The following is a 144,179-nucleotide window of genomic DNA, read 5'->3' on the forward strand; positions in this document are numbered from 1 at the left end:
AAGTGAAATTTATACACATATATTAAACCAGTCAATTTTCTGATCAGTCATCTAAATCTTAGTAAAATGGAAGTTTAAGAAATATGGAGTTTTGAACTTTGACTCAGTGATCTAAAAGTATGACATAGCCCAAAATGAGGAATTTGAAGGTGTTGTATTAGATGAGTTGAATAGTTTGACGATTATGCTCTAACTGTCTCTCTTGATAACCTCCTCAACTCATATTTCAAAAAAAAGGAAGACCTATTTTTGAAACAGTTGATGATTTTGTCTAGAAAAATAATAGAAGCCTAATAATTAAAACATTCAGCTCATAGTTCCAATCCAACAAAAACTTCATTTAACAGTTCAACATAAAATTCAAGCAATAATTATAAAGCTGGAAAAATAACTTTCTGTTCATATTTAATTAACTCGTTTAATAGATTGATCATGTGACGTAACACCAGAAAAAATATCAGGGGTTAGAGGTAATTTCTTTAACTTGGGTATTTATTTATTGATTAGTTACAATTAAATAAAAATGAACGATCGTCATAAGCACATGATTACATTCTTTTTTCATTAAGAACACAATAATTTACACACATATAAAAAAGTATATTTTGTTTCCATTGAAATTATTTTTACTCATTTATACATGATATACGTATTAACTAATTAAAGAGAAAATTAAAATAGAATATCAGAAGAGGTTTTGTGGATATTATGGTAATTTTAATAGTTAAGATCATGAGTCAATTGAAGCTAGACTACTATTGAAAACCTAGAAGCACCAGATGGTCACTTTGTCCTATTGTGGGACTCCTCAGCAGTGCGCCTCGCGAGATTCGAACACAGGACTTATCAGTCTCGCGCGCTAGATCATAGAATAGTTGGATTGTGCACAAAGGTCAACTAAGACTAATTAAATTTCAGTCTAAAATATTAACAACCGGATAATCCAATCCATTTTAAATTGAGTTAAAAGAGATAATTTTTTATTTTGTAAAAGTTGTTGGAAATATTTAGGAATTTATCCGTGTATATCTTTGTATAAATGAATGAAACTTATCATTTATATTTCAGTTCATAAATATCATTTGATTTTAATTAAATAAACGAATTTTCCGTAAAACCTTTATAATTGGATTCTGTATGTAATTAGTTACATAACTCCTTTTAAAAACAAAGAGGTAGTCTTTGTATCTTTAAATATGTCTTGATACTTAAATAGGAAAAGTGTGAATCGGAAGATGCGAGTAAAAATATAAAGACATTGTATGGGAATTTACTTGATACCTAAAATGGATATCTGAATATAACGAATTTCTATATGATTTACACTAATTAATAGTTAGATTTGTATCCATTAGACTGAGTAATGCTTGGCATTAATTAATCAATATTTTACTGAACAAATATAGGTATATGTGATATCATAAAATTAAGCGCCCCCAAATACTCTGGTACGACTAAGGGTGGAGAGAGTCCACCCTCCCTCTCAAGATGTTCTCACATGGCCACGTGCATACAATCACTGCCAGAGATGTCTTACTCACTGCCTTCTCACAGTGTGGGTGTTGTCTACGAAATTGAGGACGAAAAGCGAATGTCCAGTGCTTTAACTGTGTTGGTGGACACAGATGGTCCACCTAAGGGAGTTGGAAAATCCTGATTTCAAACCAATGGTGTACATGAGCTCCAAGGTTCCTGAAGGAACAAATGGGGTATGAACCTATCGTTGGTGACCGGTTATCATGAGACTGCATCTTTTAACGTTGCTCAAATGCCTTGTGGATTAGACCTCTAGGTCAAAAGCTCGTGGTGTGGCCACCTAAGAAAACCACCTACTTCGGTTTGAGCACCCGCACAGTATCATAGCCCTCACACAAATCAATGTTAACTGCTACTGGCCTCATTGTGTGGCACATATGTATTTGGTGTCCCTTCGTATTAATGTTTGTGTTCAATTAAAATAAAATAAAAATTGCTTATAGCTAACAAATATAACTGATATGATTACTACTCCTTAAAATGTGATTACATGTTATATATATATATATATATATATATATATATATATATATATATATATATATATATTACACAACCAATAATTTCCATTATGTAAGATCATGTTATCTTTCAATCCGATGATGATATTTTGTTAATTCAATTCAAGTTGTAAAACAATACACAAAAATTCGCAAAAGGCATTAAATAATAAAATTAATGGTTTTTTCCGAGCAAATTATCACCCCAGTTCTATTTAAATTCATAAACAATATGAATTCTATGAAATATGTATGTTACATGATTACACCCACAGAATATTGTACTCAGAGTACACATTAGAAAAAAACTCAATATATAAACAGAGATTTTCACAAATTAAACTACCTATAATGAAAACCCTTGTAAATGTTATCTTTGCTAACTAGTAAATTAATTATTGGTAGGTTTTTTTCAAGATATAGGGGTTTATTCAGTTTACTGTTTCCTTTATAATGTCTACTAGAGGAGAATAAACCAGCTATCCACCAGAAATCTTTTCAAAGTATATGACCTTCCACAGTTTAAGATATTTCTATCGAATTTCTGGTCACTACTTCTGATAATGTTTAACAAATTTATGCGTTATGAGTTATCTCCTAAGTTAATAAACATACAATCATTTATCCTTACAAATTAGGAAAAAGTGAAATGCGTGCACTTAGGCAAAAATTAAGCTGCCAAAAGATCAAATAACACAATAGTAAAACCACCTGGTATGGTAAAAAGGCGATTTTGGAAAGGAACAAAATATCTCAATTTTTTTGTTTTTGAAAAGCTTTATCACATAAAAATCTTGAGCTAGTTTTCAGTCATCCAATTAGAATTTCGTTTAATGTTAACTGTCAAAGGTAAATAAAATGAATATATTGTATGTTCGGTATGATATATTTTCCTATAAAAAGATTAAGCTTCAAAACTGATCCGGAACAAAGCTTAAGTAAAGTTGATTTAATCAATAATTATTCAATCATTAAAATTACAAGAAAAAAGTGAGTTATCAATTCATTTAGTCTTAGACATATTGGATCGATCTTAAAATACAACTGAGAAAATAGTTAATAGGACTTTTAAAAATCCTTCATTAAACACAATGTACTGTATAATTTTGAGTTTCTTGACAGAATAAGAAAAAATTTGAAAGTAAATAAGAAAAACCCTTATTTCACCCTGATATGATTTCTGATACCAGCTACAATGCTAACAGTTCATTAAACTAATATACAACAGTTTTCTCGTTTAACCCTGACTATTCCAAAACGTAAATTTTATAAGATTCATTGATGAAAACCTTAGAAGTACTAATCTTCTTTCAAGTTCATTCAGTTATATTATCGATCAAATTCAGTTGATCTTGCCAAACTGAACGATTGTCATTTAAACACAAAACCACAATGAAGTATTATACTAAACAAAAGTCAAGTGAATAAAAAATTACGATAGATTAATTATTACAAATTAATGTTATTATGAACAAACAAACATAAATCACACTGAGTTAATGCGAAAATCAACGAAATTAAAGTCACATTTAAATGAATGCATAATCTATCATATAGGAGTCCACATACTTTCTGCAAAAAAGCTTACGCCAAAATGCATGGTGAGAATAAACCATCATTTTCATCAAGACTGGGAATTGTATGTAATTATTACTAGATACAAATTTTAGCTATTTCTTTCTGGCTAAATTAGATAGTGAGCTACACAGCTTATTGTTACAACGTGAACGATACGTCCATAGTTTCAGAAAAATGACAAACTGAAATTACCAGATAATTTTCAGTGCCAGCATCAAACGAACATTTTTAGATGGAAGAAAATGGTAGTGTAGTGTACGCTACTCACAGGGATGTTTATTGATGTGTAGTCAAACGTGACGTCAAGGTTGCAGCGATTGTCGGACACACTGAAGAGTTCCAGTGCATCAAAAGCACGGCATCGGTAGACTACTTCGAGGCAAGTCAAAAGAAAGTTCAGATTGCAGAACGCACCGGAAGGTGCAAACAGATGACTGAACGCCATGTATATTACGTAAATACTTAGTAGCTTCTCTCAATAAATATGCATTTCTCCAGTCTATTGTAGTGTTTTACAATAACATCACTTTTCCAGATGTCCTAGGAACGAGAGAATTAGGTGACGACAAAAAACTGATCTCTTTAAGTCAATATATCGATATTTTTGAGCCTTCCCTCAATACAGTATAGAATAAATCTAATCAGATAATTGTTTTCACAAAGCTTATCTTCTATAGAGACGTTACCTACAAGGAACTATTCATAAAATGGATATTCGTCAATTTTATCAACTACATATACATACTGAAGTAAATCTGGAACTACCAACAGTACCAAAAAGCTTTCTGCCTTAAAGCTCAAAGGTGACAAATGAAATGAGATTTGAGAGTGGATATAAAATTACAGACTATTATTGTCTGAACAATCCTTTTTGCGGTAGAATCATAAACTAGTAGAATTGTGAACCCCCACCAATCATGTAGAGATGTCATCCATTGGGATCCCTTTGAGTTCCAACTGTTCCAAAATGTTGACCATCGTGACGAGTTAATGCAACTTTCCAAAACGAAATTATTGAACTATTCTGGAAATAAAAGTCGAACAAAGAAGTTTGGCAAGTTCGTGGATTGAAGATGCAAAGCTTTAATAGAAAACAAGATTGAAGCTTATTTTGATTTCATACATAACATTTTACGATATCGGAGATACAGTCAACTTAAATTCAGTAAGATTTGTTAAACGGAAGATTTGATTGTCACCTCTTCCAATGACTGAACCTCCCAGATGCTAAATTGCTGTGACATGTTACAGCCTCAAAAAACACAATAAGTTAACATTGATTTGCTTCCAAATGAAACCAATCAACTCTGATAATAACCCATTTTATATATAATATATTACTATGAAGTAAAGAGGCAAACGCACGCAAAAGTTTCTTTATTTCATGGCTGATTTTTTTCTCCGTAAAATATAAAAAGCAATAAAAATGAAAATAAAAAAAATGTAAGTGACAGAGACACATAAGAACAAATGGAGGGGAAAATGCCAAGACGATGAAAAATAACAACTAGACACGCAAATCTCAAGTTCAAAGAAATAGAAAATGTCGACGTAAACATAAACAAACACAATAATGGTAGTAACAATAAGAATTTCAATTAAAGCAATGAAAAAAGATCTTTGGAAAAAACGAGTAAAAATGAGGTGGTGAAAAACAAATACCAAAATAGAAAAGTGAGGAAAGCTGATTGGGATTCGATTTATGATTGTGTAGTGTGCTATGCACAAAAGCACACAACCAGAATAAGTGGAAAGAAGTAGATGATGTACACAAATAGAATCAGTGAAACAACATTCTTTATGGATGTAATGTGAATCCAAAACTATACAGATTATAATAAGACTATGATATACAGTCATAATGAAAAATGACGTTAGGGAGGGAGAGAGAGAGAATCGAAGAGATTTCATTATTTAGCTGATTAGCAATGTATGTGTGAATTTATTGCATTTATTTCAACGTCCAAGTGTGTATGTATGTATATATGTAAGAAATAGGGAAAACTCAATGGAGTCAACAAGCAATGAAGTAAAAATAAAGTAGAAAGATTTAAGGAAACCCAGTATATATAATCTGTGACAGATAATCACCAAAGACACCATTATTAAATGAATCATTTATTCCTGATCAAATCTTCATAAATAAATAACGATATATGAAATTGTAATATATTCTTTTATATGTTCTGAAAATCTAGGACGGAAAAAAAGCAGAAATAATAATAATATGATGATGATATAGATAAGTGAACAACAATTTAACTGATGACTATTCATTATTCTTATCGTCAGTTATTTATCCAGATGAAAAGTAGAACCATGTAAGGAAATAGAAAACACAAAGAGAAAAAGAACGTTAAGTTAATGCCCATAATTAATTGTGTAAACGCTAGTAAATCTTCATTGTACAACAAATCTCTTTTTGTGAAAAGCATCCTTCTTTTTAGGTTTTTTCGCGAATTCTCAATATGCACGGAAATAGAGTAAAGTGTAGTAAATCAACTTTGTTTAAATAAAAATAAAGATTAATGGCGCCGAAAAGACGACATGTCTCCTCACGAGTTGGTATAATAGCAAAAATAAGGAAAAATAGAAATTTTGATGGGAAAAAAAGAAAGACTGGAGATTTATTGATTTTTGTTTAAAAAGTGACTATACAAGTAGCTAAGTGAAATTGTTTACGAAAAAAGACTACTTTGACGACAAAATCATAGTGGATGATAGATATCTTAAGAAGGAAGTAGTTTTATGCACTTTTACGATACACATATCGGTCTGTTTTTCATTACTGGTTTATTATTCCTGGGAAGGGATAGCATGACAAAATGAACTTATGAGTATATGTATATCTCAATAAACGAGAACAACAGTAGTTATAGATGGAACACATACAAACAAGAACTACTCAGTGCAAAACTGGAATATCAAACAAACAACCGCGTAAAATATCTACGCTGTTTAATAAGAACCTATCATTCATTGAAAAGAAAGCCAGTGATGAGAAAATAAAATGAAACATGATTATAACAACAATAAAGAAACAACACAAATTGTTAGTGTGCAGATAGCGTAAAAAGAATTAAGGGAAGGAAAAAACCCATCAAGAAAGATCCAGCTCAAGGAATATCAGGATACAAAAAAAAATATAATGATGTCAATGTGGACTGTTGTGGGTAATTTTCTAATTGAATGAAATCTACTTCTAATCTGAAGCAAGAGATTTTCTACAAAATGTGAACAAGATAAATACAGGAAATATTCCAACGTTAACATCATCCATTTTGACAAAATGAAAATGTAAATATAAATTAATAGTCAATCGTACAAAAAGGCACATATTTTTATAAGCAATGTGAATAATATGTATATATACGACTAGAATAATAATAATTGCTGTGAATAGTAACCAGAGTGTAGGTGAGGAGGGAAAATGCTAACAATTGTCTTTTTATATTTTTGTATAGAAGAAATAAAACAGCCATCAAATCCCATTGTTTAAATGAGATGTGGCGCTAAATTGTGCCTACCATGAAATATCACTTAAAGTAAATAATAATGATAAATGAAACTAATGCATGATCCATATCCTTTCCTAAACATACTGTCATCTGTGTGTGTGTATTTCCAAAATCATAAATATGAAGAAAAACAAGTAGAAAGAAAATACAGACAGACACAGAGAAAAGATGCAAACAGGTACGCGCATACCTTAAAACCACAAGCACAACGAATATGGTAGTAAGTAGACATACAAACAGAAAAGTTAATGACAAACAAAAAAATGAAACGGTGCTTTTTTATTCACTTTTTCGAGAGAGAAAAAGATCAACTCAATTTATTTGACGATGAATAAGAACATAAAAGAATAGAAGAGTGAAAATACTAAACTAAAATATTTCTAAAAGGTTATATGATAATTAGTTTTTATACATTAAAAGTAGAAAATAAGAATAGTTAGACAGTGAATCGGTAAATCTATGCACCTTTGTTACTAACGCTACTAATTAGTTGTAGCATTTTTATTCCATGGGGACATCATCAAATTGAAATTCATCTATATCTAAGCCAATTATTGGTGGTGTAAATAAATCTAATGTTTTTGAAGATGACTTCCCGCTGTGATTCAGTAAAGAACGTTGTGGTTGATGATATAGATGTTGTTGGTTTTGTTGTTGGTCTTGGTAACGTTGATGTAATTGTTGTTCGTGTCGATGGTGTTGTTGACAATGTTGATTTGATGATTGCATAACAGATGCGATTAATGGATCAAAATGTGTAACCGGTTCTAAAATTGTATTACTTATGTTACCATGACATAAATCTAAACTTAATGAATGTATTGAATTGTAATTTGAATCTGCTTCACATATTGGTTCAGATTTCAAGTGAGGAATAAATGAACTATTTGATGAATCAAATGAGTATAATTGTGCAATCTATACAGAATAAAAATGTAAAAAACAACGGAATTACGCAATATAGTTATAATATAGTTGTTATAGTAGTTATGTAAGAATTAAAGGATAAGGTTTGAGAATAGGTAAGATACAAAAGTGGGAGAAATTAGAAAGTAATTTCAGTTTCTTTTTAAGGGAAGGGTTTCATTAGAGCCCAGCTACAAACTTACTCCTATACCAAAGCCAAGGTAGCGAGAGTGGTTATACAAACTTCTTTTGGATGCAAAGGTATAAAGAACGTTTTTTCCCAAAATATTGAAACTATTTTCTAATTTTCCCCCTTTTGTATTTTACACATTCTCAATAAGTTGTTTTATGTATAGAAAAAGTTATTAATTGTTGGATGTACGTGTATTTCAGTGTGGATGTTCACAGAGGCTAACTGGGAACCACAGTACACAAACCTAACGACTGATAAACAAATACACTGATTTTTAAGCCACTACGCCCAAATACGTGATGTTTAAACAATCCACGGCTACTAACCACTTAACTGTCATGGGTTGCTTCGAACATTAATAGTATTGAAAACGAATTTTTTCCAAATAACATAAATGATAAAATTTACATTGTCATTTTTACAAAATCGTTATGGTGTTTGATTAAATAAGCTGATAATAGTTAAAATAGAGCATGCCACAAATGTGTTTCAGTTTAAGGTTGTCATACCACAGCAAACATGGTGAGATGAAATATTAGCAAGACAAATAATATCAGTCGAATCGATCAAACAATAAAAAGAGGTGTGGCGGCGGTGTAGCTACTTTTGTAAGCGTGAACTGGTGTCGATCTACTTTTGTGTGTTACAAGTTTTCAAATGACTTTATCGACTGTCTAACTCTAAGATGTCATCCTAAACATCTGAATAAATACATATATGTTTATGTTACCAATATCTACGTGACTCTAGACTGCACATCATCTACGCTATCTGTTTTCGCTGATGAATTCACTGAGTTCGCTGTTACTGCCTTCAGTGATTCACTTTCAGTTGTATGTGGTGATTTCAATCCATGTGACTGTAGCTTCCTTACGTCGCTAAGTCACCAAAATGTAGCAGATTTTCCTACCCGTTTGGATGCTCATTTAGACTTTGTTTCCATTAATGATGTGGGTATATATGTGACTCGTAAACGTGCTCCATTGTCTAGCTCGGATCACTGTATAATTCGTGTTCTACCTAAAGTATATGGAAAGCATGGGAAGAGTACACTCTTACATCAAACCAAGAAAGTCAAATACAGGAATTACTCAGAAGAAAATATCCAAAATCTGAATAACATGTTTCATACGACTAACTGGGAATTATTTACAGATGACTCACTGGAAATCACTACTGATGTTATCACTAATTACCTTAAATTCTGCTTTGATATTTGTTGTCCCACTAAAACCATTTTGATCGACTTACATCTTCACAACTAAAACGACTACGGAGGGTGGAAGAAAGAATATACAATGAGAAAAACTCTAATGAAGTTCGTAAGCTAAATGGTCTGATAAACCTAGAGATTAGACGTCTCAACTCTATGTTTACTCAAAAACTCTTGTCTTGCAAAAACTCTCCAAGTATGTGGAAACTCTTTAAAGAGCTTACGGGTGACAGACAAATTAGGAGTGATAACCAGCTGAGTGATTGTGACTTAAATAAGTATTTCGTACGTCCGGCGCTTTAACCGGATCACAAATCAATGGTGCACATGGGCTCCAGTATCCTGTGGGAACAAATGGCGTATGAACCAATTTTCGGTCACCGGCTACCATGGGACTGCATCTCCTTACGATGCTCCACTGCCTTGTGGGTTAGACCTTTAGGTCAAAGGCTCGGGGAGTGGCCCCCTAAGATAACCACCTGCTTCGGTTTGTGCACCGGGCAGTATCACAGCCCACACACAAATGATGAACTCTTTATATCTATGGAAATTACTTTTCTCGCTTCGAAAATCAATCCATTGATTCAAATTATTATCATTACAATTATTGTCATTATTAATACTATTATTATTATTACTACTATTATTGTCATTATTATTATTATTATTATTATTATTATTATTATTATTATTATTATTATTTTCCACATTATTCACCCTCTTTTATACTTATACAGCGGATGGTCTTTGGTGGAAATTCGACTCTATCTAAACGTTCTCGAGTCACTGGCCGGTTGAAAATGGTATGTTACCACCGAATATGAGTACTGAAGCAGTTTTTCTGAAACCACGTGCACCATTCAAACTGGCTGCCTTCAGCGTTCGCACACTTATGCAGGTCGGAAAACAGATAGGGCTGGCTATGTCTTTGAAAAGTCTTAATATTGATGTCTGCTGTCTATCCGAGACCCGTATTCAAGACTCTGGTGAAGTACTACTAATTCGCTCTCCATCTGTCGCTTCGAAAAGCTTGTTTTACGTGCGCTTATCCGGGGACCCTGTGGCATCTTCGTCTGGTCTTGCTGGCGTTGGTGTCGCACTAAGCGCTAGAGCTGAGGCAGCACTAGTCGATTGGATCCCCATTAACAGTCGGTTATGTGTTGTTAGATTAGAAAGTTCCATCAAAGTGAGAAGAAATCGGCGTGAGAAACTATGTCTTTTCGTCATCTCCGCCTATGCCCCGACAGATTGCAGCCCTGATGCAATCAAGGATGAGTTTTACCACCAGTTATCTGTTCTTCTCCAGAAAGTGCGTTCGACAGATATTGTAGTACTAGCCGGAGACTTGAATGCTCAGGTCGGGGTCTAGGCACAGAAGAGAGTCGTTTAGGTGGCCGATGGGGACTTGTTGGTCGCAGGTCAGATAACGGGGACCGTCTACTGCAACTTTGCACAGACCACAACCTGTTTCTGGCTAGCACTAACTTTCGGCACAGTCATCGCCGATGTGCCACCTGGCGTCCTCCCTTTGCATCACAAGCGTGGACTCAGATTAATCACATCGCGATCAGCTACCGCTGGCGTGGTTGTGTACAAGACTGCCGCTCCTTTTGAAGTACCTATCTGAACTCTGATCATGCCCTGGTCTGCGCCAATCTTGCCTTACTTTTCAGTGGACAACGAAGTGACCGCCATCAACGGATTGATATTAGCAAGCTGGTTGCAACTTCTGTTGCAAGTAAGTATCGAACCGAGCTAGTTTCTAGGCTAGTTACCACTCCACCGAAAAGTATAGATGAGCATTGGTTGCAATTGCATGACGCCATAAAAATGGTGGGTACAGTCAGTTGTGGGTTCGCGAAACGTCCCGCATATAAGCACTGGGTTTCTGCAGGTTCCTTACAACTCATTGAAGCCCGTCGGTCTACTTCGGGTGACCGTGAGTTTGACCACAAACGAAGGATGTTACGTACTGAAATTGAGCAAAGCTTGCGTAAGGACCGAGAAGCCTGGTGGTCGAAGCGTGCTAATGAGCTGGAAGCAGCAACTGCATCTGGTAACTACCGGAAGCGCTTCCAACTCATCCGAGCCACTGGCAGCAAGAAGTCTGGTGTGAGTGAAACAATCTGCGAGGATGATGGGATGCCAATCACTAACATCCATCGACGTCTTGGACGATGGGCAGAATTTTTGAAGGGCAGTTCAACTGGCCTGCTGCTCCGGCAACATCGGTCAGACTGTCCTACCCTCCATGGCCGGTGACGACTGATCCACCAAACGAGGCGGAAGTCCGCAAGGAACTCCAACTCTTGAAGCGTTACAAATAACATGGCCCAGATGACTTACCTCCGGCCTTTTTTAAAGATGGTGGTGACTTTTTGACTAAGGAATTGACGACGTTGTTTACAAAGGTTTGGGAACTAGAGAGTGTACCAACGTCATGGAATGAGTAGATAGTTGTCCCTATCTTTAAAAAGGGTTCACGTCGTTCCTGTAACAGCGATCGGGGGATAAGTTTACTTCCGATTGCGTCCAAGCTATTGTCTTCCGTCATACTTCGTAGGTTGTTCAAAACCCGAGAAAGATTGACTCGAGAGGAGCAGGCTGGTTTTCGTTCTGGTCGAGGATGTATTGACCATATCCTCACCCTTCGCCAAATGTTAGAACACCGCCATACTTATCAAAGGCCAACAGTCGTAGTATTTCTTGACTGCCTTCGATTTGTTGGACAGGACTGTTCTCTGGGATTGTCTATTGAAGAAGGGTGTGCCTGAGAAGTTCAATAACATCCTAAAAGCCCTATATAAAAACACCTCAGGCAGAGTGAGGACATACAACCACCTCTCTCCATTGTTCCATTCGAGCAGTGGGGCTAGGCAGGGTTGCCCAATCTCACCATTCCTCTTCAACTTTGCCATCGATGACATTCTGGAAACTGCTCTGATGGATGTAAGTAATGGTGGTGTGGATCTGTTGCCTGGAGAAAGACTTCTCGACCTTGAGTATGCGGACGATATTGTCTTACTGTGCGATAATGCCCAAGGCATGCAATCCGCACTTAATCAGTTGGTAATCAGTGTCCGTAGGTATGGTATGTGCTTTGCACCTTCGAAGTGCAAAGTACTTCTACAAGACTGGCAGGATTCTAATCCTGTACTCACCCTGGATGGTGAGCAGATAGACGTAGTCGAGAAGTTCGTGTATCTGGGTAGCTGCATAAGTGCTGGTGGGGGTGTGAATGATGAGATCAACGCACGTATAGTGAAAGCCAGAGCGGCTTATGCCAATCTGGGCCACCTTTGGCGCCTTCGTGATGTTAGTCTGGCTGTAAAAGGTCGGATCTACAACGCGTCGGTGAGAGCAGTTCTGCTCTATGCTTGTGAAACCTGGCCTCTCCGAGTTGAGGACGTTAGACGACTCTCTGTGTTCGATCATCGCTGTCTCCGAAGGATTGCTGACATTCAGTGGCAACACCATGTCAGTAATGAAGAGGTTCGGCATCGTGTGTTCGGGCACAGAGATGATAATTCAATTGGTGTCACCATTTTGAAACACCGACTTCGGTGGCTTGGACATGTTCTCCGAATGTCGTCCCAGAGAATTCCACGTCGTGAATTATTTGCCGACTCTGGGACTGGTTGTAAGAAGCGGAGAGGTGGTCAGTGCATGACATGGTGTCGTGGCATGAAAGAAAGCTGCAAAGGACTGGCTTCTGTCGGTCCTTCACGACTCCCTGGTTGGGGTCTGAGAGATGGTGCAACACAGTGGCTAGAGACGTTATCAGATATGACTCAGAATAGAAGCCAGTGGCGATCCTGTTGTAACCTTCTTTTACTTTCTTCATAAAAAGTGGTTGTGTCTCCCTTACCTGAAAGATTTCTTCCGATTGTACCTTTGCGTTCCCTGATTACTACCACACAACCTTACACCAATCTCTTCGTTATTGTTTTTTTTCTATTTCTCTTCGAATTCTCATTGTTTTGTGTGGCGCATATATATTGGCGCTCTCTTGTACCAATATTTATGTGTTCAAATAAATAAATAATAAAATAAATAAGTCTTTTGTACGTCAGTCATCTGATGTGATGCTCCCTTTATCCACAGGTTTGAAGAATAGCTGTGTTCCTAGTTTCACTGAAACTGATGTTCGAAGATGTCTCCAGTCACTTAATTCATCCCAATGTTTGGGACCTGATGGTATCCCAAACCTCCTTTTTAAAAAAATGTGCTGACGTTCTATGTTATCCATTCACGACTATTTTTAACAGATCCTTCTCATCTAATCTCATACCAAAATTGTGGAGAAAGATGAAGATAATCCCTGTACCCAAGAAAGTATCTGGTGATAAGAACGTGAAATTTAGACCTATTGCAATAACTTCACCCTTCCTCAAAACAATGGAAAAATTATTAATACTTCCACTTCAGCCTGCGATAAAAGAGCATATTGATCCGTACCAGTTTGCTTACAGATGCAAAAGAAGCACCTTAGATGCTGTTGCTGTTCTGCATCACAATATAGTGTTCAACTTAGAAAAGGGTAAGAAGTATGTTCGATGCGCTTTTCTGGACTATACTTCAGCTTTTGAATCTGTACCAAGACAACGTTTAAGTAACAAGTTATTCAGCGTCAACACTGACAGCTGGATAACCAACTGGCTATGTTCCTACCTCTCTGGAAGGGAACAGTACACTATATTTGGAGGAAAGTGTTCAGAGTTTCTATTGTCTCATGAAGGTGTACCACAAGGAGCTGTTCTTTCACCTCTTCTTTTTTCTTTTTTTTCTGCATGATCTGCCATCTTCCACAGAAAACACTTTTGTGATATATGCAGATGATCTCACTGTATGTATGACTATCTCTTCCTCTTTACATCCCATAGAAATCAATGAGTTTTTGTCTCGTATTGATTGTTGGTCTGTTGGTAATGGTCTAATACTTAATCCGTCTAAATGCCAAGCTGTTAACTTTAGCATGAGACATGAACGGAATCTAAACACCATTTGGAGACTCTTTGATAAACACAGTGTCGAAGGTCAATTACCTTGACATTACCCTTTCCTTTGATCTCTCTTGGTCTTCCCACGTTTTATTGTTATCAAAAAAGGTTTTCCGTTTGACCTATTACATAAAGAGATTGCATGCTCTTGGGATTACTCGTCATTTACTCTTACAATTTGTCAATTCTTGCATATTACCTATTATTCTTTACTGTTCTCCATTATTCTTTCCCGGGCCTTTGAGAAAAGACTTTGTTGTATTGCGGAGAGTGCTGAAGGCAGTTAGCAAGGTGTGTGGTGAATCTTTCGAGGTCGTAATTAATATGGTTGTGGATAGACATCGAAAGTCATGCAAACTCCTGCCAGGTGTTATTTTATCAGATACTAACAATCCCCTTTACTCTTATCTTTCTCCTTGTATATCTTCTGGTAGAACGAGACATAATTACATTAAAATCCATGCACGCAAGCAAAAGTATAAAAGTTCTATAATACCTTACCTAGTAAATATACTCTGTGACGAACAGGTTGTTAGAGTTAACCTAGTCAATAACCTGTATTCTTAACATGTCCTTAATTTGAAAAGTTGTACAGTTTTTCGGGGTTTTTTTACCTTTTTTGTCTTTGTTACTGTTTTTTGCGTAAGTAACTTGTTGAAATACACTGTGCTGAGAATTCTATATTGTATCAAAATATAATATTGAATAAAGCCATTAATAATAACAATTATATATATATATATATATATATATATATATATATATATATATATATATATATATATATATATATATTTGAAAATTATGAGACAATTTAAAGGCTGAGGTTAACAGCAATATTTTTAATGTTCAGTACTATGTCGTACCTAACCACTTGAATTAATGAGTGAGTGCTGCATAATAAGGTATGATTTTCATCAAAAATTTCATTTCAAGCGTTTGGACCAAGCCACAACTGTCTCTTATGAACATGTCAGCGTAGCGCTCAAGCTGAATATCACCGATGAAAAATAACTATGATAGAAGTTGGGACTTGGAATGAAATCTTGAATGAAAAGCATACCGTATTACATACTGTTCGCACACTGAATGAATGAAAAGATGATTAAAAGTTTTGAGTGAGATACACTCAGTAGATGTGTTGAAAATGTTGTAAACAGTCTAAACCCATATTGTACTGATGTGATTTTGCTGTAAGACAGTTCGTTTTTTCATTTGATATTAATTCAAATAACTCGATGATTTTAATATAGATAAAAAGGAACTGTAATGATACAAAACCACTGAAAATACGAGCAATCAAGATGTTCTGGTGAGTGTAAAAGAAGAAACTTAGAATCATACCCGCTTAAATATCAGAGTTGAAATATTTAGACCAATTCAACAATATATTTACGCACAATGCATTTTACTGGTATTTTAGCAACAAAGCTAAATTTGACATTCATAAATAGACACACAAACGTCGAAAGAGACCATAAATTCACTTATTACTACAACGGTGACGAAGAAATACTTTTGTCCTATACTTTGAATTATGAACAAGTTGTGACGTCAAAACTAGGCGTTAGATTACATTAAGAACCATGCTACTGAATCAATATATATATATATATATATATATATATATATATATATATATATATAATCTGACAAACGATAATAATTGATGTGAAACAGTGAATTTTATTTAACAGATAGAAGTTTTTTAGAGTTTTCAAAAATTGATTATTAATTAGGTTCAAGGGAAGTGAAATACCCACCGAGCATGAATGATTTTCACAAACAAAATGAAAGCACATAAAAAAAAAACAAATTATAGTAAAAATGAATTAAACAATAATAGTGATAATGGTATAAGACACGACAATGGGCTGGGAGAATGTATTTACTGTGAGAAGTTACAAAGTGTTCATATAACACATTATACATGACCTTCAATCGTCTATTTGCATCTTTCGGTATGATCTGCAGTCTGATATCTCCTCTCAACTGGCCTCAAAAAGTCCTGCCAACTCAGTGCTTTCAATGCACCGAAACTTTTTCACTTTACCCGACAATTGTTGCAAAAATTTGAAGCCACGTTCCGCTACATACTACTTACAAACAATCTTGTGAGAAGTGTCCATCACACTACTACTACTACTACTTCTAATCAACAACCTTGGGAAATGTGACTTCACCGCATACAACATGAATGTTGTATACTCGTTTGCTCAACTGGTATTATTAAAAAGTATTATAATAGTTGATTTTTATGTCAAGGGTGGTACTTCCAAACAAACAACTCCAATTATAAAAAAGCCAACAACACTTATCTATTCCTCGCTTTCAATAGTAGCTGATTATGACCATCAAAGTTTTGATGTATTGATTAATAGGTAATTTTTCTCACTGTAAACGAATTTGCTGTTCATTAGAAAAGCGAGAAAATGTTGTGAATTAAGTGAGATGCGCTTATACTCAAATTTGTGGGTCAGATGTCTTCTAGTTTAACCGAATCTTTCCACTATAAATAAAACTTTCGTCTTTGATTGCTTCATATTGAAGTCAATATGTTTTGCTACAGTCCAATGAGGTAAATAGATATTTTGCATCTATTTTGAATTGCATATAGCTGAAATAAAATGAGTACATATTAGACTGTTATAATTATTGCGATTTTACTGCCATTTTTAAATGTTACGCACGTTCACCCGTCAACTAGCGCAATGTGTCACTCGTTTTATTGACTAGTGGTGCCCACATTGAGAAATGGTATTATTCTATAAAATCGTCAATTGATAATTCGAGACCTTTCGGTAGCTGTGGACAAATTGGTTAATGTCTGTAACATAAATGGAAGTTGTTGGTGGTGATATGGCAAAAGATCCGTTTTAGTGGCGAAATACTCTTGAATTTGTTATCATACAACGCCTTCCTTTTCTTTATTTTATATTTGTATTTTATTATGAAGCGGCAATTTAGTGTCTAAAATAACTGTTTAAAGTTGTCACATTAATAGATCGAATCCAACCTCACCAATATTTAGTTAGGATTGTATATAGTGTTAGTAACCTTCGCACACAAAAAGTGTGATTGAAAGTTGTTTACCAACCTACATTTGGAAATTCATCTGTATTTTATTTTGAGTCGATACATAATTTTGTCGCAATCTACACAACTTACGAACGAATAAATGAAAATATGATGCGGAACACAACATAAGCATTTTCTGCTACAATTAATCAGTTAAGAAAGATTAGTTCAATGAACAGTTCTCTTTTCGTTGAATTCATTTTCAAAGCTGTACAATCGCAAATATATATATACTGATAATAAACTTCTGTTATACATGGTGACAGTAAGGTTAAATAAAGGTAAAAAAAATTTTTAAACAAGGAAAGTTGAATAATCGTTTGATAATTAATGGCTGAAGTATTCATTGGGTAAGGATGGTTCAGCATGATAAAATAAAATGTTGAAACAGAGATGAAATGTGATCGGAATGATCGCGGAAATAAAAACAAACCGGTTGGGGGTAGAAGATTTGAAGGGAAGATGGAAGGTGAAGCAGGTGGCTGTAAGGGAACAAGAGTATGAAGAAATAGAAAAATTTTTTTTAATACATTAAGACCATGGTAGAAGAAGAGGTTGTACCAGTCTCTTTTGTACACATAATTCTGGTTTTTCAAAATGTATGGCTATTGCCTCGGCAATATAAAGAAGATGCAGTCTAACTGTCTTAGGAAGGCTTCTACTTACCTTGTAGATGACCTTGAACGCAGAGTCTGTCTTGATTGAGTGACCTGTGTTCACAAGGTGTTCCATTATAGAAATTCTTATTGAGCCGTTGCCTCCTCTTTTTAGCCACGCCGGACAATGTTCTTGAATTCTTTTGGATAAAGTACGCATCGAACGGCCTATATACCTAGCTTCACAAGAGCAGGTAAATTGGTAAATGCACATTGAGTTGGTCAGATGCGATAATTTATCTTTCAGATTATTGGTGAACAGTGATCGGCTGGAGAATAATATTCGCAATGTTGCTGCGAAGAATGTTCCTTTTAAAGAATCCGAAATTCTCCTCTTTAAGATATGTGCGGCTCTATCACCTTTGAAATCGATGTTCATGTACAAAGTTTTCTTTTCTACTGTAATTGTTTGTGGTTTTGGCATTTTTGGCTTCATGTTCTTATCAATGAATATAGAAGGATATCCGTTTTTGATAAGTATCTCTTTTAAAAGGCTCAATTCTTCCTCTACGACCTCAGGGCTACAGATTCTTCGTATTCTTGTGGCGAGAGTTATCATTAAGTTTCTTTTTCGGCTGATAGGAACCCAACTGTGGAAGTGTGATAGTTGGCCATTCCACATGGGTTTCCTGTAGATAGAACTTTTTAAAGTACCATCTTGTTTTCTTGTCATATCTACATCAAGGAAGTGAATATTTTGTTTGCTTTCAACTTCAAGTGTGAATTTTATTGATGGGTGACAATTACTAAATGTCTCTAGGAGATCCCTTAAGTTACATTTGTTGTCACAAATGATAAAGATATCATCCACATACCTTTTATACAAGCGGAGGTTTTCTATAATTCTTTTGAGTTGGTTGTTTTCTAAACTGGCCATGAAGCAATCTGCCAGTAATGGACCAAGTGGGGATCCCATTGCTATACCATCCTTCTGTCTGTGAATTACATCCTTGAACGTGAACTGTACATTGCAAGTGCAACGTAGTAATAGTTCCTTCAAATAGACCTCAGGTATCCCAATGTCTATCCCATTGTTGTTTATGTACTTACAGATCAAATTAATGGTCTCAGTGAGTGGAACATTAGTGAATAATGATTCTACATCCAGAGATAGCATAATTTTGTCACTTACATTCACTTCTTTTATGTACTCGATAAATTCAAAAGTATCACGTAGGGAATGTTTACAAATGAGTTTTCTAACGGGTTCTAAGAGATTCGCCAAGCACTTTGCTACAGGGTGGTAAGGGGGTCCTGACATATCGAGAATCGGTTATTTTTGGCAGACCATATAATCGCGGTATTATTGATGCTGTCGGTTTTATGTGCTCAAAGACCTGTTCGTTGATTGACTGCTCATTTTTCATTCTCTTAAGGACATCAATTAGTTGCTTTTCTATAATTTCAATCTTGTTTTTTTCCTTGATGGGTTTTGAGAATTTGGTGTCATCTGATAATAACGTTGTCATTTTTTCAACATAACTTTTGCGATCTAGCAGCACTAAACCAGCACCTTTATCTGGACGTGTTATAATCAAGTCTTTATTATTTCTAAGTAGTTTTATCTGGTTTCTATGTTCTTTTGTAAGTAGACTTTTGCCTGTTACTTTTGTGCTAATATATTGGTTGCAGCTGTCAAGAAGAGTAGATTTGAAACGTTGGAATTCTTGATCAGAGATTGGATTAAAACCATTTGTTTGTTTGATTAAGTTTTCGAATTGAACATGTGTGTTGATTTTGTTAACTCTTTCATTTATGTCACAGAATTTTATCCCCAAAGATAAGGCTTCTAATTGTACATTTGTCAGGGATATTGAAGAATGATTAAACACATATCTCTCAGGATTGTTAGGAAAGTTGTGCTGTGTTTCTGTGGTTTTTAAACTTTTAGTGAGGTCTGATATTAAGTTTTTTGTGCATTTGTCGATAACTGTGGTAACATATATTTTATTTCCACGATCATTCCGATCACATTTCATCTCTGTTTCAACATTTTATTTTATCATGCTGAACCATCCTTACCCAATGAATACTTCAGCCATTAATTATCAAACGATTATTCAACTTTTCTTGTTTAAAAAAAAATTTTTTTTTACCTTTGTTTATTTAACCTCACTGTCACCATGTATAACAGAAGTTTATTATCAGTATTATATCATCCTGTAAAAATAAGTATCTATATTTACGATTGTACAGCTTTGAAAATGAATTCGCCGAAAAGAGAACTCTTCGCTGAACTAATCTTTCTTTCTTATTTAATGTCATAATGGGTGTATTCTGTTTATTAATTAATCAGTTCACATAAACTACCATGATAAGCCTCTCAATGTAGAAAACAAATATCATTATTCACATGAATTCAACTTACTATTTGGCTTATGATTGACGCAAATAAATATACATATAAAAACAGTTAAAAAATAATCATAGTAATATTCAGATAATTTGATGAATTGAATTCACTTTACGATTAAGATCTGATGGGATCAGATTGAGATATAAAATATTGATGATGATCAGATTACAACTTAGATTCTGTGTATGTGAACTGTATTATGTATTTGTTAATAAATGACCTATATGATCTGAGCTTAATTCATACTTTTTTGTTGTTGTTTAAATATAAACTAGGCAACTATGTTTAAAAAAGAAATGTATTTATCAAAGCAATCAAACATATTTTAAGTTTGTTATTATCATAGATGTATTTGAACCAAGTGTAGGCTTCAGACAGACATTTTCAGACAATTATATTGATTTCTTTTTTTAAAAAAAAACTATTCTATGGGGATTTAGTTTGGTTTTTGAGTAGGTATATTTATTCATTAGTTGACTACTTGAAATTAGTTCTGAATATAACTCATTTTGAAAGTATTGATTTAAGTACTCGAGTGTGAGACTTGGTTGTAATGATAGAGAACTCAAGTAAGGATAATCAAAATTACAGAAACTCTTGGCAAAATATGAGAACCATACACTGAATACTTCATTTGTAAATTTCGATGATTTTTCCTTCACATTATGTATGATTCTTCCAGTTTACAATTCTTTTCTATTTTCCCTCCTATTCTCTTAAACTAGATCTTAACCTTCTGTTGTCAAGTTTCTGACTTCCGATTGGTTTTACATACTATTTATGTCTGTTGATATAAGCAGTATACACCACATGGTGAGATTACCGGATTGCCTAAACAGACTTAGGTGGAGCCTTGTTCGAATCTGTAGCGAAATGACTGGAAGTATGCAATGTGTTTCGGTTCCAAAGAAACTCTACAGTAAGATTCTTATGAAATACCATAAGTTTTCGAATGAACCAGATTATATCAGTGACAACCGATGTATACTGATGATCATATAGGAATATTACACCTATCTAACCCTACATCAGGCAACAATACGTGTCAATGTAGATGGTGGTTAGAGATACGTAATACATACCCCATCTACTACAGTTGATGGAGATTCACTGTATCTAACCTCAACATTGCTGACTCAATGATACCAAAATACACCAGCTATGCTTTCAAAGCGTTTATAGTCAAATACTGATAACTTGAGAGTATATTGTATTTTGAAATGCCACATATTAAGGAAGATGAATTTGATAGATGAGTTTCATGGATTCCTGGACACTGTGCCTGACTCAAATGGTCGTGATATTTCAAGTAGATGCTTCACTTATGGAACCACTTGAGAAAATTTGTATATTTCTTAAACCAATACACATAATTATAAGTCAAATTTTGATTGATAAGCTAATAGTGAAGTGTTAAAATACACCAACGAAGAATCTCAACATTATTGTTCTGTGGAATGCTTCCATAAGGGAAGGAGAATTGTGAAAATCGTTAGAATCGATTCCGTTATTAAAAATCCTACATTTGGTATTTTTCCGTAATAAACAATTCCACAGGAGAAAAACAAACGTATAAATTCACGACGTACTCACAAAGGTTGACTTCAGTCATTGTAAAGTTAGTGTTTACTCGCAAGTTTAAATTTGTCATACAATGAAATCTATTTTGTATAAATTATACAATGTCATTTAAACATAAAAATAATGTTGTCTCATAAAATATTTCAATTAGCAATTAGTTAGAAAGTTCACTTCATGTACTACAAGACAATGAAGACTACCACAAGGAGATTGTGTGAAGTTATCCGGGATAGGATATCATCCTTGTATGAAATAATATAGCATTAATATGTTTAAAGTTAGCAAGACTAATTTACAAGGTACGGTTTTGATGTACTGAGATTCGATTCATACTCCATGTATGATATCTCTGTTGCTTAAGTCGAAGTAGATAAGTGTGATACGAATCTGAAATTCCTTTATCTACATAATTCAAGATCATTATAAACGGACATGAGTGTAAATGTATCTATGTATTTTCTTTTTACGTTTGATGATTGTGATTTGCAACACAACTCGTCATGACATGACCAAGATACCGAAGTACTCAGCGATAGACCACGCACCCTGGAATGTGTTCAGAACTAAACACATAATTTCGTTCCCGTTCCACTGAATAAGTAAAGAAAAAAATGATAGCAGTGGTATTTCATTTGCGCTAGGCTCCGAAGGACCCAGCTCTCACCTATACTACATCCATCATGTCTCTTCACAAAGTCGGACTAGAGTCAAGATCAACAGGGTCTTCTTTCCCCGTTAATTCTGCGAGTGTTTGGCAACAACAAAGGCAAACAACACATATGGTAATAATAAACAATATAATCGTGGATTCAGTTTACCTTATCATCGTTCAAATCATTATTGTCAGAATCTTGTATACCACAAAGTAACGGATTAACATTCACCGGTAAACTTGCACTAATATTGTGTGAATTAATGTATTGCTGATTTGGAATCGATCCAAAAGTTATTCCTGAACGACTAGATAGCTGTAATCGATGCTGAACAGTTAAATGATGCTGAGGAGATAACGAAGATGAAGGATGCTGAGATTGTGATATAGGTTTAGATTGGAACTGTGAACAACATAACTGTGACTGACTACCGGGTTGGAAAATACGTGGTTGAGGAGATTGATTTGGTTGAAAAATACGTTGATTTCTCATTTTATTAGTCTGCTGTTGTTGATATTCAGGGGCATGAAGTCGTACACAAGGCATATTTACATCACTAGATGAACTATTAACCCCTGTTGTAGACACTGTCAACGATGTACACCTTGCACGTATTAATCTTAAAGGTGAGTCTATGACAGTCCCACCGCCCCCAGTAGGTCGGGTGGAGAAATTCGTGCTAGAAACAGGCGAATTTATTCTCGGAAAACTGCTTAGTGGATTACTACGTACTGGAGCAGATCCAACAATCGGTGAAGTCATAGAATCTAAACGAGAAAGAAGTATAACATATAAAATTATTATTATTATTTAAGAAATAAAAGATGTCATTTAGTATTTAGAAGCTGGAAAGTTTCTAATTACAAGAAGAGGGAGAGTAACAACTAAGTCAAAACTTAACTGGAGAGAATCAATTTTCAAGCTATAGATTAAGAACGGATCTATTTATGATTTTGGCCTCAAGAGTAGACATTTACTATTGGTTTATAAATTCGAATTTAATTTCAGATTTCGACGTTAGAATATTCATAAACAGAGTCGTCCAAATACAAGACTAGTTGTTATCAGTGAGTATTTAAAAAGTGCGATGATATACACATAAAGATTTTTCCGCATCACTACATTGTTTTAAGTTGATTTATATTATTAGCTCACAGATATAGACCTTAACTGTACCTCAAATTGTGAGTAGAATATAGTACAATATAGAATCATAATTATTCAAACTAGTTTAATCATGTTTAAAAACAATAGACTATTAATAACATTGATTTACTTGTTGTATTAAGAATTGGAAATCATGTATAAAATTAAGAGTAGGAAAGTATCCTTATTTCGATATTTTCATTGAAGCTGGTGTCAACATAAACTTAATAGTCAGTAGATCATTTATCAGTGAGACGATAAAAGCTAAACCGTTTATTTGTGATTCTACCATAACAGTTTGTACGAATTATGCTATATTGAAGTATTAACTATCAAGGATCACGAGACAATATACAATCCAACTGGTCAAGGTGACTTCCTACTCTTTTTATACTAGTTAAGTATTTTCTTCTCAAATTATTTTTAAATAAGTTAGAAATGAGAGTCTTTAAAACTAGAAAATGTACACGTTTGTACACTCAATAATAAAGCCGCAGATCAGAACTAGGTTTCAGTATCGGTAACCAAATATTAAGCGATCATCCCTCAAATAATAAACGATTTGATTAGACTTACTACCAGATTTTGTGGTCACAAACAAACACCAAGTTGATATAAGAGTAGATGATAAACTTGAAACTCTAACTTAAGCGTATGTTCCTAATATATCGCAACAAGATAACAATAAATATTTCTGTTCATTTGATAATCAATTCCAGTAGTCTTAAGGGAACAAAAATAAATTCAACTAATAGACCAAGATATCCGATTTTGGACATGTGGCTAAAGACAGAGTATGCAATTTAAGTGAATGACTAAGATGAAGGAATTAATTGCCATCACTATGTCAATGTTCTTTGAAATGTATGGAAATTTTTCTTTCATGGGACAAGTAGGTACGTACATGAAAAAAAAGTTGGTTGCAACACGTCCAAGTCTATGTTTAATCAAGCCAGTCACTGATTTTAGTTGAAACATTAACATTTAATAAAAACTGACGAAAGTTTACACGTTGAATAACACAGAAAACTGACCTAATATAAGATCAATACGTCAAAGTAGGAGATTTACGTTTCACTAAACATATAAGCCTTTTACTTTAGCTAATACCCTACTACAACATTCTATTAAAATGATGAACATTCAAGATAGTCAAGAGAATATAAAGATAATTTCCAAGTAAACAATTGCTAAGTGATTTCAATGTAAGAAAAATCAATAAACACATCGCTGATCTTATTTTAATTCACGGATAGATACATAAACAAACAAGGTACATTATTAATTTATAAAATATACTAAAGATAATAAACAAAATAGTTCACTCGTCTCTTTTTTTGACGTATGACAATATAAGTTTGTGAGAAAAGTCGAACTCTAGAGTGACTAGCATATATATATTGAGAGAGGAGAGACCCATTACTATACGATAGAGCGATCTAAATGAAAAACAAATGAGCAAAACTTAAAGGCATATACATACAAAATACACATAAAAGTAGTAAAACAAACGAGTTGGGTATTCATTTCATCCTATTAATATAACCGGACATGAATTGATGTAGAGGGTTTAAACACATTGCCTACTGTATTATTAACAGCTATTACAATATAAAATTAAAAGTATTTGACGAAGTTACAACTAAACTTAATCCGTTAGAAGTAGACTGACGATTACGTGATTGTTATCATAATTAAAGAATTAGGAAAGCAACCCGTGACATCATTAGGCAAAATAAATAAGGTTTAGTCAAGAAAATCACCTTTCAAATATTTCATTAAATAAAATTGTACAATCTTATTTATGTAGTTAGTTGATAAAAATAAATTTAATAGCTGAATTCATGAGTCAATTGGATCTAGACCACCATGGAAAACCTGGAAGCATTGGTCGACCGTTCTGTCCTAGTATGAAACTTCTCAGCAGCGCGCATCCACGATCCCGTCTCGCAAGATTTCAACCTATGACCTATCAGTCTCGTGCATGAGCGCTTAACCTCTAGACCACTGAGCCGGCATCCAACGCTATTAATGTCTAACTTCAACTAATCCACAAAATTGAACGACACATCTAACATTGTCTTCAGTGAGTTACTATCTCACAACAAACCCGGTTGAACTCCACTGGTCACTGCTTCTCACTAGAACTCTAGGAAATACTTCTTGGAGACAGTCACTAGTAAACGTATGATTTTATTCAGAGAGGGGTTTTGTGGATATTATGGTAATTTAATAGTTGAATTTATGAGTCAATTGAAACTAGGTCACCATGGAACTTTGTTGTGTCATTAAAAAGTGAACCAGGGATTAATCGAAAACAATTTTCTATTTTATTACAAATCATAATGTGTAAAATGATTGTATAAATAAAATTGTACAGCTTTAGCAAATAGAAGTGTTTAAAAAGAAACTTTTTTGTTGAACCGCCAATATTATTGTCGTTATTAATATTGATATTATAATGACATAATTGTCGACAGGAATTTCTTTCAAAATAAACTCATTAAACGGAAACAACAATCCACAATAAATATTTATGCGTACATAGGTAAAAAACCAAGTACTACAGTGGACTACTACTACGACGACGACGACCACTGAGTTAGATTCGTATACTATGGATAAAACATGTAGTGTATTGTTTAATAAATACATCATATAACAAGTAAGCGATATCAAAGTAAAACCTTTAAGAGAGAAAAAGAACAGTATGAAGAAAACAAATAATGACAGTCAACACAACTACACGGTAAGATGAATATAGTTATTTTTTGAAAAAGAATTTCTAGTTCACTTGCCAACTAGACAGAAATCAACCTAGAAATAGGACACTTATTGGTTTGTTGTGTTATCATTTTATTTCTTCAGATCCAATAGTTAAAGTACGTCGATTGATAACTTTATTGAGGAAGATTAGTACGAGGTGAAAAAAGCAGTGTGATAGTAAAAATATGATCAATAGATTAAAAGTAAAGTAAAAGTGATTGGTGTCATTCAGACTAACATAACACGTTGAAAATGTTGTACAGCAATCATCATATTGACAAATGAACAAAGGAAAAAAATGAATGAATGAGGTGTGACGAGTTTTAAGCATATTTATCACCAACGGCCGGTTCTCTACACATTAGTTTACTACTAAGTACTTCTATAATAGTAGTAATAACAGTAATAATAATAATAATAATTATTATTATTATTATTACTGTTATTACTACTATTATAATTATCATTACTCAATCAGTCAGTTACAAGCAGTGTAAAACCTGAAGCATATATGGATAGGATCAAGTTTCCATACTGTTATCAACAAGGCTATCATAATAAAAGACAAATTAGTTGTATCAGTATCAGTGGTAGTAAACAACATTAGCCGTCGAACCACAAATTACTCAGTCAGTAGTTCATACAATACGCAATGTCTCGAAGGCATCTGCAATCAAATACTAGCGGGTTTAACAAAATGAACTTCTGTGCAATTCTTAGACTGGTAGATAACCACCTTGCCTACTGCTAATGTGATGTAGATTGGTAAGAGCAACCACGATTTCGTCAGATAACAACCCATCAGGACTGATCAGAGTTAGGACGGCTTCTGAGAACTTCGACACAGCCTCCAGAGGCTTTCAAGGAGTCGAAGAGTTTTCATCCAATCAGAATGTGATGGAGCTTTCTAGAATATCAACGTGACATACTACTATTGGACAGTAGCACAGAATGCCCATTTGTGGATTGGTTGAATTATAATGTTGATACAACAAACGCTAATACCTATAAATACCGATGATTTTCTGTACATTTTGATTCTTACCCAACAAGCACTCCTCCGGTCTTCTGATTTACGACTGTGGGGGTTCTATACATTCGAGTGTCGTATTCTGCGTTAATCACGTAGCGAACATAACAATCAGACTTCCAAGATAAGTGAAATGGTCGACATCCTCAAATATTTTATTCTTAATCATTGGTTTAGGGATTGATGCAGACCGTTTCTGAGGAAACATTTTGTATTTAGAGAGAAAGAAACGTATCCCCATCCTTTGGGCCTCTATGACGTATCCCCAATATAGCTTGGATTGTTACTCAAGTCGATTAAACAGTATTAAACAACGAATACAATTATAAGTTTTGTGAAAACAGTCATACGAATTTGTATTACTTTTCTCCTTTAACTTGTGTGCAAAAATCTCAGTGTATAGATTGAAAATTGAATAGTGTTTTAAGTGAAACGACAAGTTAATTAGTACTTTCCTAGTCGGACAGAAGATATATTGTGCATTAATTTGAAGGCTTTTCTGATTGAATAGAGACTGGGTTGGTGGTTTGTGAAAAGAAGTTACCTAAGTTAGCACAGCAAATGGTGATGTCTATCATAGAATTTCTACTGTTAAAACCTCTATCCTACATTATCATAATTGTATTATTAAACAAAATCCCGTAAACCCATAGTTATTTTGATAAATTCGCAGTATACAGATGATGTAAAAATGTAGGTTATTTGATAGTTATAGGCCAGAATCTAAAACTATATATTTATTGGAAGAATTTTACATGAAACTCACAAGAATCAAGGGTAATAAATGCATATTAATTTTACAATCGAACAAATACCTTACAAAATACATGCTACATAATCAATTATTTCATAAAAATAACTTCCAATAACATGCAGCTTTCTACTTGATATTTTGAATAGAAGTGTGCTATTTTATTAGATAAAAGTAATATTCTGCTACTTTTTGTGATACTTTCAACCAACACTGGCCGGATACCATCAGCAACAACCTACAGTGGGAGAGAACAAACCAGCTTCCAGCTGAAGAGGAAATTAGGAAACGGCGATGGAAATTGATAGGACATACATTATGAAAATCGTCAAACTGCATCACGAGGCAAGCCCTAACTTGGAATCCTGAAGGGAAGTGGAAAAGAGGAAGGCCAAACAACACATTACGTCGGGAAATAAAAACAGATATGAAAAGGATGCATAACAGCTGAAAAGGATTGTCCAGGATAGGGTTGGATGGAGAGTGCTGGTGGGCAGTCCATGCTCCTCCACGAGGAGTAACAGTAAGTCTGCGACCAACACTTCACTGAAGAGCTTTACATTCAATGATCGAGTTTACGTGAGCAGTTGGCGAAACCTCAAAATCCATATTGATTGAGGTAATTGATCTCATTTTATATATCAAATATGCACCAAATATGATCTATAATTACATCTCTTTTCAAAATGCAGATTGCATGGTTTAGTATGTCACCACAACCAAACCATGATACGTTAAAAGAAGATTATATGGAAACGAACAAATTATATAAGATATTTGAATGCCTATCAGAAGTCAAGTCTACTATCCAGAAGCATTCCAAGAATGCTAATACAGTTCCTTATCCTTCTCTACGGTATTTAAATATAAGGAATGAGTGAGTGAAAACACTAGACCATATTTAGCGAAGATTATTTAAACGAGCTTTAGAAAACACAAATGGATGTGACTAAACACGTTTGTTTTCAACGCCAAGATATGTTTGTTTTAAAGCCTACTCCGTTTACTGGCGCACCTGAAAGGGCAATATAAAGTGATAAATAATTCCATTGAGTAAAAACAGTAAACCAAGAGAAGACAAAAGATAGAGCATTAAAAGGGTGATTTATTAATGTAATCCGTAAAAATCAAAAACTTGTAATTAATCTCGTCTTCTGAAAATCTAACCATTCAGTACTGAAATGTCAGTGCTGCTAATACATTTCACACCATTTAATTCCGTGCCGACGAGATATAAGAAAACGAGTTAGAATGTGGTTTGTCGTTCTAATTAAACTCTAATCAAATAATTTGTTATAGAAAGGACCTAATTCCCACTATGAAACATGGATACAAGCCTTTATTACTATTATCACAACTAGTACATTTGTCATCACACTACCAATCTGTACTCTTAACTTATTATGTTTATTTATGCAGTCTAATCCACTGTTAACACTGAGTCATGAACTGTCTTGATTGGTTTAATAATTTCATATATGCATATAAATATTACTGCATATTAGAGTGAAGTCTGATGAGGATCTGGTCGAAAGCAATATTGTTCGTTTATAAATGTTGTTCTAATTCATAATAAGCAATTGTATTCTCAGTATAATTGGTCCATCGTAACTTAGTTTAATATCTCAACATTTTTAGTCACCAAATGTATTCAATACCAAAGCAAATCATTTTAAAACGAACTGCTAGTTAATTTTTATTCGTTCCCCTTTCTTAGTACGAACACTTCCTGGTTTATTACATTTAGTCAGTTAATATACATCTCAATGGTAGTATTACGCTATAGTATTATATCAACTTTCAGGGCGCATCCTTGTATCGATTTCAATGAAACATGGGGAAGTTTGTATGATCCATTATTGAACTGCTTTTAATTGTTCACCACGGCTGAGGTCATTCACGTAGAAAAACAAATCACTCTCACAAGGAACATCTCTTCTCTTCATAAGATACCTTACTGTACTGTTAACCTCTTTTTCTTGAATTATTTTTTCCTATAAATATTGGTCTAGAATTGTCCCAAATACTATTGCGGTGTGGGCTACTGATGTCGACAGATATAAGTAGTACCACGAATCAAAAGTGAGATGTCTGAAAGGAGAAGGTTGGGAAGATCGAAGGAGAAAGAACGAGAACAAAGAATGATTGGTGTGGAAACGAAAGAACAATCAAGTCCGAGACAATTGATTAACATTTTGCAAATAAAGTAATTACTGTATGATTCTCAGATTTTATTAAGACGTTCTGTAATTTGTATTCAAATACATTTGGTTGTCCCGACTTGTGTTCTTATTCACTACACCATGACATACGTGAAGCATATTCGGGATCTCAGTAAACTGAAAAAATTATTTCGAATTACTGCATCCCAGTGAAATAATATACATCATTCAAGATTTAACTAATTAAATTATATAAACGAATCAAATATTTATCTAAAACCAGTTACGTAATTATAAACATAAGTAAACTTAAATTTTTTATGCAGCCTGATACACGAGCAGAATTCACAATATTTGTTAAGGAAATGATACAAGGTGAAATTCCAACATTGTTAGGATAATAAATGACAATAACATCTTACTTGCGAAAACAACTTTTGTATCACTATTAATCATTTCATCTGTACCAACAGAAGATAGGCCGGGTGATGAACCGCCAGCTGTTGTGGACTGTGGAAACGAGGATCTTGTGATTGGTGAGTTAGTTGTACAAATCGGCACTGAATTTAGTAAATTGTTTTCATGCAATATACTCCATTCTTGATACAGATTTTGATAATCCGGATTATTTCGATTTGCATGTGAAGTTTGCATAGATGCTACATTTGTAACTGATTCTAATTCCTTGAAGGTGAGAAAGTGATTTTTTCAATACAAGATAATTAGAGGTTTGTAGGTGAATAAAAAGAACTGTAAGTGCTTTATTATATATAACTTCTGATGATAATACTTAATAATTAAATATAAAAACGTTACATGAAACAATGAGGGATCATGTGTTGCTTACCCATAGTGGTTAAAACCAAAAGTTAAACATTCAGTATCGGTGGCTTAGTGGTTAACGTATTTGCCTTTTAATTAGCAAGTTGCATGTTTAAATTTCACCCAATCCACTCCGGTTTAAGTGCAGTCACACAACAAAATTGCGGGTTACATTTGAATATGAAAATTTGCACTTATTGCATGAGTAAGTCAGGAATGTAGACAGAAAAAAAAAGGTTATGAGCAACGAAAGGTCAATTCAAAAATACTTAGCTCATCTAAACTCTGACATGATTACAACCACCCACTGGTATAGCCCATTCAAATTCTGTCATTGTAAATTTTAATTAACTCATTCCCCTCGGTCTTCGTTAACAATTAAAATCCATACATTCCACGAAAAACTCCAAATGTAGGACATTATTTAATTCACAACATAAAAAACCAATGGATAGAGTTACACGTCATTTTTTCATTGTCCAGTGAATAAAATAACGTTTACTGTGTATAGTTTGCTTTAAACTCAAATACGTCGGATAAGAAAACAATAATAATAATTTATAAATATTTCTTCAGTATATACACTGAGCTCAACAACCATCATAGTATGAATGAAAACCAACTTCTACTTTCAATCACCAAGTTCCAAGTTAGAACCTTTCCCCAGCTATATCGGTTTGAGCAACCGGGTAGTATTATTAACCCTCTATTAAAACTAGAGTGTATCTCATACTCAAGTAGCTGATAAATGAGTTAGTTTATTTAATCATTATTTGACGTTAACAATGGTAATAATAATAATAATAACAAAATAAATGATCAACAAACGAAAAACAAAGAAGAATATTCGAAAAACGAAACTACGAGAAGACAAAGATATCAGAAGAGACAGCAAACAAAGAATAATGCGTAAATAGGATAGAATGTAAACAGCCTAAAAGTTAATAATCAATATAGTTTACAACACTATGTAACAATATTTAACATTATCGCAAGTAAATGATAATTCGTGAAAAAACCAATTATATATATGTATATATACCATAAAAATATGAGGGTATGTGAAATTAATGAATTGGTTATGAATTGTGCATGTAAATGTTCATAGTATCAATCTATCGCTAGTTACTCATGCTGATAACTCGAATTACATTAGACAAAGAAGCAGACAATCAGATAAGGTATTAAGATTAATATAATTCTATCAGCTAAAAATGATGAGTAGTATTGGGATTTCAATTTGCTAATCAAATATCAGTAATTTAACGGTTCGCAGTTGAGCTAGTACTAATGTTGTTATTAGAAAATTTCAATTAAGTTAATTTGTTAATAACACCTTATGTAATGAAAGATGGTGTACTGGTTACGTGATTTCAGTTCGTTCGCATTAAAATTCAGTTTGTTGGTAGATTATAATTTTGTTGGTGGTTACTGGCGATCGACGTGTTGCAGAGTGAGGAAAAAAAACGCAAAACAACATTTTCGTTAACTAATGTTGTGATCCAGTGATTGTATAGCTTATTGTTGTGGTATATCAGATTGCATTTAGGTTCTCTATGAATACAATTTATCGCGATTACGATCGTTTTTAATCACGTTCAGTTTCGGAAAAAACTGGATATTTTATTAGTGGCTCTATTCAGTATTATATTTTAGGTGTAATATAGAATTCTCAGCACAAATTATTTCAATAGGTTTCTTTATTTTTATTTCTTGGTCAATCCTTGTGATAAATATTGAGTGGTCACCATTTAGATGTTAGCAGTTCAGGACACGACATCTGAATAATGTATATTCTATTCGATACATATATTCAGCAACCACGATGTCTTTGATTGGGCTCTTTCGTAACTTGTACAGCGAAATGTCGTAAACTTTTCACAAACGCACCTGAATAGTCATGAGATTAATAGGCATAATGACGTGTTAAAACAAACGAGTAAAAAGATAACTCGTCGAAATATCCAGATAGCAGGAACAATTAGCCCAGATATTTAAGCAGGTCGCCTCTACCATATAAAATAATTCAATTACTTCCCTCCAGCAAGCGTAAATCAAAAGATCTGACGTCTAACATTTAGCCAAATGACTAGGATGAACAAAGAGTAGTATGAGATTACAAGCTATATAAATGAAATTATCATAACAATATGCACTAAATGAGTTATTAAAAAAATAACCAGTGACAAGTTTTAGAATAATTTGCCAGCAGCAAACAGTTTCGACTCCTGCATATGTACTGTGCGACGTTAAGGATGAAACAAACGGTTATTTTCACGTGGATTGCATACAGAAAAGTTTCCACATGCACAAATACATAGATACACATTTGATCTTACACCAACTCTCAAAATCCCTCAATGTAACACAGAAGCGCCTTGTGAATACTAGTTAATTGATTATCCTCATTGAATAGTCCATAAATTTCGAATGTGTAGAACTTAAAACAGTACGCCCATAAACCCCACTTACACTCACGTATTTGAAGCCATTCAGATCCTTCAATAATATAAATCTAGGAAATATCTCATTCAATAATACTGTCATTCGTACGCTAGTTTTCTAACTAGTTTACATTCACATCCAAAAATATACATTATTGTGTTTATTTTTTGAGTTTCACTTATCACATGAAAACCGGAGTTTCTATCAAACTAGTCAAACTAAATGAGATTGCAGTAAAGTTCCAACGTATAACGTCAAAACAATAAATAAATTGAATGCGTAAACCGATATGTTAAAATGATACAATAACTTCAGTGTAGTTAATACACTAATTTTGTGTGTGTATCACATGAATAAGACAATAATATCTTATTTTAAAGAGAGTAAGAATAAAGATTGATGCAGAATAATATGAATTCATTTTATTTCGTTAGGTTCTCATCAGCTGCTTACAACCTAAAATATTTGAAATTCAACGTTATTATAGATATTGACATACTTATACAACAGAGGGCGATGAATGATGAATATATGTAACATAATGTGGTAAAAATTTCGTTAGAGTTAATGAGGTCATAAAATTTTGTTTCGAATATATAGAGTTTGGGAGGGAAGGTTCCAGAAAATTGAAATAGTGATTAGAAATCATGGAATTAAAACACATTAGACGATTATGTAATGAAGTAACTGAAAATAGATTAATGTTAATAAAGAGAGATAGGAATTGAAATTGGTCAGTTATGAGTGATGTAATTATAAAATTCAGAAAGAGTTGAAATGACGCAATAAAAATAAATAAAATAAAAGGGGGTGGGGTGAATGTTACCAGGGCAAAGAAAGACTTATTACTGTTTCTTTTTGTATACAAAGATCTGGTTTTAAACGTTTGATTGCTATTGCTTCCGCGAATTTCAAAAGGTTTGAATTTGATTGTTTGTTGATCACCTTGAAGGACTTCAGTATATCGACTTCGTATCCTGTGTCAAGGAGATGTCTTGCGACAGCGCTGCTAAATGCTTTTAGTCCGTTTGATCTCAAACTGTTCGGAATATGTTCTTTGAATTGGACGTAGGCTCTCCTTTCTGTTCTACCAATGTAACTGCTTTGGCAGATACATGTAAATTTGTATACACAGATGGTGGTAACATGAAAGGGATACCTGTCGACCTTTGATTGTGTCAAAGAACATGTCGTTGTAAAAAAAAAAGCTTTAAAAAATAGACGATAAGCAGCCGTCCTTTTTTAGCACTAAACAGAGATTACAAACAAGCGATTGAATTCATTCAAATTCCCCTGTTGTATTCAGAAATACAATTTGTACTTACATTAAATATACCCTTGTAATATTGATTTGAAGTTTTCAATGCCAAGAGTTGGTGTTAATAAAGCTTTTCATTGTTTATTTGTTTTACAATTGTTACCATTTATTTATTTTGATATGTTTATCTTACAGATTAATATCTTTATAGGTTAACATGTGATTACATTATTGTTCGATATGGATTGTCTTGATACAACACAGTTCTAATTTCGTCTTCTCATTACACCACATAACACCACCTAAATTAATCAGAGACTTGTTTTACACATTAAGAGCCCACATCAACTGTGGTGCAGGCATATCCAACCGACGAGTCCCAAATAAGACGAAACGGGAGTCCTAGATTCCGCTGTTAGCCACATTCCATCTTTTCTTTATAAACAAAAACATTTTGAAACATACCAACGCAAAGTGATTGACGCAATAAAAATACCTTATTTTCTTATTATTGGAAAATAACTGTTTAATGAAGAAAGTGAAAATGTTAACTAAACAAACTACTTTAATGCTTACCTGAATACGTTTGACCAATTGTCCGATAACTTTTGCAGCTAAACTAGTTTCTCGTCGAACTTCCGGTATTTGTGCCAATTCCGAACGTAATAGACAAATAAATTCCACTGAATTCTTCAATATATTTCCTTTGTTCTTTTTACCATCACTTTAAACGAAAAACAAGCACATACAGGCATATATGCGTAAACAGATGATGCCAATTCATATATATGACAAGTATAAAGATTATATGATACTCCTGCATTTTAGTGATTTTCTGTAAGAGATGACCACCCGATAACACACACAATCACCTCATAAAATTTCAACTTAGTCCACTCAGATAAGTGACAACTTGGTCAATAGAATTAGATTAGCAATAAAGGGCAGGACACCCATAAATGACACTAGTCATTACTACTCAGACATCAATCAACTGTAGATAACTGTTCATGGCCAAAAAACATTCAAAGGAATTTATTAGGAGGGATATGGAATGACTATTTTGAAGCTACTAAACGGTAAAAGTTTGATTCTTATCAAACAAAGAATATTTAGTTAGTTTTAACGTTTAAATCTGCACATTGGTTTGAACGACAAACTTCTAGGAAATATTGACGACTGTTTGTATAATAGGAAGTGCGACATCTTATCAACCTACTATTATATGTAATGAGGTGTATATACATACTATGCGAAGATCGAGGATGATATTCACATTGAATTACATTGCAATTTGTGACTTAATAGTTTAGGGTTGATGTATTTATGGATCACTTTGGATTACCTAGGGTGAATCACTTTTTGCAATCTCGTCTAGATAAAAACAGAGGGACAGTTTAATTTGGCCAAATGATATTCGCCTATAGCCATTGACTATTAGTTTGAGCAGTACGGTAGCTAAACTACGATTTGAGATCATTTAAAAATGTGGAAAAACTGAAGTGAGTTCGGAATCTGGCGGAATAAATCTTAATATTCTTTAAAATAAAAATACGACATGAGTTCTTAAATAATTTTAAAACAAATGAGTACCTCTCAGATTTTGCACTTATCGTTGATATTCTTGAAATACTAGATGAATCAATAAGAAAGAGCAGGATAAGGATATTTCTGCACCTGAATTGTATGCAGAAGTAAGAATAGTATTTGAAATCAAACTCAACTGATTGCCTAGATAATATAAGAAACTTAACTACGCTTAATTTGAGACCTCATTGAAATCTATTTAGGAATGTATTTTCTACGCTTAAGTGTTCAAAACATTTCGAAGGCCCTAAAGTGTTCAAACAGGAGTTTAATTTACCGACTGGGTAATTTTCTTTTGATGTTAAGATAGCTAGACACAAGATTCATATGGAAGTAGTGGATCCTCAGGCTGACACTGGGTCAAATAGACGCTTCAAACATAGAACACTGGTGGAATTTTATTCGTTGTTGACAGAGGATATTCTTCATAATCGGAAAACCTTTTAGCGTAAAATGCCCATTTCGAGGCCTAACTAAATTTATGGACTAGAGTTGCTATGTATGAACTTTAATGATTAGAAATGAAGATTTAAACTAATGAATACATATTTATAGGCATTATAACAAGCAAAATGATTTGGGATTACAACAATTTGATGGATTTATCTTACTGAGGATAAGGTGACATTCATAGCGCTAATAATTGTATAAGTGTTAATTTTGTTAAAAGTGAATGACCCCTTAACAGAATCTCAATATACGTTTTCCTAAAATTTTGTGTGTGAGGCCTGATAGAGTATCTAGGGTTCATACACAGCTCATTTAAAGTTTCCCCACTATTTCATATATCATAATCTTTATTTATTTTTTAGACAGTTAATAGACAGTTCAGTTCATTAATTGCGTGTGGGCTGCGATACTGCCCGGGTGCCCAGACCGAAGCAGGTGGTTATCTTAGGGGGCCACACCCCGAGCCTTTGACCTAAAGGTCTAACCCACAAGGCAGTGGAGCATCGTAAGGAGATGCAGTCCCATGGTAGCCGGTGACCAACGATTGGTTCATACGCCATTTGTTCCCGCAGGATACTGGTGCCCATGTGCACCATTGATTTGGAATCCGGTTAAAGCGCCGGACATTCGCTTTTCGTCCTCTCATTTTCGTAAACAACACCCCCGCCACGAGAAGGCAGTGAGTAGGACTTCCCTGGCAGAGGCTGTATACCCGCGGCCCTGTGAGAGTATTTCAAGAGGGAGGGCGAACCCACCCCACTCTCGGCCATACCAGGGCATTTATTGTATCACGTTACCAACCATATGTGCGATACACTATGTTAAAATTATTTTCTTACTTCACTCCAATAATTACGTCTAGTTAGTTTTCTAGTTGGTGTACTCTGTTTACAGTATCTATCTCGATTTTGTTTTTAAAGATTTTATAGGTCGTTTAATGTGTTCTGTTTTCAGTTCCAATTTTATCAATATTAAGAGTGAAATACCAGTAGTTTGGTTGTAAAATAATGAAAATAGGTTAGAATAGGATTTCGCACAACTTAAAACGTTGGTAAATCTAACAAATTTGTGTAACGAAGTATAATAATAGTAATAAATAATCCGAAATAATAAAAGAAATAAGTATGAGTGGAAGTTTTGTAAAAAAAAAAAAAAAAAAAACGCTGAAATCCCATACCCATCTCTGAACATATCTTCAGGTAATAAACTTCCAAGTTCAGCAATTTGGCAGTTAATATAATCTCGTCGCTTACGTTCAACTAAGAGAGAGAGAGAGAGAGAAAATATATATAGTCTTTTAGGCTGAATTTAAAACATTCAAAGCGTATCCTTTCAAGTTACAATTACACATATATTTAAACTAACCATGAACGCTACTGGAGGTGTATAAAACTAACTTTATCAAGAGATCCTATCGAAGAGCAATTTTAAGATGACTTAATTTTCTAAAAAGAATTTCGTTGTAAATATAAAGATTCAACGAAAAGTTGGAAGATGGGGAAACTACAAAGTTGACAGGTACTTGAATAAGGCGCTACCACTAAGCAGAAATTGTTGTACAAACAGAAAAGATATTTGAATCTCAATTGTATTACCTGTGATTATTACAGTATGTATTACGCTTATGCAGCGACTGTTCACTTCAATGTGTATAGAAGACAATCAGTTGACAAAAGCATTGGTGGAACTTGATATAGATCTTGCAAAAATTAAGAATTTACTAACCGCGTATTTACATCATACAGTTAACAAATAATACATCTTTTTAACTGTGGGAAAAAAAGTAGGTTAGATATAATACCTATTAAAAGAAATTTAACTGCTTATAGTCTAAGAAATCTATATAAACGAGGTGTTACGAAAATGACGTTCTTGAAAAATAAAATAATTTCATGTGAGATTATTTCTGTGGAATATAAGTCGATGATAAAACTACTTAGACATTCATTCTGATTATTCCAGTGTGATGGTTTAAACGAATGATCGATTACTTTACCGAAAAAATCATAAACTCGATAAATCACATTTTCATATCGGAAAAAGCAACAACCAATGAGAAAATGGAAACAAAAACAAGTATTACTTACTTCGATTATGACTATCTTTTTTCGATCGATCTCTCATCCAAGCTACCCGCTGATCATCTATATTTCGACCACTAGTTGGTGAAGATATATTCCCAATACTTAGAGGACCATGACTTACCGGAAGACTAGTAGCTTCCGGTGTACTATTTAAACCACCCAATGGACTACTACCGCTCTCACTTAACACCGATTGAGCAGCTCTAGATCCTGACTGTAATGGACTAGTATTATTATCTGTTGTACATAAATCATCTGGTACAGTAGCTGGACATGATGACGATGCTGTCATACCAGTGTCATCTCGATTGACTTTAGTACTTTCTTTCATAAAAAAAGGATTCATATCTACAGGACTGGCTTGTACCAAGGGATCCAGCTTATTCCCTGTTTTTAGCATTGTTTTTGCTGTTGCTGACGATGTTGATGTAGTACGTTGTAAACGTTCGGAAGAATCCGGTGTTTGATGTGGAAAATCAATGGTGGAATCAGACACACCAACCTTTGTAAAACAAGCAGTTAACAAAGAGAAAATATGAAGATTTCGTCACCAACTATGGGAAGCACCCAATAGCGAAAACCACATATACATAAAAAGACAGATTAAATCATCGGGATAAGCCAACAACAGTTCTCTACCGCATTAATATAACTGACAAAACTGTCATTCTAAACGTTCAATCAACAATAATATAACATTGAAGTCCAATAAAATCAAACAATTTAGATTTGGCTTTTAATTAAAAAGCAACAATTTCAGCTGCATAAAAGAAAAATTGATAAATGATTTTTTCAAGTATACTTGTATGCTTTTGTTGAAATATTGCATTGTTTACCACTGTCGACAAACGTACACCCAATTGCACACACACACAAAATTAACTCTTATTATATTCTAGAAGCTTCAAAGAAAAGCGTTGTATGATTACTGTTTTTTTTGCGCGACTAGACGGAGAAAACGCTTCTTTTGTAGAAAAATTTAGAACAATGAAATAGTTCAATTCTACATTTAAATATACGGTTAGGTTAAACAAATATACATTACAAATACAAAGTATTTTTTTTCTTGCTTTTATGACCCAACTCAATGTTACTTTGCAATAAATAATAAGTCAAACATACATCATTTTTGTAAAATAAATCCATATCTATCACTAATACAAATAATTCATTACAATGCACGTTTAAGAATACCTAAACGGAGACAGAAAAACGTGCAGTTTTTTATTAAGAATAAGTTCAACCGCACACCATTTATCTGATAAGTATATAATTAAAAAGATACCTACTAATAAAAACCAAATTTTGATCACAGCTAACACTTGACTAATCAGAAAAGAGCTATGATTATAAGCATTAATTCGTCCAGTTAATTGAAGCACATTAAACTTATTATATTAAACAATGTTTTTTTTTATTTACATAATACTGTATATATATACACGCAGCTAGATACAATGATTGCAAGAGTTGTTCACTGTCCATCACAGTCAGTGAAACCAGCTGACGTTAACAGCAAGTAGCACTTACGCAGCCATTTCCGCTATACATATGGTAGGTGTTTCTTCTTTTTGGAAGATCTCGATAAAAATAACTTCAACCGTATGGTTTTGAGAACAATATTATTCTGTGTTTATATCAACAGGAAGGAGTAGAGCACAACTATCATGATAGATTAATAATTATTGTGTGATTTTCATTCACTTTTAATTCTCAAGTTATATATTACCACCATTGAATTAACTACTTCTATGAATCCGGTGTTTATCTTGCTGTGCTAATGCAGTATGGCAACTTGGACCGATGTATATATGTGCCTGGTCCTACGTTGTGGCTGACTGACTTAACGATTAACAAGTAATCGATGCTTCGTAGAACCTTTACTGAATATTAACGTACAGGAAGAATAATTATTATTTCCCTAGTACATAATCATGTACTCAGTCAGTTAACGAACAATTATGTTTGCTGCAATCTGTTAGATAAAAAAATGGGCATTAGATCCGTCGGTAAATATCAGTTTATTCGTCCTTAATTAGTTCAGAAGTTTATTATAATCACTGAAATCGCGATAACAAATACAAGACATAAAATATCAATATTTATTTCATTTGAGTTTGAGGTTGTTGAATAGAATGTACGTATAACACACCTTGATAGTGACAGACTTGTGTTTTAAAGCAAACGTTATAGTTAGTTGAAATATTAGTTTAAAATGATTTAAATGATTTAAAACATAATCAAATCATGATTCTTTAATATCTTTATTATGTATGTCAATTCCGACTATTATTATGGTACACAGATTAAGGCTAGAGGATTAACTACTAAGGGTAATAAACAAATCATACGGAAATATTACCTTCATGGGAAATAAGCATATATAAGGTTGGACGATGGATGTACTAAAATAATCGTGTTACAGTATAGTCATTTAATGTTTACGGTCCTTTTTTAATTTAGTCCGTCGCTAACTCACTTCAACTAGAGAACCATTAAAAGCCAAGGAGCATCAAGAATAGTTGTTTTGTCCCATTTTAGGACTTCGTAGTATACAAACATGGATACTCCGGGGATTGGACCCAGGGACTTCTAGATTCCCGGTGACTGCCTCATTCTTAAGCAACTGATTTGGAATCTAATAAGGATCATAATCCCAACTTCCCTTGATTCATGATGCGGTACGATCAGCAGTCCATGTTCTTGGCGATAACAATGAGGACTTTCTTCAAACTGAACTAAAATTTACTACAGCGCCCAACTAAAATTAATCGAATAAGTAAGCAATAAGATAACAAAACGATACACACATCAAAGTTAATTTTGTATCTATTCACTATCATCTATCGACAACATACAAACATTCTGTCAAGAGTAATTTTCTGCAGACTACAAATAAGTTATACTAATTTGATAAGTATTTTCAATAAGATTAACAAATAGATGCGTATGGTGACTACATTCCTATACTTCCAAGAAACCTTCCAGCTTTCACGAGGATAATTATATATACATATACGTATCACCACTGGCGTTGATTTACAAGGAAAGATAAAAAGGTATGCATCTAAACGTTATTTGTGCAGAAATATTGTTGTGAATTTTACCCGGCTGATTATCACATGATAAGGTCACCAATCAGAACACGACTCATACAATTTTAACACTGTGCCAAACCAATGACGTGTGGACCGGTACAAGCAGCTTAAAGTCCTTATTGGTCCCTGTCGTCTAGTCCTGCCTGTTAAGTCCAGCACGCCAATATCTGCCTCGACTATACGAATGATATATTTCAGACTTCTTCAGTTTATATACAATCACATCAGACCACGTTATGCCATAAAATAAAAAAGCAATTATGTACAAATTAACACCATCAATCATAAGACAATTTCATCCAGAACAATTTTGTGTCTGACAAAATGAAGCATTAAACATAGACATACAAATGTACCATATATATGTAGGAGAGAGAAAAAAAGAGGAAAGAAAGACTATACTCCATGAAGTTTCCAAGGGAAAATATAAAGAATTCTTTTTAATCACGAAAAAGATATATAGTTAGTGAAAAATAGCCCAAAGACAGCTAATAGTTTAGTTTGATGAACCATGAAATTTATTTCGTAATGAGACTAAGCTACATTTTTTATTAGTTGGCTTTATTCTATCTTGCAACTATTGGTAATTTAGTTGAATAAGTCTTATTCAGTTTAAAATGTTACAATTAAAATTATATAAAAATTAATCATTAATTAATAACTAACAAAAAAGTAAACTTGAGTAGTTTTCAGATAAAACACAGAATAGTGCTTTAATCAATGTGATTATTATTCATGAACTATTTCCAAAGTTCTTTCAACAATGATTCAGTTGGTCAAATATAAGCAACATAGAACCTGCTTCAAGTTGTCACACCAAATCAACATAGTCAGTCAGTCAGTAACAACGTAGAACTTCGTACGTACGTACATCAGTTCGAGTTGCCATACCACATTAGCACAGAGATGCAATGGTCGATTCAAATCCCGTAGTGGTAGAGGTAATAAGAGTATAAGCAGTAATCGGAAAGATTAGGGTTTAAAGATGTTATTTAAAGAGTATAATTCAATGAAATAAATTTGGGAAGAGAAAAATAGAGACAAGGAGGATTCAGGAGATCAGAATTTGGGAAAACACAAAGAGTGGATGCACCTGCGCCATTGCGAACGATTTTGAGCCATGTCATTCAAGGTCTCTAACCACCGGTTGCTATCATCTCGCGGTCCCCAACCAGGTAGTCTACACCTACCAACATGGCTCAGTCTACTTGTCAGTGACGTCATGGACTTGTGCCATAGTGCGAAGAAATTATTGAAACAAATGATAGGATAGTAGAAGTAGTAACACTATAAGTAATAGTAGAAACGATTAGTCATAAACAGTGAGATTTGAGAATTAATCCACTGAACAGAGAGTTTGAAACAATAATGGGATTCAAGACATAAAAGCGAATAAAAAGTGAAAAATATTCGACCAAGGCACTAATGACTATGAGTTGTTGATCAAAAAATAATTAATTAACTAAAGGTATCAAAGAAAAGCAAGAATGAGACAAAACATTTGACCATTGCATTAATGAAACCAGACCAATTCTATAAAAAATGTAAATGAAACGAAGAAGTTATAAAACAGCCTGAATTCAAATACTTAAATGATCTGTGATTGTATATCGGAAACAGTCGATGGAAACAAACGAGAATAAATCAGGGGATACACCTTTGTGTTTATGATATTGATTTCCAGCTCTATGATACATAATTAGATATATGATTTACCGGTTTACATCATTTTTGCGAAGAAAAATCCGAGTAAACGATAGATCAACACAACATAAATCTTTAGTAAATTCATGTGATGGAAATAGATTTTAACTGGTACAAGGAAAACTAAGATTGCCTTAATCATAATTCTTATTTGTTTATTTTCTTACTTGCTTTTTGTAAACTTTTATTTTATTTCTTTCTGTTGGCCGTTATTCAGCTCTGCATAAAAAAGTTGTTGATATTATTATTGTTGTCTTTTTTCAACTTAAAATGAGATACAATTTAAACCGATATTAAATTGTACCGAATAATATAATCTGTATTGTCTATTCAGTCATATGCATGTATAACAAATAGGACAAATTACTGCAAAATTAACGAGGCCATAAGATTTTACCAGACAATTACGTCATTTAAGTAAACATAAATAAACTACGTTCTTTCGATTTGATTATATCTCTTCAAATTAGAGTACTTTACTTGCATCCATGGAACAATTAGTAACAGTTTCTGAAAAAAGTAGCTTGTTTAGATTCTTGGTCTAGGAACTAATAAGTTTACACTTTAGTGATGGGGAGCAGGATACTTATTAACCGTGAATAATTTATAGACTTTTTTACTATTAATGATATTGTATGTACACAGAATGTAGAAGATAAGATGAGAGTCCAATTGTTCAGATAATCATGTAAAATCGTTTATATAGTTTATCATATAACAAAAGAAAATGTATACCTATCACTACATAATAAGCTAAATGATAAGAGTATACTAAATGTGGTTGTAGGATTTAATTTTATATAGACACAAGAATTAAAGCTTAGTAGACCGTAGTGACGGTTCAGAGACTATGTTTAAACTGTAATTAGAACACGTATAACGTACATTAAATGAACAGATACCTATAATTCAAATTACTTTTGTTTTTCAAACCTAGAAGACTTAATATCACCGAAGACAGTGACAAAACATCTTTTTGATATGACGGTGTCACATAAATACTCAGTAATCCATTCTAAGTTAAAACTAGTGCCAGACAAGGCAGCCTAGACTCGCCTTTACTTGTTCTTGTGATGGTTGATTGGATTACGAAGAATACGAATATAGTCGACGCCTTGGACACAGTTGGATGACCTAAATGTGCTATCGCATACACGGCAGTATATAAAGATGTCAAAACAAAGGTAACAGTTATACAACTGGAATTCAAAAGAACTTACACCGAAAACCAGTCAGAACTTTCAGCGCTAACCTTAAAAGAGTCCTATTGTACTTACATACTTACGCCGGTTAACCCTCATGGAGAAGGATAGACCATCCACTAGCAGTCTCCATGCAACTCTGTGCTGGGCAATCCTTTCCAGTTGTTATCCATCATTTTCATGTCTGCTTCGAATTCCCCGCATAGTGTGTTCTTTGGTCTTTTTGTTTTCAGTTTCGGTTCAGAATTCCAAGTTAGTCCTTACCTCGTGATTCAGTTTGATGATTTGTCTAATGTGTGTCCTATCCACTTCCATCGTCATTTCCTAATTTCCTCCTCAGCTGGAAACTGGCTTGTTCTCTCTCACTGTAGGTTGCTGCTGATGGTATCCGACCAACGGACACTGAGTATCTTATGTAGACAATTGTTTATAAATACTTGTGCCTTTTTGATGATGGTTGTAGTAGTTCTTTACGTTTCAGCTCCGTACAGTAGAACTGTTTTGACGTTCGTATTGAGAATTCTGACTTTGATATTGGTTGAGAGTTGTTTTGAGTTCCATATGTACTTCAACTGTAGGAACCCGGCCTTGGATTTGCCAATCCTTGCCTTTACGTCTGTATCAGATCCACCGTGTTCATCGATGATTCTACATTTTCAAAAGCTTCTCTATCAAGTGTGATTGGGTTGGTGTTCTCTGTGTTATATTTGATGATCTTGCTCCTTCCTTGTGTATGTTGAGGTCTATTAATGCACCTACATTTGTTCGTATGTATAGGATAGAAGGGCTAGGTCATCTGCGAGGTCTAAATCGTCTAGTCGCATCCAAGCTGTTGATTATGTTCCGTGCTTCCCCTCAGGTGTGGAGGTCTCCACAATCCAGTCAACCACTAAAAGAAAGAGAAAGGAGGAGGGTAATTAGCCTTGTCTGACTCCGGTCCTCACTTGAGATACATCTGTCAGCAGTCCTTCACAAACCACTTTGTGGTGTAGTCCGTCGTACGAGTTCCGGATGATGTTGACAAATTTCTAAATTACACCATAGTGTCGAAGGTTTCATAAAGTTCTTACATCCATGCTGTCAAATGCTATTGTATGAAGCTGAAAACTGCCAGAACCATCAAAAAGGTATGGGTATTTGTAGATGACTTCCTATGCAAGATATTCCAGATTCACTGGTCAGTGAACATCAGCAATAGCATAGTCTGGGAGAGAAAAAATCATTTGCTACTTGAGAACATTAAGAGAAGCTGAGGGTGGATAGGACGCACGTTACGGAAAATATCACACTACATCATAAAGCAAGCTTTAACTTAGAATCCTCAGGGCAAAAGGAATAGAAACAGACCAAAGAATACATGGTGCTGGGAATGGGAATCAGACATTAAGACCATGAATACCGCTTGAAGACAGCTGGGAAGAGAAGCTCAGAACAGATTTGCTTGAAGATCTCGGGTCGATGGCGTATACTTCAAAAGGAGTAACAAGCATCAGCAATTAATTACGCAAACCTTGTCACTATGTCCCATCTAATATTATGCTTAGTGGATGAATTAAAGATAATTGACACGTTCGGAACATAAAGCAATTAGTCCCTTTTATAGATTTCGATAGAGCAATGAGAAGACGGAGTTGATCTGAAAAATGTGATGTATTTGCACCATAAATTTCGAACAATCTGGTCACATATATACTTGTCAGGACATTTTATATGAAAAATAATAAAGGTCAATTATATAAAAGTTCGAGTAAAATAGTAGAAAAAAGGGGGGAAGTATTTTTACATCGTACAGAAAGAATAAGAAATTGTCGCATTATCCTAGGCCATAAAATGACTTAAGGATTACCAGGGTAAAATCAAGGTTACGACAAATTGTGTTTTGTACACATGAGGGGGGTTTAAATTTACGAATAGCCAAGGCTTTAATAAACCTGAGAATTCGGCCTTGACAATTTCTATACAACGTTTTAAAAGCTGTATTAATGTCAATTTTGTGCCCTGTTTCAATCTTATGTTTCGTTATCGATGAACATGGTTTTCTACCTCCCACGTTGATCGGATAAATTGACACTAATTGGTTATGAAGCCATCTAGGCACATGTTTAATGACTGCATTGTTCAATTACTAGCCATATGCATGTGTGTCCACACAAACATGTAAATTGGTAAATACAGTGGGATGTAACGTAATCATTTATGTATTGTCTAGGTCTATTTGAAATCATGGGCTTAGACTTTTCAATCACAATCAAATTAGCAGCATAATAGGTTTTCTCAATGGCTGCTTTCAATAACTGTCCTAAAACCATACTATTGAATTCACCTCTATATGGTAGACAGATACAAACATTTTTCTTTCGAACCGCATAAACGAGAGGTCTTGACGTTAACTGACTTTTGCACCTATTAATAAACATTAGTGGATAACCATTTGCTATTTAATGTATCAGTCAGCAACTTCTCACCTTCTTCGACCGTATCAGTAGTGCAAATTCTTTGAATCCTATTAAAGAGACACTCAATCAACCCTCGGTTGTATTGCAATGACAGAAACTATGGAAATTTAAATATTGCCCCGTCCATGTCGGTTTCCTATACACTGACCGTCTCATAGTACCATCCTCTCTTCGACTCAAAAGTATGTCTAAAAAGGGCGACTGGTCATTGTTTTTAGCTTCACAGGTCATTACGATATCGTTTTGAACTCCATTGGGTTCATCTAATAAATGGGAATCCTCAAAATCCTTATCACATATAACTAGTATATCATCCATACTCTATACTAAGTTGCCTCGCTAAAGAGCCTACTCATCATAATTTCAACATATGACATAAATTCAACAGCTAAAAGAGGCCTCATAGCAACACCATCAACTTGTCGAAAATATTAGCCTTCAAACGTGAACTGAACATTTGAAGTACATAATAAAAGTAATTCTTTCAACAACCATGACCCAATGGGAAAAAGGGGAAAATTAGTAGATATGATCAAAAAGCAAATCCACAATCTTAACGGTACATTCGTAATTGGACCTTTATTAATTTTCATATAAAATATCCTGACAAGTATATGTGTGACCAGATTGTTCAAAATGTATAGCGCAAATAAATCACACTATTCGGATCAACGTTCGGAATAGTAAATAACCCCTCAGGGGTAATTTACAACACAATGGATTGATTAAAAAATTAAAAGGCGAACGCAACCGATCCGTAAAAACTGTCATAATCATTGGGAAACTAGGGTTAATTAATTATGAATAGATCATGGGAGCTTAGTGTTAACGCAATTCAAAGAACAGGAGCCAAATACACTTCACCTGTATTTCATAAATGATCTCATAAAAATCTCTAATTATTACTAAATTGAATAGGCTTGTTGTTGACTAAAACATCCTACACGGAAAAATTCACATGTGTTTAATGATGAGGTAAATTATTAATTATAAATTCCGAAATAATACTAGAGATAAGACGAAGAAGAATACTGTCATGAGAGAGAAAAGCAGTACTAAAAAATATCAGTTATTATGATAAATGTTACAAAACTCACACGGACAACAACAAATATGTGTCAATCGAACTTACGGATGATGAAAGATTGATGGACGGTGTAATATTATTCAAATCAAAGCTATCACTTCCTTGATCTTCCATTATATTTGCAAAACAAGATTCAACTGGCTAAAATAACAAAGAGATGAAAAGTGTCAGCATTTTCTACATACATAAAAGATGGATGATTTTGGCTTTGTATACAGAAGGATTTACAACGTATCTTTAGGAAATGTTTTTATACTCACAAAACAATGGCACGCAAAGGTATACTTTTAAAAATAACCAACAGGATAGATAGGATCCAGTCGACGTTGTACTTTAAACAACACAGTAATTGTACTTATATTCACAGTAATGAATGTAGATTACTACATTAAAAACCCAAGGCTTTCTTCCTGTAGAGGGTTCAATTACACTTTTGTTGTGATATGATATGAGAACACTGTATACAGGGTCATCCTACTGGTTGGTTATCAACTAATCAACAGAAAATATTCGGTTTTCAAATACAAAAAAGGATTTAACGAATTTCATTCAGTTACTATATATTTTGGCGCATAACTAGCTTAAAGTAGCAAACAACTACGAGAGAAAACATTCTAATTAGGGATTTCTTGACTTAAATTTATTTTAACATTTATACTTAGCTAGTACGTATGTCTAACCCTTAACATTGTTCACTTGAGCAGAATATTCACCAAACAATGTGAATTGGTTTTTTATAAGGAATAGATTAATTTAAATATGATATTCGTCAGGTTGAAAGTATATGTCAACAACTTGAAACTAGTACGTATTACGCACGCTGGGACTCAAAAGTAATCAATCTAACATTATTTTAAAATATATTCAGTTTATTGAAATCTAAAATTCTATATTCTCAATCTTAGGAAATTTACCCTGAAGCAAGTAACCAATTTGAAGTGGATTATAACATATTTATTTGTATGCAAATTTAAAACACACTGACTAATTTAACAGAGAAATGTGGGCTGACCCCTTTGAAATATTTATTTTCAGATGAACCAAGCAATCACTCTTACTGTGAATTAGAGAAGAAATAAATTTACTAACTAAAGAAAGCCTTATTTAACAACTTTTCGGTGAATTACGAAAATAACTTGCATATAAATCCCCATTAATAATTCACCATAGAATGGATTTAAGAAGTTTAAATGTTAATTGGAGATAACATATAGCCAATATGCTATTTAAAGAGGTATATAGGATTCAGGAAAATTGACTAACAAATTTCAATGAAGTGGCTAAAGTAACTTGCAGATATCCGAAGGTTTTGGCGTTTCATCCTGGATACGGTTATGGACGCATACTATTAACACAACTTGAAACATGATAAAATCGTGTAAAACACGACAACAGGCAGGAAGAATGCATATTTATTAAGAGAAGTTACAGAGTATTTAAATAATACATATACATGGCCTTCAATAGTCCATCTACATGTTTCGGTGTGTTATGCAATCTCAGCTGTCTTCTTGACTAGCCTCTAGGTGTTCTGCCAACACTGTGCTTTCGATGCACTAAAACTTTTTCACCCTATCCAACAATTGTTGCACAACTCCGACGCCACGTCCCGCTAAACACTAACAAACATCTCCGTGAGTAGCGTCCACTGCAATAGTTGCTAAATAGTTTACCTACTATTATAATATGATCATGTAATGGCTTAACCTCCAAAGGGTGTGCCTGAAAAGTTTAATAACATCCTAAAATCCCTTAATACAAACACCTCAGGTAGAGTGAGGACATACAACCACCTCTCTCCACTGTTTCATTGAAGCAGTGGGGTTAGACAGGGTTGCCCAATCTCACCATTCCTCTTCAACTTTGCCATCGATGACATTCTAGAAACAGCTCTGATGGATGTAAGTAATAGTGGTGTGGATCTGTTGCCTGGAGAAAGACTTCTCGACCTTGAGTATGCAGATGATATTGTCTCACTGTGCGATGATACCCAAGCCACACAATCCGCACTCAATCAGTTGGTAATCAGTGTCCGTAGATATAGTATGTGCTTTGCACCTTCGAAGTGCAAAGTAATTCTAAAAGACTGGCAGGATTCTAATCCTGTACTCACCCTGGATGGTGAGCAGGTAGATATAGTCGAGATGTTAGTCTGGCTATAAGAGGTCGTATCTACAACGCGTCGGTGAGAGCAGTTCTGCTCTATGCTTGTGAAACCTGGCCTATACGAGTTGAGGATGTTAGACGACTCTCTGTGTTTGATCATCGTTGTCTCCGAAGGATTGCTGAGATCCAGTGGCAACACCATCTTAGTAATGCAGAGGTTCGGCATCGTGTGTTCGGGCACAGAGACAATAATCCAATTGGTGTCACTCTCTTGAAACATCGACTTCGGTGGCTTGGACACGTTCTACGAATGTCGTCCCAGAGAATTCCTCGTCGTGCGTTATTTGTTGACTGTGGGGCTGGTTGGAAAAGGCGGAGAGGTGGTTAGTGTATGACATGGAGTCGTGGTATGAAAGAAAGCTGCAAAAGTCTGGCTTCTGTTGGTCCTTCTCGACTCCCTGGCTGGGGTTCGAGAGATGGTGCAACACAGTGGCTAGAGACGTTATCAAATATGGCTCAGAATAGAAGCCAGTGGCGATCCTGCTGTAACCTTCTTTGTTGTAACTTCCTTAACTGAAAGAATTCTTCGTGGTTGTACCTTTTATAACTGAACTGTCTCTCCCCATCATTATTACTTCACTATCACACTAATTTCTGTTCGTTATTGTTCTCTTTTTTCTTATACGCACTAAACATTCTCTATCTCTTGTCATTCTCATTGTTATTGTATGGTGCCCCTCTGTACCAATATTTGTGTTCAAATAAATAAATACACTCGGCGTTGTTCTGATCTGGAGAACGTTATTTTTAAACCACTCATATGCTTCATTAGTTACTTCTGTGGTTACATCCGTCAAAATATTCTTACCTGACGTGAGAATCTCTCCGGGTAAAAGTAAAGTAGTTCCATACGCCAACCCAGCTGGACAGCATCAAGTATCGTGTTTAGTTGTTGTTCTTAGACCTAACACGACAAGGGATAGCTTACTTTCCCAATCGTTGTTAACAATGACGGTCGTTAGAGATGCGTTTAACTACCTGTGTAGGCATCCAATCATACCATTAAACATCGGATGATAGGATGTAGTGTGAATATGTTTAATTCCTAGGAGTTCTGTAAGTCGTTGGAACATGCGACTTCCGAACTGTGCTCCCCTATCAGATGTGATGATTGCTGGCACGCCGTAGTAAGGAACCCAATTTTCGACTAGGGCTTTGTCTACCACTGGCCATCGTGTATATCTATCAATGCATGTGAAAATATAGCTGCAAACAATTGAAATCGGCAGTGATCTCACGATGTCGATGTGCACGTGTTCGAACCTATTATCTGGGTGAGAAAAAAGACGCACTGCAGAACTAGTATGATGGTGTGTCTTGACTTCCTGACACTTCATGCAAGATTGTGTTCAGTTACGCACGTCCCGATTCCTGTTCGTCCATACAAAACATTCACCGGTTAGTTTCATCGTGGCTTTTATTCCTGGATGGGATATATTAAGGATACTATCAAATATATTTTGTCAAACTGGTTTCGGAATGAACGGTCGCGATCGGTCTGTCGACAAGTCGCGTGTTTTTTAACGCCACCGACCTGCACATCTTCGAATACTAGTGATGTTGTGGCATCGAATCCCAGCTTGTTTAATTCACCGTCTGTTTTTTGCAAATTCGCCAGACCATTATAATCAATTCTGATTGGACTAAATGCGTTTATCATCGTTCTTGATAGCGCGTCTGATACTTCGTTATCGTTACCTTTAATGTATAGAATATTAGACGTAAACTAATTGTCGGATTTCTCTCGGCGAATTATTATCCTGCTTGGAGCTCATTGCTTTCGTAAGTGGTTTATGGTCCGCGTACACTACAAATTTCGTACCTTCCATCGTGTGACTAAAATGCTTTACAGCCAAGAAAACTGAAAGTAATTCTCTTCCGAATATGCTATACCTCGTTTGCGTTGGGTTCAGTCTTTTTGGGAAGAACGAAAGTGGCTCCTATGTGCCCCTTACTAACTGTTGCAAAAACTGCTCCTACCGCTACATTCGATGAGTCCACCATAATGCCCAATGGTGCGTCACTCTTCCTTCTGACTAGCATCGTTTTCCTGCCTAATGCTGTCTTAGCGTTCTTAAATGCCTGTATTGCGTCTGCTGACAGATGGAACGTTTGTGCATTTCCACATAGTGTCCGTCGACGGTTGTAGTATTGCCACACAATTTGGGATGAATCGTCTATAATGATAGTCCAAGGAATCGTCGTAGCTTTTCCGTGAGTCGGGAAGCGTATAGTCTCGGACAGCATGGACTTCCGAGGGAACTGATGTGGTGCCTTGGGGAGTTATCATGTGACCAAGAAACCGCAAGGATCTCTTCCCAAATCCACATTTTTTTCAACGTTAATAGAGATACTATGTTCGCGTAGTCTCTTGAATAAAGGTCTTGGATGCTGTAAGTGCTCGCCCATCGTCGAGCTGGCTATTAGTAAGTCGTCAATATATGCATATAATTCTGGTAAGCCTCTGATAACATGGTCAATAAATCTACTGAAGGTTTGCGCTGCGTTGGTCATTTCGAAAGACATACGCAGAAATTCGAATGACCTGAAGGGGGTTGCTACCATCGTTTTCGGCATGTTTTCTGGCGCTATTGGAATATGGTAATACGTTCTAACTAGGCCAATTTTCGAGATAGTGGTGCTCTCCATACCGTCGGTAAGATTATGGATGTGTGGTAAGGGATACCTGTCAGCTACTATTTGTTTATTAAGTGTCCGATAATCTCAGCATGGCCTGATCTCTCCGTTTTTTTATGGCCGTGTGCAATGGAGAAGGCCACGGGTTGCACGATGGACTTACGGCACTTAGCTTCATCAATTTGTCAAACTCCTGATTTGTTATCTTTGTTTTTTTGGGTCTAACCGTTCTGGCCTTGTGTTAGTTGGTGGTTCAGTCGTTACGATGTGGTGCCGCACAGTGTTTTAGGTCACCATTATTGTACGTTACTTCCGTGATTTCTACAAACCGTTTACAAAGATTTATATGGGTCACCACGGCTTTAAGCTTTCATCAAATTCGTGGAGAAGGAATCCATCTTATCGTAATGGTCTGGTTGGTGTTTGTCAGTCGGTGCCGTCTTGAGTCGACTAGCACATCAAAATTCCACAGGAAATCAATGCTTACTATGGGCACTGACACATCTGCCATGACGACGTCCCAGAGATAAGAAGCACCCCGCGCTATATTCACGGCCAACATCCGGTCCGGTCTAGCCAACGCCTATTGTACGCTATCGGCCACTTAGTCTTGGAGGAGGGTGGTTGCAAGGCCGAATTCATCTATTTGTAGGTTAATGCGGTTAGTCAGAAAATAATTTCTAAGTTTAATGAACCACAGTTGTGGGCCATTGACTTTAAAAGGAGGAAAAATAAAGATTAAGGGCCTTCACGGACGACGTTTGCGGTAAACGTGACAGTATTTTCGGAAGATATGTTTTTAAAAAATAAATAGTACACGAATAGAGTAATATAAACGTCAAAAAGAAAAGTGAACCAATAACAACAATGATAATAACAAATGGTACAATTTATAACATAGAACAGACTTACTAAAATTCACCAGTATATAAAATGTTTGTGAAATGTCAGTATTTATCATGAGTATTATCGTTATGTCTAATAATGTTTATGAGTTTACGTACGTGTAATTAAAATAATGATATAAGGGATCCACAAATATAATTATAATCCAGATAATGATCCGAATTGCGACAAAGTGCGTTGAATTTTTCGGAATTAAACTTTACCGTCGAAAATCGCGTCGTGTACACATGTCGGGGTCAATATTTCTGTAGTGGCTTAGCTTCGTTTATCAATCACCTTGATAACCGTTACCACATAAATCTCAACAGTGTTTGGTGTCAGAAGGTAATAAGAAGCGGCGACTACAGCTTATTAGCAGATACTACAGATAACCAAGTTACAAGCACACCAAGCGACTTTGAAGCAGAGAGGCGAATATGTGTGCACAAGCAAATACAGAGGCGAATTTATAGTCAAATCGGATAAGGCCACACCAAGGTAAAGGCTACTAATACGATTCGAGTACATACATATATTGGGGAAGAGAATGATTCATCGGGTGATATTTAAGCTACCAACATTTAGGCGAGAGAGAGAGAGAGATGTAAGTAGGCTGTCACGTGATGAAGAGTACACGATTGAGCCGGGGAGATAGTGATCATAATAGAATAAAGAAATAGACGGGTTGTTACTGCTCGAATAACATTGTCTGTTATGTTAATTAAAGGGCTTAACAAAAATTAACCATAATCGAAATAGATTGTAGGAGAGCTGCTATAATCTATGCTACAAACATTAACGGCTTAAAAGGAAACTTATGAAAACAAAACAACATTTGTTTGTCTAACTACAAACCAGTCCAATAAGAATGATATAGATCTTTAAAGTGAGATGTTAGAGACAGAGTGGAAAAAAAAGTAATCATTACTTGTGGAGCTCAGCATCGACTTATAACTTTATAAGAAAACAGAATAATGCATTCCTCTAACATGTATAGTGTGATGATCTATCCTAAGAATAAATCTGAGACCAAGTTTCGTATGATATACATGCATAACAATCTTAAGCAAAGAATTGTATGTATATGGTATTTCACGATACTAATTTAGAAAATAATTTGAGATAGTATGTATGTTGGATTGTTGCGTTAGGTATTTTCTTTACTACCACTAAGCATAAAATAAAATTACCAAGGAGAACAGACAATAACTACGTAAAGTAACATAATTTAGTGTATCATTACATCAATGTGGCAAGATAGTCACAAATATATAACGTACAGAATTCATATCAGAAGGGGTTGGTGACTCAATAGATTCCATTTCAAGTATACTTAGTTCTGAATTAGATTTGACTTGTGTATTTGGAGATGTCCCATCGTCAAAACTGCCGTGTTTGGACTGTATTTGCTTTGCTTGACCGTGTGGTAAATTACGAGGTGTGAAATGCATAGGTAATGATTGATTAGGTCCTCTGTTAGACGTAGACATAACGTACGAACTTCGACTGCTATCTTTAAAGTTTTGAGTAGAATCAGAGTTTGCAGCTATAAGTGATGAACCACAATTACTGAAATTCAAGTTCCTCTGCTGGTAGTTTCTTTCAGGTAGTTGCGATATCATTTGTTGTGAATCTCCAATTGGTTGAAAAAGTTTAGTCTGAAAAGAAATGTTAAGCATTAATCCAGAAACATGCTCGGGTACACCAGTTTAAATATACCAGATTTATAAATCACTAGGGTTTTCGTGCTTTTGCAATACTTAAGATTTAAAACTCATGAACTACAAAATTGAATCATTAACCAGTTAAACACTTGTCATATCACACTTTTCAGAAATAACCGAAATACAATACTCAAACTGGTCGCGATCGAATCAGTAATTTATTTAATTCATCGGAAGTATAGTCATGTCAGGTAATTTTAATTAATATGTTTCTGATGGTAAAAATACATGATAAAGGTTTGGTTTCTAGACAGTATGATATTATAAACAACAAGAAATAAATTAAGATACAGGGTTTTTCATTTACTGTTTCAGATCAAAAGTCACTTGTAATCAATAACTTAAATTATCAGTAACCGTCGGAACATTCAAACCTATGTGTTTGTCGCAATAAAATAACGTACAGAAACAAAAACTATCAAATATTTGGAGTATGTAAGTTTGACTATATTAGTCAATGGTGTGTTGAATATAACGCATAATATTTGTTAGGGATATCAGTCAATTAGCTACAACGTAGGAACCAGGCACATATATGCATCGGTCCAAGTTGCCATACCTCATCATCACAAGATGAACACCGAATTCATAGAAGCAGTTAATTCAATGGTACAGGGAGAAAGAATTAGTTCGTAGAAAGAACCTTATAAAGCAATTTCAATTTCACTGTTTAAAAGAATACAAAGAGTGTATACACCTACACCATTGTGATCGATTCTGAGCTGTCACCCACAGACTCCAACCATTGGATACGATAGTCATGCGGACCTCAACCAAGTAGTCTGCACCTACCAACATGGCTCAGACTAGAAGTTAGTGACTTCAAGCACTGATGCCACGTTTTGGTTTGGCCAACCCTAACTTTCTTCCAACCATCCCCAACACTAGTCAGCATTGCACATCGTCGAAATCGGCGTTCAGGCATACGTAACACGTGGCCCAACCATCTCAGTCCATGAACATTCACAACCTCATTAACTGATTTACCATCATTCCCTAATACCCTAAGTCTAACCTCACGATTACTTACCCGGTGATCCCAGCAGACGCCAGCAATATTTCTTAGACATCTGTGGCCAAATACTAGTAACTTACGAGTATCTTCTACTCTTAATGACCACGTTTCGCAGCCGTAAAGTAGAACAGAACGAACTGTCGCGCAATATACTCGTCCCTTAATTGATAGACGGATATCTCGCCTTCGCCATAGGTGACGTAAGTTAGCAGAAGCCAAACGAGCCTTCTAAACCCGCGATAAGACTTCCTCAGACACCAACCCATTAGGGCTGATCAGACTTCCAAGATAAATGAATTTGTCAACGCGTTCGACTACTTCACTCCCTATCCTTAGTTCAGGTGTTGACGCAGGCCAGTCTTGAAGCAACAACTTGCATCTCGAGGGAGAGAAGCACATCCCAAACATTCTGGCATTGTTGCTCAATGCTACCAAAAGACTCTACATTTTATCAGCGTCTTCACCAAACAGGACTATGTCATCTGCGTATTCTAGGTCGATAAGTGGACCTCCTGGAAGGAGATCAATACCACAGAATTCAGTAGACGAGAGCGTTATTTCCATCAGTAGGTCTATGATGAAGTTAAACAAAAATGGAGAAAGTGGACAGTTGTGACGGACACCACATGAGGTTGCAAAAGCAGATGACAGTTCGCCATAAGATCTGACTCAACTGGTAGTGTTCGAGTAAACGGCTTTCACAAGGTTTATGAACTTCCAAGGTACGCCTTTTAACAACAGACACTGCCACAGAACCTCTCGGTCTACACAGTCAAATGCTGTTTTTAGGTCAAGAAAGACCACTATTGTTGGACACCGATAAACATGCCTATGTTCTAGAACCTGACGAATGGTGAATATGTGGTCGATGCAGCCATGACCGGGTCTGAAGCCAGTTCACGAGTCTTTGTTAGGCGTCTGATAATTATTGAGGCTAGTATTTTAGATGCTATATTAGTTAAACTAATCCCTCTATGATTGTCACATGATGATTTTGACCCCTTCCGATAATATTGGGACAATCAGTGATTGCGACCAGTCACATGGGGCTACATTCAGTTCTCAGATTTTAGCTAAAATATTAGTCAACCTAATTTGTAAAACTATACCACCATCCCTAAAAACATCTGGAGTTAATCCACCTGGACCAGCTGCTCTTCCTCGTTTCAGATTAACTATAGCCTTTTGAAATTCAGCTAGAGTGAGGGGACTTATTAATTCGTTTCTTTTATTAGTCTGTAGAGCTGTCTTGTGTTACCTACAGCCGCCGACTTTTCCATCTCTTTTGATTTCGTTGCCCACCACTGCTCACGGTCGTTCCTTAGACTTTTGCTTAACCTAGATCTGATTCGTTTTCGCTCATCTTATTCAGAGCCTGATGGGATGAGTTTACGAGAATCCATTAGTGCAATAGACTTAGAAGAAATTCATTGGTTTTTCGTAACCCTTTGGCTTAAATCACTAACAGATATCACTGCTATTTCCACAGTTGTTCGTATATCTTTCCAAGCAACATCCAGGTCAGCCTCATTTTCAGAACTACCTAAGTGTGACCTCAGCTGTTCCTGGAACCTACTTATGGTTTTCTCGTTACTCAATTTAACTCTAATGGGTCTTTTTAGTGTGGCTTTTCTGTGTCCAGTGAGGTGAAAGTGAATATGTGCTCGTATTAGAGCATGATCAGAGTCTAAACATTTATTCCGGAACGAGCCGCAGTCTTCTACTGAGCCTCTCCAACGATGACTGATGGCAATAGAGTCCATCATTGGTTTGGTGCAAGGGGTCGCCATGTTGGACGATGTTCCTCTTTATGTTTAAAATTCGTGCTTTTTAACAATAAACGATTGTCTGGGCGCGGTTGCAACAGACGATCACCATTATCTGTTCGCTGAGACAGAATACCAAAATACCCACCTACACGTCTTTCTATTTGGTTTAAGCTGCCCACTTGGGCATTAAAGTTACCTGATACAAGTACCATGTCTGAGTATTTAGCTTTTTGAGAAAGTTTAGAAAGCACTCTGTAAAATCCGTCATTCACTGCATCTGAGCTGCAGTCAGTGGGAGCGTAGGTAGAAGCGATGAAAAAGCGACTACGTGTGTTCCTATCCTTCCGAGTTCTTATGGAGCCGTTTGGTCGGACAGCACATAGACAACTGTTAACAGGAATCTATTCTAAAAGTGCTTGTTCTGCCTTCATACTTAGTGCTATGCCCACACTTGCCAGTCCACGAGAATTCGCCGTCGGGTCGCCAGATAAACGGAACGTGTATTTCGTCAGCTCCCCGTCATGGCTTGGCGAGGACAAGTGAATGGCCGCACTACGATCCTGTATGCGTGCTTCGGAGACAGCAATTATCAACGGTACGAAATTCTAGGGTGTTAGCCAAGTAGACGTGCTGGCCGACTTTACAAAGGGGAAGGAAGTCGAAGGCCTCAATGTATAGTTTGGAGAGAGGTTTCAGTAGAACTGGGACAGTATTTCGTGCACTAGAATCGTCGGCAATGGCAACACTTGAGGAAGTATAGAGTTGGTGATCCAGACAGGAGGAATAATGGGGAAATTTATTATGAATACAGTGGTCTTGAGTGCTGTTAGGGGTATGAGGGTGGTTATCACTTCCCGGTTGCCACACCGTGGAAAGGTTCTTCTACAGGTACCTGAAAAAGAAATAGGGTTAGAGTTGGTCTTAATGACGTGAGAGTGTGACCGCAGAACCCAGGGGACAACTGCTTGAGGCCAGTCACGACCTCTTTGTGTTAGCTCCGTACTTGTTGAGACCTTACCGCTGGATACACATATATCCGTGGGATAAGACAGTGTGTATTTTTAGGGTCAGCCTTTTATATCCCACCCTTCCTTTGTGGGAAGGCAGCATCGCTGTTATGCCGGTTGTCTGAAGGAAACACCTTACTGCCGTCACACTTCTGTACAGTCAGCAGTACGTCTTCACCCTCGGACCTTGGGATACCACGCCTAGATTAAAGTTTCGAAGAAAAGATATAACCATATAACTCAAAAGAAATGGCTTAAAACCTAATTGGATTGGCTAAATTAGTAATTAAAGCTTTAGTAACTTTAACTTGATTCAGTAATTTAAGTAAATTGATTGACTGTGTGTAGTTTAAATTCTTAAAAATTAATCATGCATTATTTGATGCACTCAAGGATTCCAGATCGCTTTTTTGATCTAAAAGTTATTAAAAACTGTAGTCTGTTTGTAAGCAAGAGATGAAAAGAACAAATAACATGTAAATTCGTTCTTACGACAGTATGTGACTATAATAACATATCATTTGATTCAAGTCCATAATATTCATGAGAGTTACTACTCAATATAGTCTTATTAATCCAAGAAGAGATACAACTCGACAGCTTAAACAGTTGATTTACTAAGATATTGATTTAAAAAACATTTCACTTACCATCGTTTAGATAATCGGATATTTACATTCATAGAATATAAAATAAACTCGTGCTTAATTACGCTAATCTTTAACACTCAAGTAGACAATAAACCGAGTCTAATGTATATGAGATTAATAGCATTGCTAGAACGTAACTTTACATACAACTATCCACACTTATAATGAAATGTGGTTTCTGTTAGATATGTCACACAAAGAAACCAGCCAGAAAATCGGATACATGTACTCCACAGAAGAACTTTGATCCATACTACTATTAACCTAAGATTATTATAACAACTAAGTTGATGACGAAAACGGTACTTCAGCAAATTCCTGCTGTGGGTCACATATGATTCTGTCAACAAATTTACGTAACTCGTACAAACTTTTAAAAACTAGAGAAAGAGAAAAAAAATTACCATATCATTTTTACTTATTTATTTACTTAAACATATAAACTTTGGTATAAGGAGACACCAAATATATGTGCACCACACTTTGTTACTAGATTTGTGTGAGAAGCACTGAACGACTGTTTTGTCATGGCACAGGACTCTTCGTCACTGTGTATCATTCAACCCACCATCACGAAAAAGTCTCATACTACGAAGAAACAATTACCTAATGCTCCAAAATTTTCAATCTTTATACAACTTAGTTCCATTCGTCATTTTAATAACAAAAACAAAGCAGTTTATTTAATCTACTAAAAAAATCACTGTGCCTATACTGCACAAATTATACGGATGATACAACAAGACAGACAATAACTAAGAATCATTGTAATGAATATGTTCACAGCTTCATTAAACCACAACTGCAACTCGGCCAATCCATCATTTAAAATAAAACTTTGTTGAGCCAGTTGGATAATAATTCATAATCACAAATCATCATTATCACACTTAACAATCCAAACAATAATGATAAATAAAGAATGAATATATGTCTAGAGAGACTCGACTAACATTATTTTTAATGAACAGAATCCAGTAGTAGTTATCATTTATTTCAACACATAAACATTGGTACAAGGGGGAACCAAATATATATGCGCCACACAACAACAATGAAGCCGGTTTGTGTGAGGGCTGAGATACTGTTCGGGCACCCAAACCGGTGCAGATGGTTTTCTTAGGGGGCCACACACAGAGCTTTTGACCTAAAGGTCTAATCCACAAGGCATTGGAGCAACATTAGAAGATACAGTCCCATGATGGCCGGTCACCAACAATAGGTTCATACCCCATTTTTCCCTCAGGAGTCCATGTGCACTATTGGTTTGAAATCGGAGTTTTCCAACTCCCCTAGGTGGACCCTCTATATTACATATATAACATTTACCGCTTGTTAATCAGCTGATAATATTAGAGTTGTCTAAAATAACTATTCAGTAAGTTGATTTTAGCATGTTGACTTTTCTTAAAACGATTTCACAACTTTGCAGAGAAAAACTTCCTCTCTTCTCCTTACCATCTAGCTTATCAAGTAATGGGAATAATTTGCCAAAGAATTCATACTGTTTTATTTTTGTCTTCTTTGTCAATGTTGATACAGAGATTTTATTATTTAGCTAATCAGTAAATAAACAATAACGAATACAAACAATCCTGGTTTATTTAAACTCAATTGGTTCAAATTATAATATCCCAATGTTATCTTTGCTTTCAACCAATAAATATGAAATCAACCAGCGATAAATGTAAAGAATATTTGCTAAGTATTTTGATCAGATAATTAATATAAGGTTGGTAAATTATTAGAAAGAATTGTGGGCAGTTAGAATTCAGACTGTCCTGTCTTACTTTCTTTTTCATTCTTAATCTCCACAAAATAGTTTTTTATGGTACTATCGTAATAAACTTTATGTACGTGAAATATCTGTCCTCGCTTTTTGTTCTGATGTATTGATAAACGATAAGAGCCTTAAAACATGTCATTTAAGATCAAGTTGACAAGGTATACGAGGACTCCTACGCCAGTTTATAAAATCTTCAGTTACATGAGCATCAACTTTATCTTGATTAGAGCTCTTCTTACTACGTGAGTTAAATAAAAAGACACGAAATCGAAACGTTATGCCAGTTCAAACTTTTAAGAAAGAATGAAAACCAAAATGATTTAATCAAAATGGAAAATAGGGAATAATACCACAGTGAAATGATATCTCATTAGTGGCTTACTGGATAAGCTTCCGTCTGATGCTGCTGATTAGCTGCATTTAAAGAAGCCAAGAGAGCACCAGCTCCAAATCCTCGGTTGTATTGACTAGTTAACTTAACATTATCATCAATTTGCTGCGTCGAAGCTTGAGAACCGGAAAGAAGAAGATTAAGACATGGGTGCGATGTTGTTGTTGGACTACTTATGATTAGTTTGGATCCTTTTGATCGACATTCACTTGATGTTCTGGGTCCCAATTCTTCATGTACAATGCATTCTTCATTCAGTGTCTGCTCACGCATACGCTGCTGTCGGGCAGATGTGCGAGACATACTTTGGAAAGATCTTTTTCCTGAACATATGGCGAAAACTACACAGTACGTCAGTAATGAGCGAGGACTTCCTTTACCTCGTGAACGCTACTGAGTAATGTAGCTGATAAATTACCGACAGCTGAATCTAATAATCTAATAAAAAGCAAACAGCCATTGGCAAAGTAAGATTAAAAATGCGCCGCAGCTATAATTGAAATAGAGATTTATATAGTGCCTGAATAAAAAAGTGAATTACTGTCCTTGTCCCCACGATCTTAGCATTAAAGCTTGATTTAACCGTAAACAATCATATTTAGTCATAAATACTACTTTCAATTCATACAAATAAATTAACTCAAAATAGTTAACATACAATAAGTGATTTACATGCGTGATCGTCCACAGTTTAACCTAACACAAAGAAATTAAAAAAGCAGTGGCTGAAGTATGCAGGTCTTTACTTTTGAATTTAATTACGGTGACTGAGTTTTATGATGTCGTTAAATAATATACCGACTTTAATTTACGGAAGCGTATATGTTGCTATACACAATCCCCTGGAATCACCAGTCATTTGTTAGTAACCACAAAAATTACTGACAATCTCGTCAAGTAATTCTGCTCATGTAAACCAAATTTTAAAACGTAATATTCAGACAGCTGCATGAATGTAATCATCTAACACTTGGCCATGGAGCAAAAACCAATTTTGGTTTTTTCGAATGGGAACCTAATCCGGCTAACCCTATTACGACAGTCGGTACCCTCCATGATCTAACCATTTAAGAGGCGGTTGTTTGAGTGAAAAAGTACAGAACCAACTATCAACTCAAAGGGCCGTGACTTCACAAACACTTCGTTCATGATTCAACTTATTCGACGATTGGAGACACAGGTTCAAATAAGCGAATCGGCGTGCTGTGAGCGTTTACATTTTCGTTAGATTTCTTGTTATACGCTAAATGACAATTGAAATATGAAAAAATCAAACTAATACCACAATAAAAGATATGGTTGGACTTGACAGGACTCTTAAATGGAACAGCATATGCGGTGGAGTTTAGTTTGAAAATCTAATCTCATTAGTTGTAAAAGCTATTTCTTACACTGGTTACTCTACAGCACACATAAACGTAAAGGCAAAACATAGTATATGCACAAAGCGACCCAAGTTATCACTAATCCTATCAAAATCGGAAGTCTATATTAGCAAGGTAAAATAAATTAATAGGAAGTAATGGTGCAGACGGTAGTGAAGTACTGTGCATGAGAATTATTTTTTAAAGCGAACGAGTAAAATCAGGTAAGAATAATATGGTTTCGTTTCAGACTTGAAGAAAGAGAATAATTACCTAGCCTGAAATAAGCCCGACTCATTCTTAAGATCTGCGAGTGAAGTCAAGCTTTAAGAAACGACAAGTGTAAAGTCTTTCCCTTCACAAATGAATGTATATTTCATTCCCCGAAATATTCGATGAATAACGGTATGGGAGATAGTCTTCACGGTCATACTTTATTTTTGTTTCCCTGTAACATTTTAAGAAAAGCCACTGCCACCATTTGAGTAACACTGTGAGGTTGTGAGCTTTAAACTAGACTAAAAAAATTCGTTGGGGAGTTAATGTCAGAAAGCTAGGTGTTTCCTGGATTACACAACCGTATTTTATTTGACAGTACGACCTTATCTAGTATCCACGATCACGGACGCTCAATTGACGGAAATAAAGTAATAAGAACGACCAGAAAATGAGAGGAATTAACACAGGAGACTAAGGATGGGCTCAAGTCAAATAAACTATTATACTTATTGCCAGAGGTTGAAATTCACATACAGCTCGAAACTAAGCTACGAAATTTTAAGACTCGTCACTGTATGGAATTCTTTGACAGACATCAGGTCTGTGGATAGCAGAATATCAAAACAAAATTCTCATAACGAACAAAAGCATGAGTTTCAATCACCTACACTTGACATTAGCAATTACAAAAACACAAGTAATTTATATTTGATCTAGTATGAGTTAAATGAACTTTAATCTGAAGCACTTATCCTTATTTTAATGGATTTAAAACAAGATAGCTGACTACTGATGCGTTAGCCTTACGCTAATAATTCACTGACCTGAAACCGCCAATTTTTACCACTTGGATGACGCGCTTTCCTAAGTGATGTTCAGATATTTGACCTCATTTCTGTACTCTTGGTTAATATTTTTAGGTGATCATTCTTTAATGTAAGAACTGCAAAGACAAATTAAATTGCAAAACCGTTGCAATTGGGATAGGAAGTAAAGATAATAGAACCTATGAACTTGAGGATTTAAGTTCGGTTTTAGGTTCCTGAGTTGAAGATAGAAGGAAGACTGGCGGTATCACTCTGTAACGGTTAATAAATCCCCAAAATAAATAGCTCTGTAAGTCTTCGACATTGGATGCTGACCACATTAGTTTTGATGGACTCACCTAGCTGAAGGCGCTCGATCATACATCCGCACCAGATCACGAGTGGGAACGCCGTGCTCAACAACCCCTGCAATCGCTAGCCAGATTAGACGATCCTCGATATATTGATAACATACCAAATATATCTTCGAACCTCCTCGCTTCCGTCTTTTGATTTCACTTGGTGGGTACGATTCATATTAGAAGGTGTTACTGGTTAAAGCGTTGTCAAACTCCGAATACTTGTGGCATTTTCATTGATGAGCCTTACGTGATCTGATATGCCAAATCGTATACTGTGAGTCTGTTCCTTTTTAGAGTTTCATATACTGTTGCTTTATTTTAATTTTTCATACATTGTGATACTTTTTTTCCGTGTTTTCGGATATATATTTTATTTTCACGAGTTCATTCTCGCACTTGATATTTCACCATGACTGAACAGGCACTCAAGGTACTTAAGTTAAAGACTATGTCCCCACTTTCGTCTCAACTGATGCTCTTCTGGCCGGAAAACATCGAAGCCTGGTTCTGCTACACAGAAGCCAACTTCCACGAGCACGGCGTGAACGACACAGGTCCACAATTCCTTGCAGTAGTCAAGGCACTACCGCAAGAATTCAACAGATGCGTAACACCTAGTATGTTTACTGGTGATGTTTCTGAACCTTACGAAACACTGAAACGATCTATTCTTAAACGCGGAGACCTAACCGGTCGACAAAGGTTAGACCGACTCCCTAGTAACATAGACGTGCAACATGGTTCTGCAACAGACATGTTGCAAAGAATGAGAGAGGTTATCGACCAAAGAACCTTCGATGATGACCTATTCAAACAACTTTGCTTATCCAAACTTCCTTAACAGGTGCAAGCTGTGTTGGTCTGGTTTCAAAATAAGGCCTTAGATGAGCTGGCTGCACCACCAAATCTTCTAACGTCGAGGTTTTTCAGTCAAATAAAAACCTCAAGAGACACAGAATGGCATTATGAAACTATGTCATTCGCTGATACGTTATCTTAAATTTCGTAACGACCGTTAACGGTCACACATCCCACGGAGAAGCACTTCACGTAAGCGATCTGTTTCTAGACCACGAGAGTCGGATAACCCGACTGGTGCTAGTATCATAATCAGTATGGAAAGTCTTCCAGAAATTGCAGAAAATCCTGAAATTTTCCCAACTCAAAGCCGACCGACACGAAAAAACAAATCGGAAAACTTCCAAGCCAGCACACGTTAACGGCAACCGTAGCCGGCGACACATAGCCGTCTGTTATACGTCACAGACGTGATAACGAAAGTTCTCTACCTCGTCGGTACTGGCGCAGAAGTTAGAGTTCTTCCTGAAAGTTCTAGCGACCGGCCTCGCGAATCATTTTTAAACTTACGAGTGGCAAACGGAAATCCTATCGCCACATACGGTAAAAGGTGCGTTTACCTTAGCGTGCGTTTACACAAACCCATTCACTGGATCTTCGTTGTTGCAGATGCTTCTATGCTAATCATTGCTATAGACCTCTTACAACATCATAATCTACTCATCGATACGCGCAAACGAAGGCTAGTACACGGATACACCAATTTATTTGTTTGCGTAACTTCTTCTTCTGGTTGCAGATTATCTCTCGTCACACTTAGGCACACGATAGACCCGTTCTGTCAACCACTACTCAATAAGTATCCTGGGATATACCGAACGCAACCGAAATTACCGTGTGTAATTAGCAATGTTACACATCACATCACGACTACAGGATCACTTATATTCTCGAAAGCACGTTGAATGGCCCCCAAAAGCTGAGGTTGGCGAAAAACGAATTCGACCACATGACAGAGTTAGGAATCATAAGGCCGTCAAACAGCCCATGGGCATCTCCGTTGCACATGGTCCCTACAAAGGGCAGCAACGACTGGCGTCCAATTGGTGACTATCAGCGACTGAGTGCGAAAACCATTCCCGATCGTTACCCCATTCCTTGTAACTGCTTAGATTAGTTGGTTAAGAGCTGACCTCAAACAACTAAGCATATGTCAAAACAGTATTGTTCAAGTATCCATTCAATTCTTTATTTTGTGTAGGTGTTATATTTCCTATTATGTTATACAGAATGTTGAGAGGCTTTGTTTGTCCGAACAAATAATCTCACGCTCCACCGTAACTGCGCGAAGATCTAAATAAAGACCTATTCACTACTTGTCTGGTTTCTTCTGTCAATAGCACGAGGGTTATCTAGAGGCACGAAAGCCTCACATTCACGATTTGACAGCTACCTTGAAAGGTACAACTATCTTTACGAGAATCGACTTGTTTAAAGCGTATAACCAAATACCTATGGCTACTGGCGATATTCCGAAAACAGCCATTATAACTCCCTCCGGACTCTACGAATTTTCGCGAATATCTTTCGGTATAAGAAACGCTGCACAAACATTCCAAAGGTTTATAGACGACGTTTTTCGAGGTCTCAACTTCTGGCATGTGTATGTTGATGACATCCTAATGGCAAGTACGGACAGAGAATCCCATCTCAAGCATCTGTATCTTGTTTCCGACCGACTACAAAAACATGGCATTACTGCAAACATTCAGAAATGCCAAATCGGAAATGACTCATCAGACTTCCTAGGACACACTATTGATTCGCAAGGCATTCGACCCCTTAGAACCAAAGTGGCGGCCATTCTGGATTACCCAGAACCGACCACCGTCAAGCAATTGCGCAAGTTTAACAGCCTTGTAAGTTTCTATAGACGATTCATACCGAAATGCGCGTTACTCATGAAACCACTAACCGACCAACTTCGTAGAAATGCGAAATCCATCAAGCTGGATGACACTGCGCGTAAAGCATTCTCAACAGTTGAGGAACTTATCGCTCAAGCAACAATGCTTGTTCATCAGGACACTGAAGCTTCCATTAGTATCGCAATAGACGCATCCGACTCAGCAATCGGAGGAGTCTTACAACAATGGGTTAACCACTCCTGGCAACCTTTGGCATTCTTCTCGAGACGGTTGCTAGACACTGAATCGGGGCACAGCACTTTCGGTAGGGAACTCCTAGCTATGTATTGTGCTGTACGGCATTTTCAACACTATATTGAAGGCCGAGAATTCACTCTTTTCACCTATCACAAACCTCTTATCTGCTCTTTAAGTTCATCTTCAGATAAGTACTTGTAGTGGCATTGGACAATAACCACACAATCCACAATGCTGAACACGAGACTACTCAGAAAATAGATATTTAATATTTAACGCGGAGAAATACCTAACGATGGAGAAGGCGCGAACAATGAATTAAATGAATTAGAGTTGATCGCATGGCATGGCTCGGCCATGCACGCGTGGTCCCTGCTGAATATTACCTTATATTTTTTATTCATATTAAATATATTGTTCTTTCTCTAGCCTAAGCTTGTTCTTCATCATGCATTGGTAGTTGTTACGATGCGGTGAGTTGGTGTAGACGATGATGTGACTACCACGTAAGATCTTATAGATTAGGGAGTTATATCATGACAAATCTACAATTTTAGGATTAGGTTTATTATTAGAGCAGTACTAATATCATAGTAGACCATAATTCCACGTACTCACCACATGAATCTCGACAACTGGACTACATTTCGCAGTTTACTTCAGACATTCAACACATTTCTGGAGCAAACAACGTAGTTGCAGACTCGTTGTCCCGCATAACTTCCTTGAACAGTTTCCAAGGAATCGACCTTTTTAAACTCACCCAGCTTCAAAAAGAAGAAACTGATCTTCAGCACGAGTTATCCTCAACAACACTTAAACTGTGCGTTAAACAGAAGGGAACAGGTAAGGAAACCTTACTATGTGACACGTTTACAGGTAGGAATCGTCCAATCGTTGCCCGAAACATTATCGAAGCAACATCCTCAATACGTTGCACAAACTTTCTCATCCAGATGTTCGTGCAACCATCAAGCTTATAGCAGGACAGTCTTGCTGGCCTGGTATGAATAAAGACGTGAGGGAATGGGCACGCTCCTCTGTAAGCTGCCGAAAATCTAAGGTTATCAGACACAACAAATGTTCCTTGGGCTCTTTCGAAACTCCCGACGCTCGTTTCGAACATGTTCACCTGGATTTGGTAGGACCTTTACAAGAATAAAATGGATACTCTTATCTTTTAACCTGCGTAGACCGTTTCACTCGATGACCAGAAGCAGTACCTATCAAGGACATCATTGCTGGAACAGTGACCCGCGCCTTCGTCGAACAATGGGTAGCGAACGTCGGCTACCCTTCAACTATCACAACAGACGGTAGACGCCATCTAGAACCTGAACTTTTCCGTTATCTGACCACACTTTTAGGAATCACTCGCTTCTGAACAACCGCCTACCATCCACGAGCAAACGGGTTGGTAGAACGCTTTCACCGACAATTAAAGGCTTCACTATCAGCTGCAAACTTTTCACAAAATAACATTTTGTAAAAATCGCTTTTACGCTATCACATGTAGATGAGTTTATTTTCCTATTTTCTCCCGCTTTGTGTCTTTACGCGCGTACGAGCTTATCTCGACATGCCCTTACACACGTTTTCCAGGGCGTCTGGAAAAGACGATAAAAAGAACGATGAGGTTTACGAGTAAACGAAATTGTTGCAACGTGTGTGACTACAGGTTTTGATAAGCAGCGTTTTATTGATCGATCACAGTGACAGGTAAACACGTACGGACGGCCTAGAGTCTCGATTGGTCCCACTTCCCTGTCTAGCCCAGTCAGTTGAGTCCAGAACACAAGTCACAGCCTCTGAGATATGAATCATTATATTTCAAACATACTTTGTTTATATACCAATCAAGCATACCACATCGTACCATAAAAATAGAAAACAACATTTTGTACAATATTCAACAAGTGAACAGATATCGACCAATAGGAAATGTCCATTTAAAGTCCAAGGACACCATTGTACTTAACATGATAATTATTGGTCTGTTACTCGGCATCCACAACAGAAATTTTCATTGTACTTTTTTTACTACTACTTCATGGTCACTTATCACAAGAAAGGACGACCAGGCGCTGCTAAACCTAGCAAGCTAACGGAAGAGTGTTTACCAACGGCAAACTCGTTGGGTTTAAACTTCTGGCTGGCCACGTCTTAGGGTCATCACTACCCTACTATGGGGAGAGGAAGTGATCTGTAGCGGTAAATAAATCCCCAAAATAAATAGCTCTGTAAGTCTTCGACATTGGATGCTGACCACATTAGTTTTGATGGACTTTTCGTGTCTATAGGTAACCCTCGTGCTATTGATAGAAGAAACCAGACAAGTAGTGAATAGGTCTTTATTTCGATCTTAGCGCAGTCACAGTGGAGCGTGGGATTATCTGTTCAGACAAACAAAGGCTCTCAACATTCAATATAAGATAATAGGGAATATAACGCTTATACAAAACAAGGAAGTGAATGAATACTTGAACAATACTGTTTTGGCATATGCTTGGTTGTTTGAGGTCAACTCTTAACCAACCAACCTAAGCTGTTACATTAGCTTCCCCCTAGAATCGACTTCCGTAGGAACGTCGGTTCGATTAACCTAACTATCGAAAACACCTTAGTTCTATTTCTCGTCCCAAGGGAAAATTATCAACTCGCTCACTGTTTGACTTACAATCAGTGACGACTGACGCTGTCAACGATAGTCCATGGATGTCTCTTCTTTACTAGCTTGTCATCTTATTTTGTAGCACGTGATTTCTTCTACAACTATCGCCGACGGTTTGCTGCGTGCTTTCAAGAGAAAGTGTGAGAATGTGGAATAAGAATATCTGAGGAAGTGCCGCGAGCGGGCTACCCAACACCATGTTGGTGAGGTACGATTTTTCCGTGCTCAGACCGGCTATCAGGTGTTTACTCACCTGCCTCTTGAGTCGCCCTCAAGTAAAACGTAAAGAAGAATCTACTTCAAAGGTAATGGTGAAAATCAAGCAAACCTGAAGAACTGCTCCACTGCCTGCATAAAATAATAAGATACAAAATGGAAATACATAAATGTGATTGATAATTGTTCGGTTCCATGTAAGTGCTTGGTCTCCAGAACGGATTGGTATTCTGGAAGGGAATAGACATAGTGTAGATATCTTGTGCACGAAAAACCATGAAAAAAATACTCTTTTGTAATGCATATATGTAAAAGGATGAACTTGCTAGAAGTTGGACTCTTTAACAAAATCGATCAAACGCGTGACCTTGAGCCTGTGATGACCGCGTTTTACAACTAGGTGCGTTGTAACGGGATTAAAATCATCATGTATGATGTTGTTAATAGATTTTGTTTTCCTTCTATTGCAGGGCAAGCAAGAATAAACGCTTTAGAAGAAGAAGAGCAAGCCCTACACGCACTGAACTTACAGGATGACTCATAAGACCGTTTTGTAAACTAGCTCTCTTTCTGTACAGGACCCGCGGATTTTGATTTTTAAATATAAACGTCTATTGGCCTCCATTCCGCGTTCTCTCTGTGGTGTAGAGTGTTCAGTTAACATTGTGTGTGTTGTGGCTTTAGGTCTTCCCGTCTTCCAGTGACTGCTGATTACACGTGTTACAACTGGTGTCGGAGGTGAGATGGAAAAACGCGATGAGAACCTAGACGAACCCCTCTGATCCCAATCAGGGCTACTCCCAGTTCAACCCCACACCAGCCACTACTGCTCGAAACATCATCAGATTGCTCCGTTTGGAAATTTAAAGTCACAGCGTACCTTCAGAGAGTTCCATTGACCGAGCATTTCAACTACCTTGTTTCCTATCTGAGCGATGAAGCAGTACGCAGGGCTATAGCGAACGGTTTTGCGGCCAGTAACACGCTCTCACAAAACTGGAGAATTCTAGACGACTGCTTTTCCCTGCCCGTAGACACGCAGCAGATGACAATCCAGTTTTTGTCTCGCCACCAGAAACCTCAGGAAAGCCCCATCGACTATCTTCACTCATTACAGCAGCTAGCAACCCAGGCATTCCCTAGCCTGGACATCTTGGGGCGAGAAGAAATTACACGCTCCCGTTTTATTGAAGGACTGCTGCCAGGTGCACTGCGAGAACATCTACTTCGAGTACCACCGGCTGACACAGCCGACTTGAAACGAACGGCACTTCGGTTGTTGACTGCTGAAAGACTGTCAGTTCCATTGGCGACCTATCGACCAACCGTGATGACTATCGATGAAGCCACCGAACCTAATCTACAAGATAGCTTTCAAAGCGCCGCGGCTATTAGAGAGTTCCCTGACAGGAATAGTAGACGAGGGCGGCCGACTTCCACATGGAACGGACGGTCGTCAAGGGACAACTATCGAGGCCAGCAAACAGAATGCTTCTATTGCAGACGTTTCGGCAAAAATGCCAAGAAATGCGGGCATAACCGCGTGAAAAACAGAGGTAAGCAGTGTCGTTTGCATATATCGTCTTGCTGTGTTAAACATTTGTGCCCTGTTACTATTAAGGGTAGAGTGCAAAGTACTGAGATTAATATACTATTAGATACAGGAGCTTCAGTATCCTTGATCAAGGAAGACCTCTTGCAGAAACTTAACCCCAGCACTCAGCGTAAACAATGCTCTTCTACCTTAATTACCGCGAGCGGGGAACCCTTGAAAGCGTGTTCTAAGATAGGGTTAGAGCTGACGATTGACAAGAAGCCTTTTCAACATGAATTCTGGGTTTGCCTCACACTGACTTGGGACATGATTCTCGGGGTCGACTTCATGTTAAAATACCAGGTCTCTATACACATGAATAAGTCAGAAGCGAATATTGGTGGAGTTGTCGTGCAAATACAACACCATGAAATACCAACTAAGTCCGTAGCCCACGTGGGAACTGCAGAGATTGTACGTCAGGTACAAGATAACCAATTAATAAGTGAAAAGGACCGTCGAGCTACCATTGACGTACTCCAACGATTTAGCACTGTTTTCTCGGAGAATATCTCTGGAAATCGGACACCCATTGTGCAACATTCCATTGTCACAGGTGACCACATGCCATTACGCCAACCACCTCGCAGAGTCCCGGTGCATTATCAGCCTCATTTAGAATCAATGATAAAAGATATGTTAGAAAAAAAATTATTGTACCATCTTCGTCACCCTGGGCATCGCCAATTGTCTTAGTAAAAAAGAAGGATTCCTCCCTACGACTGTGTGTAGATTACCGACGCCTTAATGCTATAACTAAGCGTGATTCCTTTCCACTTCCACGGATAGACGCTACCTTAGATGCCATGAAAGGTGCTCGCTGGTTCTCAACGCTAGACTTAGCATCAGGGTATTGGCAAGTGGAAGTCCGACCCCAAGATAGAAAAAAACTGCATTTGTAGTGCCTAATGGCTTATATGAATTTCAAGTAATGCCTTTCGGGCTAACTAATGCCCCAGCTACCTTCAAACGATTGATGCAGACAGTTCTGCAAGGTCTCGTACCGCACCAGTGCTTAATCTACCTTGACGATATTATTGTGTATGGCAGCACGCCAGAACAACATAATGCCAATTTGAAGGCAGTCCTACAACGTATTAGGCAGCATAACCTAAAAGTGAAACCATCTAAATGTCGACTATTGCAAAAAGAAGTGCTTTTCTTAGGGCACCGCATTACAGAAGATGGAGTGGCAACAGATAAAGAAAAGACACGTGTGATTGTTAATTGGCCGCAACCAAAATCACCTGAAGACGTTCGTAGCTTCCTTGGACTAGCTTCTTACTATAGACGCTTCGTACGTGATTTCGCATCATTAGCAGCACCCTTACACCGATTAACCCACAAAGGACGAAAATTTTTATGGACCAGCGAGTGTCAACAGGCGTTCGATGCTTTGAAGGCTCGGTTAACTTCTCCACCTATATTAGCCTTCCCAGATACTTCAGCAGACGGAGGCGAATTAATACTTGATACGGATGCTAGTTCCTCGGCTATTGGAGCAGTTTTATCACAAGTAGCTCGAGATGGACACGAAAGGGTCATTGCGTATGCTAGTCGACGACTAGATAAGAGTGAAGTACGATATTCTACAACACGTCGGGAGATGTTAGCACTAGTAAAATTCTTACAACATTTTCGCCATTATCTGCTGGGCAAACCCTTTCGTGTGCGCACGGATCACCGTGCACTGCAGTGGCTCCGCTCTTTCCGCGAACCAGAAGGGCAAGTGGCACGCTGGCAGGAGAGACTACAAGAGTTCGATTTCACATGCGAGTATCGACCGGGAAATCGACATGCAAACGCGGATGCCCTCTCCCGAATACCCCAGACCACAGATATTATTAACGCAATTCTTAGTACAGCTCCAGAGACAGACTGGTCCTCCCTACAAGCAGCAGATCCAGACTTACAGATTGTTTATCAAAGACAGCTACACGGAAATAGTAAGCCATCCATGAGGGAGCTTAAAGATCGATCCGTAACAACTCGTCGTATCTGCACCAAATGGGGTAACTTCAAGCTATATGGTGACACATTATTCCTAATGAATGAATCAAAACAACCCCTACTGATAGTACCGCGAGTGAAAGTTGAGAGTATTGTGGAACAGGTACACCGCGAACTTGGTCATGCGGGAGAACGGAGAACTGAACACGCTGTCCGTCAACGCTTTTGGTGGCCTTCCATACACGAAGATGTAGCTCAGTTTTGCAAGAATTGTAACACGTGCTGCCGTTTTAAATCGCCTCAGCAGACACCCCGTGCACCAATGACGCCGATGGTGACGACAGGACCACACCAGCGAGTTGGTATAGACATCATGGAACCACTAACTACGACAAAAACGGGAACCGCTACATACTGGTTATGGTGGATTATTTCACTAAATGGTGCGAAGCTGTACCCCTTCCACAGCAAGACGCCCTTACTGTTGCCCGAGCTTTCATCGATCACTGGGTCTCCCGTTATGGTGCCCCTGTCTCACTCCACTCCGACCAAGGTCCATCCTTTGAAAGCCACCTCATTACTGAGATGTGCCGGCTATTAGGAATCAAGAAGACACACACCACTGCCTATCACCCAGAGGGTAACGGCCTCGTAGAAAGAACAAACAGAACTATTAAAGCCATCTTGCAGTCGTTTGTCAGCAGATCGTCACCTGAGTTATGGGATGAGGTGCTCCCCAATGCCTTTTAGCATATCGTACGTCGGTACATGGGTCCACGGGATTCTCGCCTGCTATTTTGCTGTTCGGGCACGAACTACGCCTACCAGTAGAGATACAGTCACCCCTGCTGCCCTACGAAGAACAAGAGCATGTTCCGTACATACGTACTCTTCGCAACCGACTAGGTGATGCCTACCGTCTGGTCAACATTAACTTAGGCAAGGCTAGTGGACACCAAAAAGATATATATGATCGTCAAGCACAAGGACCTAGGTATACGGTTGGAGATCGCGTCTGGTTACGCCGCCCAATGACGTCGCTAGGGGGTTGCAGTAAATTCCATCAACCCTGGCAAGGCCCCTTTGAAATTGTCCTCATCCGATCGCCCACCACGTTTGTATTGCGTAACATACAACGACCTAAAGACGATGTGATAACGATGCACTACAACCAGATAAAACCCGATCGGACGACATTTCCCTTCGATGCTCAACTCGCTGATCCACCGCCGGCCACTAGATTTTACGAAGTACCATCTGAAGGAGGGACAGCATACCCATGCCCAAGATCAGGCACTGAGGACAGTGCCTCATTAGGAGAGAGGGCGATGTAACGGGATTAAAATCATCATGTATGATGTTGTTAATAGATTTTGTTTTCCTTCTATTGCAGGGCAAGCAAGAATAAACGCTTTAGAAGAAGAAGAGCAAGCCCTACACGCACTGAACTTACAGGATGACTCATAAGACCGTTTTGTAAACTAGCTCTCTTTCTGTACAGGACCCGCGGATTTTGATTTTTAAATATAAACGTCTATTGGCCTCCATTCCGCGTTCTCTCTGTGGTGTAGAGTGTTCAGTTAACATTGTGTGTGTTGTGGCTTTAGGTCTTCCCGTCTTCCAGTGACTGCTGATTACACGTGTCACAGCGTAACCAAGGGTGCATCAGAGTACTCCACAAAACGGAAAAGAATACACGGTTAAGAAGCAAAAAAAATTGTGTAGAGTATGCGGATCAAGTACAGTTGTGTCAAATACCCTTTTCTGGTTTGATTTAGGTATGCATGATATATTGAAGCAATATTTCGTCAGTTCATCCAAGTAACGAATCGGTTTGCACCTCAGAAGTGTGTAAGTCCTATTACTCATTAGTATTATAAGTGATTAATTGGTGTAAGGAAATATTGAAGTCACCTCCCCGTGGTCTGATGTGGCTTAACGGCTAAGCACGCGGTCTAGCATTCAGGAGGGCAGAGGTTCGAGTGCGTGTGGAGCCTGCGTTTTTGTTCACCAGACCCACCTTCAATACGATGTTTGTTGCCCGTAAGCCGCGCACATATGAGAGAAAAAATGACAAGAGGACAGATTGATATATCAAGGTGCCATATTGGAAAAGTATAAGTTCTTTGTTTACATGAATATTATTACTATAGAAAAAAAACTACAAGTTTAGTAAATTTCCATTTTACGTTATATTTAAACCAAAGAATATATATATATGTATATATATATATATATATCAGTTATTGACATAAAATGTCTTGTTTACAACGCTAATATTAAGTTCCAGGACTTTGTATGGGTCACTAATAATAATTGGTTTAACGTTAGCATAGTCGTGATATTCATATTGTCAGTTCAATGTTATGATTACTAAACAGTTCCCTTATAAGTTGTTTAAAATTAGGTATATGGAATCAATGGGGCTGACATAGTAACCTTACAGTAACTCACTGTACTATATCTTCACGGTTATTGATTCTTAAATGTCAGAAATTTAAAAAAATCTGAATATTGCCAATAAAGATGGGTTATATGATCACACTAAAAAGCATGCTGCAGGGAAACTGGTTAGGTCATTACGTAAGTTTCCTAAACATGAAAAAAAATGATGAGAACTTTAATAAGTATTTGACCATGGTTTAATCCAAAATGTTTTGTCTAGAAAACTACTTATTAATGGTAGTATTAATCGTATCAAGCTACTAAACATATCCTCAACCGAAAACTTTTAGAAGTAGTTCATATGGTATATATGTATAGCCAGTCTACGTGAAAAATGTATACAGATATATAAGAAGTACAGCCAACATAGTTAATTAACCAGAAAAAGAAATTATAAAACTCGCCTGGGTTGCTTTTTGAATTCGTTGTATTTGCCAGTGTTAGTTGTATGAGTTTGATTAAAATCCTCAGCCATCGTTGCGGAATACCTAGCTTATGTGTCCAGTATTTAAAAAAAATATTTAACATAACACGTATATATCAAAGGCAAAAGGTCTGGGGAGTTGTCGGTGAGACGGAATGAGGAAAAAAAAATATTTTTAAGTAGATGCAGGGTGTGATTAGCTACGTGGTTAGATTTTATCCTGCAGCCGAAACTGTCAACATCCTTGACTGACTAATTGGATGTGCCCAGCGAACCGTTTTAGTCATTTGTAAAGATTTATTATCTTTACATTTCGATTCCGTAATGGATTTGTCAGTTAAACGATCTAACAACACATATGGTGGTTCATGATCTAGATAAGCCGGCTTTAGCCTATCAATACTTACTGTGTCGATGTTTCCATGTTTTTCTATCACGAAATATTTAGATTTTCTTGAGATGACTTTGAAAGGACCTTCAAATGGAGGACTGAGTGGTGCTTTTATTTTGTCACATCTTATCCAGACGTGCGTGCAATTGCTTAGGTCTTTAGGTACATATACGGCACGCGATTGTTCACGAGTATTAATCGGCTTAATTTTAGACATGTGGTCCCGTAGTTGATCTACATAATTTTCTAAATTAAGTTTTTGACTGTTAGTATTAGGGTTAATAAATTCACCTGGTAGTCTCAGAGTTGTTCCGAAAACCAGTTCCGCAGCTGAACACTGTGCGTCAGTTTTGACAGATGTTCGTATTCCCAACATAACTAATGGTAGGAATTCTGTCCACTGATTGGGGTTTGAGTGAGATATAAGGGCGGTTTTTAGCTGACGGTGAAAACGTTCTACCATCCCATTAGCCTGAGGATGATATGCAGTGCAGCGTATCCTATTGGAGCCTAGAAGTTTAGCCAAGTTATTAAATAGTTCGGATTCGAATTGCGCTCCTCTATCCGTCGTTATTATTATGGGTGTACCAAAAATGGTTACGCAGTTCTGCATGAAAACTTTGGCTACTGTTTCCGCTGTGATGTCCGCTATCGGGATGGCTATAGGGAATCTGGTAAATCGATCTATGCATGTAAACAGATAATTAAAACCGTTTGAACGTGGTAAAGGACCTACCAAGTCGATATGCACATGGGCAAAACGTGCATCTGGTTGCGAGAAAACACCTATGGGTGAATTTGTGTGACGATTAATCTTTGATTGTTGACATGCTGAACACTCTCTAACCCATTTGTGTACATCCTTCTGTAAATTCGGCCATATATATCTGGCATTGATTAGTTTTGTTGAAGCTTTCGCGCCAGGATGAGACAAAGAATGAAAGTTATTATATATCAACTTTCGCATATTTTTGGGAACGAAAGGTCGCGGCATTGCCTTGGTCGTGTCACAATAAATTAGAATACCATCGATAGGTGATGGGAATTGTTTTAAATTAAGACTTGAATTGTTTGTTTTAAGTAGGTTTTGTAATTCTAGGTCCTGCTCTTGTTTGTGTCTCAACGTTTCGAAGTTTACTGTAGACTGCTGTAGCACGTTCATTTCTAGTCTGGATAAAGCATCTGCCGCCTGATTGTCCTGACCTTTGACATGTCGGATATCGCTTGTGAACTGTGATATATAGTCAAGGTGTCGGACTTCTCGAGGTGAGTATTTATCGGCTCTCGCTTTTAATGCATTCGTCAGTGGTTTGTGATCCGTAAAGACTATAAATTCCCTACCTTCTAACATGTTTCGGAAGTGTTTAATGGTCAGGTAGATTGCAAGAAGTTCTCGCCCGAAGGTAGAATACCTTGTTTCGGCTGGAGCGAGTCTTTTCGAGAAGAAAGCAATTGGTTTCCAGGCGTTTTTAACCAGTTGGTTAAGGGTACCGCCTACTGCTTTATCTGAAGCATCCACCATCAAAGCAAGTGGGGAAAGAGAATTCGGATATATCAACGTAGTTGCTTGAGCCAGTTTATCTTTAAGCTGTTTAATAGCTTCGATGGCGTCAGAAGACAGTTTGAATTCTTTTGGTTTTCCTTTAAGTGGATCTGTCAAAGGTTGCATTAATTGTGCACAACCTGGTATGAATCTGCGATAAAAGTTAATTAGACCTAGAAAACTTCTCAGTTGTGTTAGAGAACTAGGTATGGGGTATTGTTTGATGGTATCCACTTCTTTTTTGATAGGTTTAATCCCTTCTGGGCTTATTGTGTGACCGAGAAATTCTAAAGTTTGAACACCGAAAACACACTTACTTTGATGTATGTTTATTCCATGTTCATCCAGTCTTTTCAACACTGCTTGTACATGCTGTTCGTGTGATTGCAAATCGGGACTGGCAATTAACAAGTCGTCTATATACCCCTGCGCAAATGGCATATCTCGAAGTAGGTTATCTATGAATCTTTGAAATGTCTGTGCCGCATTTCTCAGGCCGAATGGCATGCGTACAAACTCGAATAAGCCAAAGGGTGTAGTAATAGCTGTATTGGGAATATCTTCATCAGCCACCGGGATATTGTGATATGCCCTGACCAAATCAATTTTAGTGAATATGTTCATACCCTGTAAACCGTTGGTGAAATCTTGGATATGCGGTATTGGGTACCTATCTGGTACGGTTTGACGGTTTAGGGCTCTGTAATCCCCGCACGGTCGCCAGTCACCTTCATTCTTCTTTGGGACCATATGCAAAGGGGATGCCCATTGACTATCAGAGGGACGGATAATACCCAGTTGTAGCATATAATCAAACTCGGCCCTAGCGATTTTGAGCTTATCTGGTGCTAGTCTCCTGGGTTTTGCAAAAACCGGTGCACCTTCGGTTTTGATAGTGTGACTTACTTTTAGTTTGTCTTTAGAAGGCTGTGGGTTTGGTTTAGTTAAGTTTGGAAATTCCGCGAGTATATCTTGGAATTTCGCTGTTGTTACTGGGGGAGTTTGAATCAAGTTAAGAGAGCTGATGTGACTTTCTTTGCCTTTTGTGTAATACGAAGTTTCTTTTAGTGTTAATCGCCGTTTCTTGGTGTCAACTAGAAATTCGTATCTCTCTAGAAAGTCCATCCCCAGTATTGCCAGATCTAAGTCGGCTACCGTGAAAACCCAAGGGAATTGCCTCCTGAACCCCAAATCTAGGGTTAAAGTTTTCTGCCCAAATGTCGCAATTTTAGTTTTATTTGCAGCTTGAAGTGTAATTGATGATGTTTCTCGACTAATCTCAGTTTTATTTCGAGGGATGATGCTAAGAGCAGCGCCAGTATCCACCAAGAAATTCAAGCCCGAGTTTCTGTCTCTAACATAAAACAAGCGACTGTTTAGGCGCCCCTCCTCAGTCGTCGCGACCTGGGGAGGGGTTACTCGTTTCCCGCTGCCTTAGGATTATGCTTAGGCCAGGCGCATGGTTGCATGCACTTGGTTGAGTTGACACCAAACTTCCAGTGGTACCAACAAAACTGCCCAGATTGTCTGGACATTTGTGACCTGTTTTGTGACTTGGATCGTGGTCGTTGTGGTGACCTGCTCCTGTTTCTATGACCCATTTGCATTCTGGTGACAGCCTCAGTGAGACTCTTAACACTCGCAATGAGTCCTCCTATTACGGGGTCTTTTGCTGATTCTACTTTTTGTGTGTGATTTATTGTGCCTGATCCAGTTGGAGGACCTCTTTCCATTATTCTGTCGGCTATACGCGCTAAGTGAGATAATGAGGTTTCAGGATCTTGTGCATCCAAACAGTGTTGGACGTAGCATGGGAGAGCTTGTATCCATCCTTGTTTTAGGACTGCTTCACTCACTGTGTTATCACCCACTAAGACTTGGAGGTGACGTAAAAACTGTGACGGCGACCGATCACTTAGTGTTTCACCTTGAAAAAGTCTTTGAATTCTTTGACTATCTGATAATGATAAACGGTTCATTATCTCTCGTCTTAAGATGGTGTATGGTTGTGGTGATGGTGGACTTAAAATCAAGTCACGGACTTCTTTGGCGACTGAAGGAGGAAGGATAGAACACAAATCTCTATAGCGAATCCCTTCAAATTTGATATTGTGTCTCGTGAAATAATGCTCTAGTTGAGCAAACCACAACTCAGGATCACTACGATCAAATTCTGGAAGTCGGGATTTCGTAGTCATAACAGTGTCTATCTCCACTGGTGACAAATCATCCAGATTATGGGTTTCTATTGAGTCTGACATGAGGTATGTGACAAATATAGCAATAAAGTTAGCACGAAAAAATGGTTTCTATAACACGAATAACTTAAGGTAATTAAAAAAAAGAAAAAACCATTTATATATCCAACTTAGTTTACGGATAATCAGGTCTACTTTTACGATTGAGTACAAAAAATATAATATTAATAACAAAAATGAGGTTAAATTTGTGTTCAAAAGGGCTCACCAATTTCGTGTCTATAAGTAACCCTCGTGCTATTGATAGAAGAAACCAGACAAGTAGTGAATAGGTCTTTATTTCGATCTTAGCGCAGTCACAGTGGAGCGTAGGATTATCTGTTCAGACAAACAAAGGCTCTCAACATTCAATATAAGATAATAGGGAATATAATGCTTATACAAAACAAGGAAGTGAATGAATACTTGAACAATACTGTTTTGGCATATGCTTGGTTGTTTGAGGTCAACTCTTAACCAACCAACCTAAGCTCTTACAGACTCACCTAGCTGAAGGCGCTCGATCATGCATCCGCACCAGATCACGAGTGGGAACGCCGTGCGCAACAACCCCTGCAATCGCTAGCCAGATTAGACGATCCTCGATATATTGATAACATACCAAATATATCTTCGAACCTCCTCGCTTCCGTCTTTTGATTTCACTTGGTGGGTACGATTCATATTAGAAGGTGTTACTGGTTAAAGCGTTGTCAAACTCCAAATACCTATGGCATCTTCAACTCCTTTTCTGGTGAGCTTGTGCGTCTGTTTGATCTCCTCCTGAATGAGTCATCAGAAGTCCGAGACACCACATGTTTATGTATTAGTTTTATGAAGTGACCAGCTGACAGACTCGTTTAAGGTAAATACCGGTGTCAGGCAAGGTTGCTTACTCACAATTGATTGATTACTGGGTGGTAATCACTGTCATATGTGTCAAGCACTTCATAATGCAGATCGAATGCTCACTCTCAATCTTTCTCCTGGTGATCGACTGGATCATAAAGATGTCAACATCTGGGTGGGGAAGCATGGGATACATTAGACATCTAGGATGCAGCTGGACGATCTAGACTTCACAGATGATCTGGCCCTTCTATCCCAAACGCAACAACAAATGCAGGAGAAGATGACCAGTGTGGCAGCAGCCTCAACAGCAGTAGGTCTCAATATACACAAAGAGAAGAGCAGGATTCTCCGATACAACACAACATGCACCAATCCAATCACATTTCACGCAGAAGATTTGGAAGATGTAAAAACCTTTACATATCTCGGCAACATCATTGATGAATACGGTGGGTCTGATGCATATGTGAAGGCACGGTTCGGCAAAGCAAGATCAGCATATTTACAACTGAAAAACATCTGGAAACCAAAGCCGTTGTCAACCGACATCAAGGTCAAGATTTTCAATACAAATGTCAAGACAGTTCTACTGTATGGGGCGGAAATCTGGAGAACTATGAAAGCCATCATCCAGAAGATACAAGTGTTTGGTAACAGTTGTCTACGCAAAATACTTCGGATCCGTTGGCCAGACACTATCAGCAACAACTTATTGTGGGAGAGAACAAATCAGATTTCAGTGGTGGAAGAAATCAGAAAGAAGCGCTGGAAGTGGATGGGACACACATTGAGGAAAGCACCCAACTGCGTCACAACGCAAGTCCTCACTTGGAATACTCAAAGCTAAAGAACACATTACTCCGAGAAATGGAGACAGACATGAGAAGAACAAATAACAATTGGATAGAACTAGAAGGGAAGGTCCAGGACAGAGTGGGTTGGAGAATGCTGGTTGGCGGCCTATGCTCCATTGGGAATAACGGGCGCAAGTAAGTAAGTCAATAACTGGGACGCCCTACCCGAACAAGTTGTATAAGCCACATTAGTGAATACATTCAAGGAGAAGCTGAACTTTCATTGGAAGGTAATCTTTCAGGATCAACGCAGGTTTACCAACTCACCATCCTTATTACAAAAGACGGATATTCTAACCCCTGAAGTTGACATGAAATCTGGCATAAATCTAACTGAAAAAATGAGATAATTCTGTCTTTTACATCAGCCAGTTTTTTATTATGAACTGAAGTGATGCTCTTTCTGGTATCTTGAGGACTAACCCAAGTATTAACCTCTCTGTAGATAACCACCATCTCCCACAACCTAAACTCAGACCCGCGAGAACCAGCAGATCTCCGATTCTGCTCAGTAAATTTCAAAGGATTTTCGTAATGAACTATTTTGAAGGCTGAGTTTCAGTGAATTCATACTAACTGGTCATAAAAACATTGGATATATATTCGACATTACTATTTCAGGAGCATATTTCAAGAATAATCTTGCTAGTACGAGGTTTGATGTTGAAGGTTATAGGATGAGCCGCGATACTCGAAAGTAGACGTAAGTTTCTATTTGACTATCTGTGACTGAATTCCTCCATAAACTCTTAAATTTTGTGCAAAGTTGCTTGTTTTATGTGTATGACATGTTTATATCCGTCCATTTTTTGCAATGTGGTCAGTGCAATTGGATGTTTTGACTACTTTAAGTGATAATCACTCACAGTGGCTTGCGTTTTGTTTACATGCCTGATATCTTACGCAAATATATTACAATATTAGTTTTTAAATCAATACGGTTGTCTCATGCCTAGTTTTAGCCAGTTCTAGTCCAGAAGAGATGGCAGGTCGATCCTTTCAAAGAGTCAAGAACGTTGAGATTTCTTAATCTCCATATTTTGAGGAACGTTTGGGGAATTTTGGGGTTTTCCCCAAAGTCTTGGGAAAATTTGGGGAAAAATCCCAATGTTATAAGGTTCTGGGGAAATATTGGGGAAAACCCGAAGTTTCTCCAAATATTTTGGGAATTTTCTTCGGACCTGGGGAAATTTTCAGGTCTTCCCCCAAAATTTACTCAAAACTAACAAAATGTTTCCCCAAAATAGGGAGATCGGTATGTGGCATTTTTCTTCGTGGAAGCATGCAAATCGACCGTATTGTATTGGCAAAGGCTTTAGGAACTTATGGACACAAACAATCAAAAAAGGGGAAATAAAGGCGAACAAAGGGGAAATAAAAGGGTAAATGCTTTGGTAGCGAAAGGGGGAAACGCGCCAGAAAGTCGCCTTTTTCGCCCGTTCGGGGGAAATAATGCGGATTTCCCCCTTTTACCCGCTTTGTCGAAGTTCATGAAAACTTAAGTTCTGGATGCAGTTCATTCAAATACTGTACGTTACGTATAATTGTCGACAAATTTCCCCCAAATACACGACGTAAGGGGGGAAAAAGCGACATTTCCTCTAAATAACCGACGTAAAGGCGAAAAAGCGACATTTCCCCTTTATTTACGCTTTCGTCCGCTTTATTTCCCCTTTTGTGTTGCTTGGGGACCGTTAGATTTAATACACCGGGGAGTTTTCGACTTAAAACGTAAATGTGTACCCATGATTTCCTCACTTAAGGAGTCTTAGTGATCCACTAGTCATTAACCTTGATAGTAATTGTTAAACACTAACTATTCTATAGTGCGGAATGACATTTTGGTGAAAACCTCAAATTTTTCTCGCAGCAATTGCAGACTTCTTGATAGAAGCTCGAAATAGTGATGTCCATAAATCCGATGTTTATGATCAGTTAGCATTATTAAACTGGAACTCAGCCTTCAAAATAGTTCATTACGAAAATCCTTTAAAATTTACTGAGCAGAATCGGAGATCTGCTGGTTCTCGCGGGTCTGAGTTTAGGTTGTGGGAGATGGTGGTTATCTACAGAGAGGTTAATACTTGGGTTAGTCCTCAAGATACCAGGAAGAGCATCACTTCAGTTCATAATAAAAAAAACTGACTTATGTCAGACGACATAATCTCCCTCAGTTGTATTAGTTCTGAAGCGGATTTCAAGTCACTTTTTTAAAGAAGTAACAAAAGCCCCCATAACTTTATTCCTGAGAAGTGGATTGTTTCAGAATTTCGATTTATGATGGGAAGGTTCACGTGTGCACTGTCTTTATTGTCATCCCATATGTGGTTTATTTTAAAGTACGTCATTGATTCGCTGTGATGAATAAGGTTATAAGTTGTATGAGAGCGTTGCCATATATTTCATATTTCCCTATAGTACACAAATTGCGGGTTCGATGAATTTAGATTAGCTGCTCGGGGTATTATTCTGTTGTAAAATAGGTTTTGGTTGCTCTTTTCATTTTCATTCTTAGGGTAGTGATATACTTAACATGAGGGGAGACTAATGGTTAGTATTTAGTGGAATTTTATTAAATAGTGAGACAGGAAATGCAGCAAGATAAAATATTGCGGTAGTATGCTTTGAGATGCCGTCCAATAGAAAAACATGCTCCTGTGGCTTTTATTCCGTTCTGTACACCAGGGCCCCCAAATGCTCTGGTATGGCCGAGAGTGGGGAGAGTCAGCTCTCCCTCTCGAAATGCTCTCACATAGACACGTGCATACAACCACTGCCAGGGACGTTCTACTGACTGCCTTCTCGCAGCGGGGCTGTTTTTCACAAAATCGAGAGGACGCAAAGCGAAACTCCGGTGCTTTAATCGGATCAGTGGACACAGAGGGTCCTCCTAGGGGAGTTGGAAAACCCTGATTCCAAACCAATGGTGCACATGTGCTCCATTATCCTGAGGGAAAAATGGCGTATGAACCAATCGTTGGTCACCGGCTACTATTTGACTGCATCTCCTTACGTTGCTTCACAGTCTTGTGGATCAGACCTTTAGGTCGAAGGCTCCGAGTGTGGCCCCTCAAGAAAACCACCTGCTTCGATTTGGGCACCCGGGCAGTATCCCAGCCTCACCACACAAATCGAATGATTTGCGTGGCTCATATGTACTCGGTTCCCCCTTTGTACCAATATTTGTGTTCAGATAAATAAATAAATGTGAAGCAGGGTTCGGTCCTGGGACTTTGTGGCTGAAATTCGGACGCCTTCTCATATGATATCTCCCTTTACGCTTAAAGTTGGTCCTTGCTAAGGATAAACAGTTGTCTGAAGATGGTTGCAACAGATGGTCACCGTTGTCTTTTCGTCGAGCTGGGACATTGGAAAACCCACTTGTCTTTCACTTTGGTCCAAACTGTCTACTCGAGCGTCATGCATAAATCAGCTAGGCCAAAACAGGTGTGATCCATGGTACGCGGAGATTAAATCGCTCTGGTTCTCTGCATTGAGTAGATGAGGTCAAGTGAGTGGCCACACTCGGATTCTGTGTACTTGTTTCCGAGATAGCATACATTGATGGGATAGGATTCTGGGATTCTAGTTAAGGTAGCCTGTTAGTTTATTTATCATAAAATCCTAACATTCAAAGCCCCAACATGTAATCTAGAGTGTAGTTTTAAGTAATTAAGATTAATATTTCATGGGCTAAAATACTTGTCACTAGTAGTACATGGAGTTAAATTCATACAAGAAGGATCGATGGACGTTAAGAAGGAATATTAAGTTAAAGAGTGATTCGATTGGGAATAATAAGATCTCTAGTACTGTCAGGTTTGAAAGCGACTGTCGCTTCCCAGTTGCCCGCACTATGGAAGGATGTTTTCTCCTTGAAGATTAGTGGTGGTCTTAGCAACTTGGGCACGTGACCACAGAATCCGAGCAACAACTTGAAGCCTGTTACATACAACCTTCCTATGAATTTTTATGTATTGTCTCCGTGCTTCAAATAGTTTCACCGCCGCTGACTGAAATTCGCAGTGTAATATGAGGTGTGACATACGAGGTCCTATATTACTTATGACTTAGTACTGTAATAAATTGTTAGGCCGCATATCAGTCACTGATTCAGTGTAGCTTTTAGAGGTTTCTCAAGTCAAGTCATATTCTTAAACTATAATGGGTAAATATGTGAATAGTTCGGTGAATTAAATATGAATATGGTTATCAAGTCTCACCTATTTCCGAAACGTTTTTCTGGCTTGTGCTCTATATCATATCAGGTAAGAACTTCAAATGCGTGCATGTAAACATTCATTTTTTAGTATTTTGGTTGCTAGTCATCAAGGTTTTCCATTTAAAAAGATAGAAAATTTACTTTCTTTTAACTTGCTAGTAATTCTGAATCAGATTTAATTATGTGTTCATTTTCATTGGATGAATGGTAATCAGTTTTATCTTGCGATTTATTCCATTGTCAAGCACCTATGTTTACGTTTCATAACTTGATATTCATCTATTTCCTTTGTGGTTATTTTTCAGTGTCTAAGCCGAAATGAGCCTATGTCTTATCACTGTTTACTACATAGTATACATACATGTATGAGTAGATGGATGAACTACCTGCTATTCAGTTATCCGATCTAAATGAATTTATAACATGTAAATTATGTAAAGGTTATTTAATTGATGCTGTTTCGATAACTGAATGTCTTCACCCATGTAAGTGAGATATTTCTTGCCTTGTAATATACATTAAATTTTTTAGTCTGTAAATCTTGTATAGTTAAGTATTCAGAAGAAAAACGCGAATGTCCTGTTTGCGGGATTCTCATCCATCAAAGTCACCCATTAAATTATATGAGGTTTGTTTCACTTAATGGTTTTATGTTTTCTATTTTCATATGATAATAGTTTTGATCGTACTCTTCAAGATATTGTTTATAAAATTGTACCAGATTTAAAACAAAGTAAGTGTGCTGTTCGCCTTATTTAACAAAACTTTTTGTAGAAGAGAGACAACGTCGTGAGGTCTTCTATAGGTCTCTTGGAAAAACTCCACCTCCCTCAGAAGGTAATATTAGTACAGTAATTTATGAATAAATTAAATGTGTCATGATATACCCGTTAAGTCACTGGCTGATTTATTCGACTGAGGAAAACGGGAAATTTTAGTTGATGATTTACTATATAGTCTATGATAACCATTTCCACCTTCCTAGTCATGTAGTCCATTCTTACTCAATGTAGTGTTTCCTCAGAATCGTTAATTGTTTGGGTGCAAATGTTATCAGGTCTCAGCGGACGTTCATACAATGTTACTTACGTGTAGCTTTCATTTGTCTTTCCATTGTTCTTCGTATTCTTAGTTACTTCATTATTGACACTGGTATTAAGGTGGATTCGATTGGGTGTGTAATTTAAGGAACAGTTTCTTATAGTGAAAATATTAGTCTGGGAACTAACACCACAAGCCACACTCAGAATACTTAACAGTATTAATTGGATCTATACCATATGAAAAATTAATTTCCCATCCTATGTTAATCACTATTCCTAGTTTTACTGCTTTCGGTATGACGTACCACACTCTAGAACCAGAGGGTTTAATAGTTTTAGCTGATAGAATCGATATAAGTCAGTGTACCAGACTGGTTTGACCCACTACGTTTACATAGCTCAAATCAGTATATGTGATCAAAAAAGCCGAATACTGCATTAACATACTAGTTGTGTTTACATATTTTCGTGCAGTATGACAGTTGTACTTTCATGGAAATAGATTTTATATTCGTTTTTGTAGCACTAGTTTCGGCTAGAAGCTTTTTGGTGTTTCTACTTTAGGAATCAACTTGTAATTATAATATCTAATAAATCCACTGATTTCATCATAATTCAAGTAAAGGACTTGATAGATTATGTATAGGGTAGCTCACAGAATATCTGTACTCGTACACTTATGTTTGACTCTTGTAAATTGCAAGGATGTAAACCACACATGACATATAAAAGTTTAGTATGTAAATGGATTGAATAATTATAGATATGGTTGGTTTGAAGTTGTATAACAATTCAAGTCTAGGCACTTAGGTTACTAAGGATAACATTAACATTACAGAGTAACTTAAATTGATCTAAATGTTTACAGTCTGATAACTGCTGATAAATAGTGTATGAGTCCTAAACTAATTTTGAGAATTCTGTAGGTTATATCAAGCTTGTTAATTACACTATTCCAGTCATTGCTCGTTGGATATTTTTGAGTAGATCAATTTTTGTACCAACGATATTTGATGTTTCCGAATTTGTTTGTTATTATTTCGATGAAAATTCAACAGACTTAGGCAAAGAAACTCATGTATTAGTCAGTAAAGAGAATATCACAGGTGCAGTCCCATCTGATTCTGACGGATTAACTTCCAATTTTGATTCGGATTATCATCGTAAAGATGAACAAGTCAATATACAACTTGAACCGGGATCTGATAATCTGGAACCATTAACTGAGAAATATTTACGACTTTCATCGAGGGCTACAGTGACACACTTACGAAAATATGTTGCCCAACAAGTTCTTCATGATATATCTAAGTTTCATGAAGTAGGTCAAGTGATTTTTTTCTCCCTCATTAAAATTTTGATGTTTCAATATTTGAATTGAACATTCTAACGAAGACGTATTCTTTTAGTTATTAGGCTGTATTTTTTCATTTATTTGCATTTCATTGTACACAATCTGAAAAAATGATTAGTTTTTATTCTATTGAAGAAATTTCAAATTCGATAAATAGATGTATCAGTCAGTTAGAGGTATGTGATGGGTTGTCGATTCCGGGTTTCTCATGTCTTCGAAGAATATTTTTTTGAGGTTCATGAAAAGGAAACTGGGTTATGAGTGATCTTGAGGTCCTGGTAGTATGATTGCACTGCCCAAGAGACAATTATTTGTGGCCGGTTACAAGGCCTTTGTGTAGGGAGTTGTAGATTAGTTAGTTTTGTCCTTTTGAGGCCTAACTGCCGTCGACGGAAATCCTTGGGGGTAAGGTGAAGTGTGCTTTTTTATGGCCAACTTTTATATTCCTCCTTACATTGTGAGACAGGATCGCTTGAGATGGTGTTTGAGGAAAACAACTTACTGCCACCATACTCCAGTAGTGTCAGCAGCACAACCTCGCCCTTCAACCTTAAGTTGCTTCTCTCCAACTGGCATTCCTGCCATGTTAATATTTGAAGAAACAAGTGTTAGCCAATAAGTCTCAGTTGAGTCGTCGTGATAAAGAAGCCCGACCATCACATCAAGATTATACCTACGTTCGGGATCAATGTGCAATTTTTAAAAAACGGCGGTTCATAGTGATGAGCTGTGTCATGATAGCTTAATATCAACGCAGTTCGAAATAGTGTTTTATTTCGTGAATACCTACATACGAAAAACTAATAAAATCAAAACTTTATCTAGACTATTGTTCCATACAATGTCGATTTCGGAAGCTAAGCTTAAATGGATTTTTTATTTCTTGGCAAATACGTTATCATCAGTATAGGGTTATGGAGATTGCTGAGTTATCTAGGGATTAGGCGTTCGCGTGCGAGACCGAAGGTCCTAGGTTGGATTCCCACGTTTGGGATCGTGGATGCGCACGTCTGAGGAGTCCCATACTAGGACAAGGCGGCCGTCCAGCGCTTCTAGGTTTTCAATTGTGGTCTAACATTAATTGGTCCATGATCTCAATTAAGAATATTCTTGTTGGGTCATTTGGTAGGATATAAGTGATTGTTATTGTATCAGCTTTGGTTGAGATCATGAATAGATCAATGTTAGACCACCATTAGAAACCTGAAAGCACTGGATTGCCGTTTCGTTATAGTATGGGTCTCCTCAGCAGTGCGCATCTACGATCCCGCACGTTGGATTCATACCTAGGACCTCCGGTCTGGCGCACGAACTCTTAACCCCTAGATTACTGAGTCGGCATCCAACGGTGTTAATGTCTAACTTCAACCAATCCACGATATTGTGTGACTGTGTTTCATTGTCTTCAGTGATTAACTTCCTTCTGAACAGACAGTGGAATTCAAGTTGTCACGACTTTTCAATAGAACTTCAGGAAATCCATCTTGACGCTAGTCACTAGTGAGCACATGATAATTATGGGTATAGGGTTGTGGAGATTGTTGAGTTTTGATTGAGATCCTGAATGGATCAATGTTGGATCACCATTGAAAACCTGGAAGCACTGGGTGTTTCGTCAGATTTGTGATGCAAACTGTTGGTGTAGTAGTCTAGGTAAAAACAACTACTCTTTAAGGGGATTTATTGTTAAATATATGAAAATATTCAATATAGTCATGATGTTTAATAGAACAAACCTGGAAAATCAAAATCACTCAAACGATTTAATTGCGAAGCTGTCTTCGTTCAACTCAGAGAGTACAACAACAACAAAACCATCCATTTGAGCTTCAAATCTCCATAATTTCTGAGCATACATGTTTTCTTGATAAGCTAAACTGACCTACTACGCAGTGAATTTTAATAAATTGTGATAACCAAATGAAAAGTTTTACAGTACACTTTGAAGAGGTGTGTGCTTAAAAACAGTCAAAAAGAAGGTCCCGGAATTGAAATAGGAGTTCGTACAGAAATTGTTGTTAATATAAAATAGTAATTACCCAGGAACTATGCAACAACAAAATGATGGTTCACGGACAATACGTAAAAATACCTTAAGTCAAATTGACAGAAATAAAATGTAGATAGTGTTTAAATGGATAATTTATGGAAACCAAGAAACGAACACAATACATGAATGCAATCTCGGTTGGTCATAATTAGTTTGAGGATAAAATGGCAATTGTCTCTTCAATTTATATTTCTCTATCATTGAGAAACACTGTCATGATTCCATGTAGTGCTACATAAAAACCTAAAGAGTTTTGGTTTCATCTCATTGCTTTTTGTCAAATGTGTTCGTCTACTGAAATTCCATGCTATAATCTGCAATACAAATTGTTAAAGGATTAATCATAGTATTTCTAGTGTCCAAACATTAGATGTTTAAACTATAAGGGAGCATTCCACCGGTTTGCACTAATTCATTAGTACCGTTATTATTTTTTTTAAAGGTCACAGTTAATTGGTAGACAGTATAATAAGCATATAACCTAAACATTCCACGTATCGTAATATGCATTATTTGTGCATTATTTGCTGACTCTGGGACTGGTTGGAGAAAGCGGAGAGGTGGTCAGTGCATTACATGGTGTCGTGGTATGAAAGAAAGCTGCAAAGGGCTGGCTTGTATCGGTCCTTCACGACTCCCTGGTTGGGGTCCGAGAGATGGTACAACACAGTGGCTAGATACGTTATCAGATATGGCTCAGAATAGAAGCCAGTGGCGATCCTGCTGTAACCCTCTTTTACTTTCTTCATAAGCAGTGGTTGTATCTTCCTTAACTGAAAGATTTCTTCTGATTGTACCCTTCTGTTCCCCTACTATTACTGTTATTATTACACTACCTTACACCAATCTCTTCGTTATTGTTTTTTTAATGTTTTTTTTACGTTCCCCACTTTTTTCTTTTTCTTCTTAAATTCTTATTGTTTTGTGTGGCGCATATATATTTGGCGCACTCCTGTACCAATATATATGTGTTCAAATAAATAAAATCGTAATATGGTCTTTCCCATTCTCGGTATACACTAAATTTAATCATTTTATTCGCATGTTTATTCCTCTAGTTTAACATTGTTTTTGTTACAGTCTTCACTGTTTCTTTCTTTCCTTGTTCTATTTTTATTAAATATATATAGATTGATATTTTTATACAAAATAATGAAGATGGTACTTTTCTTGGTCGCGATCATGTATTGAAATTTGTTCGTGTTGTTTATTGGAATGATGTAAGTGTTAATGTTCATTAAAGCTATCTTAATAATTGCACCAAACCATTAATTAAAGTTAAAACTTTTTATCATTGAATCTCGTGCATGTTCCAAAACTTAAAGTTCCTAGTTTTGGTTGTATGTGTGTTTACGAAGGATGAGATAAAAGGGGAGTTCCGGATGCTCACTGCTAAGAAGTCCCTTGCTAGGACGAAATGGCTATTTCAATGCTCCCTAGTTTTCAATGATACTCCAACTGAGGTCGATTTCTGACGAACACAGCCTATAGAATTCTCATAATTCTTGTAATCCATCTTTATTGTTTCATATGGTTATTTTTCTCTTAATACATCTTTTGCTTTTTTCATTTATAGGTCGAACCGATGCCACTGCAATATCGTTACAGCAGAATGATTTACTAAAATGAATTAAGTTACCTTTATTTCTATCTTTCAAAAAAAAAATTATTTTCCCTTTTTGTTTTTTTTTCTTTTCTTTTTTAAATTCATATTTACCACTGTGTTGATTTTATTTCCATGTCCTTCATCGATAGATAACACTATGATATATGTACAACAACCACAGTACTACAGTAGATTATGTGGAAAAAACACCACCATCGTATAATTGATTTTTTATTTGTTTGTTTTACTCTTTATTGTTTCCATCTGTACGTAAAACAAAAAAAAAGAAGTCAGCAAATCTATTGCAGTTAGTTGTAAATTATAGGTTTAATAATAAGTAATTTTGTCATCTTTATTGTATATGTATATATTATACGTAACATGACGTATTCTTTTTTTTACACTGTGAATAATAATTTTTACAATTTGTAATTTATGATAAATGCCTTTTATTATACGCGCTGTTAATGAAGAAGAAACTAAAAAAACTATTTCAACATATATTTGTTACTTTTTACTATTTCTGTTTGACTGAATGTTGTATGTTTCTTAATGTTATGTAATGTTACTATTGGTTGGGGTTATTTATCACTTTTTTTTAAAAGAAATGACTTACAGCATGATTTAAAAAAAAATCATTGCGATAATTAACCAAACAATGGAATTTGTTAGATTGTATCATCCATTTATCAATTTAGCTTTATCATTCGGAGTGATGAGCCAATAAGCGATGAAAAAAGTAATGAGTTAATTATTTAATGAGGTGGATATGTTCAGACCTGTTGGAACTGTCTTAATAATAATAATAATAATAATAATAATAATAATAATAATAATAATAATAAGCTTACGATTTATTATGCTACCTCTTCGACCTTTTTAATCCGACCCACTCTATTTACTACATAATGCGTTGATTGTAACAGTGTGTATGTTGGTAATAACACTGTTTTGTATCAAAATATAGTGCTCATTAGTTGTTTTTGCTTGTTAGTCTGAACCTATGTTCTAAATAGTGTCATATACAAAGTTGGAGTCATTGATGGCATGTTAATGAGAATTATTAGTTTTTAAAACTTGTCAAGTCTACTATTCTTCTCAAACTTCTGAAACTTGTGTCATGACTTCTGTCTTTTTCAATTATATGCTTCGGTTTTTCTTATTTATTTTGTTACTCCACTTGTTTCAATGCAGTACTACTTACCACCGTTCTGTGTTGTTTTAGTCAGTTAGCCAAATTTGATAAACTGATTATATTTTTTGAATACATGTTAAGAAATATTAAGTCCTATGGTTTGTTTACTTGAGAACTTGATGCCAAAATTGCGCTAGCAAGCGATTGTTTTTAACTCATTTACCAGGTATAGATAAGTGTACTTGGCTTCGAGTCACACTTTAAGTATGAGGGCTAGGGATAATACCTGGTCGCCGAAACTAAATTAGGTGGAGAGGCGTTCGGACTTGCGAATTAGTGACTAAAATTCAGACACTATGACCACTAAGCCGCCGCCATACTATCACTTAGCAATATGAAATGCTTACATAAATCTCTAGTGGAAAACTTTTAAAAGGAAAGTACTTCACATTACTCATTAGGGTTGGAAATGTTTAATAACTGATGTATTTCATGCCTTTTGTCACCCATATATAGGTTCCACTTTTATTTATCGTTTGTGTTGCCATAGACATAGAGTTTATCGTTTGTGTCCGTAGGTATGGTATGTGCTTTGCACCTTCGAAGTGCAAAGTACTTCTACAAGACTGGCAGGATTCTAATCCTGTACTCACCCTGGATGGTGAGCAGATAGACGTAGTCGAGAAGTTCGTGTATCTGGGTAGCTGCATAAGTGCTGGTGGGGGTGTGAATGATGAGATCAACGCACGTATAGTGAAAGCCAGAGCGGCTTATGCCAATCTGGGCCACCTTTGGCGCCTTCGTGATGTTAGTCTGGCTGTAAAAGGTCGGATCTACAACGCGTCGGTGAGAGCAGTTCTGCTCTATGCTTGTGAAACCTGGCCTCTCCGAGTTGAGGACGTTAGACGACTCTCTGTGTTCGATCATCGCTGTCTCCGAAGGATTGCTGACATTCAGTGGCAACACCATGTCAGTAATGCAGAGGTTCGGCATCGTGTGTTCGGGCACAGAGATGATGATTCAATTGGTGTTACCATCTTGAAACACCGACTTCGGTGGCTTGGACATGTTCTCCGAATGTCGTCCCAGAGAATTCCACGTCGTGCATTATTTGCCGACTCTGGGACTGGTTGTAAGAAGCGGAGAGGTGGTCAGTGCATGACATGGTGTCGTGGCATGAAAGAAAGCTGCAAAGGACTGGCTTCTGTCGGTCCTTCACGACTCCCTGGTTGGGGTCTGAGAGATGGTGCAACACAGTGGCTAGAGACGTTATCAGATATGACTCAGAATAGAAGCCAGTGGCGATCCTGCTGTAACCTTCTTTTACTTTCTTCATAAAAAGTGGTTGTGTCTCCCTTACCTGAAAGATTTCTTCCGATTGTACCTTTGCGTTCCCTGATTACTACCACATTACCTTACACCAATCTCCTCGTTATTGTTCTCTCTTTTTTTTGTGCTCCTTAGCTTTTTTTTTCTTTCTTCGTATTCCTCTTCGAATTTTCATTGTTCTGTGTGGCGCATATATATTGGCGATCTCTTGTACCAATATTCATGTGTCCAAATAAATAAATAAATAAATAAATTTATTTATGGTATGGGCGACATTACTTACAGTTGATCATAATAGAAATGTAAAACTCTCCTTTTTCTATAGGATCTTCAAAAATTGCATTATGTACCTACTGCTGGGTGATATTTTGTGCTTCATGCTAAAATCTTTTTAATTTTTGTGGGACATGCCAGCTTTGCACAATGAGCTGTCATGAGTGTTCCTGAGTTCAGACTCTTTGTTAGATGTAGAATTGTTCCTGGATTTTTTGTAAAATACCTTATTATGCTGAACTTCCAAATAGTGTTTCTTTTAAATTATCTAGATTCATAACTTGTTGTTTATGTATAATTCAATCCCCATTTATATCATTCGTTAACCTTTATTTTTGAAGGACTGAAGGTATTTTTTTGATCAAGAAGTAAATCTACATAAACTACTATGCATTTTTGATATTTACAAATTAACTGGATTTGTTTGTAAAATATTATCTGAAAAAGGTGGTCTCACAGCGTACTTCAACTTTTATACTTTCAATTCATTTCAATTAAGTAAACATAGTAATTTTGTTAGCCCTTAAACGTGACGTTTAGCTTGATGTCCTACTGTCTTCTGTTTTTTTTTATTAAATACCTTTAAATCATTTTAATAAATATGACCACTGATTGAATAATGTTCTGTGATTTCGACTTTTGATATAAAATCGATATCATCTTTTTGATTAATTTGTTTTCTTTGAAAACTTACAACATGGGTTGCATTTTTTTTCTCAATGAACACTTTTAGATAAAGGCGAATAGTATCTTTCCTATCATTTAATGGTGCTGTAACGATTAGCATCATTTGGTCACCGTTGAAATTGAGGATTTAAAACTAAGGTGCGTTCATTTTTGTTTGAAAAATAATATTATTCTCATGCACTGTTTTTCATTACTATATTGAACAGTATTTAATTGAACTTTGAAATAGACTTTCGTTGGTCGCAATTAGTCTTTTTTCATCAGTTCAGTTAAATGAGTAACTTATGTTTTCCTTTCATAATCTATAAGTTTTACCCATTGTTGTTTAGAAGTTGGGACAGGGAAACTGATTTTAGGTGTTTATACGACAATAATAATTTTATTTAGTCTTTAATAAACGTATCTTATATCATTTACGTGAATCGTCCTAAAAAAGTAAGTATTTAAATCTGACAATTTCCGTTATTTTAAATTCTGATTGTCACTTATTATTGTTTAAACTCTTCTAAATTTGGTGGGTAATTTGTGTTGGAACTAAAATCCACAAGTTATCTGCTATTGTTTATTGTTATTCACAATCCATCACTTTGCGTATCTCTGTTAAGAGATGGTCACGGACCATATATTATTGGCTTTATAATATTTCTTTATTATCACGACTGACCTTGTTTTAAACTCTTGATGTGATCAAGATGCATGGATTCTTTTTTAAAGTTACATTAGACATTGTTAATGTAACACTTTATCTTTTTATCTTATTCATAAATATGTGCGTCTTCCCGTTGTTGATATTATAAGCACATTCAGCTGACAAGTCACCCATCTAGCATAAATTGCACTCTATGGATTCCACCGTTATCCACTACCCAACTATACTCAAACCCTGTTATCTGTTAATTTTGACAGTGAAACTTCCTTTCACTTGTCTAAGTTTAGTTTCAGAAAGAAAATAAACAAAAAGCCAAATATTTGCGTAGGGTTAGTGCGTTCAACTTTTAACTTCTAGGCCACAAGTTCGAGTTCAATTCCGCGTATTTTGGTTTAAAAAGACGGGCAGTATCACTAGTCCTCACACATAATTTACTTGATTTAAAGCCAAGTACATGAATATGTGATTGTTAACTGAATTATACCAATCAGTTAATATTTATATGTTTCTGTTGTCAACACCAATCAAGGTGGCATATTTTACACTTCTTATTTTACATGTGTTAAAAACCAACACTTGGATATTCTACCTTATTTTATGTTACATATTATATAATAGTTATTAATTTAAACAATGCGTTATCATCCAATTCATAAATCTCAAGACGACCGTTATGGTAAGCAGCCGATTTCTCTAGTGTTCTATCGTTATTATTACTGTTATCTCGCTCAACTTGATACTCTTTGTTGCTGTGTCCTAACTTAATCTAAACCTTTCGCTTATATCTTTTTAATGCTGTATGTATATTATACAAAATCTGCCAGTTTGAGTTTCCGTTTTGCAAAAAATCTCTGGATATTCTCTAAATAACTGATTTTTATGTACAAGCACGTTTTAATCACGTTTACTTACCTGGGGAGAACTAATTAATATAACATCAAATTTCAATTGCCAGCCATCTTCTAACATAGTTTATTATTTTAGTCTTATTTTCCTTTTACTCACTATCACTTTTCCGCTTTGCTCTTTTTATGTTGAAATAACCCTAGTTTGCCTATTTTAGCATATAACACTGACTTCTATCAGGATTGATTAATTTCTGATTGAGTCCCTTCAACAATTTATAGTTTAAAACAAATCTTGTAGGCAAATTTGAGCTTATTCACCGTTTCTATCTGTAAGTTGCAATCTACTGGATTTTCTCTCTGTTACTAACTCAGTTCACTGGTTTCTTCTCAGTCATATTTAGTTAATGTTTCTTGTCATGTTTTCCGTTTCAATTGCTTGTACTGAAAATGTCTGCTTAAAAGAGTCCTCATTATCATTCTTATCGTCATTATTGGTTGTTGTTCCTGGTTAAATATTGTTCGATAGCTGAAATTAGTCATTGTTAAATCCTTTCAAAAAGCCTTATACAGTTTGTAGTTATTTATAAATTTATGAGTGATAGATTGTTGAGGTTAAGTCCTCAAAACCCGACAACATTGGAAGACTTCCATGAACAGTGTCAGCTGCCGATTTTGCTTGTGTGGAATTTCTTAAAACCTAACACATTAATTCTTAATCTATATACAGTTGTAGTAGTTGTCAATGTGCATCAAAAGAATCTTAAACTCGAACTTATAAAAAGTTCACCTAATCGTTGTGAGCAATGGTTGGCATTCAAAGTCAAAAAATTGGGAAAGTCGGCGGTGATAGGCACTAGTAGACAACTTTTTAAATTTATCAAAGAACCAGGTATTGGAAATTCGGTAGTTAGTGTGACTTTTTGAAAAAGATGAGACAGTGATTCATCCTTGTTATGTCATACAGACTTGCTAATATATCACGTGATAAGATCGCCAATTAGAACACCGACTTATACGACCTTGGAACTGTGCCAAACCAATGGTGCGTTAACCGGTGCGAGTAGCTTATAGTCAACTCTGAGTTCTTATTAGTTCTTTTTGCCTAGCCCAGTCTGTTCGAGTCTGGAACGCAATCTCAGCTTCCATTGTATGAATCATATACTTCAGACATATTTGGTTTATATACAATCAAATCAAACCGAATCATACCATAAAATAAAAAAAAAACAATTATGCAAGATCAAGCCAAAAGTGTCTGTGAGTGTGCGAGACTGTAGCTAATAAGTTGGGAGTAACCCTAAGAATAGAAAATCGTACATTAGTAGCCAATAGATCAAATAAAAGCTTATGACAAAAGGAATATATATATATATATATATATAGGAGAGAGAGAAAGAGAATATGAATACACATAATATAGTTATCCAAAAGGAATGTATGTAATAATGGTCCATAGATAATTTCTACCGGTTACCATTCTCTTATTCTTCTTTAGAATATGACAATCCCCAATCCAGGAAACTGGAACGATGACAGTTTTTATATTTTGGGACTATTGGGCTAGCAATTATGAGGTTAGATGCAGAGCACTAGGCATATATGGCAGATTGGTTGACATAGTGCATCTTTATCGAATTTATTTATTTATTTATTGGAACACATAAATATTGGTACAAAGGGGCATCGAATACCTATGCGCCACACAAGTCATTTGGTTTTTGTGTGGACTGTGGTACTGCCCAGGTGCCCAGACCGAATGAGATCGTTAGAACATGAATAACATACATCTATACACCAAATACTTCGACGCGTCATGCTGACTGATGTAGGAGTAAGTTATAACAAAGATAAGAACAGCCAAACCAAAACATGGTATCAGTCTATGAAGATACTGAATATTGGATTGAATCATGTTGGTAGGTGCAGACTACCTGGTTGGGGTCTGCATGATTGTCGTAACCAATGAGTATAGACGTTGGGTGAAATGGGTCGAAAATGTTTGCAATAGAGTGGGTGCATTTCCTCTTTCTTTCTGATTAAATCTTACGTTTTTAAATTCCTCATAATTTTGTTTTTATTTCTAACCTTTTATTCACAATCATTCCTGTGACCACTAATACTGTCACTATCTCAATTACTCTGTGATTTGGCCTGACAATTATATTATACTGCACTGAGGTCGGGTAGTTTTAAGCGACATGCACAGGTCCCAGACTCTACCTTGCATTCGATCAACTGACTGACTGACGGAGTTTTATTTATTTGTTTATTTAAACACATCAAGGAGGCATCGAATAGGTATGCGCCACATAAATCATTCGATTTGTGTGAGGGCTGTGATACTGCCTGGGTGCCCAAATCGAAGCAGGTGGTTTTCTTGAGGGGCCACACTCGGAGCCTTCGACCTAAAGGTCTGATCCACAAGACTGTGAAGCAACGTAAGGAGATGCAGTCAAATAGTAGCCGGTGACCAACGATTGGTTCATACGCCATTTTTCCCTCAGGATAGTGGAGCACATGTGCACCATTGGTTTGGAATCAGGGTTTTCCAACTCCCCTAGGAGGACCCTCTGTGTCCACTGATCCGATTAAAGCACCGGAGTTTCGCTTTGCGTCCTCTCGATTTTGTGAAAAACAGCCCCGCTGCGAGAAGGCAGTCAGTAGAACGTCCCTGGCAGTGGTTGTATGCACGTGTCTATGTGAGAGCATTTCGGGAGGGAGAGCTGACTCTCCCCACTCTCGGCCATAACAGGGCATTCGGGTTCAACTGATTGAGTAGTTTCGTATATTCAGTTACTTTGAAGTGTACCGTGCTTCAAACTGAAATACATATTGGCAAGCTATTGGTTAACTGCATCTGTTTAATATACAATGTTTTGTTTAAGATCATTTCTCTCAAGATACTGGTTTTCAGTACATTTCGTCTTAACGTTTACTTTTACAAAATAGGTTTGAATTACTAAACACTTCTCACTTTTTACCAACATTTCAAGTGATAAATCATAACAACTTAGTTGAAAAATAAACTAACGTTCAATATTTTATTGTTTAACCCAATTTATATATATATATATATATATATATATATATATATATATATATATATATATATATAAATTATCCGTTGAATGTTTGGACATTTTTATTTACTCATATGATACAGTCATAAGTCTTACAATAAATGTTAGACCGTATTCCATTTTGAATCCTTAAATTTGGTTTCATAAAATTATTATATTGAGTAAATGGCATATAATCGTTTGACAAACTCATTTCCTCTTATTCTCCTTTTTTGATTAAAATAAAATCTGTAACATAAAATGCAATTTTTAGCACTAACTGTCCTTCATTACATTCCATTAATTTGTTGTTGTTCTTTTGATTCAAGTGATTTTGATTATATTACTTAAATATTTTGGAAATTTTAATGGTTTATAGGTTTAATTATTCACAGATTGGTCTTAGTTAGAGTACCCTTGAAGACTACAAATTATTGGACAACCATTTTTTTCCAGTATATAACTTCTAAACAGTGCGAACCCTTGACTTCTTTAGAGATCAAACTCAGGGCCTTCAGGTATTACGGTATACGCTTGAGCTGAGCATTAGAATCAATAGTTCAACGTCCAATGATATTCTTCTAACCTGGACCAGCTAGTAGAATATATATATTAGTATTGAGTTATGATGGAGTACTTATTTAAAAGAAATATTTCTTCTCACAACTTTTTTTAAAATGGAATACTCACTTAACGTTTATGGAATATTGAAAGAGTTGCTTGCTGAAGTTGAATTCACTAACAAGCACAATGAGTAACACAACACTTCTTGTTGTAGTGCATAACGTGAAGCTTATGAAATTAGATTTGATAATAATAACCTGTTTCTTACCAAAAAATAAACGTATTTTAATTAGTCTCTTGGTTTATTTGGGAAATTCAAAGATTTATCGCACAAAATTGCGCTACTTTCTTAATCTAACCATAGAAATCGTAACATTGACCAATACATATACTATGAAATATTTAATAACGTTAATTATGTTTACGTATATAAAGTTGCATTTCAATCGATTCCAATTCAGGACTAATTGATGGCGGTTGATTTCAGTTGATTAGATTAATTCACTCTGAATGTTCAGTCAATTCTATCTGAATTTTATTCTAATCGGCTGTTCAACGTAAGTTCTCAACCAATCACTTTAATTAATATAGCGTTATAATTCAAAATGAATATATATTCAGTTTGACAACTGATATGAAAAAAACTCACCTTTAGCTTGTGTTTAAATCATCTTCATGGTGAACAGTAAGAAAATACAGTTTGGTTATATCCTAACCTTGCATCTTAATAATGTAATTGTTCTCAACACATCTGTTGTACTTCATTAACTACTACTCTTAAATTTTGTTTTTCTGTACTGTAAACAACTAGGTATTCATTCGGCAAAATAAGTCTTATTCACGATGGTGCATACTGCGAAAAAGTATATTTCACATTCTAATAGGTTGCACTACTGACTAAATTTCATGAATGAAATCTATTTGTTTATCGTTAAAGTAGTTCGCTACTTATTGTCTATGTGTGGCGATGATGATATTGATGATAATAATTTTTAAAGAATTGAATAAATCTAAATGCCTAAACTAAATCAATAAACAAACAAATAAAATCGCGGACTAACAGATGGTTACTTCATCATCGGTTGGTATTTATTATTGGTGCTTGAGGGTGGTTTCCAATCAAAATCAACTGGTTTCAAGTACTGGAAAAGGTGTTCAAGCTGTTCATACTGTCGACTTTTTTCATTGTAAGCTTAGGTCAATGGACAGCTGTTCGAAGTTAGCAATATGCTAACCTTATGGAAATGATAGTTTTAATCTTGTGTTATGGCCCATTTATTTTTCAGATCTTACCTTCACACCGAATATCTTTCGAGTTATAATTATGCTATTTTTAAATCTAAGTTTTATAATACTTCCTGTTTGTATAAGACACGGTTATGTGTGGGAAACGTACTCACAACTGTTACCCCTCGTAAAGGAGCATAGACTGTTCATTAGCATTTTCCGTGCAACTCTGTCCTGAGCAATCCTTTCTAGTTGTTATCCATCCTTTTCATGTCTGCTTCAAATTCCCCGCATAGTGTGTTCTTTGGTCTTTTTGTTTTCAGTTTCGGTTCAGAATTCCAAGTTAGTCCTTGCCTCGTGATTCAGTTTGATGATTTGCCTAATGTGTGTCCTATCCATTTCCATCGTCATTTCCTAATTTCCTCCTCAGCTGGAAACTGGCTTGTTCTCTCTCACTGTAGGTTGTTGCTGATGGTATCCGACCAACGGACATTGAGTATCTTATGTAGACAATTGTTTATAAATACTTGTGCCTTTTTGATGATGGTTGTAGTAGTTCTTCACGTTTCAGCTCCGTACAGTAGAACTGTCTTGACGTTCGTGTTGAGTATTCTGACTTTGATATTGGTTGAGAGTTGTTTTGAGTTCCATATGTTCTTCAACTGTATGAATACTGTCCTTACTTTGCTAGTCCTCGCCTTTACGTCTGCATCCGAACCTCCTTGTTCATCGATGATGCTTATCAGGTATGTGAAGGATTCTACATCTTCCAGAGTTTCACCATCAAGAGTGATTGGATTGCTGTTCTCCGTGTTGTATTTGAGGACCTTGGTTTCCCCCTTGTGTATGTGGAGGCCTACTGATGCAGAAACTGCTGCTACACTGGTTGTATTTATCTGTAAGATGCTAGAGTTTCTCCATCATGTGTGATTTTGTTGTTGCTGCGCGTGTTGTATTTGACGATGTTGCTCTTTCATTTGAGTATCTTGAGACCTACTGATGCAGTGGCTGCTGCTGCATTGGTTGTCTTCATCTGCATTTGTTCGTGTGTCTGGGATAGGTGGTGGGCTAGTTTATCTGCGAAGTCCAACTCTTCTAATGATTCCGATCCGTCCATTGTATTCTGTGCTTCACTTGAGATGTTGAGGTGTCCATAATCCAATTGATCACCGTTTACATAATTGAATAAACAAATGTTTAAATTTAATTCTTAATGGTTTACACAGATTTATCGATTAAATAATATAGAACGAAATAAATGCGCCTTACAGTGGAATGCAGGACGTGCATTTCGTCCCATTTGGGACTCGTCATCTGAATGTATAAGCATCAAATGCTATTGTGTTATGTGCTTGGCTACTGAGTCCAGTAAATGGTATTGGGTTTGCGTCCCGGATTGAGCATGAGCTCGTCCTAGATTCTATTGCTAGACGCATTCTATCCGTTCTATATTAAATTGTATCACATTGGCTATGTCGAAGCAATTCACACAGGTTGCTCATGTCCGAACCAAAACTAATCAAAATTCATATAAAATATCAACAACGCTGTAATCCAAGACACTTCGTATTGAATTATCAGTTAGATAGTTTTGTTAATTTAATAATGCCTTAAATTTCCTTTCTCAAACGATAACAATAATAATACTAACAATTATAGTGGTAAGAAGATTTTCCGGAATAATCAACTTAATAATTTTTATTTTACTTGTGATGAATAAAAACGTGTTTGTAGAGATCTTGAAATAAATAAATAAATATTAACATAATTGAACATTGTACATCTCATGGTATATTTTAAAGAAAAACAAGAGAAACTAGTGCCATATTTAGATAAACAGTTACTATTTTTAACGCAAATATGTGGTTCTATTTATGAGATTATATAGAAGTGACATAAAATTACCGTGGAGAAATCAAAAGTAAATGACTAGTATCAGAAGGGGTTTTGTGGATATTATAGTAGTTTTCAACATTGATATTAACACTGTTGGATGTCGGCTCAGTGGTTTAGAGGTTAGGCGTTCGCGCACGAGACCGATATGTCCTGGGTTCGAATCTCGCGCGGCGGGGTCGTGGATGCGCGCTGCTGAGGACTTCCACAGTAGGACGAAACGGCCGTCCATTGCTTCCAGGTTTTCCATGGTGTTCTAGCTTCAGTTGACTAAAGAAATTTAAATTGTAAATGACTAATTAAAAATTAATAGTCGAAATAATTTAACTAGAACAAATATGTTGAAATAAATTCATGCAAGCGTTTGAGGTTTTGCATCGTTAATATTTAGGTGTTGATGTGATAAGCTTAGTTACTATTGGGATATGTGATTTCCGAACGGATTACCTGAATATTGTAATTTTCCATCAAGTTAATTTGTGGATAAAGTGGTATCCACAACATACATTTCGAAAAAAGTAAACCTTACCCATCTTAACAAGTAAATGACAAAAAATGTTCAGTGAAAAATGTGTCAACTTTTGAAAAGTATAGGGTCTGAGTCTCGATGTGAAGTTCAAAACTGGTATGCCAGTACATCCGATTGATGAGTCATGGCTAAGATAAAGTGCATATCCGAGACCCAAATTATAGTACCTATCCGACTTTTATAAAAAAGTAATCCATATTTGTTCCCTAATTGATTGAATGCCTGAAGTTTTCTACATGTAAATGCGTGTATGCGTGTATTTTTTTCCTTTTTTGATTTTTAGGAAGTACACGCTCGTTCTATCCACTAAACATGTTTTCATCATCAGACGCGCTGAATCCATTTGCAGACCCTACTACTACATTGAATAATTCATCACAACATTGTCAACAAATTACTAACAGTACTAATCAACGTAGTAATAGTAATGTTACTGGACTAACTTCCTCGACATTAACTGAAAACGATCATGGTAATAAGTCGAAATTAATTGATGAAAAAGATGGTATATTGAATGATGAAATGTTCACGGCAAATTCAAATGTTAAGTTTGATGTTGGTGACAATTGTGGGTTGCCTTTCCATTCTCGATTTCCAAATATAACAAAAGGTGATTAATGTAATAATAATCATTAGTTCTTTCATGGATTATAATTGTTTTTATAAAATTATTGTTGTGTTTACTTTAATGAAAACACAAATTTACATATCGTCAGCTAAGCTTTGAACGATAATTATTAAATTTAAATCACACAATTTCTCAAATGCTTTCATTTAGTATAAATGAAGTTGACATTTTTAATTCATTTAACAAGTATGGATTTGTTTACTTGACTTCAAGAGATACTGCAAGTGTGAAGGTCAATGACATTACACAGTTGTTGAATCCAAAGTTCAGTCAGTCAGTCAGCTACAACGTAGGACCAGGCACATTTATGCATCGATCCAAGTTGCCATACCTCATTAACACAACAAGATGGACACCGGATTCATAAAAGTAGTTAATTCAGAGGTGTTAATATATAAAAGAAAGATTGCAATAAGGATATAGTACAGGAAGAAAGAATTAGTTCGTAGAAAGAAAGATATGAAGCGATTCTAATCTCTTAGTTTAAGAGAAGACAGAGAGTGTATACACCTACGCCATTGTGATCGATTCTGAGCCATGTCGCCATGAGTCTCCAACCATTGGTTACGATAGTCACGCGGGCCCCAACCAAGTAGTCTGCATCTACCAACATGGCTCAGGCTAGAGGTTAGTGTCTTCAAGCACTGATGCCACGTTTTGGTTTGGCCACCCCTAATTTTCTTCCAACCATCCCCAACACCCGTTAGCATTGCACGACATGGTAATCGGTGTTCAGGCATACGTAACACGTGACCCAACCATCTCAGTCGATGAAGATTCATAACCTCATCAACAGATTTACCATCATTACCTAATACCCTGCGTCTAACCTCACTATTACTTACCCGGTGATCCCAGCAGACGCCAGCAATATTTCTAAGGCATCTGTGATCAAATACTAGTAGTTAACGAGTGTCTTCTACTCTCAATGACCATGTTTCGCAGCCGTAAATTAAAACAGAACGGACTGGCGCGCAGTATACTCGACCTTTTATTGATAGACGGATATCTCGCCTTCGCCATAGGTGGCGTAAGTTGGCAAAAGCCAAACGAGCTTTTCGAATCCGTGCTGAGATTTCGTCAGACACCAACCCATTAGGGCTGATCAGACTTCCAAGATAAGTGAAGTTGTCAACGCGTTCGACTACTTCACTCCCTATCCTTAGTTCAGGTGTTGACGCAGACCAGTCCTGAAGCAACAACGTGCATTTCGAGGGAGAGAAGCGCATTCCAAACATTCTGGCATTGTTGCTTAGTGCTACCAAAAGACTCTACATTTTATCAGCGTCTTCACCAAACAGGACTATATCATCTGCGTATTCTAAGTCGATAAGTGGACCTCCTGGAAGGAGATCAATACCCGAGAATTCAGTAGACGAGAATGTTATTTCCATCAGTAGATCTATGATGAAGTTAAACAAAAATGGAGAAAGTGGACAGTTGTGACGGACACCACATGAGGTTGCAAAAGCAGATGACAGTTCGCCGTAAGCTCTGACTCGACTAGTAGTGTTCGAGTAAAGAGCCTTTACAAGGTTTATGTACTTCTGAGGTACGCCTTTTAATGACAGACTCCAGAATGAGCGACAATCTTCTACCGACCCTCTCCAACGATGACTGATGGCAATATGGTCTATTTGAGTCCGTTGTTGGTTTGGTGTAGGGGGTCGCCATGTTAGACGATGTCTCTCCTTATGCTTAAAATTTGTGTTTGCTAAAAATAAACGATTGTCTGAGCACAGTTGCAGCAGACGGTCACCATTATCTGTTCGTTGTGCCGGAATACTAAAATACCCACCTAAATGCCTTTCTGTTTGGTTTAAACTACCTATCTGGGCATTAAAGTCACCTGCTGCGAGTACTATGTCTGAACGTTTAGCTTCCTGAAGAAGTTCAGAGAGCTTTCTGTATAATTCATTTTCCATTTCATCTGAGCTGCAGTCGGTGGGAGCGTAGGCAGAAACGTCAAAAAAGGCAACGACATGTGTCCCTATCCTTCCGAGTTCTTACGGAGCCGTTTAGCCGAACAGCACATAAACGACTGTTAACGGGGATCCACTCTAACAGTGCTTGTTCCGCCCTCATGCTTAGTGCTATGCCTACTCCTGCCAGTCCACGAGAGCTGGCCATCGCGTCACCAGATACACGTAGGGTGTATCTCGTTGGCTCTCCGTGTTGCCGAGGTGAGGTCAAGTGAATGACCACACTGGGATCCTGTATGCGTGTTTCAGAGACACAGCATACATCAATGGTACGAGATTCTAGGGTTTTAGACAAGGAACCCTGCTGACCGATTTGACATAGAGTGCGTACGTTGAAAGCTCCAATGTGTAGTTTGGAGCGAGGTTTCAGTAGACCTGGGACAGAGTTTTGAGCACTAGAATCGTTGGCTATGGTGACACTTGAGGAGGAAGCCGAAGGAGGAAGTTTAGGGTTGAAAGTCGATGTAGGAGGAATAATAGGAAGTGAAGACGGAGGTTGATTATGAATACAGTGGTCCTGAGTGCTGTTAGAGGTATGAGGGCGGTTATCATTTCCCGGTTACCCACACTGTGGAAGGGTCATTTTGGAGGTACCTGAAAAGGAAATTGGATTAGAGGTGGTCTTAGTGACCTGGGAGCGTGACCGCGGTGTCCAAGGGACAACTGCTTGAGGTCGGTCACACATGGCCGTTTTATGGGTAATTTTTGTGTTAGCTCCGTACTTGTTGAGACCTTACCGCCGGAGACGGATATCCGTGGGATAAGGCGAAGTGTGCATTTTTAGGGTCGACCTTTTCTAACCCCAACCCTCCTTGTGGGAAGGCAGCATCACCGTCATACTGGTTGTCTGAAGGAAACACCTTACTGCCTTCACACCTCTGTACAGTCAGCAGTACGACTTCGCCTTCGGACCTTGTGTTTGTTGCTTTTAGTCTTACCGCTCATCAACCGACCTGTCTGACATGGTAGGACCTTGAGGAACGGTTGTTCCAGCCAGTATAGCTCGGTTGTTTCATCACGATAGGCAAGCTCGACCACCACGTCAAGGTAGCAACAACGGTCGGGTGAATCCAAAGTTGGTTGAGGGTTGTTCAAATTTGGAAAATCCTTATCAGTGAGCCATCACTGCATTTAATACTACATAACAGTATGCAAAATAGTTTAGAGGTGACACTGATATTTTGACCAAAAATATGTGTAGTTTAAAATACCAGGGAGTCATTACCCTTCACTGATTTGTACTGTTCATAATGGGAGTCAGCTACGCTATACAATTCTTTCCCATTTATTTGATGCCATCTAGTCTCTGGTCTGAAAAAAAGTGTAAAGCACGCTATGAATTACAATTAATAAATATTATGTGGTTTTGTAGTGTTATTTTGTTAAAAATAACCAGCTTATATCTGCTAAACAGTTATTGAGACCCAGGAATCACAGGACATTTATTTCATTGTTATGTATAACTCAATAGCGTACGTCCTTGACTCCTTCAGAGATATTTTTATTTTATGTTACACTTGCATTGTGTCACAGCCTCAAAAAATCGAAATGAGCCTTATTCCTAAACATTCCTCCATAAATTCACCGGAGATTGTAAATGTTCATCGTGTTTTCTATATCATAATGATTTGGATACTGTTCGCCCCTAAATGTCCTGGTACAGCCGAGGTTAGGAAGAGTCATCTGTTCCTCTTGAAATGCTCTCACACGGCCACGCGTATACAGCCACTACCAAGGATATCCTACTCACTACCTTTTTGTAGCATTACTGTTGTTTACGAAATCGAGAGGACGAGAAGCGAATGTCCGGCTCTTTAACCGGGTTGGTGGATACGGACGGTCCATCTAGGGGAGTTGGAAAACTCCGATTTCAAAACAATAGTGCACATGGGCTCCTGAAGGAAAAAATGGGATATGAACCTATTGTTGGTGACCGGCCATCATGGGACTGTATCTTCTAATGCTGCTCCAATGCCTTGTGGATTAGACCTTTAGGTCAAAAGCTCTGTGTGTGGCCCCCTAAGAAAACCATCTGCACCGGTTTGGGTGCCCGAACAGTATCTCAGCCCTCACACAAACCGGCTTCATTGTTGTTGTGTGGCGCATATATATTTGGTTCCCCCTTGTACCAATGTTTATGTGTTGAAATAAATGATAACTACTACTGGATTCTGTTCATTAAAAATAATGTTAGTCGAGTCTCTCTAGACATATATTCATTCTTTATTTATCATTATTGTTTGGATTGTTAAGTGTGATAATGATGATTTGTGATTATGAATTATTATCCAACTGGCTCAACAAAGTTTTATTTTAAATGATGGATTGGCCGAGTTGCAGTTGTGGTTTAATGAAGCTGTGAACATATTCATTACAATGATTCTTAGTTATTGTCTGTCTTGTTGTATCATCCGTATAATTTGTGCAGTATAGGCACAGTGATTTTTTTAGTAGATTAAATAAACTGCTTTGTTTTTGTTATTAAAATGACGAATGGAACTAAGTTGTATAAAGATTGAAAATTTTGGAGCATTAGGTAATTGTTTCTTCGTAGTATGAGACTTTTTCGTGATGGTGGGTTGAATGATACACAGTGACGAAGAGTCCTGTGCCATGACAAAACAGTTGTCCAGTGCTTCCAGGTTTTCTTTGGTTTTCCGAGCCAGGTTTCTTATCTCAGTAAAATCTGACTTGTATTTCTAACAACTTTCTGGGTTTGTGCTGACCGCTTATATTAAAAGGTCTAGTCAGTGTAGTTGTAATGAATGGTTGTTTTCTTGTTATTATGTCTTCGGTTTTCTAGACAAGCGTTTCAATTTTGTGTGCCACTGAGTGAGTTTTACGAAGTTCCTATCATGTTTGTGTGAACGGAGGATTTCAAACTGTACAATACTGTGTCTGGTCATTCATCATTCTTAATTTTCTCGTTCTTATGTTTAGTTCTCATCACTTTAAATGTAGATGTCAAGCTCAAGATCGCTTGGTTGGTATAGTGTCCTCGTCTTAGTTTTTCTATTTGTTGAACTCAATTTGTTTGTATTTAATCAAAACTGTCGATTGACTCTTTTTATCCATGATCATGATAATGAAATAAATTATTGCAATTTATTCAAGTATTTTCTGTTGTTGTTATTCATTATTGAGGTCGAAATGGTGAATTCTTATCATATCAAAATATTAATTCAATCAACAGTCATTCTACTGGAGCAATATCGAAAGTTGAACATTATGAAGATTTCGAAACTATCGACTGGGTCAAAGATGTTTCGCGTGATCGATGTCGTCATCGAGAACTTCATTTGAATAGAGTTAGTTTGAGTTTTCCTTTATATCTTTCTTTACTTCCGATATTTTTTCGTGTTTTCATCGTCAATCTTACCAATGTATAATTTATTTTAGTCTTAAAATGACGGGGAGCATTTGTAACTTAAGTGGATGCTTTTGATTTTGTCAGCTTCTCTGAGATAGATGGTTTCATTGCGGAACCTCAATTGAAATTCTGGAGAATATCAGTGTTTGCTTCATATAGAAAAAGTGACCTTAATCGTGTATAAGCGTAAAATTGGTTTGTTCTAGTGAACTTACCTGTAATTGACTGCCTTCATAAGTTTTATTGTATTCATTTTTCGTTGGGTTTCTTGTTCTGTTTGCCTCTGAACATTTTTATTGGCTTTCTTTTCTATAGGTTGATGGATTGCATCCACCTCGATATGTTTGTTGATTCCCGATTTACTTAGGCAATATGCTTCTAGATCTTCATTAACTTGTTTACAAAAATTCTTGATTCTCTATCAAATGATAAACATTGTTTTTTGTATGATCTGTAGAGCAGTGATATAGAATGTGACTCATGAGTTAATACTCCGTTATCTGACGTCTTGTGTTCTTTGAGCAGATTGCCTCAAAATCTTTAAGTCATTTGGTCAATATTGGGTTCTATACACTTGATTATGTTTTTAAGTATCTCCAAACCGTTGACAGTGTATTTCCAGATTTATAGAATTTCCAAGATAAAATTGGTCAAGGAAACTATGGTTTTTAAAAAAATGTCTATTTATTCAAACAGTCATTTTTTTACCTGTTCCCTATTAGTGTCCACATTACTAATGCTTTTGTTGGCTGTCTAAACAAAGTCAGTCCATGGTGTAGAACTACCAATACAACATAATTCGCGATTCCTTATTCTAGCAAATTCAAAAACGAATAAGTAGGGTCGAATTGTAAATTACTAGAGATTGTTTAGATTAGTATAACTTGGTGTAAACCTTCTGAATGAGATTCGCAAAAAGATAAAAAATATAGTTGAAGGAATGTATAATCTGTTTGAGATATTTTGTGAATTCTCACAGACTCACTATGTCATACTTTTCCTCCGAGTCGGTCGGTTTGTCTGTTTCGTAAATTTATCTCTATCGTTTCTTTTCACTATTATTTCACGTTATGACAAACTGAACCTATCAATCATTATTTCTGATTATGTAGGTTTGTAATAGGAATACTTTATTTTATCCTAAATCATTATCTATCACAGTGAATAAATCGGTAACGTTTTATTCTATTCAAATCCTATAATCTACCATTTTGTTTATTTGGTATACATTATTTTAAAAGATTTGAAAATTGTTTGTTCTAGAAGAGTTTTAGCAATTTTCGAATGTTGACAGATAAAGAGAAAATTTCACGTTACATTTGGAGTGCATGTGTTTGACTTTGTTAAGTTCAGTAGACGAAATATCTATTTCATCATACGATATGTTATTCTATTAAATCTAAACCATTATAGTTATTATCTCTTATTAGATGCTGAAATTTAAACAAAAGAATATTTATGCATCTAATTTGTCTGATATCATACACTATACACAAATTTATTCGTTTCATTGTCAGCTATCTTGTCACTTATATCATTTTTAGTATATATTCGAAATACATCTTATTTTAATTATTTTCCAGCTTTCAGTTTTGATAAATTTTATTTCGTAAATGCAATAAGTTAACAAAAATTCACATTATTGCACAGTTTTTCATGTCATTCATCTTGCTAATTGATTTCAATCCTATATTTCTTGTATCCAGTACTTGGTATTCGGCTCCAAACCATTCGATTCGTAAGAAGATCAGTGATACTATCCAGTGGTAGCTGGAGTGCTATATGTTAAGTGGTGTTTGAGTAAATCAGTGAATGGTCGAAAATGAAACCCTTTAATCACCAAGTCAGAGTTTATTGTTGCATATAATTGTGAATTCAATAACTGACTTGTCAAACTGCGTTATTCAAAACTTATTACATTTTCAATATTTCCTTCGTGTTGTTGTTTTTCAACTATTTTTTACATGATCAATTTAGAACCCAGTCATCCATAATATATAAAGTCTTTAAACGTATTCTTAAGTGATATCGTTATGGTTTGCCACCAGTATATAGATAATTGGAAACCTATTTTACCTATTTCATTTTGAGTAATATCACCAGCTCTCAATCAAATAGTGAAGTTTGGAGCTGTATTCATAAGCCTTCTTCTAGTGAATAAGTTACATTTCGGTTATTTGTAAGTATTTTGTCTTTTCTAAGCATTGTTAATGTCATGAATGTTTGCCACTTATGAAATACTTTTAATGTTTCTGCGTAGAAAACATTTCTTTTTATGACCATGTCGTCTTCCTTCCTTTTATTAGGGTAAGCAAATTTAATTCCTTATTATTTAAACTGGTTCTATGCTTCCTCTCTATGTGTTTTCATTGTCAATTTTACAATTTCTAGAAAACATGCTGTGGTTCAATTAAAGCCTGTTGGGATTCTGCTTCTGGATGGTTTTGTGTATTATGTGTCGGTTTGTTAACAGGTTTCATTGCTTGCATCATTGATATTGGTTGTACTTGGATGTCTGATTTGAAAGAAGGTGTTTGTCTAGATGCATTTTGGTTTAACCGTGAACAGTGTTGTTGGTCATCAAGTCAAGCGGATGATGTCTGTGATCAAGTAAGTATGTTCGTTATATTTCTTTTTTCTTCAGTAAAGTGCTAGTTACAAGTTTTTGGTTGTTGATTTTCTTCAAAACATCAGATCATTAGATCAGCCAGATTGTATCAATAGCCCATAGACAAGTACATAAATTTGTACTTGTTAAATTAGTAATTATTATTAGCTAACTGAAATACTGAATTTCATTTCTGTTGTTTACACCCCTGAGATTATGCAATTTTATTTACAAATTTAGTTAAAAAACAGTATACTAATATGTTGGGGAGATCCATAAAACTCCTTGAAAAAAAGTCAAGAAAGGCTCTGAAAACACCGAGAAGCATCTTACCCAATCAGCGTCCACCAGAAGTTCTGCCAGAAACATGAAGAAAGTGTAAAGTCACATGTCGAGTTTCTGATTGTGTGATTACTTATACTGCTACTATGTTTGATAACGTTCCAGAATTTTCGTGAAACCCAAGGACATCTAAAATACTATAAAAACCCTAGGTTTTTTGTATATGAACAGATTTTCGGAGTCAAGTGTTTCTTACGTACTTCGCGCCTTTTCCGTCGTGTTCAAGTCACTGTGTAGATCTAGCCTGGGGATTACTGGAAGAGTTAAGGAACAAATCTAGCGTTCAATTAGAAAGACTTATAATGGTAGTTGGTTCATAGAAGTGAAGCAATAGGTTCAGTTTGAAAAAAGATTCGGACACACTAATATTATCCAATGTGGAGTCTTTGTAATTGTTTTTGTTCTCTTTCTTCACTCCTTTCAATTTTAGTGGTATTCATGGTCTCGTCTTTTTATGAACAAAGATCCAACTGGTGAATATCCAGATGCTTACTTTGTTGGTTACATATTCTACATTATTTATGCTGTATTATTTGCTCTAGTTTGTGTATTTCTTGTTCGTATGTTCGCTCCTTACGCTTGTGGTAAGACATTGTTTACATTTAACTGCCTGTGCTTAAAATGTAGTTTACAAAAGGTCGTTTTTTAAAAATTCCATTATATTATGGTCACTAAACAGTAATATTGGCTTAGAAATTGTCAGTGTACATCCTGGTCTATCTGTTTCGATTTAGGTAGCTAAGTAGTATCACATTAGATTTGAGGGCTAATGTGAGACTATTCCATAAAATTTTACTTAGTAACTAATTAAATTCAGTAACAGTTGTTTTTAGAGTAGTAGTGGGATTCAGGACGCGCGTTCTTGATGTGCATGTGCATCTAAGTGTTTATGTTCAGACTGAGATTTGAACTCATTACCTATCTCTTTAGGAATCAGAATGTTGTCCACTATGTCATTATGAAACTGAACTAGTAAGTGTGTAGTTTTAATCTTACTTTTCTGAATGATAACTTTTGAGTACTTGTTGATTATCAATTATATTATCCGCGTCAATGTTAATACTAGGTGTTTATTTAACAACAGTTCTAAAAAATTACCGAGAATGGAAAGAAATCGAAAGTTGATTATTTAATTCAAGAATATCACTGCTAAGAGCTGGTGCTTTTACCTAGTTTCCTAATTTTCAATACATTGAACTGTGTTTAAATCTTTGAAGTGTTAACATAAGTAGTTTCAGAGGACTATCAGTTTGTCATAGGTTTGAAAACTATCGGTTTTTGTACTCTTTACTAGTCAAGTTATTCAGCCAAACCTACCTTATATGTGCACTTTTTGAGCTTCCTTTTAAGCCCCTTATCAGTCGACTAATCCATTACATAAAACTATATTTCACCAGTGCACCAAACTGAACTTAAACCATTTGGCTTCCTGTGTAATTGTAGTTTCGATGGCAGTCAGAAGTCCCTTTCAAAAGAATCCTTATTAATCTCTTTTAGTCGGTCAACCAGCAAATTATATCATTAAAATTCCCGCAGCCGTCTGATTCAGTTTTTCAGTTCAGGAGTTAGTAGACAGATCAACTGCCTCATCATGACATTCTACTAACGAACCACCTAAGAAGATAGCTAGAATGTTTTGAAGGTCATTTTTATTAAGCTCAATTTAGTTTAAATACCAGTTAGTAAGTAGGATTACCTACTCTAGTGATTTCAAAATGTGTAAATCCTTAAAAACAGTGGAGATAATTTGTAGCTCAGTTGGACACTTTTAAGACATGGTGTATTCTCTGTGCTGAGCAGTTTAATTGCATTAATTGTCTCTTTAAAGTTTGACTGCTACATTTCGAAAGATAACTTACTCTTAAAATGTACATTCATAGTACATTGATAATATCATAAGACTGGATGAAAGCAAATGGTTTGTAAATCTTTTTTCAAATTTCTTGGGATCATTCGCTGCGTTTGATTTTGGTTTTTTAAATAATTTTCTTACTTGTATCGTTTTTAAATGACTAAGATGTTCAATGTTGTACTGATACTTTTTAATGTGTTCGGAACTCGAGTGACTGATATCATTAGACTAGTTAATGTCTTATATATGTATAGATACTACTTTACGATCACTTTGGTACTGTACATTTCGATGTTCTAAAACTGTACAGTGTGTTGTACCATATTCTGTTCGTATTTAGACCTAATTTTGTTCGGGTGATTAATAAAAACAGTAATTAGTAACTAACATGTATTGATTCATTGACTTGATTAAATGTAGTCAGCATCGAATGATAATCATTTGAATCTCTGTTGTTTAGATTGACCTCATTCAGGATGCAAGAAATCTACTCTGAATATTTTCTAAACGTATTGATTACTATACAAGCAAATTCTACATTAAGTAACACTTCTTCTTTGGTTCGTTTGTCTTCCTCCCTAATAACTTATTTGATCCATGTGATGAACGTTATAAATCTATTACATTCTATATACTTTGAACACATACATATCATAAAGGAAATTGAGAAATGAATTGACCAGACTTCTAGCATTGTGTTTGGACAGAATAAAAATGTAACTCACTAATTGAGTTATATTTTCATAGTTGAATTCACAAGTTGATTTAAGTTAGAACATCGTTGAAAACCTGAAAGCATTGGACAATGGGTGAAGAGTTGCGCAAGATCATGGATCGATTAAAGTTTGATATTAACACCGTTGAATGTCGGCTCAGTAATCTGGAGGTTAAATGTTCATGTGCGAAACCGAAGTTTCTGTGTTCGAGTCCCGCGTGCGGGGTCGTGGATGCGCACCGCTGTGGATTCTCATACGGCCTTCCAGTTCTTCCAGGTTTTTAGTAGTGATCTAGCTTACATCGACTCGTGAGTCCAACTATGAAAATACTACAATCTCCACAAATCCCCATACTGAATTATATTTATTAATTAAAGCAGTTAATGTCAATGATTGCTAGCTTGTTATATCCAAATTTAACTATTGACCGAATAGTTAAAGATAACATACTTGTTATTGTAATTTTTCATGTCGTTTTGGTCAGTTATGATTTAGTGGTTTAAGTGTATAATAAATCTTTCATTTTAAGTCTTACTTTCCTTGTTTTCGTTGGTGATTATGAGTCTTTGTTCAATTGCAATAAGTAGCAAGTAGCAATTTCCCTTTATTCATAAAACGGTAACAGCATCGCTCTAATGTGAAGGGATTATACACTGGATATTAGATTAATAGATCACTAGACTGGGCGCTAGATCATGTTATCTGATCACATGATACAGATGACTCAATCATCCTACTGACGATCAAGAACCAGATTACATCAGAACTAAAGTTTTTTTAACATACAGTTCAAAGTTGTCAGTAAGTGGAACTAAAATAGAGTACAAGTTCAATGCTGCATAATAATACTGGATTTCTTCCTATATTTAGTATGGCTCAATATATTTGTCTGGTCTTATTCACTAATCACGCCTTAGTCTCACCGTATACATCAAAATAGTGTCGTAAAATTAGTCAGTCATTTACTAATTTAAACAATTATTCAATGTGTACATGTTAATTCTAGAATTTTCAAATGAGAGCAATAGTTATTTTTTCGAATTATTTAAGCTACTTTATATCGTGGTAATAAATCTTATACATCCTCTTTTTCATTGTTTACATCGATTGCGTTGTTGTTGTTTTTTTGTCATATTAAAGAGTAATTTTGGAGTTGATTTTTAAGAATTTCATTAGTCGCTTAACTATTTTTATAAAATAAGCAAATAAACTAAATTTCTTCAGAAAATATATTTACTACTTAAAAGTCGTGTGTGATTTTACTAATTTTCGTAGTAGTGACAGATTCATCATGATGTTCGTGTTTGTATTTTTATAGGTATTAGTTCAATGCAATTTTGTTTACATCGTTAACTCAATCTATAAGGTTTCAGAGTTGAGTAAAAAAAATAGATGCTTTTATTATTAGAGATATATATGGAACATCAGGATTAAACGTAAAAGCAGTTGAAATATGTCTTCCATGTGTACTGTTGATAGATTATAACTCTCAACAATTGAATAGTATAGCAGTTGTCATACTAACACTACATATCGATCTATCAAAGGACAAGCTAAGAAGTTTTTTCTTAAACATAATACATCTTTCACATAAAGTTATTTCACACAAAAATATAAACTGCCTGTTATAACCTGCTCTTTGCTATATAATTTGAAAATATCATCATAATAGCATACAAGATTTACTCCAATAAAAGCATAACTGGCCTAACTGAACTCAACGGAATGACTCTTCAACACTTTACCCTCACTATTATTGACGCAACACTCAACTAGTAAGAAGACAACCTGGTTTGTTCTGAAAAGTATATATATTTACTAAATTATAATAACGTTTAGCGAATTTCATATTAGTTAAGTGTTAAACCTGAAATAATACTGAAATAACTAATAACTGAAATAGTCAGAATATAATTGAATATTGCACTGAACGGCTATCAGCAATCAATAGTTTTACTCTTGTTTGCTTTCTTAACATCTTCCTTTGAGAGAGTTGTAAGATTTCGTTTTTTTAAGTAAAATTATAATACCTTTGATTTTCTTTGTTTTCATGATGATCTTTTTCACAAATCCTGTCCCGGTTTCCCCAGATCACTGGCCTCAGTAGAATCATTTGTAGATGCGGTCTTTTCTAAAAGACTAGATTACCTAGTTATGTTAAATACTATTATTTGATTAAAAACTGTTACTGTTGCCTACTTGTAAGCATGCTTTTTCTTCGATATAAATCTCATAATTTTTATGGTGTGCATCTATTCAAGTCGCTTTTAATAGTTTGTGATTGTTTATGTAGAGTGTGGGAAATGGCCTCTGTGGGAAGCTGCCTGTGTCAACTGAGTTTTCACGCTTGAAATTTACGTTACATTTAATTAATAGCGTTAAATTATTCTGTAATCAGTCTCAATATTTTAAAAATACACACAACAGACCGTCGTTTGGATTTCCGCGATTTTCCTTTGTCGTTCTTCTACGAGGTAATGATCTATTCTATTTGTGAATAAAACAAATATAATGAAATATCGATATTCACGGAAAATACTATTCTTGCTTCTACTAACAGTCAAACGATTCACATTAATATTATTATTATTATTATTATTATTATTATTATTATTATTATTATTATTTACTACATCATTATTCACCCTCTTTTATTCCTACTCCGTCTATACTTGTTTTTTCGACTTATACAGTAGCTAGTCTTTGGTGGAAATTCGACTCTATCTAAACGTTCTCGAGTCACTGGCCGGTTGAAAATGGTATGTTACCACCGAATATGAGTACTGAAGCAGTTTTTCTGAAACCACGTGCACCATTCAAACTGGCTGCCTTCAGCGTTCGCACACTTATGCAGGTCGGAAAACAGATAGGGCTGGCTATGTCTTTGAAAAGTCTTAATATTGATGTCTGCTGTCTATCCGAGACCCGTATTCAAGACTCTGGTGAAGTACTACTAATTCGCTCTCCATCTGTCGCTTCGAAAAGCTTGTTTTACGTGCGCTTATCCGGGGACCCTGTGGCATCTTCGTCTAGTCTTGCTGGCGTTGGTGTCGCACTAAGCGCTAGAGCTGAGGCAGCACTAGTCGATTGGATCCCCATTAACAGTCGGTTATGTGTTGTTAGATTAGAAAGTTCCATCAAAGTGAGAAGAAATCGGCGTGAGAAACTATGTCTTTTCGTCATCTCCGCCTATGCCCCGACAGATTGCAGCCCTGATGCAATCAAGGATGAGTTTTACCACCAGTTATCTGTTCTTCTCCAGAAAGTGCGTTCGACAGATATTGTAGTACTAGCCGGAGACTTGAATGCTCAGGTCGGGGGTCTAGGCACAGAAGAGAGTCGTTTAGGTGGCCGATGGGGACTCGTTGGTCGCAGGTCAGATAACGGGGACCGTCTACTGCAACTTTGCACAGACCACAACCTGTTTCTGGCTAGCACTAACTTTCGGCACATTCATCGCCGATGTGCCACCTGGCGTCCTACCTCTGCATCTCAAGCGTGGACTCAGATTGATCACATCGCGATCAGCTATCGCTGGTGTAGTTGTGTACAAGACTGCCGCTCCTTTTGGAGTACCTATCTGGACTCTGACCATGCCTTGGTCTGCGCCAATCTTGCCTTACTTTTCAGTGGACAACGAAGTGACCGCCATCAACGGATTGATATTAGCAAGCTGGTTGCAACTTCTGTTGCAAGTAAGTATCGAACCGAGCTAGTTTCTAGGCTAGTTACCACTCCACCGAAAAGTATAGATGAGCATTGGTTGCAATTGCATGACGCCATAAAAATGGTGGGTACAGTCAGTTGTGGGTTCGCGAAACGTCCCGCATATAAGCACTGGGTTTCTGCAGGTTCCTTACAACTCATTGAAGCCCGTCGGTCTACTTCGGGTGACCGTGAGTTTGACCACAAACGAAGGATGTTACGTACTGAAATTGAGCAAAGCTTGCGTAAGGACCGAGAAGCCTGGTGGTCGAAGCGTGCTAATGAGCTGGAAGCAGCAACTGCATCTGGTAACTACCGGAAGCGCTTCCAACTCATCCGAGCCACTGGCAGCAAGAAGTCTGGTGTGAGTGAAACAATCTGCGAGGATGATGGGATGCCAATCACTAACATCCATCGACGTCTTGGACGATGGGCAGAATTTTTGAAGGGCAGTTCAACTGGCCTGCTGCTCCGGCAACATCGGTCAGACTGTCCTACCCTCCATGGCCGGTGACGACTGATCCACCAAACGAGGCGGAAGTCCGCAAGGAACTCCAACTCTTGAAGCGTTACAAATCACATGGCCCAGATGACTTACCTCCGGCCTTTTTTAAAGATGGTGGTGACTTTTTGACTAAGGAATTGACGACGTTGTTTACAAAGGTTTGGGAACTAGAGAGTGTACCAACGTCATGGAATGAGTCGATAGTTGTCCCTATCTTTAAAAAGGGTTCACGTCGTTCCTGTAACAGCGATCGGGGGATAAGTTTACTTCCGATTGCGTCCAAGCTATTGTCTTCCGTCATACTTCGTAGGTTGTTCAAAACCCGAGAAAGATTGACTCGAGAGGAGCAGGCTGGGTTTCGTTCTGGTCGAGGATGTATTGACCATATCCTCACCCTTCGCCAAATGTTAGAACACCGCCATACTTATCAAAGGCCAACAGTCGTAGTATTTCTTGACTGCCTTCGATTTGTTGGACAGGACTGTTCTCTGGGATTGTCTATTGAAGAAGGGTGTGCCTGAGAAGTTCAATAACATCCTAAAAGCCCTATATAAAAACACCTCAAGCAGAGTGAGGACATACAACCACCTCTCTCCATTGTTCCATTCGAGCAGTGGGGCTAGGCAGGGTTGCCCAATCTCACCATTCCTCTTCAACTTTGCCATCGATGACATTCTGGAAACTGCTCTGATGAATGTAAGTAATGGTGGTGTGGATCTGTTGCCTGGAGAAAGACTTCTCGACCTTGAGTATGCGGACGATATTGTCTTACTGTGCGATAATGCCCAAGGCATGCAATCCGCACTTAATCAGTTGGTAATCAGTGTCCGTAGGTATGGTATGTGCTTCGCACCTTCGAAGTGCAAAGTACTTCTACAAGACTGGCAGGATTCTAATCCTGTACTCACCCTGGATGGTGAGCAGATAGACGTAGTCTAGATGTTCGTGTAACGTCGACTCCGGTGGCTTGGACATGTCCTACGAATGTCGTCCCAGAGAATTCCTCGTCGTGCATTATTCGTCGACGCTGGCATGAAGATTTTTATTTGGATAGATAAAAACAGATTGTTTTACAAGTGAATTTATAATGATCTAACTTATGTTACTGTCTAGTTTTTCCACATATTCTGGTCGCACCCAATGAAATATTTCATGGTAGTTATATATATATAATGAAGGACAGGAGGACTTTTCATCTAATGATGATAAATTCAGTTAGACCGAATATTCATGTTTTAAAAGCTTACATAATGGGGTAAACACATTTTTCTGGAAAACGTTAAATGTTCCGCTGGATGTCATTCTGAATAGTGAAAATGAAGCGTATTTGGTACTGATCTCCCAGATTACAGATCGTTTTTGTTCGTTTCGTTGTAAAATTGAATACTTGAGGAACGTATGCTCTTTGTGGTATTAAAATGATTAAAAAACCTACGTCTTCAAATAGTACTGTGATATGTATCTTCAATCTGTAATGTTATCTGAAATATTCTTCAAAGTTACAAGAAACATAATTTAAAGATGTTGATAAACGATATTTGAATGTATTTGTGCTGTATACAGAGACTGAGTTGCGTCACTAATGATGTACGGTCATTGATTTGGGTTTCCAACCTTCACTATATGTATGTCCTAGATTATCTAGACCAATCATTTAGTTAATGTGTTGTTCTTTATATTGAGAAAATCTGCTTTTTTAACATCTGTTTTTTCCATATTTGATTTTAGGTAGCGGTATTCCTGAAATCAAGACTATTCTAGGTGGATTCATTATACGTGGTTACTTAGGGAAATGGACTCTTCTGATAAAATCGATTGGTATGATACTTGGAGTAAGTGCTGGTTTAAATCTTGGTAAAGAAGGACCCATGGTTCATATGGCTGCCTGTGTTGGAAATATATTCGCACATTTCTTTCCCAAATATGGTCAAAATGAAGCTAAAAAACGGGAGGCAAGTTTTCTAAGATAATAGCTGTTGTGAAATAATATTTTACGAACTTGTTGTGGTCTATGTAAGACAGTTGTCAGCAATCGATATAAGCTATTAATCTAGGATTTAAGATTTTCAGCACTCACCGCTAACTGACTATCACTTAAACTCACCTCTACTTTAGTGGCTTGGAGATGTCTTCCTAATGTCGTCCCGAAAAATTTCACATCGTGCATTATTTTCCGACGCTGGGACTGGTTGGGAAAACGGAGAGGTGGTTAGTGTATGACATGGTGTTATGGTATGAAAGAAAGCTGTATAGGACTTGCTTTTGTTGCTACATCACAACTCCCCAATTTTGGTTCTAAGGATGGTGTGCACTTGGAAATAAACAAACTCAATTTTTTAATAATTAATCAAAAATCAGAAAAAGGTCATACGCTAATATGAATAAGCAAAACCATTTTTACGGTTATCATTATGATAAAGCAATTTACACTTATTAACAATGATTAGATAACTCGGGACTATCTAATCAGTTATTACAACCAATCTTTGTATGATTTCTGGCATTAATTCAGTTCAAAAAGTCAATAATATCTCACAAAACACAATGTAGAGTGTAATGACAAAAAAAAAACTTGGATACGTTTTCAAAAAAAAAACAACCACAATACTATATCATACAACGTAGCTGCCCTCTTCGCTTAGGTGAACAACCATTAGTTCTTCGATCTGATGACGTTTATTAGCTTATGTCTGTATGTAATTGATTGTACGCTCTGAAATCAACAGAGGTGTCATAAGTCCAATTTTCAAACTAACGGGATGTAATATACTTGACAACAATATCATAGGCCGTCTCAGTTTAATCTACTCTAAGTTTTTGTTTAAATACTAAGATCATAGTTGTTATTAGCGACCATTCTTGTCATGTATCATTGGACAAATAGTTTCGTTTCTACGACAAAATTCTAATAACTCACTTTTTCAAAATGATTTTGTTGATATTATGTTTTGAAAGAGCGAAGAAGGCATCATCAGTAAATCGCCTACCACAAAGAAATTTTAACCAAAATCTTTTTCTTGGGTTTGCTAAGCCACTATCGAATTAATTATAGGCTAATAAGATAAAATCTATTGGTTGATATACGCGAGATGCTCTTCAGAGATATCTGTTCCTCCAGGGCTGACCTGCGTCAACACCTGAACTAAGGATACGGAGTTAAGTAGTCAAACGCGTCGACAACTTCACTTATCTTGGAAGTCTGGTCAGCACAAATGGATTGGTGTCTGAGGAAATCTTGTCACGGATTCAGAAGGCTCGTTTGGTTTTTGCCAACTTACGTCACCTATGACGAAGGCGAGATATCCGTCTATCAATAAAAAGACGAGTATACTGCGCGGCAGTTCATTCTGTTCTACTTTACGGCTGCGAAACGTGGTCATTAAGGGTAGAAGATCCTCGTAAGTTACTAGTATTTGGCCACAGATGTCTAAGAAATATTGCTGGGATCACTGGGTAAGTAATAGTGAGGTTAGACTTAGGGTATTAGGGAATGATGGTAAATCAGTTGATGAGGTTGTGAATGTTCATGGACTGAGATGGTTGGGCTACGTGTTGCGTATGCCTGAACACCGATTACGACGATGTGCAATGCTGACTAGTGTTGGGGATGGTTGGAAGAAAGTTAGGGTTGGCCAAACCAAAACGTGGCATCAGTGCTTGAAGTCACTAACTTCTAGTCTGAGCCATGTTGGTAGGTGCAGACTACTTGGTTGGGGTCAGCATGATTATCTAAACAAATAGTTAGAGATCATGGGTGACATAGCTCAGACTAGATCACAATGGTTTAGGTTTATACACTCTTTGTCTTCCCTTAAACTATAAGATCGCTTCATATCTTTCTTCCTATGAACTAATTCTTTCTTCCTGTATTATATCTTTATATGCAGTATTTTTACATAATACCACCATTGAATTAACTGCTTCTATGAATCCGGTTTTCGTCTTGCTGTGCTAATGAGGTATGGCAACTTGGACCGATGCATATATGTACCTGGTCCTACGTTGTAGCTGACTGACTGATTGACTGAATTTAATTTACTCTAAGCGTCACATCAAAGTGAAAATTGATTGATCGATTGATCTAGTGAAAACTGTTTGAATTTTTAAAAAAAAATTTTGTTTTGAAGATAGTTTGAACCGCTATAAATTTCTTACCAAAGGTTTTTTTAGTCTCAACTTTGATCTTTTAGTGTAGACTGCGAAAAAAGTCAATCAGTCATAGTCAACGTAGAATCGGCCACAAATGTTCCCTGACCCGAATTAACCATATCACATTAGCACAACGGGATAAAATTAGCCAAATGTATAGTGAAGGGATCGAATTAATATGATAGACAGAAATAAAAGATATTTATCAAGAAATACTGGAACTTAAGATCTCAAGGAGGATAAGGAGTGAATTCATCCGGACCACTGTGCTCGATTATGAGCCATCTCATTCAATGCCTTCAAAATCTGGTCACGTTTACTGCACCGACCGTATTCAGGTAGTCTGCATCTACAAAAAATACATGTTGCTGATTGTCTTTCGATCTTAATTGTTTAGTTCTCAGTATTCTCCCAATGAATATCACTTCGTAGTGAATATTATTATTAGTTATCATCATTTTTTAAACTAAACAAGTTCCTTAAAACCAAACTTCATTTTACTGATTTCCACTTATTGTTGTTATTTTTACTTTCTGGCTCTGCTTCTTTTTTCCCTCCGAAATACTAGATCCTTTCAGCTTCAGCAGCTGCTGGAGTTGCCGTTGCATTTGGTGCGCCAATTGGTGGTGTTCTTTTTTCACTAGAAGAAGCTAGTTATTATTTTCCAATGAAAACAATGTTCCGATCGTTTTTCTGTGCTATGGTATCAGCTAATGTTTTGCGTATTTTAAATCCATATGGTAGTGATAATATGATTATGTTCTATGTCGATTATCAAGCACAATGGCATGTGATGGAATTAATTCCATTCGCTTTACTCGGTTTACTTGGAGTAAGTTGTCTGTAATTTCAGTCTATGGCTACACATATTAATTAATTTCCATTTTGATTTTTACACATGATTATAGGTAGTTTAATTCGTTGTTTCTTGCCATTTAGAAGAAAGGAACAAAATGAATACTAAGTCGACGATACATGGTCCTTTTGTGAGAAAGTTTTGGTGTGTAAGCTCCGTACCTCGAAAGGCCTTACCATGAGAGGCAGAAAATTCATGGGTTAAAATGGAATAGACCTTTTCTAATTCTCGTTTTTTATGAACGGGGATAGCATTACTTTAGGTGCTAGTTGTCTGGAGTAGACACAACTTGATACTGTCAGTAGTATCATTCTACATTCGGACCGTGGGTTTGGTGCTTTTATTACTACTGTTAATCAACCAACCTGCTTCTCGTAGTATTACTTAAAGGAACAAGTGGTACAATCTATGTAGCTGGATTTTACTATTATGACACGAGAACCCAACCACTACTCAAAAGTGGCACTTACAGTTGTAAAATGACGTAAACTACCGTAAAGCTATATAAACAAGACGGATGCTCTTTATATCTCCTCACCACCAATAGGTATTCGGATTGTAATCTCCGTTAATTGTAGCTAGATTTAAATAGATCGATTAAAAACTGTTTTATCATCAGTCTTCGTGTCAGATGATATTTTCACTAATACATTATGGTCTACACAGAGCTGGAGATCATTCTCATTGTCCTAATTACTTCGTGTTTATATACGATACGGTTATGTGTGGGAAACGTACTTACACCTGCTACCCCTCGTGAAGAAGGACCATAGAATTTCTTCATTGTAAGCTTAGCTCAATGGACAGCTGTTCGAAGTTGACAATATGCTAACCTTATGGAAATGATAGTTTTAATCTTGTGTTATGGCCCATTTATTTTTCAAATCTTACCTTCACACCGAATATCTTTCGAGTTATAATTATGCTATTTTTAAATCTAAGTTTTATAATACTTCCTGTTTGTATAAGACACGGTTATGTGTGGGAAACGTACTCACAACTGTTACCCCTCGTAAAGGAGCATAGACTGTTCATTAGCATTTTCCGTGCAACTCTGTCCTGAGCAATCCTTTCTAGTTGTTATCCATCCTTTTCATGTCTGCTTCAAATTCCCCGCATAGTGTGTTCTTTGGTCTTTTTGTTTTCAGTTTCGGTTCAGAATTCCAAGTTAGTCCTTGCCTCGTGATTCAGTTTGATGATTTGCCTAATGTGTGTCCTATCCATTTCCATCGTCATTTCCTAATTTCCTCCTCAGCTGGAAACTGGCTTGTTCTCTCTCACTGTAGGTTGTTGCTGATGGTATCCGACCAACGGACATTGAGTATCTTATGTAGACAATTGTTTATAAATACTTGTGCCTTTTTGATGATGGTTGTAGTAGTTCTTCACGTTTCAGCTCCGTACAGTAGAACTGTCTTGACGTTCGTGTTGAGTATTCTGACTTTGATATTGGTTGAGAGTTGTTTTGAGTTCCATATGTTCTTTAATTGTAGGAATGCGGCCCTTGCTTTGCCAATCCACACCTTTACGTCTGCATCCGATCCGCTCCGCCCATCGATAATTCTGTCCAGATACGTGAAAGTTCCCACCTGTTCTAGAGTTTCTCCATCATGTGTGATTTTGTTGTTGCTGTGCGTGTTGTATTTGAGGATGTTGCTTTTTTACTTGAGTATCTTGAGACCTACTGATGCAGTGGCTGCTGCTGCATTGGTTGTCTACATCTACATTTGTTCGTGTGTATGGGATAGGTGGTGGGCTAGATTATCTGCGAAGTCCAAATCTTCTAATGATTGCGATCCGTCCATTGTATTCTGTGCTTCACTTGAGATGTTGAGGTGTCCATAATCCAATCGACCACCGTAAGAAAGAGAAAAAGTAAGAGTAAGGGTGTTTATCTTACTCCTGTTTTCACTTAGAATGTATCTGTCAGCTGTCGAACATGCACGACTTTAGAGTGTAGTCCGTCGTATGAATTCCGGATGATGTTGACGATTTTCTCATGTTCATCATACTGTTGAAGAAGTTTGCATACTGTTTTCTTATCCACACTGTCAAATGCTTTCTCACGAACAAGGAATTGAATTTGAGTGATTGGCCTGCCTTCTTTGTCTTTGACCGGTCTCTCTGGTTTACTATATTTCCCTGCTCGTTTCTTCATTGTATCGTAAAGCTGTTTCATATTTCCTTTTCTTGGAACTTTTTTCACCGTCGTTGCTAGTTCTTCCACGTATTTCTGCTTGTCGGCTTTAGTGCTCTTCTTCCCTTGCTTATTTGCTTCAGTGTACTCAACTTGTGCCTTAACCTTCTTCACCTTTTTTTGGCTGTTGTTAATTTCTGTCTTCTTGTTCTTCCCTTCTTGAATCTTGTCCAAGGTTTCCGTAGAGATCCATCCCTTATGATGATGCTGCTTATGGCCCAGAACCTCCTGACAAGCTGAGATTAATGCTTCTTTGATACTTTTCCAGTTTCCCTCCATGGTAGTTTCTTCTTTCAGTAGATCCTGTAAGGCTTGGAACCTTTTGTTGTGAGTTATTTTGAATTCAATGAGTTTATTAGTATCTTGAAGGAAGCTGTGTTGAACCTTTATAATTCTGTTCTTCCAGCTGTCCACTGTTCCTTTAGCTTCAGTTTCATCTTAGCCTTGAGCATTTGGGTTACCTGTTCTTGCCATCTAGATATTTCAACAAGTTATCTATTTTTGTTTGTTTTAATATATCATCATGTTTATTAATCGCATGACCTATTCTGCTGCGTTTCTGAAAAGTGTACAACCTTTCGTTATCAAAGTTACAAAAAACTCAATAAGAGACAATATGGTTGCTGGCAATATACAACGAAAAGAATGCACATTATTCAGATGTTCATTCAGTGAACTGCTAACATCTAACTGGCGATCACTCAATATTTATCGCCAGGACCGACCAAGAAGAAAGAAACGGAAACTTGTTGAAATACTTTGCGCTGAGAATCCTATATTGTACCAAAAATATAATATTGAATAAAGCTAATAATAATAATAATAATAATAATAATAATAATAATAATAATAATAATAATAATAATAGCCATTACCAGGTGATGATCTGAATCTATGTCAGCTCCTATTCTGGTTCTCATATCTTCCATTGTCCTTCGGAATTTTTTATTGATGCAATTATGATCTATCTGGTTCTCTGTGGTGTAGTACGGTGAGATTCATGTAGCTTTGTGTATACGTTTGTGTGGAAATATTGTGCCGCATATGACCAATTTGTTGAATGCATACAGATTTGCAAATCTTTGCCCATTTTCGTTTCTCTCTCCCAGTCCATGTCGTCCCATGATATCTTCATATCCGGTGTTGTCTATTCCGACTTTGTCGTTTAGATCTCCCATCAGAATGGTGGGATCCTTTCTTGGACACTTCTCTATGATTGTCTGCAGCCTCTCATAGAATCGATCTTTAATGTCGTCGTTGCTATCATTGGTGGGTGCATAACATTGGATAATATTCATTGTGGTCCCCTCCTTCTTTGTTTTGTGCTTTGATGATTCTGGATCCGTGAGATTCCTATCCTACAAGTGCATTTCGTGCTACTTTGGACAACATTAGAGCGATTCCCTGAGTGTGTGAACCATTTTCCTCTTCGTGATTGGAGTATCTAGCCTTTGTTGTCCAGGTTGGTACAATGGGTTTCGCTGATTCCCAGTACTGCCAAGTTGTATTTCCTCATATCCGTTGCTATTTTACTGGTCTTCCCGGTCTCCCACATTGTTCGGACGTTCCATGTACCTACAAACATTTTTGCTCTGGTTGTTAGAAGGGGCATCTGCCTCGTGGCTTCCGAAGGAACTCGGCTTTCACTATGAAGCGTCATAATTCTTCTAAATGAAGACCTTCTAACTCCCAGGGCAGAGTTAAAATGGTTTGAATTATCTTTTCTGGTAAGCGTTTTTTTAGCGAGTTAGTTTTCTACAGGATGGGGACGCTAACCCCCATGCCCAACCCTCCTGCTTTACCAGGGCTTGGGACCGGCAGTAACTCAAGAAGAGCTACAGGCGGAGTTTGGAAAACATAAGCTCTGTACAAATATCTTAAAACGTCGAAAACGCGATACTATTGAGTAGGTAGTATACTTGTAAAAGGTTCAGAGTTGCATCAATTCATTAAAATCTACAGTTTTGTGCATTATTTCATTATATTGACTTGTAGAACTCGTGACTTATTATTTTCAACCTTCTCGGTTATGATTCTCTCAAAAACATGGTTAGAGTTAGTTTCAATACATTTCATTCATTACCATATTATACTGTTATCATTCGTTTAGGTCAACGTATCTTTGAGATTTCGGCAGTCTCATTTTGAGACTAATCAGTATTTTTCCAACCTTTCTAGAAGACATTATTTAGTTATTTTTGTTTCTGAATTTTTAAAAATTCTTTATTTATATAATAATAATAATTTATATATTACAGGGTATTTTTGGTACAGTATTCAATCGAGCGAATTTGTATATCTGTCGTTTGCGTAAAACCACCTGGTTAGGTAAATATCCTGTTCGTGAGGTACTTATTGTTACGCTAATTACTGCTGTTCTTTCATTTCCACATACTTATCTTCGTATGAATACCAGTGAACTGATTAAACTTTTAGTTAGTCGCTGTTCTCCAGGATCTGATTTCTCTCTGTGGTAAGAAGACAAATTATATTTATGCTTATTGACATGATACGTATTGGTTACATATAATTAATTCTCTAGTTTTTTTTACGTCAATTGAATTTCATCCTATGAGATGTATTGTTTAACTGTGAAACGTCTATCGTCCTTCTGGATAACACCAGGCTGAACATATATCTGAAGTTAGTTCTGATTATGTTGTCCAGTAGGACAATAGACAGTTCACAATTAAACTTTTGAGCTCACCAAAATCATCAACCTGGGTCACAAATCCTTTTCATCATCTCAAACAAATCAACTCAGATTGCTTCAATTAATTTTGTTTAACCAGCTGCTCCATATGACTGATAGTAGTAGTTAGCGAAGGTTATTCATTAATAATTCACTACACACAAATTAGAGGTTTAATTTCATTCAACTTTCGGGTAATGGTGAAAGTAGTGGTAATGCATAATTTGTTACCGATGTAAAAATCAGAATGTTCAGGTTTTTTGTTAGTTTTAATAAACGGTGTTTACTGTTTTGTTTCACCTTGTTATTCTGGAGACTTCTTGAATTCAGTAGCTGCTCACGAATTCTCCCAATATTGAATTCAAGACCAAGGTTTGTATAATGTTTCGGTTAAACCTTCAAGATATCTGGAAAATAACTGTGGATAATAATTTTATGTCTTGATATAGAATAGATCGGACGTAATTAGAAATGTAATCCAGGACGCGCGTTTCATCCTGTTCGGAACTCATCATCTGGATGTCCCTGCATATATATCTTAATTGGGTATTGAAGTAAATATTTGCAGCCTCTGGTTTTTTGTTTTCTCATATTTTATTCATTAGGAACGTTTAAACTTCTACTTAGCAAAAAACAAAACACACCTAAGGACTTTTACTTCAAATTTATTTCTCTGAGCAAACGAACCGTTTTACTTTGTCAACTTTACAGAACTAAAGATAGTAAGATTCGTAGCGGTTGATCGTAATCGAAAAATTCTTTCTACGATTTATTTAAACGCGATTGTAATACATAGCTTGCACGTAAAGTTTTGGACGTTTTCAGTCTTCTTTCTCATACAATGAATTATCTTGACAATCTTTTCTCAAATAAAGAACAAACAAACTTCGCATAGAATACATTGAATTTCTTTCATTTTGTATATTCTCATCATTTTTCACACCCATGTACATTAGCTAGTTTTTATCAATAAGATATTTTACAATTATGGTTTACTGGTGGAAACGTGTTTAAAAAGCAATTCTGTTTACTGATAAGAGATTAATCATTGATTTTCTCGTACAATTTTATAAACTGACATATATATATATATATATATATATATATATATATATATATATATATATATATATATATATATATATATATATATATATATAAAATATCACATGGCTTACAACACGTAGAATAAATACTTTTTATCAAACAATAGTTGTTGTTCTTCGTGGTTACATGATAACTCATAGTTTAAATTGCAAGAAATACACCGGTCACCAACGTTAGGATGATTTAATTTTCTTTGTAAATAGTAACTAGAAGTATACCGTTGTATGGTCTATTACATCTCTGCTAAATTCACAATACTAAGTGGTTTTAAAAATGTGATAATTGAGATTTTGAATAACAATACTGGTTCTCTACCATCCTGAGGTTTGAATACCTTTGTAACATTTCTCTTTTGATTTCTTTCAGTAAAATGTAGGTCTAAACTCCGTTTCTCCTGAAACAATTTGAGATGCTCTAGTAGTATTGTAGTGTGTGCTACTTATATTGACATAAGTAGTATATGATGTTAGTCGTGAACAGAAGGTCTGGCATCAGAGAGACAAGAGGATCGAACAGTAAGGAATGGAAACAGGATTCAATTTGTATGGAAATGCAAGAACAATGGAGTTCGAGTCATTTTGAGACAGTTGGTGGAAATTTTGCAAATTAAGCATTTACTTTATGATTGTTAGATTATATTAACAAGTCCTCTAATTTTGTGTTAAGTACATTCGATTGTCCCCAATGGTGTTCTTGTTCCCTACAGTACGACTCATCATTTAAATGAAAAAAAGTTTTAGGACTAGCCTGCGTTGATGTGCATTATAATTTAAGAGGATGGAGCAACCAGAAGCTCTAATCAATTCAGTTATCTTGGAAATGTTATCAACTCTTTTTTAACAACCTGCGCCGCCTGTGGCGCAAAGGATTTATGCACATGTCACTCAGGCGGCAAATGTACTGTACATCTCTCTCAATTATTCTGGCTTGGGTGGAACTAGTTTCAAGAATAGCTGAGAGTGGCGAGGTAACGGCGTGCCACCGATCCATGGTGACAGTGGTTGTTGTTTTGAGCAGTGTTGCTGGCTACAGAACACCTGGTTAGGGGTCGCACAATTGTTGGAGATCTTATTTGACTTTTTTTCAAAATCAGTCCCTATGTCGCAAATGCATTCATCATTATTTTATTATAGGTCTTCAGTTTCAATGTTATTCCGTACCTTTTATTTTTCCATTTCATTTTCAACCATAAACCGTGTTTCATATTTCTTACTATCCATTATGCCAATAGTGTTTAAGCACTTTTACAAATCTTTGCTAACTTATTTCATTTTGAAATTAGTGTGGCAACTTGGGCCAATAAACGTACACCTATTACAACTGGCCTCATCCGATGTCTCCAAACTAAGTACACAAAACATGTACCAAGTGAATAATCCAGATTATTATTTATCTATCATGTCAATTTCTCATGTACTTATTTTTCATTTGCTTTAGAATAAATAATCAATTTTTATATCATGATGTAATCGAGATTCTGCTTACAATCTCCATCTTTTGTTTTGTTTTTTCTCCCTCTTTTCTTCAGTGATTATCACTATAATACAAGCAATCCAATGACTAAAGTATATCAGAATTATCCTGCCGGACCATCATTGTCTACAGCAATGGTATTGTTGGCAATCGCATTGATTTTAAAACTTATTCTAACTGTTTTCACATTTGGTATCAAAGTACCGACTGGTTTATTTATTCCATCGTTAGCAGTACGTTTTCCTTGTTTTGGCCATTTTTCTGGCAGTTACTAGTAAAAATGCATTGCTTTTTACTTGCTAAATCTAAGTTAATGATCTTAGAATTGTCTCAATTACGGATCCAGCAAGTTCCTAGATGAATTAGTAATTGATTTCCATACAACCACCGTCCTATGAATAAACCTTAAACTTTAATTCACTTGGTATTATTTTACTTGAATCTTCCCATTGATGTTTTAGGACTGAAATTGATCAGTCTCTTATTGGCATATATGCATACTGTGCGTATGTCCTGGGTTCCACTGCTAGCCATTATCCATCTTTGCTTATAATGCTTGTAAACCTTAAACTTTATTTCAAGTTTAGTTTGTGTAATGAGGTGAATCGTGGCTTATTGTTTTCTTTTTTTCTTTAAATTGTTTAATTTCAATTTAATTTTTCTCTTTTAATATAATTCAGGCTGGTGCAATAATGGGTCGTATGTTGGGTATAGCTACTGAACAACTTGTTGTAGCGTATGCATCACATCCATTTATTGTTAAAATGTGTAAATCATCTCAACCGTGTATTAATCCGGGACTTTATGCTATGGTTGGAGCAGCGGCTACTCTTGGTGGTGTGACTAGAATGACTATATCATTAGTTGTAGTTATGCTTGAGTTAACTGGCGGGTAAATTTACTGTTACTATTTTGTTAGTTTTATTGTTATTATTTGTCGAAATGCTGATATCTGTTACTTGCTTACTTACTTTAATGAAATAAAGACTGATATTAGTGACTGCAAATAAGGATAGTAAGATTGATCCAATAATTCATGACTGGTTAAAACGATATATACAATTATACTGACATGTATGTCATGAGTATTGAACTGGCACTGGTGTTGGTATTACTCAATCAATAGTTCATTCTATGCATACGATTAAAAAAATCCATAACTTAACTGTTTCAAATAAGATATATAATTAATCAATTGTTTTCTTCTTGACACAATCGCATAAAAGTTATAGAAATTTAATTGGACTATTGTGTCATTCCATGTAATGTTCTTTATTGTTATTCTATTCGTAGGGTTTGGTAATTAATTATGAGAAATTAGTTAGTTTTGTAGAGATTTCCGTATTTTTTTAAGGTCTGATTTATTCTGGTACTAATTTTAATTGAAAACGTATTCCACTGATTTTGGATTCATCAACAATGCTATCTGATAAGTTTGTTCTCTATGGTGTTCATGATTTTCATTGTATTAACCCATTTTATTTAGACTAAGAGCAAGGATTTCAATAGGAAGTTTAACAGTATCTAGTCAATTGTACTTCACATAAAACACAAATTGATGTCACTTTTGATGTGTAAACATGGCTTTTTCTTCACTATAAATTATACTAAGTCAATCTTTAGTTCAAAAGTTGTTATCATCAGAAGTTGATATCAGTTGGTGAATGAGCGAAAACCATTAGGTGTTGGATAGAAGCTTTTTATTCTTCATTAATTCTCCTCAGTGATAGTGTCCTCTTATAATCTCACTGGAAGAATGGAACTTGTGACTTGCAGGTTTTTGCGACCAACATGTTACTTCTAGACAACCATATCAGAATCCAGTGATCTATGTGTCCGACTTTAGTCGATTTGCGACACTATTATTGTTGTCAATGGTTTTATTCAGTATTATATGATTAGTGCAGTATGGAATTCTTAGTACAAAATACTTTAATAAGTTCTTTTAAGAATAAAGAACCATCGATATATATATATATATATATATATATATATATATATATATATATATATATATATATATATATAGAGAGAGAGAGAGAGAAAAACTATCTGGAATTCAATGAAATGTTTTCAAGATGATAAGAGTATCTTACTTACTCCTGTTACTTCTCATGAAGGAACATAGGCCACCAACCAGCATTCTCCAATTCACTCTGTCCTGGGCCTTCCCTTCTAGTTCTATCCAATTGTTATTTGTTCTTCTCATGTCTGTCTCCATTTCTCGGAGTAATCTGTTCTTTAGCCTTGAGGATTCCAAGTGAGGACTTGCGTTGTGACGCAGTTGGGTGCTTTCCTCAATGTGTGTCCCATCCACTTCCAGCGCTTCTTTCTGATTTCTTCCACTACTGAAATCTGATTTGTTCTCTCCCACAATAAGTTGTTGCTGATAGTGTCTGGCCAACGGATCCGAAGTATTTTGCGTAGACAACTGTTACCAAACACTTGTATCTTCTGGATGATGGCTTTCATAGTTCTCCAGATTTCCGCCCCATACAGTAGAACTGTCTTGACATTTGTATTGAAAATCTTGACCTTGATGTCGGTTGACAACGGCTTTGATTTCCAGATGTTTTTCAGTTGTAAATATGCTGATCTTGCTTTGCCGATCCGTGCCTTCACATCTGCATCAGACCCACCGTATTCATCAATGATGTTGCCGAGATATGTAAAGGTTTTTACATCTTCCGAATCTTTTTGCATGAAGTGTGATTGGATTGGTGCATGTTGTGTTGTATCGGAGAATCCTGCTCTTCTCTTTGTGTATATTGAGACCTACTGCTGTTGAGGCTGCTGCCACACTGGTCATCTTCTCCTGCATTTGTTGTTGCGTTTGCGATAGAAGAGTCAGGTCATCTGGTAAGTCTAGATTGTCCAGCTGTCCACTGTATCCCATACTTCCCCCAGATGTTGACGTCTTCATGATCCAGTCGATCACCAGGAAAAAGAGAAAGAGTGAGAGTAGGCAACCTTGCCTGACACCGGTCTTTACCTCGAACGAGTCTGTCAATTGTCCTCTATGCACGATTTTGCAGTTTAATCCATCATAAGTATTCTGTATGATATTGACTATCTTCTGAGGCACGCCGTAGTGTCTAAAAAGCTTCCATAGTTTTGTCCTGTCCACACTATCAGATGCTTTTTCGTAGTCAATGAAGTAGTTGATGTATAGTGATGAATTCCAATCAATTGATTGTTCCTCAATGATCCGTAGAGTTGCGATTTGATCTGTACACGATCTATCTTTACGGAATCCAGCCTGTTGATCTGGAAGTTGGGCGTTTTCGGAGACCTTCATTCTGTTTAATAATACCCTGTTGAAGACTTTTTCTGGTATTGAGAGAAGAGTGATGCCCCTGTAGTTATCACACTTGCTGAGATCGCCTTTCTTTGGTATCTTGACCGAAAGTTTTTCTTCACAATCTGTTGGTACTTGTTCTTCATCCCAAATCTTGCTGAAGATAATGTGGAGTAATATTGCAGTTAATGCTACGTCCGCTTTCAGTGCCTCTGCTGAAATGTTGTCTGATACTTCTGCTTTTCCGCTCTTGATTTGATGATGGCCATGCTGATCTCTTCAATTGTTGGTGTGTTAATATCGACTGGGAGGTCTGTGTGTGTTTCTTCGATGTTGGGTGGGTTCAGTGGGGCTAGTCGATTCAAGATTTCTTTGAAGTGTTCTACCCACCTGTTTCGTTGTTCTTCAATATTGCCTTCCTTACTTTTCACTGATCGTTCTCGTTTACGTCAATTCCCAGCGAGTTTCTTTAATGTGTCATACAGTTGTTTCATGTCTCCTTCTCTTGCAGCTTTTTCCGCCGTCGTTGCTAGTTCTTTCACGTATTTCTGCTTGTCGGCTCTAATGCTCTCCTTCACTTGCTTGTTTGCTTCTATGTACTCAGCTTGTGCCTTGACTTTCTCTGCTCTTGTTCGGCTGTTGTTAATTACTGTCTTCTTGTTCTTCCTTTCTTTGATCCTGTCCAGTGTTTCTATAGAGATCCATTCCTTATGATGATGCTTCTTGAGGCCCAGAACCTCCTGACACGTTGAAGTTAATGCTTCTTTTCCAGTTGTCCTCCATAGTAGTTTCTTCTTCTTTCAGTAGATCCTGTAAGGCTTGGAACCTGTTGTTGGGAGCTATCTTGAATTCATTGAGTTTATCAGTATCCTGAAGAAAGGCCATATTGAACTTTTGTGATATTGTCCGCCACATTGTCCAGTGCTTTTTAAGTCTCAGTTTCATCTTGGTGACCAGCAATTGATGATCTGATGCTATATCAGCTTCTCTCTTGGTTCTCACATCCTCCTACTGAACTTCTTGTTGATTCAGATATGGTCAGATATGTGATGCAGTGAAGTCTATATAGTTTTGTGTATGCGTATATGTGGGAATATAGTGCCGCCCATGACCAGTTTATTGAAGGCATATAGGTTTGCAAATCTCACCATTTTCGTTCATTTCTCCCAGTCCTTGTCGTCCCATGATGTCTTCATATTCGGTGTTGTCCATTCCAACCTTGGCATTTAAATCTCCCATCAGAATGGTCAGGTCCTTTGTTGGGCAATTCTCGATGATTGACTGCAGCCTATCGTAGAATTGATCTTTAGCGTCTTCATTGTAGTCGTTGGTAGGCGCATAGCATTGGATGACGTTCATTGAAATGCCCTCTTTTTTTGTTTTGAACGAGGCTTTGATGATCCTTGGTCCATGAGATTCCCATCCTATAAGTGCGTTTTGTGCTCGTTTGAACAGCATCAATGCAACTCCTTGTGTATGTGGGGCATTTTCTTCATCATGGCCGGAGTATAACAGAAGCTCTCCTAAAGTTAGTCGTTGTTGTCCAACTTGCGTCCAATGTATTTCACTGATCCCAAGCACCTCTAGGTTGTAACTCCTCATTTCTGCAGCAATTCGGAACGCTCTCCCGGTCTCCCACATTGTACGAGCATTCCATGTACCTAAATAAATGGTTGCTCTGGTTGCCAAAAGAGGCATCGGCCTCGTAACTTCCGAAGGAATTCAGCTTTCATCATGAGGCGTCATAACTCTTCTAAATGAAGACCTTCTGTCTCCCAGGGCAGAGTTTAAAATGTTTAAATAATTTTTTCTGGTTAGCGTTTTTTTAGCGAGTTAGTTTTCTACAGGATGGGGTCGCTAACCCCATGTCCAAGCCTCCTCCTTTATCCGGGCCTGGGCTCGGCAGGAGCCTCAGAGGGTGCTCCAGTCGGAGTTACACCAGAAAATACACAAGGAGAAAGACGTGAATGGAGTTGGTGGTTTATATGCGATAAGACAACACTTTCAGAAGTTTAAAAGGTTTTAAATATCTATCTTTACCAACTGCTTTCAACACTCTCCTCAAAACTACAAAACGAGGAATAGTAGAGAATAACAGGTAATACACAAAAGGCAAATATCGAATAATATCAAAAGCATGTAGCTCTTTTATATCAGTCGAACGGAAAACTTACTTCAATATCAATAAAACATAAGGAAACCAAAATTGTTCCGTGTTAAGAAGAAAGCAAATACATGATTCAGTGATGAGTTGTATCTCTTAGCTAAGACAGTTAATTTATTGGTTTTGTAAATTATATAAATACATCGAATTATTCTCACCCAATGTCGACTACTGCTCGTTCAAGACATTCAAAGTTACCAATTGACTGAATATTTAAAACGTTATATATTTCATTGTTATCTTTTTGATGTTGTTTTAATTAGCAGTTATTGAATAAAAAAATTTCCACCTACAGTCTCCTTGCGATGGCATAACAGTCTTGTTCGTCGTAGTAAGCAGCAGCTATTCCACAGTTATAGGAAATAGCCGCACCACTAACAACAGTAATCAACATCATACCAAATTATAATATGCTGCTAAAATCCAGTATCATGTCACATGGGTTTAGTCCCTTGATGAATTATGAGTGTTTTAAACTAAAACGAATCAGTTTTTTACTGATGTTAACTTGTGTTGACAACACACTTCAAATTAAGCAAGATCCGTAAACATCCTTCCTTTTAGATGTTCTCTCTGCTAATATTAAATTATATAAGATGACACTTAATCAAAGATACCCTGCGTTCTAATGTATTTGTCGTTGTGGTATTTTAAAATTCACATTCATTCAAGATAACAAACAAACGATTTCACATAAAGCATCACTTCCTTCATGAATGTAGATACGGGTAGCTGATGCATATCTACTTATGTGAAACCTAGATTCAAGCATTCCTGTTGACTACTCTTAACCAAATAATTTCGAAGCATATTACATCAATCAATGTAATCGGATTCTTCTATTTTTTCATTGAATAATCTGTATCAATTATTTGATTAACTTACCCATAGGGTAGAGATAACATGTCTCATTTTTTCATTTTCATTCTTTTTTTTTTTTTTAAGTTTTGTACAAATTAATTATCTCAGTTACTATCTGATCATGAAAGCAGAATATCATGCTGCAGAATTTTTTTTTCAGAGTCATTAAATTTATTTATATCTCCTTATTCTTATTTAGAATGAAGCATAAGTTTAGACATATAGATGGAAATCTATTTGCCTACAACATACTTATTCTGTGATTGAAAATATTGTATCATAGAAATCTACAAGTGTTCAGGAAGTTTAATATTGTTCATAGTTGATGATGAACAAGTGCATTAGTATTCAGTTAATTAGTTTCTCATTTCAGTTTACTTCCAATTAGTTGGTTAGAAGAAATTTGCAAACTATATACAGTATATTATCTTGTTATATGTCATCCAAGGCATTGTTTCGTTTCATTACATATACATGCGAATTATTTGAGTAGGCAGTTTATAAACAATAAGCAACCTGTGTTTATTGCATAACGGTTTAAATTGTTTTATCTTACATCACTATAGTTTTCATATTGACTTCTTTTTGTTCGTTTACCTTATCATATAACAGATTTTCATAATTCGAGATGGTGAATTTTAAACTTACTCCTAGATTGTTTGTTTCAATACTTTGTGGGGCTGTCACTGTTGTACTTGTTCTTAAAAAGAAAGTATACTGATATATTTTTTTCTCTACCTACTGTGTTTGAGATTATTGATTATTGTCATTATGAGAGTGATGTTGGAAGTTTGAACAAATATTTTAATGACGTGTCCAACAGGAAGAAACTGGTTTTCGCTTCATCATCATTCTTATTGTTACAACGTTTTATTCATTATTTCATTATTGTCTATTGTGTATCTTGTGATTAACAATAATTATGTACGTTTTCCTTTTTCATTTTTTATCAAAAAAACAAATACCATTTTTAGTTTAAATTATATAATTCCATTAATGATTGCAGCTATGGTTAGTAAATGGACTGGTGATCGATTAACAAATGGTAGTATTTACGAAGAGCATATACGATTAAATGATTATCCATATCTTGGATCGTATGATGAATTAGATAATACATTAGTAGCAGCTGATGTAATGCATCCACGCAGGTGAGTATACAATTTTACTTTTCAAAGAATTTTTATTGTTCTTTATTTCTTTATTTGTAACTCATAACTTGATGATAATATTTTGATTGTGGCTAGATGTCATGGAGTAGTGTGAAGAGTGGGTGTTCGACTTTGAATTACTAAGTGTTAGTTTCGAGTTCCGCTGTATGTACTACAGTTCCAGGGAAGGGAGGCGTATCTGGATAGTATCACTAGCCCGTACACACAAACTATGGTTTAAACGAATTTTTACTTAGATAGATGAGTGACGTTTAATAAATAATTAGGATTCTGAATGCAATTGAATATTCACTTACTGTAAAGATGATTTTATTAATAATAGAGTTACAATTAAGGACGTATGTAAGTAATCTTTTGTTTAATTAATTATTCAATTCATTTATCAGGTGAAATTTTTATTGAATTGGATTGATGTAACGGTATAGATTAATACTGAATGTTTAGTGTCGAATAATTCTCTCATCAACTAATGGAAATAATTAACTTAGGTATCTTCCTTGTAACTTTGTTTGTTCTCGATAAAACAGTCAATACTCTTGATTTAAAGATTTATTAGGTTCAATAAGAATAACTGATTAAATCGGCCATCATAATTTATTCATTTGTTGAATTTACGGTGAGACCATAATTTATGGACGACCATTGATCGACGCTAAATTGACCTTGAGAATGTTCACCTACTAACCAAAAGTAATTGACGATTATAAACCAGTATGGCGAGTTATCATTAGGATTTATAGGTAATGGTTAGGGTTAGGAATAAGACTTGGGGTTTTTATCACGAACCGACATCAGCTAAAATGCCAAAACGCTATTTAACCAAATGGATGACTGAACTTCACGCCAAAATCCCATATCTGTTATCTTATATCTGATTGCTCCGTTCATAAATTATAATTTCGCCGAATTTACTAATCATTTTGAATGATTATAATCGTCTATATTTTATAAATGTATTGAAAATATTGGAAAATACTTTATTGTAAACGTGTCTATAAATCATGTTATTATTTGATAAGATTGATTGATAGTTGTATTTTGTTGTTGTTCATTCAGGATTTTTTTTATGTTAATGAGATTTACTAGTCATGACTAGTGTATGCATATTTTATTGAATTTAGACTAACTGAAGTAGATTATTATTATTATTATTCAATGTATAATTATGTGTACGTGTTAGAATACCTTTAATTGTACAATGTCTTTGTCAGTCTTCTGTTTTTATCTCCTTTTTTTCTATTTGACTTCGTAAGGAATTTCATTCATCACCCTGGCTAAAACATTTGGAACTAATTTGTGTTGTTCAGTTTATAAACATGAAACAGACATAAACAACTTAAGACCTAGTTCAAATGTGTACAAGTTATACATAACTATACTCAACACCAACTTGCCTTATAGTAGGTTGGATGGAAGCTAATGGTGGTCAAACTAAAATGTGACATCAGTTCATAAAGTCACTGAGATGTAGATTACGTGAATTTTGTCAAACTAATGGAAAGATTGTTATCTTAGACCGTCCAACTAATGTGCTATATTGAGATGGATCAATTACAACCATAAAGATATAATAATTTAAGTTGATAGCATAACATGTCTAGATCAATTGATTTTAATCGTTAACATTTATCGTTCTTTTTCGTTTGTCAGTTATCTCCATTCTGTGGTATCAATAACAGCCTTATTACAATATTTATTGTTATAAATTAATTGAATTATTTGTTGAGTTTCGTTAATATTCATCTGTGATATTTGTATGAAATAATGATTCCTTTTTACTGGTTGAATTCAAAATACAGTACATTGGTTTGTGTCTATCTAGTATTGCCTAATCCAATCGCGTTATTTCTGGTATTCTTAGTTTGTGCTATAATTCAAATACTCTTAATTATCACATCATCCTTTCTGGAAAAATAATAAACAATGAATATTTGGTTGAAGTTTGACAAACGCGATTGGATATCAGTTCATTAGTTTCAAGATTAAGCGTTCTCACGTAAGAGCGGAGGTCTTAGGTTCAATCCATTTTGATGGAGTCATGGGTACGCACAGATGAAGAGTCCCATACTAGAACGAAATAGCTGTGCAGTACCTCCTTGGTTCCCAGTTGAGGTGTAACTGGAACTGGTTCATAATATCAAAAACGAATAAGCCAAGTATCACAATTTTCATTAAACTTATTGACAGTTATTTTTTGTACAGGTTAAAACTAGTTTGAAAAATCTATTCATTGCTTTACAGCTTTGATTTTGATCAGTAATAGCAGCTACTTGTTCAAAGTGATTTATTCAGGTTCC

The 144,179-nt window shown here is 36.3% G+C and overlaps 3 protein-coding genes across 4 annotated transcripts in view; 2 read left to right on the plus strand and 1 right to left on the minus strand.

The window, feature by feature from the left end:
- Positions 1-4,976: 4,976 nt before the first annotated feature.
- MS3_00010756 (uncharacterized protein) lies at positions 4,977-65,281 on the minus strand. The gene is made up of 10 exons (XM_051219152.1): positions 65,254-65,281; positions 62,838-63,284; positions 55,785-56,162; positions 48,862-48,957; positions 39,273-39,771; positions 38,363-38,444; positions 35,725-35,872; positions 31,046-31,307; positions 22,934-23,535; positions 4,977-8,050 (listed from the first exon to the last, which is right to left on the minus strand). Exons 2-10 carry the CDS (start codon positions 63,147-63,149, stop codon positions 7,634-7,636), a joined length of 2,796 nt encoding a protein of 931 aa, XP_051067536.1. The 5' UTR covers positions 63,150-63,284; positions 65,254-65,281; the 3' UTR covers positions 4,977-7,633.
- Positions 65,282-84,409: 19,128 nt separating this feature from the next.
- Positions 84,410-96,055, plus strand: PCGF3_1 (Polycomb group RING finger protein 3). Of its 2 annotated transcripts, XM_051214373.1 has the most exons (8): positions 84,410-84,440; positions 88,265-88,444; positions 88,491-88,587; positions 88,637-88,692; positions 88,734-88,796; positions 90,061-90,323; positions 93,537-93,626; positions 93,983-96,055. In XM_051214373.1, exons 2-8 carry the CDS (start codon positions 88,333-88,335, stop codon positions 94,028-94,030), a joined length of 729 nt encoding a protein of 242 aa, XP_051067537.1. In that variant the 5' UTR covers positions 84,410-84,440; positions 88,265-88,332; the 3' UTR covers positions 94,031-96,055. The 2 variants fall into 2 exon arrangements, with proteins under 2 accessions (XP_051067537.1, XP_051067538.1); XM_051214372.1 differs by having other exon boundaries at positions 84,420-84,440; positions 90,061-96,055.
- A 40,448-nt stretch (positions 96,056-136,503) lies between these two features.
- CLCN3 (H(+)/Cl(-) exchange transporter 3) overlaps positions 136,504-144,179 on the plus strand; it is a 20,307-nt gene continuing 12,631 nt past the window's right edge. The window contains exon 1 of the mRNA XM_051214376.1: positions 136,504-144,179. This exon is cut by the window's right edge and continues 2,477 nt beyond it. The gene's annotated coding sequence lies outside the window, so the exon portion shown is untranslated.

This window comes from Schistosoma haematobium, chromosome 2, assembly GCF_000699445.3.
Source record: "Schistosoma haematobium chromosome 2, whole genome shotgun sequence".
Lineage (NCBI taxonomy): Eukaryota > Metazoa > Platyhelminthes > Trematoda > Strigeidida > Schistosomatidae > Schistosoma > Schistosoma haematobium.

Coding starts and splice junctions, on each gene's coding strand:
- MS3_00010756 (XM_051219152.1), bottom strand. CDS start 63,149: ATGTCTCGCACATCTGCCCGACAGCAGCGTATGCGTGAGCAGACACTG. Junction 39,772..48,861: donor CCATCAATCTTTCATCATCC/GTAAGTTCGATT, acceptor TGTTTTACAAAG/GTTGGTGTGTCTGATTCCAC. Junction 8,051..22,933: donor ATGATTTGAACGATGATAAG/GTAAACTGAATC, acceptor TATTCTGTATAG/ATTGCACAATTATACTCATT.
- PCGF3_1 (XM_051214373.1), top strand. CDS start 88,333: ATGGATGAACTACCTGCTATTCAGTTATCCGATCTAAATGAATTTATA. Junction 88,445..88,490: donor AACTGAATGTCTTCACCCAT/GTAAGTGAGATA, acceptor TAAATTTTTTAG/TCTGTAAATCTTGTATAGTT. Junction 88,588..88,636: donor CACCCATTAAATTATATGAG/GTTTGTTTCACT, acceptor ATATGATAATAG/TTTTGATCGTACTCTTCAAG.